This window comes from Ovis canadensis, chromosome Y (assembly GCF_042477335.2).
Source record: "Ovis canadensis isolate MfBH-ARS-UI-01 breed Bighorn chromosome Y, ARS-UI_OviCan_v2, whole genome shotgun sequence".
Taxonomy (NCBI): Eukaryota; Metazoa; Chordata; class Mammalia; order Artiodactyla; family Bovidae; genus Ovis; species Ovis canadensis.
Window position 1 is genome coordinate 17,555,912 of NC_091271.1, and position 144,179 is coordinate 17,700,090.

Consider the following 144,179-nt stretch of genomic DNA (forward strand, 5'->3'; position numbering starts at 1 on the left):
TTAAATTGTTATTTCTTTTTTTTTTCTAAATTGTTATTTCTGTTTACTATTGTTACCTGTCAAAAATACAGCTTTTTTATACATTTCTTATATATATATATATATATGAATAAATTTTACGTCTGTTTTCTTTTTTTATACTATTTAAATGAGTCTAACAATTCTATTTTCAGTTCTTAGCTTTTGCTTTAGAAAAATTGTCATCAATGTTGTAATCTTAGGAACAAAATCTTTATGATCTGATATCACTTATGGATTTGTTTCCTGAATTGATAGCTCTCTCCCCTTTTAACTCTCTTCTATCTCCTCCTAGACACCTCTTTCTCCCTCCACCCTTCTCTCTGCTCTCTAAAACTCTGTGAATCACTTTGATTCTTTTAGGATGAGAAGAGTTTTGTCACCATTAACCTGGGGATTTAACTTCTGTATTGTGTGGATGTGGCTTTTTTATGCTGCTGTAACCTGGGGACAGAAACCCAGAGGTCAGGACATTGATTCTAGAAATTTAGATCAACATTGAATTCCCTACCCCAGAACATTAAAGGACACACACACAACCCAGAGTTTCCATGTCTGCATGAAAAGCCATCTCAACACTCGACCCAGCATTCAGTACAAGAGAACCCACAGCTATTCTCCAGCAAAAGAGAAACACAACTGTGAATGTTATTAAAGGGGGTGCATGAAACCATAGCAAACCCACAAACACCCCAAAGCATAATCCATGGACAATTCATTGCACTTCAGGGAGAAGAGACACAGATCCACCTGCCACTGCACAGACACAAATTCCACAAAGCATTAAACCTTGACAAGTCACTGGATCCATCCCACCCACAAAGGACAGTATCCACAACAAAGTGGAGCCATAAGTCTACAGCCTGCAGAATAGGGACCCAAACCACAGCAATCAAGAAAGAATGAAATGGGTGAGAAACATGCAGCTGGTGAAGATAACTGATAAATACCCACAAAAACAAACAAAAGAAAACTAGGTAGGAAGTTTTCCTGAAAAAGAATTCAGGCTAATGACAGTAAACATGACCAAAATCTTGAAAGCTATGTAATGTTGCTGGTAAACACACTGGAGGCCTGGAATGAGAAGAAATAAACATGTTTACCATGGATCTAGAAGAAATAAAGAAGAGTCAAGCAGTAATAATCAATGCATTAACGGAGATTAAAAACACCCTGGTGGAGCCAACAGTAGAATACCTGAGACAGAGAAAGAACTAAATCCAAAGAATGGTGGCTGCATGGGCACAGGAGGGTCGAGGGAGTTACTACACGGTCAAGGTCAGCAGGGGCGACTGTGAGGAGATATCCCTAATCCAAGGTAAGGAGCAGTGGCTGCACTTTGCTGGGGCACCCATGAAGAGATACCCCAAGTTCAAGGTAAGAGAAACCCAAGTAAGATGCTAGGTGTTGTGAAAGGGTATCAGAGGGCAGACACACTGAAACCATAATGACAAACAACTCGCTAATCTGATCACACAGACCACAGCCCTGTCTAGTTCAATGCAACTAAGCCATGCCATGTGGGGCCAACCAGGATGGGTGGTCATGATGGAGGTCCACCAAAAAGGGAATGGCAAACTACTTCAGTATTCTTGCCTTGAGAAGCCCATGAACAGTATGAAAAGGCAGAATAATTGGATACTGAAAGGGGAACTCCCCGTGTTCATAGGTTCCCAATATGCTACTGGAGATCAGTGGAGAAATAACTCCAGAAAGAAAGAAGGGATGAAGTCAAAGCAAAAGAAATACCCAGTTGTGGATGTCACTGGTGCTAGAAGTGAGATCCAATGCTGTAAAGAGCAATATTGCATATGATCCTGGAATGTCAGGTCCATCAGGCAAATTGGAAGGGTTCAAACAGGAGATAGCAAAAGTGAACGCCAATGTCCTAGGAATCAGCAAACTAAAAAGGACTGGAATGGGTGAATTTAATTCAGATGACCATTATATCTACTACTATGGGCAGGATTCCCTTAGAAGAAATGGAGTAGCCATCATGGTCAACAACAGAGTCCAAAATGCAGTACTTGAATGCAATCTAAAAAATGACAGAATGATCTCGGTTCATTTCCAAAGAAAACCATTCAATATCACAGTAATCCAAGTCTAGGCCCATGAAGAAGATGTAGTTGAACAGTTATATGAAGACCTACAAGATCTTTTAGAACTAACACCCCAAAAATATATCATTTTCATTACAGGGGATTGGAATGCAAAAGTAGGAATTGAAGAAACAGAGTAACACAAAAGTTTGGCCTTGGAATATGGAAAGAAGCATGCCAAAAACTAACAGAGTTTTGCCAAGAGAATGCACTGGTCACAGCAAACACCTTCTTCCAACAACACAAGAAAAGACTCTACAAATGGACCTGACTTGATGGTGAACACCGAAATCAGATTGATCCTGTTCTTTCCACCTAAAGATGGAGAAGATCTGCACAGTCAGAAAAAACATGAATGGTAGCTGACTGTGGCTCACATCACAAATTCTTTTTTTGTCAAATTCACTTAAATTGAAGAAAGTAGGGAAAACCACTAGACCATTCATGTAAGACCTAAATTAAATGCCTTATGAATATACATCGAATGAGAAATATACTTAAGGGACTAGATTTGATAGACAGTGTTCCTGATTAACTATGGACCAAGGTTTGTGACACTGTACAGGAGACAAGGATCAAGACAGTCCCCACAGAAAAGAAATGTAGAAAAGCAAAATAGCCATCTAAGGAGGCCTTACAAATAGCTGTGAAAGGAAGAGAATTAGAAAGCAAAGCAGAAAAGGAAATATATAAGTATATAATGCAGAGTTCCAAACAAAGAACGGATTAGAAAGCTTTCCTCAGAGATCAATGCAAAGACATAGAGGAAAACAACAGAATGGGAAAGAGAAGAAATCTCTTCAAGAAAAGTAATGATACCACGGGAACATTTCAAGAAAAGATGGGCTCGATAAAGGACAGAAATGATATGGACCAAACCGAAGAAGAAGATATAAGAAGAGGTGGCAAGGATACACAGGAGAAGTGTACAAAGAAGAGCTTCACGACCCAGATAATCATGATGGTGGGATCACTCACCCAGGGCCAGATATCCAGGAATATGAAGTCAAGTGAGCATTGGAAAGTGTCACTACTAACAAAGCTAGTGGAAGTGATGGAATTCCAGTTGAGCTATTTCAAGTCATGAAAGATGATGCTGTGAAATTGCTGCACTAAATATGGGAAACTCAGCAGTGGCCATAGGACTGGAAAAGCTCAGTTTTCATTGCAATCCTAAAGAAACACAATGCCAAAAAATGCTCAAATTACTGCACAATTGCACTCATCTGATACGCTAGTAAAGTAATGCTCAAAATTATCCATGCCAGGCTTCAGCAATACATAAACCATGAACTTCCAGATGTTAAAGCTGGTTTTAGAAAAGGCAGATGAACCAGAGATCAAATTGCCAAAATCTGCTGCATCATGGAGAAAGGAAGCAAGTTCCAGAAAAAATCATCTATTTCTGCTTTTTTGACTGTGCCAAAGCTTTTGACTGTGTGGATCAAATAAACGATGAAAGATTCTGAAAGAGATGGGAATACTAGACCACCTGACCTGCCTCTTGAGAAACACATATGCAGGTCAGAAAGCAAAGGTTAGTACTGGGTATAGAACATTAGACTAGTTCCAAATAGGAAAAGGAGTACGTCAAGTATGTATATGATCACCCTGCTTATGCATGTGTTTGTTTATAAGTAGAGATAAATATTTACACAGTATACATATATATGCCTATTTGAACATATCATGGTAGGCACATAATTTTAAATATGCATATATGTATATATCTATATACTGCAACACCTATACATGCATATGTATATGTCAACAGTTTAGGTACATAATTTTGCTGTCTACAGGTAGCAGTATATATTTTTCAGGAAGTATAAACATTCAGACATGTACTTTTGCAGGATCTGATGACTTGTTAAAAGTGCTTTACTTACATTCACCTCAGAAAATTACCTATTTTTCCATGTGACTGACACTTTACAATATTGGTTCTTTAGGAATGTCTTGATTAATTTTCCATACATTAAAAAATTTGCAAGCATTTATCCCTTTTTTAAATGTTGGCTCTGTTTCTTTATTTTCATAGAACATATTTGGTTGATTGAAAATACTAAGACTTGAATTATACCATCATGTAAAGACTGTTTTTGAGAATATTGCAGAGAAGTTCAGATACTTATGGAAATGTGTGTGTGTGTATATGAGTAGAGATAAATATTTACACAGTATGCATATATATGTCTATTTGAATATATCACTGTAGGCACATAATTTTAAATTTACTTATATAAATATATTTTACCCTTCCTTGATCCAAGTCTTTCTGGTCGTGTTCTTCAAATTTATATTTTGCTTTCAGTTTCCTGTCTAATTGGGATTTGTACTAAACCTGTATTAGGTATTTTCACAGTACTTTAGGCATGGACTAAATTATAGTGGAAACAGTGTCAGACTTTACTTTTCTGGGCTCCAAAATCACTGCAGATGGTGACTGCAAGCCATGAAATTAAAAGACACTTACTCCTTGGAAGAAAAGTTATGACCAACCCAGATAGTATATTCAGAAGCAGAGACCTTCTCTGCTTACTTTGCCGACTAGGGTCCGTCTAGTCAAGGCTATGATTTTTCCTGTGGTCATTTATGGATGTGAGAGTTGGACTGTGAAGACTCTTGAGAGTCCCTCGGACTGCAAGGAGATCCAACCAGTCCATTCTGAAGGAGATCTGTCCTGGGATTTCTTTGGAAGGAATGATGATAAAGCTGAAACTCCAGTACTTTGGCCACTTCATGAGAAGAGTTGACTCATTGGAAAAGACTGATGCTGGGAGGGATTTGGGGCAGGAGGAGAAGGGGATGACAGAGGATGAGATGGCTGTATGGCATCACTTTACTCGATGGACGTGAGTCTGAGTGAAGTACGGGAGTTTGTGATGGACAGGGAGGCCTGCCGTACTGTGATTCATGGGGCCACAGAGTCGGACACGAGCGAGTGACTGAACTGAACTGAACTGAATTGATAGTCCATGCTCTGTATGTCCTGTTGAGACAGAAGCACATAGTCACCTTCTGTGAGAGTATAAGAATCTTTGTAGAGATTGCAACTTTTTCTCAGGTTGTAGAGAATAGAGCACACTGTGAACCAATAAATTTGCCAGCCATATCAGTAAACAAAGGATGCTGCAATAGTCAAGTAATAAGCCATTGCAACCATCTGTAAATGTGAAACCTGGGGCTACTCTTGATTAAATAACGTTTCTCACTATCAAGTCCCTAGTTACTGCAGTTGCCAGCAGTGTTGCCCAAAGAACTGACTTGAGACAAAAACAAGTTACTAGCCCTAATTAATGTGCTTATCAAAGGAATTATTTCAAGGAGCCCAGATTCTTGCATCTTCCTATAGGTAGAAAATATCTCAATCTATTCACTTGACATGTCCAGTTTTTCTTTCGTTAACCATAATATTCAGACACTCTCCTGCCGGGGGACAGCATGGGAGATCCCATCCGTGACAAGGTCATGCAGGAGAGGCCTGATGGGCAAGGCAGAATCAGGACTCGAGGAACTCCCTGGATCAATCCCACCCATGGCAAGGTCATGTGGAGAGACCTGACGGGCAAGGCGGATCAGGACGCAAGGGATCCCCTGGACATGCTCAAGCATCTACCCCAGAACCAGAAACTGTCTGTTTTATTATTTCATGTCTTTCACCAACACCTCTAACATTAATGGTGTGCTATCCCCAATCCCCTTTATCTGAAGAAAACATCTTAGAGATTTAGTTAATAATTCTCCTGGGCATTATAAGAGTGTTCCAATCTAAACGCCTCTGATGATTTTCTAGCTAGCCTGATGGTTTGTTCAGACTTCTGAAGCTATGCATATCATTGTTTATGGCCTCCCAACCATGAGAGGCACATGAAGCCGATATTCTAAATCTATAGAGCCTTGTGGGGAGTTAAGAAGTTATTAGAATAGTACTGGTGGAGGGTGTCATTGTTGAGCCAACACTCGCTGCTACGTTTCCATATCCCTTACCCATTATGTCTTTAAGGATATACATTAACTAGTAAAGTGGTATGTGGGAAAAACAAGCTGTAGCCTTTGATTTAACCACATCAGAAATTATTTCCATGTTATTGCCCACTTCACCCTTAACCTATAGGAATATAACCTTATCTAGTGCTTTCAGAGACTGGGCCTGACTTTAAAAAAATCACCTTTGGAGAAAATAAGTTTTCTGGTTGACTAATCATTATCAGAAATGGTCATAAAAAGGTTAGCAGGCCTTCTGGCCAGAAGATGATGTAAATCACCTGAGACCTTTGTATGTCAGAAGGAATGCAGAATCAAAGCCTGGTCTTAATAAGGGTCAGGACTGCTGACCCTGTATGACTCTGCATCATCCATCATTTTCTATGTACAGCTCAATGTATATAAGCTCCTCTGGAAAATAAAGTTTAGGGCCTCACTCACTGAAGCTTGGTCTCCCTGTGTCATTATTTCTTTCTCTCTGTTTTCGGGCTGACACCCTGGAGTGCAGGGGCCTTCTGAGTTCACGTCTCTGCCTGGGCTTCTGAGACCCACTCGAGAGGGTGCCCAAGGTGGGGCACCTTCTGCTACTCAAGAGGGTGCCTGTGGCTTATGTGAACAGTGCAAGTCCCTTGTCTAGGCTTTATTGGCTTTCTGTATAAACCAAGGAATATCAGCCTCTTTCACTCCTCTATTTTCTTACTGCAATATTCCCTCTTCATCTCTTTCTATATCTATAAATCTCTTTCCAGTCTCTGATGCTATTCCCCTGAGGATGACCTGGATCCAACAGGGGCTGGACCCTGGTACTATCCATACCTGATCATTGTACCAAAACTTCTGTAAAATCTGGATCCTCCTATTCTTCTTCAAAGTAGTCTTTTCATAATCCATGAAAAGTTGCTCCTCATGATCAAATCCTTCTTATGATGAAAGGCCTGAGGAAGAAAACATAATTCACCACTTTGGGGCTATGCATTTTTCCCAGTCAGTAGCACATATTCTAGAATTACAATCCAGAAAAATAAACGACCCTATCAAAAAATGGGCCAAAGAACTAAATAGACATTTCTCCAAAGAAGACACACGGATGGCTAACAAACACATGAAAAGATGCTCAACATCACTCATTATTAGAGAAATGCAAATCAAAACCACAATGAGGTACCACTTCACACCAGTCAGAATGGCTGCGATCCAAAAATCTGCAAGCAATAAATGCTGGAGAGGGTGTGGAGAAAAGGGAACCCTCCTACACTGTTGGTGGGAATGCAAACTAGTACAGCCACTATGGAGAACAGTGTGGAGATTCCTTAAAAAATTGCAAATAGAACTACCTTATGACCCAGCAATCCCACTTCTGGGCATACACACCGAGGAAACCAGAATGGAAAGAGACACATGTACCCCAATGTTCATCGCAGCACTGTTTATAATAGCCAGGACATGGAAACAACCTAGATGTCCATCAGCAGATGAATGGATAAGAAAGCTGTGGTACATATACACAATGGAGTATTACTCAGCGGTTAAAAAGAATTCATTTGAATCAGTTCTGATGAGATGGATGAAACTGGAGCCGATTATACAGAGTGAAGTAAGCCAGAAAGAAAAACACCAATACAGTATACTAACACATATATATGGAATTTAGGAAGATGGCAATGACGACCCTGTATGCGAGGCAGGGAAAGAGACACAGATGTGTATAACGGACTTTTGGACTCAGAGGGAGAGGGAGAGGGTGGGATGATTTGGGAGAATGACATTCTAACATGTATACTATCATGTGAATTGAATCGCCAGTCTATGTCTGACGCAGGATGCAGCATGCTTGGGGCTGGTGCATGGGGATGACCCAGAAAGATGTTATGAGGAGGGAGGTGGGAGGGGGGTTCATGTTTGGGAATGCATGTAAGAATTAAAGATTTTAAAATGTAAAAAATAAAAAACTAAAAATTAAAAAAAAAAAAAAAAAAAAAAAAAACAATACAGGAGATTCTTGTACACGACCTCAGTCTCAACCTATGTTTGCTAATTCATACTTAGCATAGTTCTGTAGTCAAAGGTTTGCTATTACTTATTAAAACTTAAGGGGATTCATGGTTTCATAAATTAGTGACATCAATTTATGAAAACATATAACTATATATGTTTACTTTACTTTTAGAAACCCCCTCTTTACTTTTAGAAACTGACAAATTAGTGAAGCAAAAGGGCACAAGTGTAGAGTCTGAATATATTCTGGCTAACTTAGCTATGGATTTGCCTTTTTTTTAGCTTTGTCTATACATACTAAAGCAGTCTTTCATACACATTTTACTTGACCCGCACTGTGATGCTTAACCTGTCACTTGCACAACTTAGCCAAGGACTGGTTTTCTTTCTTCACATGAATCAAAACAATTAAGATTGTGCAGTATAATTAATTTACAATGCTGTATTTGTTTCTTCTGCCCAGCGAAGAAAAAGAAAATCAGTTGTTAGTAAATATAGCTGAGTCTCCCTTTTGAGCAGTCCTCCCATCTCTCTCTTAAGCCTCCTTCGTACCACACAACCCACTCCACTGGAACACTCCATAGAACTAGCTATCTACTGTATAGTTGGTATGTTACATATGTCAGTGCAATTTGTTCAAAGCATTCCGTTCTCTCCTCCCCACACTGTGTCCACAAGTCTGTTTCTATGACTGTGTCTCTTCGTACTCTCCAAATGTGTTATTCAGCAATTGTTTTCTAGATTCCATTTATATGCATTAATATGCAGTATTGGTCTTTCTGTTTTCTAATTATTTCGCTGTGTAATAGGCTCTAGATTCATCTGAACTTCTGCAAATACTCCAACTTTGTTCCTTTTAATGACTGAGTAATTTTCCATCCTTTATATGTACCATAACTTCTTTATCCATTCTTTGTTCGATGGACACTGAAGTTGTTTTTCTTTACTGGCTACTCTAAAAGGTGTTGCAGTGTTTACTGGCATACATATCTATTTTACATTAAGGTTTTTTTTTTTTCTTTTTAAAAATATATCCCAAATAGTGGGATTGTTGGGTTAAATGGTAGTTTTATACCTGGTTATCTAAAGAACTTCCATACTGTTTGGCTTTGTGGCAGTATTCATTTATACTCCTAACAAAAGTGCAAGAGGGCAGGAGGATTCTCTTTTCTCCACACCATTTCCTTCATATAATATTATGCAATCATATATATATATATATATATATATGTGTGTGTGTGTGTGTGTGTATGTATATATGTATGTATACACACACATATATACACATACACAATCACACACACACATATATATTTACTTCTTTATTTGGTTGTTACAAACCTCATTCACTGCATGTGGAATCTAATTCCCTGACCAAGGATCAACCCTGCTTTGTGATCATGGTATCTTAGCCATTGAACCAGTTGAGCAGTCCCTTGTTGTAGGTTGTTTGTTTGTTTGTTTGTTTTAATGATAGAGGGTTTTTAATGGAGTGAGGTAATATAGCATTGTAGTTTTCATTTGTGTGTCTTTCTTAAGTTGAGGTAATTTTTCGAATGTTCAGTTTTGGGAGAATTTTTTCACAAACACTTGTTGGATTATATCAAAGACCTTTCAGCATCTATTGAGGTGATCATACTGTTTCATTCCTTCACTGTACATTGATAAGCAGCTACTGAATAATGTTTCCATATGTGTGATAACCCCCCCTCCAACCTAATAATGGTTCAATCCTTTTGTTCAATCCTTTTAAGGTATTGGTGGATTTTTTTGCTCATATTTTGCTAAGGATGTTTGCCTCTGTTCATCTATGTGGTACTGGTCTCTAACTTTCTTTTTCTGTGTTTTTTCCAGTGTTAGTATCAGGGTGATTGTGACCTTGTACAATGTGTCTGTGGGTTTTCCTTCCAATCTAGAATTATGGAGGAGTTTTAAAAGTGCATGTGTTAGCAGTTCTTTGACTGGTTCACAAAATTTGCCTTTAACCCCATCTGGCTTTAATTTTGTCCACTGTAAAATTTTCAGCACATTTTCAATATTAGTGCTTGAAATTGCTCTATTATTATTTTGTGTTTCTTCTTAGAATTTCTGAGCATTTGTCCATGGATTTCAGGTTCTCCATTTTATTGACTTATAATTGTTTGCTGTACTCTCTTATGCTTTGTTATTTCTGTGGTATCTGTTATAATGCCATCCTTTTTCCTGTCAAATTGATTGATTTAAGTGTTTGTCTCTTTCTCTTTCTTGATAAGTCTAGACTATGATTCATCTATTTTGTTTATCCTGTCTAAGAGACTCCTTTAAGTGATACTGACTTTGGCTAATTTTTCATCATTTCCTTTCTTTAATTTATGCTCTGATTTTTGTCGTTTTACCTTCTATTCATTTTGGGGAATTTTGTCTGCTTTTTCTTCTTTCTCTAAATGCTTTCAATTTAAAGTTATGTTGATTACTTGCGATGTTGCTCGATTCAGTTCAGTTCAGTTCAGTCACTCAGTTGTGTCTGACTGTTTGAGACTCCATGAATCACAGCACGCCAGGCCTCCCTGTCTGACACCAATTGCCAGAATTCAATCAAACAAATGTCCATCGAGTAGGTAATCCCATCCAGCCATCTCATCCTCTGTCATCTCTTTCTCCTCCTGCCTTCAATCCCTGCCAGCATCAGGGTCTTTTCCCATGAGTCAACTCTTCGCATGAGATGGCCAAAGTATTCTAGTTTCAGCTTCAACATCAGTCCTTCCAATGAACATCCAGGACCGATCTCCTTTAAGATGGACTGGATGGATCTCGTTACTGTCCAAAGGACTTTCAAGAGTCATCTCTAAAACCACAGTTCAAAAGCATCAATTCTTCAGAGCTCAGCTTTCTTCACAGCCCAACTATCACATCCATACATGACCACTGGTAAAATTATAGCCTAGATTAGACAAACCTTTGTTGGCAAAGTAATATTTCTGCTTTTCAATATACTATCTAGGTTGGTCATAACTTTTCTTCCAAGGAGTAAGCGTCTTTTAATTTCATGGCTGCAATCACCATCTGCAGTGATTTTGGAGCCAACCGAAATACAGTCTGACACTGTTTCCACTTTTTCCCCATCTATTTGCCATGAAGTGGTGGGATCAGAAGCCATGATGTTTGTTTTCTGAATGTTGAGTTTTAAGCCAACTTTTTGACTTTCCTCTTTCACTTTCAAACAAGAGGCTTTTTATTTCCTCTTCATTTTCTTCCATAAGGGTGGTGTGCATATCTTAGGTTATTGATATTTTGCCTGGCAATCTTGATTCCTGCTTGGGGTTCTTCCAGCCCAGCATTTCTCATGATGTAGTCTGCATATAGGTTCAATAAGCAGGGTGACAATATACAGCCTAGACATATTCATTTTCCTTTTTGAGATGTGTTCAGTTCAGTTCAGTTCAGTCGCTCAGTCGTGTCTGACTCTTTGTCACCCCATGAATCACAGCACGCCAGGCCTCCCTGTTCATCACCATCTCCCGGAGTTCACTCAGACTCACATCCATTGAGTCCTAGATGCCATTCGGCCATCTCATCCTTGGTCGCCCCCTTATCCTCCTGCCCCCAATCCCTCCCAGCATGAGAGTCTTTTCAAAAGAGTCTACTCTTCTCATGAGGTGGCCAAAGTACTGGAGTTTCAGCTTCAGCATCATTCCTTCCAAAGAAATCCCAGGTTGATCTCCTTCAGAATGAACTGGTTGGATCTCCTTGCAGTCCAAGGGACTCTCAAGAGTCTTCTAGTATTTATCAACTTGACTCTTTTACTGCACTAGCATGCTCTATAAAATTCAGATAATCATGTTTTTAATACTATTTGTCTCTAAAATTTTTCTTTCTTTTTTCTCTCTGATTTTATCAGAGATCTCTTGACCATGTAGATGAGTATTTGTTAGCCTAAATGGATTCATGTTTTCATAGCCCCTGCCCCCAAATTATGCTATGTAAATCATAGCATTTGTTAAAAAAAAATAGATTGATACAATTACCATTATCTTAAATTTACCAAGGCTTGATTTGAAATTTAGTTTGTGATTTATTCTGGTGATAATTCATTTTGACTTTAGAAAAAATATATATTCTGTGTTTAGGTGAAATGTCCTACAAGTATCAATTAACTTTGTCAGGTCTCTTGTGCCTTTGAATGCTTGTGTTTCTTTTCTTTTCCTTTTTTTTTTTTTGACATATATATATATATAAATTTATTTATTTTAACTGTAGGTTAAGTTCTTTACAATTTGTATTAGTTTTGTCATACATCAACATGAATTGGCCACAGGTATAGTCGTGTTTCTTTTTAAACTTCATTTTTAAATTGGAGGGTAAATTGTTTCCAAAATTATGTTGACTTCAGCAGTATAAGAGTGTGTATTAGCCTATATAGACCAATGCCCATTTTTGTGCTTGTAATTATTTGTTGTTACTTATTCATTTTTCTAGGCCCTTCAGAAATATTTCTCGTCTGTTCTCCATCCTATTTCTCTAATGTTTTATCACATTTACTACCATAACTTCCGAATCTTTCTCAGGGAGCCTACCCATTTTTTCTTTCTTTATGTTGTGAGCTTTTACCACGTTCCTTTGCTGACAACATATTTCTCTGTCTTCACAATTCCGTACTTACTGTGTTAATGGTCATTTCTTCCCAGTCTGCTTGGTTATAGTTGTTTCCAAGTCTCCACTCCAAGTCAATAAAGTTGGTTGAGTGACCAGTGTGGGCTTTGGAGTGGAAGAGACTGACAACTACGTTCTTAAGTCTGCAGCTGAGTCTTCCCTCTCTAATGGTGGTGCCGTGTCAGTTCATGTCATTTGTAGGTGTCTATGGGATGTCTGACACTGTTTCCACTGTTTCCCCATATAAGAGCTTTTAGAACTAACACCCCAAAAAAGGATGTTCTTTGCATTATAGGGGACTGGAATGCAAAAGTAGGAAGTTAAGAAACACCTGGAGTAACAGGCAAATCTGGCCTTGGAATGCGGAATGAAGCAGGACAAAGACTAATACAGTTTTGCCAAGAAAATGCACTGTTCATAGCAAACACCCTCTTCCAACAACACAAGAGATGAGTCTACACATGGACATCACCAGATGGTCAACACTGAAATCAGATTGATTATATTTTTTGCAGCCGAAGATGGAGAAGCTCTATACAGTCAACAAAAAGAAGACAGGGAGCTGACTGTGGCTCAGATCATGAACTCCTTATTACCAAATTCAGACTGAAATTGAAGAAAGTAGGGAAAACCACTAGACCATTCAGGTATGACCTAAATCAATTCCCTTATGATTATACAGTGGAAGTGAGAAGTAGAATTAAGGGCCTAGATCTGATAGATAGATTTCCTGATGAACTATGGAATGATGTTCGTGACTTTGTACAGGAGACAGCAAACAAGACCATTCTCATGAAAAGAAATGCAAAAAAGCAAAATGGCTGTCTGGGGTGTCCTTCCAAATAGCTGGGAAAACAAGAGAGGCTAAAGCAAAGGAGAGAAGGAAAGATATAAGCATCTGAATGAAGAGTCCAGAGAAGAGAAAGAAGAGAAAAGAAAGCTTTCTTCAGCGATCAATGCAAAGAAATAGAGGAAAACAACAGAATTGGAATGACTAGAGATCTCTTCAAGAAAACTAGAGATACCAAGGGAATATTTCATGTGATGGGCTCGATAAAGGACAGAAATGGTATGGAAGCAAACTAACAGAAGCAAAATATATTTTAAAGAGTTTGCAAGAATACACAGAAAAACTGTACAAAATAGATATTCTCTATCCAGATAATCATGATGGTATGATCACTCATCTAGAGCCAGACATCCTGGAAAAGTTACCTAGATAGTATATTCAAAAGTAGAGACATTACTTTGCAGACTAAGGTCCATTTAGTCAGGGCTATGTTTTTTTCCTATGGTCATGTATGGATGTAAGAGTTGGACTGTGAAGAAGGCTGAGCACCGAAGAATTGATGGTTTTGAACTGTGGTGTTGGAGAACGCTCTTGAGAGTCCCTTGGACTGCAAGGGGACCCAACCAGGTTATTCCGGTGGAGATCAGCCCAGGGATTTCTTTGGAAGGAATGATTCTAAAGCTGAAGCTCCAGTACTTTGGTCACCTCATGCAAAGACTTGAGTCATTGAAAAAGACTCTGATGCTGGGAGGGATTGAGGGCAGGAGGAGAAGGGGACGACAGAGGATGAGATGGCTGAATGACATCACTGACTCTATGGATGTGAGTCTGAGTGAACTCCAGCAGTCGGTGATGGACAGGGATCCTGGTGTGCTGAGATTCAAGGGGTCGCAAAGAGTCGGACATGACTGAGCGACTGAACTAAACTGAATGATGAGATTATTCAGACATTAGGCAGTCTATCTGCTGATGACTGGTTTGTGTTTCTGTCTTGCTTGTTGTGTGGTGTGAGGCATCAGCCCTGGGTTATGCAGGCAGTTCTGTGTAGTGCATCACAGATTAAGTTGAAGGTTCATGGAGAATGTCACCCGTTAATATGCACTGTAGATTGGAGCTCTCTGGTGTCCCATGACTCTTGTCTCCGTGCTGACACCTGAAAGGATCAGGCCCAACTTATGCTCAGAAAGCCACAGTAAGAGGTGATATAGTAAGAGATTGAGATTAAAAGAGTAGCAAGATAAATGGCAAAATACAATCAAAAGAACCACAAACAATAAACATTGCACAGAGGACAACAGTTTAATAAAGGAAAGCAATGAAGTAAATCAAAAGGTAAAAACCCACATCATAGCAGAGGGTCCACTGAAGAATAAAGAATACAATTCTGAAAAGAAGATCAGATGCAGCTCCCACAGAATAACAGAAAATCCAAGTTAATATGGAAATGCATACGTCTTTAAAAAAAATGAAGCGATGCAACAGCAACAAAAGGCACAGAGAATAGGAAACAAAAAAAAGTAGAAATAGTTATACAAAAAATAAAAATATGGTTGAAATAATCTTAAAAGGCCAAATCAATATGCAGTAACAAAGAACAGAGAAAAATAGTGCCCGAACAACAAAATAACTCAATGCAACAACAGAATAAAACATATTTCCTAGTGTCTCATCTGCCAGTGTTTTAGTCCCCAGCAGGACCCAGAGGACAACTACACCTCTTTGAGAAGCTTTCCAAAATGGAGATAACTGGACTCTGGATCTAAGGACAGCTCAGACTCCAAAGTCCTGTAATTCCTGTGGATTCTCACAGCTGCCTGAGCCTGGGCATTTTCTTTCATTTGGCCTCTTCTCATCTTTTGATGTATTCTATAGATACAGGGTCTGTGTGATTAATCCTGTATATTTAATCTGCAGCATGGTTAGAAGCTTTCCAGTCCTCTTCCATAATGACTCGTCCCTAGGTCTCAGGTGTAATTTTTATCCTTCCTCACGTGTAGTCACCAAAGAAGTCTGCCCTGAGAAACTTGTGGAGCACTGGGGTCTGCCTTGGTGAGCACAGGATGCGGCAGAGCTGTTTGGAATGCTGGAACCCTGGTGGTGCCAATTATGAATAGGAGCTATCAGCCATGGGCAAAGAGAATTGGCCTTAATGTGATCCTGTCTAGCCTATGTTTGCAGGAGCATGAGTGGTACTTTTGCTGGTCTTTCTCTATTGCCTTGCAGTAGGTGTTAACAGGCAGGAAGAAGAGTGGCTACAGAGATATCTGTACCTCCTGAGTGTGACACAGAAGTAAGGTCCTGCCTCTTTCATGGTTTGGGAATGCTCAAAAGGCATTTTCTGCTACACAACTACTCATAGGTGCCTTACCAGGCTATCTACACATAATCAACAACATTCCTGTCCCAGGATGGCTCTCTAAACCCGTGCCCAGCTTCCAGACCCCATGCACAGTGGTTGAGCTGCATTGCAGTTTGGGCCATATAGGCTCATGACACAGATTGTCTGTGTGACTCTCTCTCTATCCAAATTATATTTCATCTGCTGCTTTACCTTGTTTCCTTTCAGTCAAAAATAATTTACCCTTAGTGAAGGGGCTTGCCTAATTCTGGAAATCTCTTCCCTGTTTCTCCATTTCCCACCTGAGGCAAAGGTTTTGTCTTGCTGCCTCTTATTCTCCTTCTCCCTTCTTAATTCCTTTCTATCCAGGTATGTCTGGAACCCACATGGGACTTTCTAGTGACCAGGTCTTCTGCTGGTATGTATCTGATGCTGTGGGAGAACTATTGTCCATGTAGAGGTATTATTTGTGATCCATTCATTGAGAGAGTTGCATTTCACATCTGCCTGCAATTCTGCCTTCTTGGAACTTCTCAGTTTTGCCTGTCAAGCCCTATTATCTTTTTTCCTTGACAGTAAAACAGAAAACATTAGTTGCCATGAATTAATCTGTTTGATGGGACGTTGCTTACGTATGCACATAACTGGCACTACTTTGACTTCCAACATGCAATCAAGCATAATGTGTTGTCGTTTATCTTTCCCCCTTGGAAATTTCTGTTAATGAGGAATTGTCATCAGCATGAAGGAATGCAGAACTTTCCACATAACATATAATAGCATAATTGGTCTCAAAAACTCAGCATTTGAATATATCTAGCTATTTTTTGTATGTTCCTGACATTTTCCCAGAGTACTGATGTCTGATTTCTCATCTCGAAGTGTAACACCATTCAGTGGCTATCAAAGGTCAGAGACTGTCATGGGCATAGTTTGATTCATGTAGAATAAGTGGCAAATTCATAGGAAATTACCAGTTGGTACTTTACTACCTGTAAAAGAGAGAAAACAGAAACAGCGACAATGACCAAAAAATAAAATAAGAAACAAACACAGGACTGTGTAGTTACTTAATCATAAGAAGTACACAAGAATTCATGTTTGTATCATAGAATAAGCAAGGAGATAACATACAATCATCTATACCTGCTTGCCTGTCTCTGCTAATGACTTGGACACTGCACACACAGAAACCACCCCCCCTAAAAAACATAAAAAGGAAAATAAAAATAATTTTGTAAAATTCTTAGAGACAAGAACACGAGAATACCTTATATGTCTCCTGAGAAACGTGTACACTAGCAAAGGTGCAGCAGTCAGAATTGAACACAGGGAAATGAACTGATTCAAAATCAGGAAAGGAACAAGTCAAAGCTATATATTGCTGTCCTGATTTTTACTTCTGTGCAAAGAACACTATGAAAAACTAAAAACCTCGATGAAGCTTGTTAGAAACAAAATTTATGTGGGAGATATGATTAACCTTATTTATCCCAATGGCAACACTGAAATGATAAAAGAAAAATTGCAAGTAAGGTGCCTCTTTTTTTTATGTTTTTTTTTTTCCTTTATTTTATTATTATTATTATTATTTTTAATTTTAAAATCTTTAATTCTTACATGCGTTCCCAAACATGACCCCCCCTCCCACCTCCCTCCCCACAACAGTGGAGATTCCTTAAAAATTGCAAATAGAACTACCTTACGACCCAGCAATCCCACTGCTGGGCATACACACCGAGGAAACCAGAATTGAAAGAGACACATGTACCCCAATGTTCATCGCAGCACTGTTTATAATAGCCAGGACATGGAAACAACCTAGATGTCCATCAGCAGATGAATGGATAAGAAAGCTGTGGTACATATACACAATGGAGTATTACTCAGCCGTTAGAAATAATTCATTTGAATCAGTTCTGATAAGATGGATGAAACTGGAGCCAATTATACAGAGTGAAGTAAGCCAGAAAGAAAAACACTAATACAGTAAGGTGCCTCTTGATGAAAGCATTATCTGTTTCAAGTATAGATATCTGACATGAGAGTTTCTTATGTAAAAAATGAAATTCTCAGCTTCATATATGAAACTCTAGATGCATATTTCAGGATGTGAAACATAAAATTGCATATTATTCACATATACATATCTGAAGAAAGTTTTTCCAACTTAAAATATAGAATTCTCTCTACATCATACATGAAAGTATGGACACAAAATAATCTGCAGAGAATGTGGTATTTTTTACGTTAGAGTTTTGAAAATCTGGATGCAGATTTTTTGACAGGAAATATAAAAATTTCTATGTCACATATCCAAACATGGTTATATGAAACATGGGATTTTTTCACATTTGTAATTTGAAAATATTTGTGGTCTTTCCTTCATGAAATACGCAATACTGTCTATTTAACATTTGAAAAACCTGTGTTGATTTTCCTACAAGAAATATAGAATTTCCCCACAGATTTCATGCATGAGCTCTGATATTCTCTATATTTCCATCAAGAAAGTTTGGATTAAAGTCTTCAGATGTGAGATTTGAAATCCTGACTCCTTCACATTTGACAATCTAGGGAGAAATATTCTCATATGAAATATGAATTCCTATGAAATATGAATTCTCAATACGTGAAATAGTTTACAGATTCATACACATGAAAGAGAATTTCCCATGATTCAGAAATTAAGATTTTAGCTAAATGGCAAACATCAAACAGCTATATTTCATGTATTTCCCAAATAACATATAGAACTTTCTGTATTTCTTTCATAAATATCTGGGTGAAGATTTCCTTACAGGAAATAGGGAATTTATATATTTTACACATATAAAATCAAAGCCCTTATTATTATACAGTAAAAGTGATAAATAGATACAGGGGATTCTATCTGATAGATGAGTGTCTGAAGACCTATGAATGGAGGTTTGTGATGTACAGGAAGCAGTGATCAAGACCATCTGCATGGAAAGAAGTGCAAAATAATAAAGTTATCAGGGCTCACAAAGAGCTAAGAAGAGGAGTGAACCTAAATGAAAGGGGAAAGGGAAAACTACACATCTGGATGCAGAGGCCCAAAGAATAGCAAGGTGAGATAAAATCAGCCTCAGGTATCAATGCCAATAAATAAAGGAAATAAATAGAATTGGAAAGTCTGCTGATCTCTTCAAGAAAGTCAGAGATACCAAGGGAAAATTTCATGCAAAATGGGCACAATAAAGGACAGAAATGGTACAGATATAACAAAAGCAGAAGCTATTAAGAAGAGGTGGCAAGAATACACAGATGAACTATGCAAAAAAGATCTTCATGAGCCAGTTAAGCCTGATGATATATCATTCACCTAGGGCCAGACGTCCTGGAATGTGAAGTCTAGTGGGACTTAGGACGCTTACATACAAACTAAGCTTGTGGAGGTGATGGAATTCAGTTAAGCTCTTTCAAATTCTAAGAGATGATGCTGTGAATGTGCTGCCTTCCTTATGTCAGCAAATTTGGGAGACTCAGCTGTGGCCAGAGGACTGGAACTGGTTTTCATTCCAACTGTAAAGAAAGACAATCCAAAGAATGTGAAAACTCCTGCTTAATTGCACACATCTCACACAGTCACAAAGAACTGCTCAAAATTCCCGAAGCCAGGCTTCAACAGAACATGAACCATGAGCTTCCAGATGTACAAGCTGGATGTATAAAGGGCAGAGGGACCCGAGATTAATTTGTTAACACCCATTGGGTCCTCCAAAAAGCAAGAGAACTCCAAAAAAGCCTCTACTCCTATTTGACTATGCCAAAGACTTTGATTGGCGCAACAAGATGACACCAGAGAACAATAACATCAAACCATGGAATATTCTTCAAAACATGGGAATACATGCCTCCCGAGAAATCTTACATCCATGTGAATGTAATATATATTTATCAACTTGGAAAAATTTTAAGAAGAAAGATGAATTATGATAGTAGTGCAGGTTATAGAATGTTGTTGAGTAATGTGTAGAGCATTTGATTGGTTATTACATTTCTTTATTGATAATTCAGTAAGCACTTTAAATGTGTTATTGGCAGGCTCTATGTTTCAGCTGATGTGAAAGATACACAAAGTAAAGAGAGTAGTCCGAAAACACGTTGAAGAGCTGATATCTCTGCTCTTCTTCGTAGGAGGGCACACAGGATTTCCTTCCAGTCCCAAGAAATAGTTGAGACAAAGTTGTGAGAAGGGCTTAGCAAGACTGAAAATATTTGCGTGATTGTAGCTTCAGAAGCACGGTATAAGAGAAAAATAATTAAATTATTGAGGAAAACAGATATCATGTCTTCCAAGAAATTTTAACCATTCTGATGTGCTGCAGTCATCACCAAGAATTTATTTTGTCTCTGTGGCAACAGATAAGCAACATATAAACATGCATTTGGAATTAATAGGTGGAATCTTGGTTTCAGGAAATAAAGACATGCTTTAAGGACAGCAAAGCAAAAATGACCCTATAGAATACCACTTGTAAAGTACATATCTTGTGCTGACAATGGGCCAGTCACTGATTATGTCATATTATCTCTGGCATCACGCTGATGGTATAATTGTGATCATGATTTTAGACGTGCTACAATATCTATATTTTCAAGGACGAAATGAATTTATATAATGAAAACAATAAGCAGTCTAACCTTTTAAGACTCTACCAGTAGTAGTAGAATATAATATGTGAATGCACTAAAGTTCATACTCTGCATTTTCATTTTTCTAATTTTATTTGCATCTCTTAATTCACTCATATCTTCCTAATTTAGACACCACTTCATTTCAGCAGGGATGATTTCAGAAATAACTTTACATCCATTAAACCTTTTCCCTTTGTTCTCATATTCTTGCTTACAAATATATTAGGTGTAATTTGTCTAGGATGCATGACAAATATTTTCTTGAACTAAAAAGTTTATAAGCCTGTGCAGTAAAATAGCCAACCATTGAACTAAAGCCTTATTTTACTCTTCCTTGTTTGAAAATAGAAAATGAAACTATGAAGAAGAACATGTAAATTTATTGTTCAAATAAAAGAATTGTAGGTATTTGCTGACATCTCCGAATGTAAATTTCAGTCTTCTTTAGGCTCCATAATCTGACATGTATTTGATTGGTCAGATTTAATTGGCATGGTTTTCTTTTCTTTTCTTTTTTTTTTTTTGCACGGTTTTCATATAATGATGATTGTTGATGAGTTCATTTGAAAAAGAAGAGGCAGATGTATAAGTGATTTTTGACACTGAGAACCATGAATTGCCTCTGTCTTGCAAGGAGGAAAAGAATTGTCATGGGGTGAAATACCGCTATGCTGGACTAAAAATTTAGTTTCCACCATTCAATATCACAGTTATCCAAGTCTATGCCCTAACCAGTAACACTGAAGACTGAAGTTGAATGGTTTTATGAAGACCTACAAAACCTTTTAGAACTTGTACCCCCAAAAGATGTCCTTTCCAATATAGGGGACTGGAATGCAAAGTAGGAAGTCGAGAAACACCTGGAGTAACGGCCAATTTGGTCTTGGAATGTGGAATGAAGCAGGGCAAAGACTAACAGAGTTTTGCCAAGAAAATGCACTGGTCCTAGCAAACACCCTCTTCCAAAAACACAAGAGAAGGCTCTACACGTGGACATTACCAGATGGTCAACACATAAATCAGATTGATTATATTATTTGCAGCGAAATATGGAGAAGCTCTATACAGTCAACAAAAACAAGACCAGGAGCTGACTGTGGCTCAGATCATGAAATCCATATTATCAATTTCAGATTCAAATTGAAGAAAGTAGGAAAAACTTCTAGACCATTCAGGTATGACCTCAATCAAATTCCTTATGATTATACAGTGGAAATGAGAAATAGAATTAAGGCTCAGATCTGATAGACAGAGTGCCTGATGAACTATGGAATGATGTTTGTGACATTGTACAGGAGAGAAGGATCAAAACCATTCTTATGGAAAAGAAATGCAAAAAAGCAAAATGGCTGTCTGGGGAGGCTTTACAAATAGCTGTGAAAAGAAGAAGAGTGAAAAGCAAATGAAAAAGGAGAGATATAAGCATCTGAATGCAGAGTTCCAGAGAATAGCAAGAAGAGATAACAAAGCCTTCTTCAGCAATCAATGCAAAGAAATAGAGGAAAACAACAGAATGGGAAAGACTAGAGATCTCTGCAAGAAAATTAGAGATACGAAGGGAACATTTCATGCAAAGATGGGCTCGATAAAGGACAGAGATAATCTGGGCATAACAGACAGAAGATATTAAGAAGAGATGGCAGGATTACACAGAAGAACTGTACAGAAAAGATGTAAACGACACAAATATCATGATGGTGTGATCACCAATCTAGAGCCAGATATCCTGGAATGTGAAGTCAAGTGGGCCTTGGAAAACATCGCTACAAACAAAGCTAATGGAGATGATGGCATTCCCGTTGAGCTATTTCACTCCTGGAAGATGATGCTGTGAAAGGGCTGCACTCAATATGCCAGCAAATTTGGAAAACTCAGCAGTGGCCACAGGACTGGAAAAGTTCCATTTTCATTCCAATCCCAAAGAAAGGCAATGCCAAAGAATGGTCAAACTACCACACAATTTCACTCATCTCATACGTTAGTAAACTAATGCTCAAAAGTCTTCAAGCCGTGCTTCAGCAATATGTGAACCATGAACTTCCTGATGTACAAACTGGTTTTAGAAAAGGCAGAGGAACCAGAGATCAATATGCCAACATCCTCTGGATCATGGAAAAAGCAAGAGAGTTCCAGAAAAACATCTATTTCTCCTTTATTGACTATGCCAAAGCCTTTCACTGTGTGGATCACAATAAACTGGAAAATTCTGAAAGAGATGGGAATACCAGACCACCTGGCCTGCCTCTTGAGAAATCTGTATGCAGGTCAGGAAGCAATAGTTAGAACTGGACATGAAACAACAGACTGGTTCCAAATAGGAAAAGGAGTACCTCAAGGCAGGGTATTGTTACCCTGCTTATTTAACTTATATGCAGCGTACATCATGAGAAACACTGGATTGGAAGAAACACAAGCTGGAATCAAGATTGCCAGGAGAAATATCAAGAACCTCAGATATGCAGATAACAACACCCTTACAGCAGATAGTGAGGAGGAACTCAAAAGTCTCTGGATGAAACTAAAAGTGGAGAATGAAAAAAATTTGGCCTAAAGTGCAACCTTCAGAAAATGAAGATCATGGCATCCAGTCTCATTACTTCATGGGAAATAAATGGGGAAACAGTGTCAGAGTTTATTTTTGGGGCTCCAAAATCACTGCAGATGGTGATTGCAGCCATGAAATTGAAGGACACTTACTCCTTGGAAGAAATGTTATGAAAGTTATATACTATAAAAGTTATATACTATCCAAACTAGATAGTATATTCAAAAGCAGAGGCATTACTTTGCCGAGTAAGGTCCATCTAGTCAAGGCTATGGTTTTTTCCTGTGGTCATGTATGGATGTGAGAATTGAACTATGAAGAAGGCTAAGTGCCAAAGAATTGACGGTTTTGAACTGTGGTGTTGGAGAAGACTAGAGCCCCTTGGACTGCAAGGAGATCCAACCAATCCATTCTGAAGGAGATCAGCCCTGGGATTTCTTTGGATGTAATGACGCTAAAGCTGAAGTAGTACTTTGGCCACCTCATGCGAATAATTTACTCATTGGAAAAGACTCTAATTCTGGGAGGGTTTGGGGGGAGGAGGAGAAGTGGACAACAGAGGATCAGATAGCTCGATGACATCACTGACTCGATGGATGTGAGTCTGAGTGAACTCCTGGAGTTGATGGTGGACAGGGAAGCCTGGCATGCTGTGATTCATGGGGTCTCAAAGAGGCGGACATGACTGAGCGTTGAACTAAACCATCAGTCCAGAATAACTGCTCTTTAATGGAGATACAATATGAGAGAAGTAACTGTAGTTGTAGTAACAAAGTCTTCAAGTAGCCATTTACTTGAGTGTACCTGCTATGTGAGTGCCAATTACAAATGCTCAACTTTTTTAAAACATCAGGTTGATCTACCATCATCTGGTCTGTTTGTCTAACCGATATTGCTGATGGGGTAGATAAGTCACATGGATATACAGAGCTTATATTAGCGACTATCTGACTGGTATGAGGCTTTTGTATGAAAGGAACACAAACTTGTAGAGGCTGAAAATGTGCTGTTCCCACTCATTTCTGGAAGAAATTCAGAGTTATGATCATCTTTTTTGACACTTGCTTTAACATGCTTCTTGTTGTCTTGAACTAATGAAGATATTAGAGACATATTGCAAATCCCAACTCTTCTTTGCATTCTTATTAAAAGTTGGTGATGGCCTCTTTTGAAATTTGGATTACAGTAGGTCTGTAACTAAAATCAAAGTATTAAATTATTTAGTTTCTTTATAAACCAAGGTAAAACTGACAAACAAATCTAAGCTATAAAAAAATGTATTCCTTTAAGGAAACCAACTAAATAACATCAAATAAAACATCTCCGTTAGTAATTTTAATGGGTAACAACATGTTAGAAAGGACATGTTTCTCAACTAAAACTATGTTGCACATATACTGTACATAACACTTCACATACCTTCGGGATTTTTATCTGGTTTCAAGTTGCTAGGAGAGTTTGTTAAAGATCTAGTATCTAACCTCCAGCTATTCTCAACTTCAAAAAATAAAACTTTTAAAGCAATTTGTTATTTCAAGTTAAATTCCATTTTAGCTACATATGTAAACATTCTTCTATTTCACATGATTTGATCTTACATATTTTCAATAAGTGAAAGTGTTGGAATACCTTACTCAAAAGAGATGTTTTTTTCTTCTTCCAGAAAGGCAGGTAGTGAAGCAGATCTTTGAAAAGTTTGCCGATTTTTACTAAATCCATAAAGGTTAAGCAGTAGAATTGAACTTTTCATAATCTTGGTTTCAAATATTTGGATAGTTCCCTTTCTTTCCAAGACTTATTTCATAAAGAGTTCTTCATTGATCACTATACATGTACCACTCTCATCCCACCAAATAGATTCAAACTGATCACTATCAACTATATTCCAAGGTTTTTGTGGGAATGTGAGTGAAAGAAAATTATTCGCCTCATCATTTCAGAGACAGACTATGTGTAGCATGGTCTTTTGATCACAAGATCCTCAGATAAAGCATGAAAAACATATTATTGAATCATAGATTTCAAAACTGATTCCCCAGTAAGTGTATAATCATACAAAGAAGATCTAATGGAGGTTTCTGAACCAGTGAATTCATCTTTAGGAGACCCATCTTGAATTTCTGAAGAAATATGTACCATCTCAGAGAAATCTTTCTATGCCAAAGCCATTGACTGTGTGGATCACAATAAACTGTGGAAAATTCTGAGAGATAGGAATACCAGATCACCTGACCTGCCTCTTGAGAAATCTGTATGCAGGTAAGGAAGCAATAGTTAAAACGGGACATGGAACAACAGACTGGTTTCAAATAGGAAAAGGAGTACGTCAAGGCTGTATATTGTCACCCTGCTTATTTAACTTATATGCAGAGTACATCATGAGAAATGCTGTACTGGAAGAAAGACAAGCTGGAATCAAAATTGCTGGGAGAAATATCAATAACCTCAGATATGCAGATGACACCACCCTTATGGAAGAAAGTGAAGAGGAACTAAAAAGACTCTTCATGAAACTAAAAGTGGAGAGTGAAAAAGTTGGCTTAAAGCTCAAAATTCAGAAAATGAAGATCATGGCATCTGGTCCCATCACTTCATGGGAAACGGATGGGGAAACAGTGGAAACAGTGTCAGATTTTATTTTGGGGGACTCCAAAATCACTGCAGATGGTGATTTCAGCCGTGAAATTAAAAGATGCTTACTCCTTGGAAGGAAAGTTATGACCAACCTAGATAGCATATTCAAAACAGAGACATTACTTTGCCGACTAAGGTCTGTCTAGTCAAGGCTATGGTTTTTCCTGTGGTCATGTATGAATGTGAGAGTTAAATTGTGAAGAAGGCTGAGCACAGAAGAATAGATGCTTTTGAGTTGTGGTGTTGGAGAAGTCTCTTGAGAGTCCCTTGGACTGCAAGGAGATCCAACCAATCCATTCTGAAGGAACTCAGTTCTGGGATTTCTTTGGAAAGAATGATGCTAAAACTGAAACTCCAGTACCATGGCCACCCCATGTGAAGAGTTGACTCACTGGAAAAGACTCTGATTCTTGGAGGGATTGGGGGCAGGAGGAGCAGATGATGACAGTGGATGAGACGGCTGGATGCCATCACTGACTGGATGGACGTGATTCTGAGTGAACTCCGGGAGTTGGTGATTGACAGGGAAGCCTGGCATGCTATGATTCATGGAGTTGAAAAGAGTCGGACATAACTGAGCGACTGAACTGAATTGAACTGAGAGAAATGTTTTTTCATAAACTTTTCTCATTTGTTTGACTGTACACACTACAACTTGAAATGTTGCTTGGCTGGTCTACAGAAAGAAACTCTCTAGACCATCACAGAGGTCTTCCAAGTCAAAAAGCTGTGACATCACAAAATCACTGGTCTCCTAGCAATCGAAGGTTAGCTGTGACATAACAAAGTCTCCGGTCTAGCAATTGAAGAGTAATAGTCAACCAGTGTCTACTTCAGCATCAACTTAAAATACAGACTGCTTATAGAAATAGTCACCAAAACCATGAAGCATGCAAAATTTCATTCCTAAAGAATTTTTACACTAAAAAATCACATAAATCTACTTCGTTTCTGAAATAAAAGTGATTTATCACCCTTCTGTACACACATTCTTGTTATTCAGTATTTTTACCCAAGCAAATTTGGTCTACTGGCTTCTGTGCAGTAAAATCTATGAAGTGACTTTGGGTTTCAGGGAAATCAATGTTTATTGTAGTACTGAGCAAGGTGTCTTAGCAGCTGGTGCTTCAAAGACCCAAATCCCCAAATACTCTCAAGGGAAGGATTTTAATGACAGAGTGAGGGTGGGACTTTGGGTCTGTGACCAGTATTGGGACATTCTACTAATGGCCTGTTACTGACGATATTGGGAGTTCACATCATCGACCGTCTAGTTCCAACTATGTACTTAAATTTCAGTTTGGTTGGTGTTTTAGCATCTCTAAAACTGCTCACAGGATATTGCTCAGAATGTTATCGATGGCCCTTGAAGAGGAACTAAAGACCCTTGAGTTTGCTTAATGGCTAAATCATTATTATGCTCTATCACTTGATTATTTTCCTTAGTTTCTGTCTTTTCTAGCTTCTCTGGTTAAAATTACTTTTACACACGAGGAGGTCTGCAATCTCCTACCTCTCTCTCTCAGATTTCATACTTTTCAATCTTAAGGGACCGCTTAGTACAAGAAAGGAAAGAAAGTGTTGGACATAGAGCTCAATCATAAATGTGACAGAAAATCTCAGTTGCAGGTTCAATTTATTTTTCAAGTTTCCCAGCTTTGGAGTGTTTGAGTCAGCAATAAATTTGGCTCTTTCATTTTGAAATGGAGCGTGGAGTTGGAAATAATTCTGAAATCTATCTTGGTATCAATATTTTCTTTTATGAAAACATATCTCTCTATTTTATATGTGATATTTGTATATATATATGTATACATATATTTGTCATTAAGCTGGCCGAACATTTGAAAATTGGTAGATATTTATTAAAAGGAGAGAGATGAGTGATATAAAAGAGTCCTCATATATTACATGCAGCCAAGAGAACATATTTTGAAGTATTTCCACTTATATATATTCAACAACCGACTAGACTTTTGAGTCATTCTACATATGATTTTTTTTCCATTTTTAATATACCTAACAAGAAATAAAAGCCATTGTGCGTTTTTATACACACATTCATGCATAGACAGATGTATATATGTTTATATGTCAAATATATAATTTTAGGCAACTTTATTTAGGTGACCAAACTATTTGCTAGCTCCCAAGATCTTAAATGAACTGTTTTGGAAGCCCTGCATTACTTACTAACTTTCTGGCTGAATCATGCAGATCTTGTTGATGAAAAGCTCTCCTTTAATTGAGCTCATATTCCACTATTCTTTCTGTAATAAGAGGTAGGGCTCATACTGATGAGGACACTGTGAACCCATAAAATTGTAATTTTCATTTACTTAGAGATATTGTTTAAAGAATGCTGTTGCTCTCCTCACATTGGACACAATTTTATTTTATTTGTTTTTAATATAAATTTATTTGTTTTGATAAGAGTCTAATTGCTTTACAATATAGTATTGGTTTTGCTATACATTAACATGGATCTGCCATGGGTGTACATGTGTTTCCCATCTTGAACCCCCTACCAACTCCCTCCTCATATCATCCCTCCTAGTTATCCCAGTGCACCAGCCCAGAGCATCCTGTATCATGCCTTGAACCTGGGCTGGTGATTTGTTTGTCAAATGATATTATACAGGTTTCAATGCCATTATTCCAAATCATCCCACCCTTGCCCTTTCTCACAGAGTCCAAAAGACTGTTCTATACATCTTTGTCTCTTTTGCTGTCTTGCATACAGGGTTATTGTTACCATCTTTCTAAATTCCACATATATGCGTTAGTTTCTCTATTGGTGCATTTCTTTCTGTCTTTCTTCACTCTGTATAATAGGCTTCAGCTTCATCCACCTCTAGAATTTATTAAACTGCATTATTTTTAATGACTGAGTAATACTCCATTGTGTATATGTACCACAGCTTTCTTATCCATTAGTCTGCTGATGGACACCTAGGTTGCTTCCATGTCTGACCATAGGAAACAATGCAGTGATGAATATTGGGGTACCCATGTCTCTTTCAATTCTGGTTCCTTCGGTCTCTATGGCCAGCAGTGGGATTGTTGGGTCGTATTGCAGTTCCATTTACAGTTTTGTTTGTTTTTAAGGAATCTCCACAGTGTTCTCCATAGGGGCTATACTATTTTTCATTCCCACCAACAGTGTAAGATGGTTCCCTTTTCTCTACATTCTCTCCAGCATTTATTGTTTGTAGACTTTTGGATAGCAGCCATTCTGACTGGCATGAAATGGTACCTCACTGTGGTTTTGATTTGAATTTCTCTGATCATGAGTGATGTAGAGCATCTTTTCATGTGTTTGTTAGCCATCTCTATGTTTTCTTTGTAGAAATGTCTGTTTAGTCCTTTGGCCCATTTTTTAATTGGGTTGTTTATATAACTGGAATAGAGCTTCAGGTGTTGCTTCTATATTTTTGAGATTAATTCTTTGTCAGTTGCTTAAGTTCAGTTCAGTTCAGTCGTTCAGTCATGTGCGACTCTTTGCAACCCCATAAATTACAGCAAGCCAGGACTCCCTGTCCATCGCCGACTGCCGGAGTACACTCAGACTCACGTCATTGAGTTGGTGATGCCATCCAGCCATCTCATCCTCTGTTGTCCCCTTCTCCTCCTGCCCCCAATCCCTCCCAGCATCAGAGTCTTCTCCAATGAGTCAACTCTTCTCATGAGGTGGCCAAAGTACTGGAGTTTCAGCTTTAGCATCATTCCTTCCAAAGAACTTCCAGGACTGATCTTTTTTAGAATGGACTGTTTGGATCTCCTTGCAGTCCAAGGGACTCTTTAGAGTTTTTTCCAGCACTACAGTTCAAAAGCATCAATTCTTGACACTCAGCTTTCTGCACAGTCCAACTCTCATATCCATACGTGATTAGTGGAAAAACCATAGCCTTGACTAGATGGACCTTTGTTGGCAAAGTTATGTCTCTGCTTTTGAAAATGCTGTCTAGGTGGGTCATAACTTTCCCTAAAAGGAGTAAGCATCTTTTAATTTCCTGGCTCCAATCACAATCTGCAGTGATTTTGAAGCCCAGAAAGAAAAAGTCTGACACTGTTCCCACTGTTTCCCTATTTATTTCCCATGAAGTGATGGGACCAGATGCCATGATCTTCGTTTTCTGCATGTTAAGCTTTAAGCCAACATTTTCACTCTCCTCTTTCACTTTCATGAAGAGACTTTTTAGTTCCTCTTCACTTTCTGCCATAAGGATGGCATCATCTGCATATCTATGGTTAATGATATTTCTCCCAGCAATCTTGACTCTGACTTGTGTTTCTTCCAGTCCAGTGTCTCTCATGTATTCTGCATATCAGTTAAACAACCAGGGTGACAATATACAGCCTTGACATACTCCTTTTCCTATTTGGAGCCAGTCTGTTGCTCCATGTCCAGTTCTAACTGTTTCTCCTTGACCTGCATATGTGTTTCTTAAGAGGTAGGCCAGGTGGTCTGCTATTCCCATCTCTTTCAGAATTTTCCACAGTTTATTGTGATCCACACACTCAAAGGCTTTGACATAGTCAATAAAGAAGAAATAGACATATTTTCTGGAACTCTCTTGCTTTGTCAATGATCCAGCAGATGTTGGCATTTTGATCTCTGGTTCTTCTGCCTTTTCTAAAAACAGCTTGAACATCTAGCATTTCCTGGTTCATGTATTACTGAAGCCTGGCTTGGAGAATTTTTAGCATTGTTTTACTAGCGTGTGAGTTGAGTGCAATTGTGTGGTGATTTGAGCATTTTTGGCACTGCCTTTCTTTGGGATTGGAATGAAAACTGACCTTTTCTGGTCCTTTGGCCACTGCTGAGTTTTCCAAATTTGCTGACATATTGAGTGCAGCAATTTCACAGCATCATTAAAAGGGGACAAAAGCCATAAACAGTCTTTTCTCTAAATAAGACATACAGATGAATAACAAACACACAAAATATACTTAACATCAATCATTTTTAGAGAAATTAAAATTAAAATTGTAATGTGTAGTCATATCATACTGTTCAGGGTGGCCATCACCAGAAATTCCACAAACACAAAATCCTGGAGAGGGTGTGGAGAAAAGTTAACCCTAATACACTGTTTGTGGTAATATAAGCTGGTACAACCTATATGCAGAACAGTTTGGAGATTCCTTGAGAAACTTGGACTAGAACTGACATGTGACCTAGCAACTCCTCTTCTTAGCATATACCCAGAGAGAATTAGAATTAAAAGAGACACATGTACCCCAATTGTTTATTGAAATCATCTTTACAAAAGCTATGACATGGAAATAATCTAGATGCACATCAGCAGATAAATATATAAGGAAGTTGTGCTATATATCCAAATGGAACATTACTCTACAGAAAAACATATATTTGTGTCACTTTTAATGAGGCAGTTCAACCCAAAGCATACTACTCACAGTGAAAAAAAGTTAGAAAGAGACAGGCAAATATTGTTTATTAGTGCATATAAATGGAATTTAGGAAGACAGTAACAATGATCCTACATGGAGGCTAGTAAAGAAGATCTACATATAAAGAACATACTCTTAGACTCAATGAGAGAGTTCAAGGATGGGATGATTTGAGAAAATAGCATTGAAATAGGTGCATTACCATATATAAAAGAGATGACCAGTGCAAGTTCAATGCATGAAAGATGTACCCAACTCTTGTGCTGAGGAAGAACTCAGAAGTGTGGGATAACAAAGGAGGTTTGAGTTGTGTTCAGGATAGGGGGGCACAGGTATCCATCTGGCTAATTCATGATGATGTATATGTCAAAAGCCATCATAGTAATACACAGTAATTCTATTGCAATTAAAAATAAAAATTTTTTAAAGAAATATGAAGAAATAAAATAGTGCATTCAGAAATAGCAGAGACATGCTCCAGAATACAATCTCAACAGTCGTTTCATATCTATTCAAGAAAGTGGGCATAGGAGGGTCAGAACATGTGTGCTGGTATAGCAGCTGAAAGTCAAAGAAGATAAGCTTGAGATTGCAACTATGTAGTTGCAGCATGACCTCAGTATCATAGTCTAAGTAGTGGAAGATGCATGTGGCCAAATGTAAGCTTAGTAGATCGGCATGCCTACTCTGGAGCATAGCCTCAATAAGAGTTAAATGCATGCACTTGAGCATCCTTTCAGGAGCGACAGTACGTGTATTTCAGAGAGAAGATAAATAGCTGCAGCAAAAGTGCTCTAAAATGGTGGACAAATACTTGTAAGTAGGAAGGTTCAGAGTAGAAGCTCAGTATTTGTGGGACTAATGCTATAGACTTAGACTTGAATTGAAGAAAGTAGAGAAGACCACTAGATGATTCAGATATGACCTAAATCAGATCCCTTATGATTATTCAGTGGGTGTGACAAAGGATTTAAGGGGTTTGATATCAGAGAGTGCCTGAAGAACAATATGGACGTTCATGAAATTGTACAGGAGGCAGTGATCAAGACCATCCCCAAGAAAATGAATGCAAAAAGGCAAAATGGTTGTCTGAGGAGGTGTTACAAACAGTTAAGAAAAGAAGGGAATAAAAAGGCAAAGGAGAAAAGGGAATACCCATATGAATGCAGTGTACTAAAGAATAGCAAAGTGAGATAAGAAAGCCTTCATTGGTGATGAATGCAAAGAAATCAAGGAAAACAATAGAATGGGAAAGATTAGAGATCTCTTCAAGAAAATTAGAGATACCAAGGGAACATTTCATGCAAAGATGGGCAAAATAAAGGACAGAAATTTTATGAACCTAACAGAAGCAGAAGATATTAAGAAAAGGCAGCAAAAGCCTATACAGAAAAGACTGAAGAACTATACAGAAAATATCTTCATGATGCAGATAGTCATGATAATGTGATTACTCACCTAGAGCCAGACATCATGGAATGTGAAATTAAGTCATTCTGTATCCCTGCATGCTGCACACTTGACACCATTGGGGTCCCTGGAAGCCAAGCAGCTACTCCACCTTCACAGTTAACTCTCATTGGAGAAAACCTGCCACAGGTAAAAAACAAACAAACAAACAAAAAACAACAAAACTACAAGTCAAGTTTGTAGTGATGCTTCCAATACACTCAAAGCTAGTGGAGATATGGAACTCCAGTTAAGCGATTTCAAATCCTAAAAGATAGTGCTGTGAAAGTGCTGACCTCAATATGCCAGTAAATTTGGAAAACTTAGCAGTGGAAACAAGACTGGAAAAGATCAGCTGTTCCAGTATATGTATTTTAGAGCTTGTTTTCTGTAGCCGTGAAATGTGTCCCACAAAGAGTTAGACAGGACTGAAGCAATCCTGTGCAAATAGTTGCAAGATTATTAATTTTTTTTCCTACCTGTGGCAGCTTTTCTGAAATGAAATTTAACTATGAAGGTGGAGCAGCTGCTTGGCTTTCAGGGACCCTGGTGGTGTCAAGCATGCAGGGTGCAGGAACACAGACTGAGTACACCACAGGAGTTATGGCCCTATCAAAGCATTTTTTTTTTTTGAGCTTCTAGTAGCTGGAAGATCAGAAGGCCTGTTTGGCTAGTCTTCTTCCTATCTCCACCTATTCAGCCATTTAGAAGGCTTCCTTGCCTGGGATCCTTCTCTGTTGTTCAGTGTGTCTGCATATAGACAAACCTCATTGGCTGGGGTCCTACTGTGTAAATCAGTGCATCTGACACTTAAAGGAGCATCCTGAGTGGGGTTCTACTCTAGTATGGTGCATCAGGCACTTAAAGGAGCACCCTGGGTGGTGTCCTGCTCTGCATTTCAGTGTGTTCAGCATTTGATGGGTCAGCCTCACTATTGTAGTAACTGCTAATGCTAGCATGTGGGGAGAGAGAGGCTATGGTGATTGCTCCACCCCCTACATGTGACTCAGTGATATTGCCTTGCTTTCACGGCTGCCTGGCTTTCTTCCACAGGCACACCCTACCACAGTCTCCTCCCTTACATCCCCTCTCTCTCCATCTCTTCCCAGTAAATAGCAGCCTTCAGCCAGGAATTACCCCAGAATTCATAAACTTCAGCTCGCAGCCACTGTGCCTTTCAGGGGACACATGTCCTTGTCTGGGGTATGTACAACTACAGCAAGGAATCTCTGATTCTCCTTGCATTTAGGTTTCCACAGGTCAGCTGTTTCACTGTCCACTTTAAATTTTTATTCTATGATTCAGACAATTGCCCCAGTGTGGGTTGGACCCCTGCTTCATTCCCTTCACACACTCAGATCTAATTCTACTAACACTCCTGGTTTTTTTTCCCCCAGTTGTTTCATCCTACTGAGTTGTACATGGTTCTTTTCCACGTGCCAGGTACTCCTGTCTGCTTTCAGCTGATGTTCTGATAACTCTTCTGTGCCTGAAGATGTATGCCTGATGTATCCATGGAGAGAAGTACTCCACATCCACCTACAGCTCCACTATCTTGTTCTCTTGTCTCACAAGAGTTTTAGAGCACAGAATCCACAGTTGTAGTAGGTGTTCTATAAAATGTGAGTTCAGATATACTCTTGAGGGCAAGCTCAGTGATTTTAGCTCAGCTGATTTAAGCATGGATTTAGTGTTGGCCAGACACATGCTTCAAATGTTAAGAAAATTATTTATGGTGTGCCAATTCCAGAGCACAAGATCAGTGATTGTGTAACATTTCCTGTAGAATGCAAGTTCAGTTGTGGAAAGAGGTATGCTCCGCAATGCAACTGAACAGTTTTAGACATCTTGTGGTAGAGTACATGCTCAATAGTGGCAGGAACTGTGCTCTAGTGTGCATTCAGCAGTGGCTGGACACATGTTGCTAGTGCCAATGGGATGGCTTCAGACAGCCTGCTCTAAAGTGCAAGCACACTAGTGGCAGAATGTGTGCTCCGGATTGCGAGCTAAGCTGTTTCAGTACTTCCAGGCTAGAGCTGAGACGCAGTAGTGATGCATGCAGGCTCCAAAGTGCCATCCTACTATTTGTGTCACACCCGCTCTAGAGCACAGTCTAAGTAGTGGTGGGAAGGATCCTCAAAAGCACCATCTCAGGAGATGAAGCACGAGTTCTCGAAAGCCAAGATTCAGGATTTGAAGCATGCCTGCTCTAGATCATGGGTCTGTATTAAGAGGGGTATGCCTAAAGTGTGTTTCACTGTTGAGAGGCATGCTGAAGAGCTAAGTTCAGCAGATGCAGCATGCCTGCTCTACATGTGCTTCAGAGTGTTGTCTCAGGAGTTGCAGTGCCCTTGCTCAAGAGTGCAGACTCAGTAATTGAGGGACATGTTCTCTTGAAAGCTGGGTTTTTATTTTTGGTTGCATATCCAGAGATCAAATTCAGAAAATGTGATATACCTGCTCTGCCACACAAGCTCAGTAGTGGGAAGACAAGCCCTCAACAGTGCAAGCGCAAGGGTTGTAGCATATGTGTATTGTGACGCATGATCAATTGAGGCAGGACATATGAAGTATACACCAGGTCTGTAGTGGTGGCACGTCATCCATAGATATACAGGTACACTACTCACAGCTTGCACAGTCTAGAGTGCTGGGTGACTAGCAGCCAAATGGCTGGTATAAAATGTCACTGGGGTAAATTGTTGCACACACCTTCTAGAGCAATACCTCAAGGAAGTGACTTTATTCTTCAGAATTCAAGGTCACTAGTGGTCACACAGTTGATCTAGAATGATGGTTCACTCATGGGTAGGATATGTGTTTTACAAAGCAGCCTCCAGTTCCCTGGAGTAGGTCCTCCAGAGTGCAGCCTCAGTAGTTGGGACACCTGCTCTAGAGTACAGGAAGAAGAGTGGGGAAAATATGCAACAGAGGGCAAGCCAAGTCATTGGAAATTTTCAGCTGCAGAGTGTAGGCTCACAGGTTTAAGCACCCAGGCCATCGAGCAAGATTAGTAGTAGTGGAACTCATGCTCTATAACGCAGGCTTAGCAGTGATAAAGGAGTGTACCAGGGTGCAAAACCAGTAGCTGAAACATGAATATTTGGGGGCCTGGGCTTACAAGTGGCAAGACACATGCTTCTGAGTCTGAAATTAGTAATGGCCACACATATGCTCTAGACCACATGCTCACTAGCTGTGCCATGCCTGCTTAGTGTAAGGACTCAGAAGTGACAAGTGTGCTGTAGTGCTAGGATTTATACTGCTGGGATGCATGATTCAGTGTGCAGTTGTGTAGCTCAGGTATTCTTACTCTACAGCACAGTCTCAGTAGTGTCAGAACATTGGCTCTTGAAGGTACACGCAGTCACGATAGGAGATATGCTTCTGAGTAAACCTCAGTAGTGCAAAACCCATGATGAAATGTGCTCACTCTCTAGTCATGAGATCTGTACTCCCAGCTGCACGTTCAGTTGCTGTGGCATGTGTGCAACTAGAACATGTTCTCAGTAGAGCCCGGATGCCTGCACTTGAGCTCATGCTCAGTAGAGGCGTGACATGTCCTCCAGTGTTTAAACTCACTCTGTCTACAGGAGTGCTGGCTCAGTTGTGTCCACAAGTAAATTTCAGAGTGCAAGTTCAGTAATTGTTTAGGCACACCTGAACTTCAGTGCAAGTTGAGTAGTGGCCTGACTTACCTATAAAGCAACAAGCTAATGCTTGTGATATTTATGCTTTAGAGTGAAAGTTCAGCTGGTGATGAACTCTTGCTTGGGAAGGCAATTTCAGTAGTGCAGGGATGCAGAGTCCAGAGTGTAATATACCAAAAGTGTATGTGTACTTACAATAGGCATGTTTTAGGGACAGATTCAGTAGTGGCAGGCCATATTCTAAAGAACCCGGGGTTTAGGAGTGATGGGATGTATGCTCTTCTGTGCAGTCTCAGTGACAGCAATGCACTTGTTCTAAAGCTTGTTAATATATTGCCTCCATAGTGGCAGAAAGGGTGATCCAGATTGGAAACTAAGTAGTTCCAGCGAGCGTCCTCTAAATGGCGGCCTCAGTATTGACAAGCGCGTATTCCAGAGGGTAAGCTCAGTGTTTGCAGAATGTGTGGTTTGAAATAAGAAAAGGAAATGGCAACCCACTCCAATATTCTTGCCTGGAGAATCCTGTGGACAGAGGGGCGTCGTGGGCTACTGTCCATAGGTTCGCACGGAGTCGATTAAGATTAAAGCGACTTAGCATGCATGCATGCATTGGAGAAGGAAGTGGCAAGGCACTCCAGTATTCTTGCCCCGAAAATCCCAGGGATAGGGGAGCCTGGTGGTCTGCTATCTATGCGGTCACGCAGAGTCAGACACGACTGAAGTGACTTAGCAGCAGCAGCAGCAGCAGCGGTTTCAAATCAGGGGTCAGTATTTGCCAAAATCATCTCGCATTTTCAGTCGTTATGGCACGCCAGGTCGAGAATGCAGATGCACTTGGTTGTGATTCTTATGCTCTAGAGTTTAATGTATGTTCCAGAGTGCAAGCTAACTAGTGCACCTGTCCTAATTCAATTCTTAGTAAAAGCAGAATGCAAACTCGTGATTTCAACCTCAGAAGTTTCTGCATGCATAATCAGAAGTAGTGGTGCGTACACTCATGAGTGCCAGATCATGAATTGGAGGATAATTGCCACCAAGTGGGGCACAACAGTGGTAAGAAGCATACTTTAGAGTGCAAACTAAGTAGCTGCTGGATGCATACTACAGAGGGTGAGCTCAGTAGCTTCACTGAGTGCATGCTTCACACTATGAGCTAAACAGTACTTGATGGTGTTACATTGACAGTATACCCACTTTAGAGCACTTACTTAGTAGTGGCAGAATACATACTTTGAAAATAAACTCGGTAGACTGATCCTAAAGTGGCAGTGACATATGAGAAGGAGTTCAAATATTCCTCAGTAAATGCCTCCAAATATTTTCAGGATATGGAATAACTTTCACTAAACAAGTTGTATATGCTGGCAGAGGACACTAGATACCCAGAAAGCCCAATCAATTTGTTTCTAATGAGGTAGGAGAAGAGATAAACAAGAATAGAGAAACAAATGATTTAGGGATAGAGACTGATTCTAGAACCAGACATGCAACAATGGTCTGGTTCTGAATTGTAACCCTGCTTGTTTAAATTAGATGCAGTGTACATCATGTGAAATGCCAGACTGGATGAAACACAAGCCTGAATCAAGATTGCTGGGAGAAATAGTAATAACCTCAGAAACACAGATGGCAAAACCCATATAGCAGAAAGTGAAGAGGGACTAAAGAGCCCTCTTGATGAAAGTGAAACAGTAGAGTGAAAAAGCTGGCTTAAAACTAAACATTCTAAAATGAAGATCATGGCATCTGGTCCCATGATTTCATGGCAAGTAGATGGGGAAACAGTGGAAACAGTGAGAGACTTTATTTTCTTGGCTCCAAAATTACTGTAGATGGTGGCTGCAGCATGAAATTAAAAGATACATACTTCTTGGGGAAAAAAAAAGCTATGACCAAATTAGACAGCACATTTAAAAACAGAGACATTACCTTGCCAACAAAAGTCTTTCTAGTCCAAGCTATATTTTTTCCAGTAGTCATGAATGGATGTGAGAGTTGAACTATATAGAAAGCTGAGCCCTGAAAACTTGATGCTTTTGAAGTATGGTGTTGGAGAAGACTATTGAGAGTCCCTTGCACAGCAAGGGAATAAAATCAGTCAGTAAGAAGTTCAGGTCTGAATATTTATTGGAAGGACTGATGCTAAAGCTATAATACCTTGGCTACCTGATGCAAAGAACTGACTCTTGCAAACGACCCCAGTGCTGCAAAAGATTGAAGGCAGGAGGAGAAGCAGATGAGAGAGGGTGAGATTGAGTCCACCACTGACTCAATGGAGATGAGTTTGAGCAAGCTATGGAAGTTGGTGATGGACAGAGGAGTGTGGTGTGCCACAGTTCTTGGGGTTACAAATAGTTGGACTGAGCAACTGAACTGAATTTGTGTTGGGGATAGAAATTAAATGCTGAGTCAGATTGATAAGAAGTCTGGGCTCCCCAAAGCAGAGAAAAGTGTCTGGATTGCTGAGGAAGAGATGGAGGGTTCTGGAATTCTCAAGGAGGAGAAAAGGGCAAAGATGTTTGTTTGCTGGTTGTTTGGTTTTCTCTATATTCCTACATTCTCTATATTCCTTAGTCTTAGTCACATAAAGCGCTACCCCCCCCACCTTTATACATGGAACTGTTGATTACACCGCAAACAAATCAGTTTAAATTCTGTAATTGGGATTATATAGCAACAATGTATCATGCCTGAGGACAATTTCTCCTTCCTGAAAACCTTCTGAGTAATCCTAATATTTTAGAAGGTGTATTATGGGAGTGGGTCTGGTAGGGTCTTTCTATTATTAAATTCTAATCCTGTTATCCTAAAATATAAATTGTGGGACTAGGTCTGGTAAAATTTTCACAAAATTTAGACGTTATTTCGATTTATTATAATGACTATATTAAAATGTGTGTAACTCCCTTGCTTACACTAGCAAGGGGACATTCTCCGGTTCCCTTCTGATGTCCATGTCAGAAGCTTTCTCTGTCCCTTTTCTTACTTATAAAACTGTGCTATGCAAGAGCTCTTGAGTGATCAAGTCAGGTCCCTGATCCTGAAGTTAAATCTTCTTCTTCAGAGATCATGAATATGGAACTATTCATCTTAAGCTATTAGAGAAGGAGAAGTTTCCATACCGCAGGAAACCCTCTCGGAGGTTGATTCAGTGGGCCACTTTGGAATCTCAGACGATAGTATAAGCACCCACTCCCCCTCAAACAAAAATCATCTCAGAATTCAAGCCCAAAAGGCAATTATCAGTGGAGAATTGCCTCACAGTCTCATGTTCAACCACCTTGAGTGGCGGCTATGCACAGAGGCACCCTCTGCTTCTTCAGTCTTTATAATAAAGACTGGGTTTGAATGCCCTGAGGACACTCTGAGAGGACTAATGTGATATAGCAGCCTGAACCACAGAATACTAGAGAGACAAAAATAAAAATAAATAAATAAAGGAATGTTCCCATGGGAAGGCTCTAGAACCACACTGCGACCCCTGACCTGCTCACAGAACAGACTGTACCGTAGTATTTACCAAAGGAGAGCAAGCCAGCTTCCATTATGGCCCTCCCAGGAGGCAAAAATTCAGAATGTTTAAAACCAGAGGCAGAAGACCATAAGCTTTTAGGCCCAGGAGACTGCATCTCCTGCCAAGCTGTGAGCAGACTTATCCACGAGCAGCCCCTAACCATTGCTTCCTGGGATCTGGGACAGTGTATAGATGCCAAGAGTGTCATAACCTGAGATCAGGTCCTCTGAGGAGATGCACAGCTCACCATGGACTGTATCTTTGTGGAATATCTGAGAAGCTGCCCAGATAGAACCTGTGCAGTGCACAAAAATGATGACCCACCAGGGACTATGACACTACAGCGATCCTGAGATCATGAGTGGCTCTCTGGAACATCCTGAAACCTGAGCATCTTGGATATGGGATGTACATGAGACAAAGAGCCTACCCGGGACTAACTTCTAGCAGAACACAAGGACACTTGGCCCTAGGAAGAGCAGGAGATGTATGGCTCACTTGGAACTGGGCTTTCAGAGAACACTCAGGAATCTGAGCAGCTTAGGCCTGAAAGTGCAAGAGACAAAGAACCCACCTGGGACTGTGCCCTGACAGAGAACTGAGGAGTTTGGACTGGTTGGGCCTGGGAAGAGCGGGACATGTATGGCTCACCTAGGACTGAGCCTTCATAGAACACCCGGGAATCTGAGCAGCTTGGACCTGGGAAGTGCCGGAGACATATGGCCAACCTGGGACGGCATGCCTAGCACAGGACGGACCCTGAGTAGCTTGGGCCTGGGAAGTGCATGAGATACATGGCCCACCTGTGACTGTGCCCTCACGAAGCACCCAGGAGCTTGAGTGGTTGGATCTGAGAATTGCACAGCACTTTGGACTTTGGCAGACCCTGTGCTTCCCATTCTTACAAGGACTCCCCACAAATCCCAGCAGTATTTGTTTGCAGTGTTCCTGCCTCTCCACCATACAGCAGAGCAAGTGATCCTGAATAAAGTCTACTGTTACCTCTTCCTATTTCGGCTAAGATTAGACATTGAAGAGACTTGCAAGCTGAGGAGGCCATCCTAAGTAAAGATAAGACAGGAGATCCACTCCAGAAGTGGCAGGTACAACAGATTAAAGTCAAGGAGTAAAATTGCATTTAAGGACAATTGCAGAATTTGAAAAGAAGTGCAAGCAAGAACAAGGGATTGCCTGACACTGAACTGACCCCACAATATTTTTTCTAATTTTTGTGTTCAATTATGTTTTGGTTTATTTTCTATTGTACATTGGGGAGTCCAAATTCTAGTCTATGTTTTAAATTTTGCTTTCTGATATTTGCTATTAGTTTTCTAGCTGCTGCTGCTGCTGCTAAGTCACTTCAGTTGTGTCCGACCCTGTACAACCTGATATGTGGCAGCCCACTAGGCTCGTCTGCCCCTGGGATTTTCCAGGCAAGAATACTGGAGTGGATTGCCATTTTCTTCTCCAGTGCATGAAAGTGAAAAGTGAAAGTGAATTCGATCAGTCATGCCCAACTCTTAGTGACCCCAGGGACTGCAGCCTACCAGGCTCTTCCGTCCATGGGATTTACCAGGCAAGATTACTGGAGTGGGTTGCCATTGCCGTAGCATTAAGACTCTTTTTTAAATATATATTTTCACTCAGGGATTTGATTACAGGCTTGATTGCTCTCTTTCCTTTTGAGTTTCTTTTCTCCTCCTGATCACCTCTATCTAGCTCTCCCTCTTCTTTTCTATATATAACATTGTGAATCTCTGACAGTTCAGGATGTGGATTATTTCATCACTAACATGGGGTTTTGTCTTCTGTGCAATGTTGAAAGAGTAGTCTTGCGGTTACTGAAAGAGGGGGACCAAAAGCCAGACACAGGTAGCTCAGCTCCAGAACTTTGGATCATCATAGAACCCCTGGCCCCAGGGAATAGTGATAGACAAGATTCCATACAAAAGGATGCATGCCTACACTGAAAGCACGCTCCACTGAAGAGCAGCGAGCTCCACTGCAAGACAACTCATGCTCATCTTCCAGCAAAACAGGAACGCACTCAAGAAAATTAAAAGAGAGCCTTCTCAGTTCAGTCACTCAGTTGTCTCTGACTCTTTGCAACTCCATGGAATGCAGCACACCAGGCCTCCCTGTCAGTCACCAACTCGCAAAGTTTACTCAACTCATGGCCAGAGTCAGTGATGCCCTCCAACCATCTCATCCGCTGGCATGCCTTTCTCCTCTGGAACTCAATCTTTCCCAGCATCAGGGTCTTTTCAAATGAGTCAGCTCTTTGCGTCCGGTGGTCAAAGTATTGAAGTTTCAGCTTCAGCATCAGTCCTTCCAATAAATATTCAAGACTGATTTCCATCAGGATGGACTTGTTGAATCTTCTTGCAGTACAAGGGATTTTCAAGAGACTTCTCCAACACTGCAATTCAAAAGCATCAGTTCGTCAATACTCAACTTTCTTTAGTCCAAATCTCACATCCATACATGACTATTAGAAAAATCATAGCTTTGACTAGACAGACCTTTGTCGGAAAAGTAACATCTCTGCTTTTTAATATGCTGTCTAGGTTGGTCATAACTTTCCTTCCAAAGAGTAAGCATCTTTGAATTTCATGGCTGCAGTCACCATCTGTAGTGATTCTGGAGCCCCTCAAAAGACAGTCAAACAGTGATTGCCCATCTATTTGGCATAAATTGATGGGATCAGATGCCATGATCTTAGTTTTCAGAATGTTTTGCTTTAAGCCAACATATTAACTCTCCTCTTTCAATTTCATTAAGTGGCTCTTTAGTTCTTCTTCCCTTTCTTCCATAAGGGTGGTGTCATCTGCATATCTGAGGTTATTTCTCCTGGCAAACTTGATTCCAGCTTGTGCTTCATCCAGCACAGTGTTTTTCACGATGTACTCTGCATAGAAGTTAAATAAGCAGAGTGAAAATATACAGCCTTGACATACTCCATTTCCTGTGTGGAAGCAGTTGTTCATATCCCACTCAAACTGCTGTTTTCTGACCTGCGTAGAGGCTTCTGAAGAGGCAGGTCAGCTGCTCTGATATTCCCATCTCTTTCAGAATTTCCTAGCGATTTTTGTAATGCACACAGTCAAAGTCCTTGGAATAGTCAATAAAGCAGAAGTAGATCTTTTTCTGGAACTCTCTTGCTTTATTGATGATGCAGCAGATGTTAGCCATGTGATGTCTGGTTCCTCTGACTTTTCCAAAACCAGCTTAAACATCTAGAAGTGTATGGTTTATGTATTGCTGAAGCATGGCTTGAAGATTTTTGTGCATTACTCTACTAGGGTATGAGATGAGTGCAATTGTGCAGTAGTTTGAGCATTCTTTGGCATTGCCTTTGTTTCGGATTGGATGAAAACTGAACTTTTCCAGTCCTGAGCCACTGCTGAGTTTTTTGAATTTGCTGATATAGCGAATGAAGCACTTCCATAGCATAATCTTTTAGGATTTGAAATAGCTCAACTGGAGTTCTGTCACTTCCACTTTGTTCATAGTGATGCTTCTTAAGGACCACTTGACTTCACATTCCAAGATGTCTAGATTTAGGTGAGTGATCACATCATCATGATTATTTGGACTATGAAGATCTTTGATGTACAGTTATTCTATGTATTCTTTGCCACCTTTTCTTAATACCTACTGCTTCTGTTAGGTCCATACCACTTCTGTCATTTATTGCACCCAGCTTTGCATGAAATGTCCCCTTGGTATCTCAAATTTTCTTGAAGAAATCTTTAGTCTTTCCCATTCTATTGTTTTGCTTTATTTCTTTCTACTGATCACTGAGGAAGGCTTTCTTATCTCTCCTTGCTATTCTTTGAAACTCTGTGTTCAAATGGGTATATCTTTCCTTCTCTCCTTTGCCTTTCATTTCTCTTCATATCACAGCTAATTGTAAGGCCTCCTCAGGCAGCCATTTTGCCTTTTTGCGTTTCTTTTTTCTTGGGGATGGTCTTGATCCCTGTCTCCTGTACAATGTCATGAACCTCCATCCATAGTTAATCAGCCATTCTATCGGATCTAGTCCCTTAAATTTATTTATCACTTACACTGTATAAGGGATTTGATATAGGTTATTCCTAAAAGGTTTGGCGATTTTCCCTACATTTTTCAATTTGTCTGAATTTGACAATACAGATTTCATAATCTGAGCCACAGTCAGCCTCTGGTATTGCTTTATGCTCTCTAGGACGAGTAAGCATCTTTTAATTTCATGGCTGTAGTCACTACCTTCAGTGATTTTGGAGCCCTCCAAACAATGTCTGCCACCATTTCCACTGTTTTCCCACCTATTTGCCATGAAGTGATGGGACAGGATGCCATCTCAGCTTTCCTAATGTAGAGCTTTAAGCCTCCTTCTTCACTCTCCTCTTTCACTTTCATCAAGAGGCTCTTCAGTTCCTCTTCACTTTCTACCATAAGGGTGGTGTCATCTACATATCTGAAGTTTTTGACAATTCTCCTGGCAGTCTTGATTCCAGTTTGCATTTCCTCCAGCCAAACATTCCTCTGCATAGAAGTTAAATAAGCAGGGTGACAATATATACCCTTGAGGTACTCCTTTTCCTATTTGGATCCAGTCTGTTATTCAATGTCCAGTTCTAACTGTTGCTTCCTGTACTGCATACAGGTTTCTCAACAGGCAAGTCCGGTGGTGTGGTACTACCATCTCTTTCAGAATTTTCCATAGTTTATTTTGATCCATACAGTCAAAGGCTTTGACATACTCAGTAAAGCAGAACTAGATGTTTTTCTGGAACTTGCTTGCTTTTTTTGAAGATCCAGTAGATGTTGGGAATTTGATCTTTGATTCCTCTGTATTTTCTAAAACAAGCTTGAATATCTGGAAGTTCGTGTTTCACATATTGCTGAATCCTGGCTTGGAGAATTTTGAGCATTTCTTTGTTAGCATGTGAGATGAGTGCAATTGCATGGTACTTTGAGCATTCTTTGGCATTGCCTTTTTTGAGATTGGAATGAAAACTGACCATTTCCAACTGAGCCACAGCTGAGATTTTCAAATTTCCTGTCATATTGAGTACATCACTTTCACAGCATCATCTACAAGGATTTGAAATAGGTCAACTAGAATCAAAGCCATAATAGAGCCCCCCAATTCTCTAATGGACATTACACTGACTCTCAGAACAAATGAGATCAACAGCCATCTTCTATAACAACAACAAGTTCTCTCAACTAGAAAACTTTCACAAGCCACTGGTCCCACCACATTCACTTGGAGGAGACTACCCAATTAATAGCAATGATGACCCTCCAGTTTGCAGAAAACAGACCTCAAAGACAGCCATCTAAACAACATGAAAAGGCAGAGACATATCCAGCAGATGAAGGAACCCAATAAAAATCAATAAACCAAAGAAAGAGGAGGAGGTACGAAGTCTACAGGAAAAATAGTTCAGCATAATAATAGTCAAAGTCTTGGAAACAAATAGGTCTACAGATAAATAGACTTTACTCATGGATTGAGAAGATGAAAGTGGTGTTTTAAATGGACCTAGAAGAAATAATGAGTAGTCAATCAATAATGAACAATGAAATAACTGAGATAGGAATCACTCTGGACAACATGAACAGTAGAGTAACTGACACAGAAGAAAGACTAAGTGAGCTGGAAGATAGAATGTTGGAAATAAATGAAGCAGAACAGGAAAAAAAAAAGAACGAGAGAGAGAGAAATGAGGACAATCTCAGAGACCTATGGGACAATGTTAAATGCCCCAATATTTAAATCATAGGTTTCTTGAAGAAAGAAGACAAAAGGAAAGGGCATGAGAAAATATTTGAGGAGGAAATAGTTAAAAACTTCCCTGAAATGGAAAAAAGAATAGACACCTAAGATGAAAAATCTCAGTGTGTCCCATAGGGATAAAACCAAGATAAAGCATGTCAAAACACATATTAATCAAAGTAAAAATAAACAAACAAATAAATATGCACAATGAACAAATATTCAAGGTAACAAAGGAATAACAACAAATGACATAGAAGGGAATCCCCATAAGGATAGCAGCTGATCTTACAATAGAAACTCTTCAGCTTAGAAGGGAATGGCAGGATGTACCTAAAGTGCTGAAAGGCAAAAGCCTAAAGCCAAGATTACTCTATCCACCAAGGATAGTATTCTAATTCCAAAGAGAAAACAAAAGCTTTTCAGACAAACAAAAGAAATTAGTATTCAGAACTACCAAACCAGCACTTCTGGAAATGCTGAAGGATCTTTTCTAGATAGGAAACAGAAAAGCTTATTTTAAAAAAAAGCCACAAAATGTATAGAAAATGGTAACAAGATCATACTTATCAACAACTATCTTAAGCAGAAATGGGCTAAATGCTCCAATAAAAAGACAAAGTCTGTCTGAATGCATACAAGAATATACTGTCTGCAAGAAAACCAACTCATAACTAGGGACACATACAGCCTGAAAGTGATGGCCAGGAAAAAGCTGTTTTGTGAAAATGGAGAGCAAAAATGGGAGGAGCAATACTTATATCAGATAAATGGACTTTAATTAAAGACCGGTATAGGAGACAAAGAAGGTTGCATTGCATAACAATCAAGGTATCAATCAAAGAAGAAGCTATATGCACCCAATATAGGAGCACCTCAATACAAGAGGCAAATTCCAACAACTATTAGAGCAGAAATAGACACTAACCAATAGTATTGTGTGACTGTAATACTTCACTCATAACATGAACAGATCATCCAAACAGAAAATAAAATAAGGAAAACTCAAATTTTAGAAGATACATTAGACCAGTTTGAGCTAATTGATATCTACAGGTCATCCCACCTCAAAAGAACAGATTTCACCTTTCTCTCCATTTTTCTCCTTTTACTCAAGTGTCAATGGAACATTATCTTAGGACAGATCACATCCAAGTTTAGATCACATATAACCTTGATAAACTTCAAGAAATTGTAATATTTTCAAGCATAATTTCTGATAACAATGTTGTTAGATCAGATATCAACAACAGGAAAACAACACCACCAACAACTAGAGAAAACACAGATAATTTGGAGGCTAAACAACATAAAATTCAAATTTGAATTCAACAACAACAAAAAAAAACCTCTGCCAAAATAGTCATAGGTGGAACATATCTCAACATAATGAAAGCCAAATATGACAAAACCACTACAAATATTATTGTCAATAATGAAAAGCTAAAAAAATTTCCTTTAAAATCAGCATTAAGACAATGTGCCCACACTCATCACTACTAGTTCTGGGAATTCTAGCCACAGTTTTCAAAGAAGAAAAAGATATAAAAAGAATCCTTATTTGAAAAGAAGAGGTATAACTGTCTATTTGCACATGCTATTACACAGAAAACACAAGAGATGCCACCAGAAAATTACTGGAGTTAATCAATGAATACAGTAAATGTGCAGGGTATAAAATTAATACACAGAAACCCTCATAATCCTACACATTCACAATGAAAAACCAGAAAGAGAAATAAAGGAACAATCCTGTTCAGCAGTGCAATGAAAGGAATAAAATAACTAGAAATAAATTTGCATAAAGAGACAAAGGGCTTCCCTGATAGCTCAATTGGTAAAGAAACTGCCTGCAATGCAGGAGACTCCTGTGTGATTCCTGGGTCAGGAAGACCCCCTGCAGAAGGGATAGGCTACCCACTATAGTGTTCTTGGGCTTCCCTTGTGGCCCCAGCTGTTGAAGAATCCTCCTGCAATGTGTGAGACCTGCTTTTGATCACTGGATTGGGAAGATCCTCTGGAGAAGGGAAAGGCTACCCATTCCAGTATTCCAGCCTGGAGAATTCAAATTACCATACACTGTATAGTCCAGGGGATTGCAAAGAGTCAGATGTGACTGAGCAACTTTCACTTTCCCAGAAGGATAAAAGGAAGCACTATGGAAAGAAATCAAAACATATATAGATGGAGAAACATATCATGTTCTTGGATTGGACTAATTGATAGAGTTAAAATGAATATACCACCCAAGCAATCAATAGATTCAATACAATACCTCTCAAACTACCAACAATATTTTTCATAAAACTAGAACAAATTATTTTACGATTTGCATGGTAACACATAAGACCTCAAAGAGCCAAAGAAGGTTTGAGAAAGAATGGAACTAGAAGAGTCAAATTTTCTGACTTGAGACTACACTACAAAGATATCAAGGAAGTATGAAACTTGCACAAACATAGAAATATAGACCAATGGAACAAAATATACAGTCCAAAGATAGATTCATGCATCCATTATCTTTGACAATGAAGGCAAAAATGTGCAACAGAAAAAGACATTTTCTTCAAAAAGTGTTACTGGGAAAACTGGACAGCTATGTGTAGAAATTAGAACACTATCTAACATCATGTTCAAAAATAAACTCAAAATGGATTACAGATGTAAATGTAAGATCAGAAAATATAAAACCCTTAGAGTAAAACATAGGTATAACCACCACAAAATAAATCACAGCAAGATCTTCTATGGCCCATTGCCTATACAAAATAAAAATAAATTTTAAAGAAGGAACCCAATTAAACTCTATAGCTTTTGTACAATGAAGGGAACTATAATTAAGGTGAATATGTAGCTTCAGAATTGCGAGAAAATAATAGCAACTCTGAGTGAACTCCGGGAGTTGGCGATGGACAGGGAGGCCTGGCATGCTGCAATTCATGGCGTCGCAAAGAGACGGACACGACTGAGCGACTGAACTGAACTGAACTGAATAGCAACTGAAAAGCTAACAAAAAATTCGTCTCCAAAATATGGAAGCTGCTCACGCATCTCAATACTCAGCTACAAATACTATTCAGTTAAACAAACCACCAATCAAAACATAGGTAAAAGCCCTCTGCAAAGAAGATATACAGATTACTAAGAGACACAGAAACGTTGCTCAGCATCACTCAGTATAAGAGAAATGCAAATCAAAACCACATTGAGGTATCATTTCACACTGATCAGACTGGCCATCATTAAAATGTCTACAATATAACTGCTGGAGAGGGTGTGGAGAAAAGGGAAACTTTTTACACTGTGGATGGGAATGCAAACTGGTACAACCATTATGGAGACTCCTTAGAAAGTTGGAAAGAGAAATACCATATGATCCAGCGATCCCGCTCTTAGGCATGAACTTCAAGGGAACGAGAATGGTAAGAAACACAGTACTCCAATGTTTATTGAAGCACTGTTTGCAATACCTAGGATGTGAAAGTGACCAGGAGGTCCATCAGCAGATGAATGGTTAAGGAAGTTTTGCTACATATACATATGAAATATTACTCAGGTATAAGAAGTCATGCATTAGAGTCAGTTCTAATGAGTGGGAAGAGCACAAAACCTATTATACAGAATGAAGGAACTAAGAAAGAGAGAGACAAAATGTATATTAACTCACATATGTGGAACTTAGAAAGATGGGCTCTACGCAGGCAAGGAGAAGAGACAAGGATCTCAAGAACAGACGTTTGACTTAGTGGGAGAAGGTGAAGGTGGGATGATTTGAGAAAAGCGCATTTAAATGGGTATGGTACCATATGTAAAAAAGAGAAGACCAGTGTGAGGTTTTACAACATGGGTGATATGGGATACCCATGTCACAACTTCTGAACTTGCAATCTAATGCATGCATCAGCCACCAATGAGCCCTCATTCTAGTGCACGTCATGCACATTCTGAGCTTGCAGCCTCCAGCTGTCGTTTTACCCCTTCTGACATCACGATCCAGGGTAGGCTGTGGTAAATGCTGAATTTGCACTTTAGGGGAGGCATCACAAACTTACTAAGCCCGCATTCTAGTGCAAACATGCTGCGTCTTGAACCGGAACTCTGGAGCAGGCATCTTGCCACTGATAATACTGTTCATCATCAGCTAGTGTTTCACTGTCATGACATGTTTTCATTGCTTCTTCATCCCTGGTCATAACTCTGTGTTGTTTACCACCATCCAGTGTTTCTTTCAGTTCTGTAACCTGTTTCGAGTGCTTGTTCAACTCACTCCAGGACTAACATATCTAGTATTCAGTGCTGTGACAGGTTCAGTATTTCTTCATCCTCCCCTAGTTAAGCACAACAGTAGTTTACCACCCTTAGTGTTTCATTTTGTGACATGCGTCTATCCACTCCAGGTCTAACACACTCAGTAGATTATCATCATCCAATGTTTTAACTGTGGAACATCCCGCAAGTCTTCTTCATGCACCCCATGTCAAACGTACCCAGTAGCTTATCACTATCCCATGTTTCAGTGCAGAGAGATGATTCAAGCGTTTCTTCATTTTCTCCAGGTAAAGCACACTCAGCAGTTTGTCACCAGTGTTTCACCTGTGATGTGATTCTTCTTAATTTATTTAGTTGGCTGTGTTGGGTCTTAGTTGTGTCACGTAAGATAGTTCTTGAGACAAGCCAACTCTAACCATGGCATGAAGTCTCTGGAGTGTGAGAACTTCAGTATTTGCAGCTATGCAGGTTTAGTTACTCTGTAGCATATGGGATGTTAGTTTCCCAATCAGGGATTGAACCTTCATCCCCTACACTACAAGGTGGATGCTTAACCGCTGGACCACCAGGAGAGGCCCTGTGACATGCTCTAAGTGCCTGCTTTTACACCTCATATGAAAGAGACACATTGCTTGATGGGAACATATCAGCATCCAGGGTTGCAAAGATTGGACATGCTTCAGGAACTTCTTCATCCACACTGGTCAAATACAAGCAGGTGTTTATCACAATGTAGTGCCATTCCATGTGCTTCTTCATTGATTACTGGCTGAACGTATCCAGTAGATTATCATCGTCTACTGCTTCAGTGCAGTGACACCTCGAGTTATTCTTCATGCACCCTGGGTCAAACACATCCTGTTGTGTATCTCCATCCAGTGTTGCACTGCTGTGACATGCTTTCAGTGTTTCTCCATCCACCCAGGTCAAACATACTAAGTCGCTTATTATCCACACTTCAGAGAGGAGGTTCAGCCACATCTTTCTCCACCCCAGGTAAAATAGCCTCACCAGCTTATCACTTCCTGCTTTTCACTTCTGTCACAAGTTCAAGTACATCTTTTTCAAACACACCAGCAGTTTATCACCATCCAGCACTTCCAAGCTGTGACACAAACTGCTGTATCATCCAGAATGGAAAAATACATTTGGTACTTTACTAAAGTCAGTGTTTCAGTGCTATGACGTGATTCAAGTGCCTATTCATCCACTCTCTGCAAAAACACACTCTGTAGTTTATCACCATGCAGTGCTCAGTGCCTTGACAGAGGACATGCTCCGAATGCTTCTTTGTCCACCTGGTGTCAAATACTCAATAGTTTTCCAACATCTGTATCTCAGTACTGTGAATCACTGTGTATGCTCCTTTGTCAATCCTGGCCCGTCACTCCTTGGAGTTTACCACCCTTCAGTGCTTCAGTGCTGTAATGTGCTTCATGTGCTTCATCTTCTCCTGTAAAACATACTCATTAGTGTATCATCATCCAATATTCAGTACAGTGATATGCTTCAAGTGCTTAATGGTCCACATCAGTTGAACATTCCCAGCATTCTATCATTAGCCAAGGTTTCAGGGCCGTAACTTGCGGCATATACTAGGTGTTTGTTTGACCCCCAGAGGTGAAACTCAACAAGTGTTTTATCACCATTCATTCTATCAGTGCTGTGACATACTACAGTGCTTCTTAACTACTGGGTTAATACACACATCCATTCTTCCAGTGCTGATTAATGCACAAGTGCTTCCTCAACTATCCTCTTTCAAATACATACGGTAGTTTATCAACATCCAGTGTTTAAGTGGTGTGACACACTTCAGATGCTTCTTTATTTACCTGATTGATGTTTTTCAGTCACACAGTCATGTCTACCTCTTTGAAACCCCATGAACTGCAGCACACCAGGTTTCCCTGTCCTTCACTATCTCCTGCAATTTGCTCAAATTTGTGCATATTGAGACAGTTATGCCAGCACTCAACCATCTTATTCACTGTCACACCCATCCCCACCTGCTTACAATCTTACTCAGCATTAGTCTTTTCTAATGATTTGGCTCTTTGCATCAGGTGGCCACAGTATGGTAACTTCAGCATCAATCCTTCCAATGAGTAGTCAGTGCTGATTTCCTTTAGGACTGACTGCTTTGATCCCTTTGCCGTTCAAGGGACGCAAGAGTCTTCTCCAGCACTACAGTTCTAAAACATCGATTATTTGGCATTCCACCTTCTTTATAGTTCAGATCCCACATCCATGCACAGCTATTGGAAAAACCATACCTTGACTTTTGCCAGCAGAGGGATGTCTCTGGTTTCATACGCTGTCTAGGTGTGTCATAGATTTTCCTGCAAGAAACAAGTGTCTTTTAAATTCATGTGTGCAGTCACCATGTACAGTGATTTTGGAACTCATGAAAATAAAAATCTTTCACAGTTTCCATTGTGTCCTGATTTATTTGCTATCAAGAGGTAGGACTGGATGACACGATCTTAATTTATTGAATGTCGAGGTTTAAGTCAACTTTTTAAATCTCCACTTTCATCTCAGCAAAGAGCTAAAATCCCTCGTCTGCTTTCTGTCATGTGCATGTCTGAGTTTATTTATATTTCTCCCAGCAATTTCAATTCAAGTTTGCACTTCATCCAGTCTGACATTTTGCATGATATACTGTGCATGTAAGTTAAATAAGTGGCGTGACAACAAGACAGCCTGGACATACTCCGTTACCAATTCTGAACAACTCCATTGTTCCTGTCTGATTCTGTTACTTCGTGACCTGCATACAGGTTTCTCAGGAGCCAGGTAATGTGGTCTAGTATACCCATTTCTTTAAGAAGTTTCCACAGTTTCTGTGACCCCTGCAGTCAAAGGCTTTTAGCATAGTGAATGAAGCAGAAGTAGATCATTTTCTGGAATTCCCTGCTTTTCTATGATACAATGAATGTTTGCAATTTGATCTGTGGTTCTTCTGCCTTTCATAATCCAATTTGTACATTTGAAAGTTCTCAGTTCACATACTGTTGAAACCTAGATGGAGGCATTTTGACCATTACCCAGCCAGCATATGAAATGAGAACGACTGTGCAGTAGTTTGAGCATGCCTTCACAATGTCCCTTTTTGGGATCAGAGTGAATCTTACCATTTCCTGTCCTGTGGTAATTGATGAGTTTTCCAAATTTTGTGGCACATTGAGTGCAACATTTTAACAGCATTATCTTTAACAATTTGAAATAGCTGAGCTTCAAGTCTATCATCTCGACTAGCATTGTTTATGGTAATTCTTCCTAAGATCCACTTGACTTCACACCCTAGGTTGTCTGCTCTATGTGAGTGATCACACCATTATGGTTATATAGGTGATTAAGCAGACAAGGCGATGGGACCCCACTCCAATATTCTCGCCTGGAAAATCCCATGGACAGAGAAGCCTGGTAGTGTGCTGTCCATGGGGTCGTGAAGAGCTGGACATGAGAGAAGCAACATAGCAGCAGCAGCAGCAGCGGCAGCAGGTGATTAAGACCTTGCTTTGGTACAGCTCTTCTCTTATACTCTTGCCAGCACTTCATCACATTTTCTCCTTCTGCTAGGTTCATACCACTTCTGTCCTGGATTGTGCCCATGTCTGCATGAAATATTCCCTTGGAGTCTCTCAGTTTCTTGGCAAAATTTCTCTTCTTTCATATTCTATTGTTCCCTCTATTTCTTATTGGCATTAAATACGCACAATATTATATCCCCATCCAGTGTTTAAGTTTAGAAATGCTTCAAGTGGTTTTTAATCCACTCCAGAAGAAACTAATGTGACAGCTATCACCATCCATTTTTTCTGTATTGTGACATGTTTTGAGCCTCCTCCATTCCCTCCAGGTAAAACACACCCTGTAAATTATCATCATTCGTTGATGCTGTGCTAGTACAGGCTTGAAGTGTCCCTTTGTCTCATTTAGTCAAACACTCCCTGTCGTTTACCACTATCCATTGTTCCAGTACTGTGGCATGCCTCATGTACTTCTTTATCCTCTCCAAATAAAATATGGTAGGTAGCTTATCACAATTCCTGTTTCGGTTCTGTGATGAGTTTAAAATCCTTCTTTAGTCCATTCTGAATAAAACACATTCAGAAGTTTACCATGGTCCCATGTTTTAATCTGTGCCATGCTTTCAGTTTCTCCTCATTCATCATGCATCAAACAAACCCCATAGCTTATCATCATCCAGTGTTTCAATGCTGTTTCCTGCTCAACTGCTTCTTCATTCTCTGCAGAAAATACGTAACTCATAATTTATCACAATCCAGTGTGTTAATTCTGGTATATGCTTCAAAAGATCCTTTGTCCACTCAAGGTTGAGCACACTCTTAGTTTATCACCATCCATTGATACAGGGCTAGTATATACTTTCATTGATTTTTCAACTACCACAGCTCATCATACACAATGATTTACCATGATCCAGTTTCAGTGTTGTGACAGGCTCCTTATGCTTCTTTCTATATACAAGATCAAACACAGACCATTTGAAGTGTGAACATACAGTGTTTCAGTCATGAAACCCACTTCGAGTGGTTCTTCACTTACTCCACAACAAATACACCATATAGGTTATCAACATGCATTGTTTTAATGTTGTAGCACATACTAATGGCTGCTTTACTAACTCCAAGTCAAACACATTCAGTGTTTTACCACTATCTTGGGTTTCAGAATAGTGGCATGCTTCAAGAGCTCCTGAAACTACTCAAGGTCAAAGGCACTCCGTAGATTTGTTGTTGCTGGCTGTTACTTGTTCAGTCACTCAGTCATCTCCAACTCTTCATAATCCCATGGACTGCAGTATATCACACCTTCTTGCCCTTGACCAACTCCCAGAGCTTGTTCAAACTCAAATCCACTGGGTTGGTGATGCCATCTAAGTAGCTGGTCCTCCATCGTCCCCTTCTTCTGCTCCAATCTTTTGCAGCATCAGAGTCTTTGCCAGTGAGTTGGCTCTTCACATCAGATAGCCATAATATTGGAGCTTCTGCCTCAGCATCAGCCCCTCCAGTGAATTTTCAGGATTGATTTCCTTTAGAGTTGACTGGATTGATTTCCTTGCAGCCCAAGGGACTCAAAGAGTCTTCTCCAAGACTGTGGTTCAAAAGCATCAATTCCTTAATGTTCAGCCTCCTTTATGGTCTAACTTACATTGTCACATGACTGCTTAAAAAAACACAAATATAGCTCTGACTATATGGACGCTTCTTGGCAAAGGCATGTCTCTGCTCTTTAACATGCAGTCTAGGTTTGTCACTGCTTTTCTTCCAAGAAACAAGTGTCATTTAATTTCATAGCTGCAGTCATCACCTGCCATGATTTCGGAGTCCGACAAAACAGAAGTCTGTCACTGTTACCATTGTTTTCCCATCTATTTGCCATGAAATAATAGGACCAGATGTCAGGATCTTAGTTTTTTGAATGTTGCATCTTAAGCCAGCTTTTTCACTCTCCTCTTTCACCTGCATCAAGAGGTTCTTTAGTTATTCTTTGTTTTATGCTATATCGGTGGTGTCATCTGCATATTTGAAGTTATTTATATTTCTATTTTTCTCTTAATTTCAGCTTGTGTATCATCCAGCCCAGCATTTTCCAAGATGTGCTCTGCACATAAGTTAAATCAACAGGGTGACAAATATAGTAGTTTCCCCCCCTCTCCCCAATTTCAAAGCATCTCTTCTTCTTTATCTGGTTCTCACTGGTTGTTTCTTGACCTGGATACAGGTCTCTCAGGAGGCATGTAGGTAGTCTGGTATTTCAATATCTTTAAGAATTTTCTGCAGCTTGTTATGATCCACACAGTGCATTTTTATCATAATCAATAAAGCAGAAATAGGATATATATATATATATATATATATATATATATATATATATATATATATATATACACACAATATTCTTGCTTTTTCCATGATGACCATCATGATGACCATGTGTACAGTCTTCTCTTCTGTTGTTGGAAGAGGGTGTTTGCTATGACCAGTGCATTTTCTTGGCAAAACTCTATTAGCCTTTGCCTTACTTCATTTCATTTGGTATTCCAAGGCCAAATTTTCCTGTTACCCCAAGTGTTTCTTGACTTCCTACTTTTGCATTCCATTCCCCTACAGTGAAAAGGGCACCTTTTTTGTGGTGTTAGTTCTAAAAGGTCTTGCAGGTCTTCATAGAACCAGTGAATTTCAGCTTCTTCAGGATTACTGGTTGGGGCATAGACTTGGGTTACTGCGATATTGAATGGTATGCCTTGGAAACGAAGAGAGATCATTCTGTCATTTTTGAGATTGCATCCAAGCATTGCATTTCAGACTCTTTTGTTGACCCTGATGGCTACTCCATTTCTTCTAAGGGATTCCTGCCCACAGTAGTAGATATAATGTTAATCTGAGTTAAATTCACCCATTGCTGTCCATTTTAGTTCAGTGATTCCTCGAACGTCGAAGTTCACTCTTGCCATCTCCTGTTTGACCACTTCCAATTTGCCTTGATTAGTGGACCTAACATTTCAGGTTCTATGCAATATTGCTCTTTACAGCATCAGACTTTGCTTCTATCACCAGCCACATCTCCAAGTGAGTATGGTTTTTGCTTTGGCTCCATCCCTTCATTCTTTCTAGAGTTATTTCTCCACTGATCTCTGGTAGCATATTGAACACCTATAGACCTGGGGAATTCCTCTTTCAGTATCCTATCATTTTGCCTTTTCATGCTGTACATGGGGTTCTTGAGGCAAGAATACTGAAGTGGCTTGCCGTTCCTTTCTCCAGTCGACCACATTCTGTCAGACCTCTCCACCATGATTCACCCATCTTGGGTGGCCCCACAGAACATGGCTTAGTTTGATTGAGTTAGATATGGCTGTGGTCCATATGATTAGATTGACTAGTTGCCAGGAGCATGCATGGGAGATCTCACTCATGGCAAAGGTCATGAGGAAGAGACCTGACAGGCAAAGGTGGATCAGGACTTGAGGGACACCCTGACCAAATCCATGACAAGGTCATGTGAAAGAGGCCTTATGGGCAAGGCGGATCAGGACTCAAAGTGTCCCCTGGATCTGCTCGAGTATCCACCCTGGAAACCAAAATCTGTATGTTATACTACACTCTTCTGACATTAACAGGGACTATCCCTGATCATCTTTCTCTGGAAAAATAACTTAGAACTCAAGTTAATAGTCTCCTGCATATAAAAGGAGTGTCTCAGCTCAAAATTCTCTGATGGTAGTCTAGCTTGTGTGACAGGTATATCGCTCTTGCTACTATACACATGATTGTTCACAAACTCTCAAGCATAAACAGCAGAGTGTTTGAAGTATTTTGAAAGTCTTAGTTAGCATAGGGCTTTTCTAAAGATAAAAATCATGTTGGTGAAGGGTTTCATTGCTGAGTTAACGATTGCCTCCAGGCCTCCATACCCTTAGGCACCTGGGAGTATGTTAATCAATGTAATTGGAATGTAGAAAAACAAATATAGTAGTTTTGATGTTAGCAGTACTAGACTTTTGAGTTAATGAATTTTCTCTTTGTTATAAATCCCTGTACTCCTCTTTCTTTGTTATAAATTCTTGTATCCTTGCTATGTAAGAATGCAACTTTATCACTATCTTATGACTAAGCAGATCTTAAGGGAAAACAAGTTTTCTGATTGACTAACCTTTATCAATAGAAAGAAAGATGGGGCCATAAAATGTTAATCGGTTTCCAGACCAGAAAATATTGTAAACAAATGTAAGACCCTTGTAAGTATAAAGGTATGCAAAGAACACTCTGTCTTTAGATAAGGATCAGAGCAGCTGACCCTGCATGACTTTGCTTCTTACATTTATCTCTATGTACAACTTACAGTATAAAAGCTTCTCTGAAAAATAAAGAGATAGATCAGTTCCACAAAAGCTTGGTTCCCCCCATGTTGCTCTTTCTATCTTCTTCTTTCTTTCTTTCTTTCTTTCTTTCTTTCTTTCTTTCTTTCTTTCTTTCTTTCTTTCTTTCTTTCTTTCTTTCTTTCTCTTTCTCTTTCTCTCTTTCTTTCTTTCTTTCTTTCTTTCTTTCTTTCTTTCTTTCTTTCTTTCTTTCTTTCTTTCTTTCTTTCTTTCTTTCTTTCTTTCTTTCTTTCTCTTATTCTCTTTTTCAGGCTGATCCCTTGGAGCACAGGGGCCCTCCATGTTCACTTATTTGCCTGGGCTTCTAAGACCTGAACGGTGCTATGCATCTTCACTCCCTCCAGAGATTTGGAGGGCGCCTGTGGCCTATGTGAACAGTGCAAGTCCCTTGTCTTGAGGCTTTATTGGCTTTCTGTGTAAACCAAGGAATATCTGCCTCTTCTCTATTCCTCTCTCTCTTTCCTTATTGCCAACATAGTTCCTCCTGAGGGAATCCCTGAATCTAATCGGGACTGGACCCTGCTACCTAGTTTTCTGTGATTATGATTTCAGTGTGTGCCCTCTGATGCCCTCTTGCAACACCTACCACCTTACTTGGGTTTCTCTTACCTTGAACGTGGGGTATCTCTTCACAGCTGCTCCAGCAAAGTTCAGTCCCTGCTCCTTACCTTGGACAAAGTGTATCTCCTCACAGCCACCCCTTCTGACCTTGAAAATGGAGTAGCTCCTCTTGGCCATCCTGCACCTGCACATAGAGGGAATCTATTATATTCTTTCCCATTTTTTTATCCTTACGTTTTTTCTTTTTCTTTTTCCATTATGACTCCTTTTAAAGGACACAGTACATTTTCTGCTATGAATTTATATCAGGGCTTCCATGTGGCTCAGTTGGTAAAGAATCTGCTTGCAATGAGTATAATGTGGATTCGATCCTGGGTTGGGAAGATCTGGAGAAGGGAAAGGCAACCCATTCCAGTAATCTTGCCTGCATAATTCCATGAACAGAGGGGTCTAGTGGGCCAGATTTCATTAAATCGAAAAGAGTTGGAAACAACTGAGCAATTTTCACTTTTCAATTTATGTTATTATTATTATTATTATTTTTGCTTTTCCTGTCTTATTTGTGTGGTGGACAGATATTTCTTCCTCTTGTTTTCTCCCCTTGACTCCTTCTTGCCTTTCTTAGTGTTGTTTGTGTTGGGGGGTGGGTGGGCACAGGCTTCTGTAGGTCTTGTGTGTCCTCATGTCAAAGGGTCCAGCGTGGGTGCCGTGGAGCCTGGGCTGTTGAACCCACAGGGAGCTTCCACCCAGTGACTTCCTGAAAAGAAAGTGAGGCTGGACTCTGCAGGAACACAACTGCCGCCTGCCTCCCCATCCCACCCCCCCACCCCGCCCACCCAAGACCACAATCTGGACCCAGGTTCTGTAATCCATGTGACCAGTGACCCTGGAGACCCTGTTTCGAAAAGTAGGGCATCAACTGTGACAGCACCAACACTGTTGACTTCACAGTGAATGATGTGGCCCTCAGTTGGGTGTCCTCAGTTCCTGCCCAGCCCCTGAGCAGGAGGCCACCCTCTGTGCCCAGCACTGGTGACCGACTGTGTGCAGGTGCTGAGTATCATGAAGCAGCTGGATAATGGCATGATAACTTGCAGATGGTGTACATGGAGGAGGGCACTGAGAAAAACCTGAACTCTGGACACATGGTGTACATGATGGCCCTCATGGAGGTGGGGGTGGGGGCAGGAGGCACAGAGAGGGGGTCTGCCAGCCAGGGACACCCACGTCTGGTCCAGGCAGGATGGTGAGGGCCTCTGAGGGGATTAGCACAAGTCCATTCAGATGGACATATGGTCACTACAGGTAGGAGAGGCTAAACTTTAAGGGGACAACACAGGTCCACTCCCGTTAAAAGACAGTGACCTCTAAAGGGATGGACACATGTCAAATCCAGGCAGGAGAAGACTGACCTCTGGCATCAGTCACTTAGAATTCCTGACCAATGTGCGTTTCTGAACTCATACCTGTACCCCTGGCCTCTGCAGTGTCTCGCAGAATTTGGCTATTCCAGGTCCCTGACATATATTTTCCTATGTCCAATTTTGGGATGTCCAATCCATTCTCTCAGCTGCTAGCCAAGTCACTTAATGTCTCACTCTGGCCTTGGCCCCCAGTGCCCCCACCACAGAACCTAATGACCCTTGGGGTAGGGAGGTTCTGTCCTGGGCCTCAGTGTGCATGTACTCTGCTGGCCTTGCATGCTCCCTGGAGTACAGACTTCACAGAATATTATAAGCACTGATCTCTGCTGCTGTGCACACACACATGCATATCCGTGTACACATAGACCCTGAACATATGCACACCTGCGTGTGCACCTGTACCTCCTGGAGCATGTACACACACACACACACACACACACACGCCAGCATACCAGAGCAATGCCACGGCTCCCCACTGCCTCTTAGGAGAAGCTGGGTCCCTTGTGAACAGGTGCCATGCTTTACGTCTTTTTGTGTCAGGACCACCCCCCCACACAACCTATCTGTATAGTGGCTGTGATGAGGGAAGTCTCCACCCATGCCCCTCTGTCTCTCACTACAAGGCGCTTCTCCACCCCCACCCAGAACACCCTCATGGAGATCACAGAGAGGCTGGAGAACCACCCTCAGGAGGTGGTTATCCTGGCTTGCAGGAACTTTGATGGCATGATGGAGGACCTCCACAAGTACCTGATGGGCTGCATCAAGAACATCTCTGGGGACATGTTGTGTCCCTGTGAGGTAAGCAGGGGCCACAGGCTTCCCATGCTCATGGCAATGGGGGCGATTGAAGCACTAGGCATCACTGTAATCAATCTATCTGCTCGGTGTATGAGGATGGTTCAGGCACTGGGTGACGCCACTCACAGAACCCCAGTAATCTACCCGCTACTGTCTCCACACAAACACCCCATTAACCAGCCCATCACTGTTCACAGGCAACCCCAATAATTCACCCTGCCCAGTCTCTATTCAGACACCCCCAAAATCCATCAATCATGCCTCAAGATGCCCCAGTAATTCACCCACCATTTCCTATCAGAAACCCCAATAATCCACCTATCTCTTTCCACTCAGGCACCACAATAATCGACCCACCACTGCTCAAGACACTCAAGTAATCTATCCACCACTGTCTCCACTCAAACACCCCCAAATCTACTAATCACTGCTTCAGACACCCCAGTAACCCACCCATCACCATCTCTACCCAGACACCCCAGTAATCTACCCACTAGTGTCTCTACTCACTCATGCCAGTAACCCACCCATGACTGTCTCTTCTCACAGAGAACCCAATAACCAGCTCATCACTGCTCATAGACACCCTAATAATATACACTTCACTGTAGATTCTCGGACTCCCCCCAGTAACTGACACATCATGTCACAAGGCATCCCAGTAACTCTGTACACATGTCTCATGGGCACCCAGATGATTCTCCCCACAGCCCGATGTGCTGACTCTGCACCAGCTGTGGTCCCAGGGACTGCAGGTCATCCTGTTGTACAAGGACAAGGCATCCATGAGTCAGCATGCAGAACTGTGACCCTGATCCCCTACTTATGGGGGAATCAGGTGAAGCCCAGAGACCTCATCCACTACCTGGAGCTCATGAAGAGCTGCAGCCACCCAGATAGGTGCTGCCTTCACACCAGGATACCTGGTCACAAGCATGTTTTAGCGCATGGGGCTAGCTTTGGGTCAAGTGGAGAGATGGAAGAGGACGTATTAGGGGACACTATAGTATTCACCACATGGGGAGTAGGGTGTGGACATCTTTAGGGGCATTACTTTGTCCAACACAGGAGGTCAGGATGCAGACAGGTCGTAAACATCCGTGTGGACATTGTGGTATCCACCACATGAGGCCAGGATGTGGACATCTTTGGGGTCACTGTCTAGCCCTCCTGCCTTCTGTAACAGGAGAAATTCATGTGTCAATATCCCTGTGAGCCAATGATTCTGAACTTCGGTCTGTCAGACATGTGAATCTCTGAACATTGTGGAGGCCAGAGTCTGATAGGGTGATGGCACAGCTTGGTGACTGCATGGGCAGGTGACCCCATGGGTTACTGGACACATGGGTGGAAAGCCGTGTGGGTTATTGATCATGTGGGTGGGTGACTGTGTAGGTGGGTGACTGGTTTGAGTTGCTGACTGCAGGGTGGGTTACCATGTGAGTTGCTGATCCAGTGAGTGTGTGACCACTTGGGCGAGCAATGGTGTAAGTGGCTAATCATGTGGACAGGTGACCGCATGACCTTGCAGGTTAGTGACCCCATGGGTGGTTGACCACATGGGTTGGTGACCAAGTGGAGGGTTCACCGCATGGGGTAGAGACCCCGTGGGTGGGTGACCATGTGCGTCGGTGACCACATGGTTTGGTTGGCCACATAACTCCATGGGTTAGTAACTGCACACATGGGTGGCTGACCCCACAGCCAGCACCATGAACAGGCAGCCCCGCTCTTGTCCCAGGCAGGCTCTTCCTGGCCTGCATCAACCTCACAGAAAACCTGGAGTTTTTTGTCATTCACCTGGTCTGATCCCTGGAGAAACTGACCCAGTGGGGTCTCCCGTACCTTTGCACATTGGTGTGGCACGAGCACTCAGGATTGGCCCCTGGCTGTACCAACACCACCACAGGCGAATTCATCTGAGCCGATGGGTTTCTTGACGTTGTCATCAGGTTAAACCTGAAGCTATTTTGGGACTGACGGATGGCACGTGTGTGGAGCTGGCATTGCAGAGGCTGTGTCTCAGTCACATCCTGTGACATTACCGGCCTGAACCGGACGCTGCCTGGGGGCTGATGGCCCACGCACTGCGGAGCTGAGCATTGCAGAGGCCACTCCTGGTTCACATCCTGAGACGTCACTGTGCTGAACCAGAAGCTGCATGGGGTCTGAGAGACGGCAAATAGATGGAACTGGGTATCACTGAGACTGTGTCTCAGCCATGTCCTGTGACGTCACCGGCCTGAACAAAAAGCTGCCTCGGGCTTCAGGATGATGTGTTTAGCTGGGCATTGGGAGGCTATTCTCAGCCCAGTCCTGAGGGGCTGGTCATCTGTCAGCCCATCCACTGAAGTCAGTTAATGCTGAGATGGGGCCACGTGGCATGGTGCATGGTCCCCTCAGTCCTCCGTGTGTGTCTCGGTGAATGTAGGGTGTGAGGTGATTAAAGGTGAGTACTTTATTTGTACAATCACATCCTTAGGGAGACACACTTAGTTCTCTGGTCTGTGGCTTCTCCATGGGAGAGGCTGGGGTGTCCCCTCCCCCTGGGCACTTAGAGTACCAGATGGTGACCCACAGCTGGGTAGAGGAGGAGGCATTATTACATAGTGTCCCTAGGAGGGGACTGAGTGCATAGCAATCCTTCTAAGAAATCCCTTTTATTAGACAAGGGGCTTCCCTAGTGGCTCACTTAAGAAGGCCTTCTTATCTTTCCTTGCTATTCTTTGGAACTCTGCATTCAGGCGGCTGTATCTTTTTGTGTCTCCCTTGCCCTCCTCTTTTCTTCTCAACTGTTTGTAAGGCCTCCTGAGACAACCACTTTGCCTTTTTGCATTTCTTTTTCTTGTGGATGGTTTTGATCACCACCTCTTGTGTGATGTTAGGAACCTCCATCCATAGTTCTGGTACTCTGTGTGCCAATTCTAAACCTTGAATCCATTTGTCACGTCCAGTGTATACTCACAAGGGATTTGTAAAGCAAAGAAACAGAGGGAAACAATAGAATGGGAAAGACTAGAGATCTTTTCAAGAAAATGCAAAATGCCAAGGGAACATTTCATGCAAAGACAGGCACAATAAAGGACAGAAATGTTAGGGGCCTAAATAAAGCATAAGAGATTAAGAAGTGGTAGCAAGAATACACAGAACTGTTAAAAAAAAAATCTTAATAACCTGGATAAGCACGATGGTGTGATCACTCACCTAGAGCCAGACATCCTTAGGGGCCTAACTAAAGCATAAGAGATTAAGAAGTGGTAGCAAGAATACACAGAACTGTTAAAAAAAAAAATCTTAATAACCTGGATAAGCACGATGGTGTGATCACTCACCTAGAGCCAGACATCCTGGAGTGCAGAGTCAAGTGGGCCTTAGGAAGAAGCAGTACAAACAAAGCTAGTGGAGGTGATTAAATTCCAGCTGAGTTACTGCAAATACTAAAATATAGTACTGTTCAAGTGTTGCAATCAATAGTCAGCCAGTTTGGAAAACTTGGCAGTGGCAACAGGACTGGAAAGGGTCAGTTTTCATTTCAATCCCTAAGAAGGGAAATGCCAAGCAATGTTCAAACTATTGCACAACTGCACACATTCCACATACTAGCAAGGTAATGCTCAAAATCCTTCAAGCTAGGCTTCAACAGTATGTGACCCAAGAAGTTCACAATCCACACATTCAAACAGTTGATTCTGAATGCACAGTGATGCCACAAAGATGGTCAAGGCAAAGACACACAATGTGATTTTATTTGTGTCTAAATCAGTGAAACAAAATATTCACTGCAAGGTACAAACTATTTTAGCATGAAAAAATTATATTTGAATATGAAATATCTGCTGAAATTGCAAAATGTTTAAAGTGAGACTCATTCTTTTTTTTTTCTTTTTTATTGTGGTGAAATACACATTACATAAAATTTTCCATATTCATGGGCTTTTTTAAGTGTACAGTTCAGTGGCATTAAGTACATTTATTTATTTTTTTAATTTAATTTTATTTTTTTAAATTTTTTTCGGTTTTTTATTTTTTAAATTTTAATATCTTTAATTCTTACATGCATTCCCAAACATGAACCCCCTCCCACCTCCCTCCCCATAACATCTCTCTGGGTCATCCCCATGCACCAGCCCCAAGCATGCTGTATCCTGCGTCAGACATAGACTGGCGATTCAATTCTTACATGATAGTATACATGCTAGAATGTCATTCTCCCAAATCATCCCACCCTCTCCCTCTCCCTCTGAGTCCAAAGGTCCGTTATACACTTCTGTGTCTCTTTCCCTGTCTTGCATACAGGGTCGTCATTGCCATCTTCCTAAATTCCATATATATGTGTTAGTATACTGTATTAGTGTTTTTCTTTCTGGCTTACTTCACTCTGTATAATCAGCTCCAGTTTCATCCATCTCATCAGAACTGATTCAAATGAATTCTTTTTTATGGCTGAGTAATACTCCATTGTGTATATGTACCACAGCTTTCTTATCCATTCATCTGCCGATGGACATCTAGGTTGTTTCCATGTCCTGGATATTATAAACAGTGCTGTGATGAACATTGGGGTACATGTGTCTCTTTCAATTCTGGTTTCCTCGGTGTGTATGCCCAGCAGTGGGATTGCTGGGTCATACGGTTGTTCTATTTGCAATTTTTTAAGGAATCTCCACACTGTTCTCCATAGTGGCTGTACTAGTTTGCATTCCCACCAACAGTGCAGGAGGGTTCCCTTTTATCCACACCCTCTCCAGCATTTATTGCTTGCAGATTTTTGGATCGCAGCCATTCTGACTGGTGTGAAGTGGTACCTCATTGTGGTTTTGATTTGCATTTCTCTAATAATGAGTGATATTGAGCATCTTTTCATGTGTTTGTTAGCCATCCGTATGTCCTCTTTAGAGAAATGTCTATTTAGTTCTTTGGACCATATTTTGATTGGGTCGTTTATTTTTCTGGAATTGAGCTGCATAAGTTGCTTGTATATTTTTGAGATTAGTTGTTTGTCAGTTGCTTCATTTGCTATTATTTTCTCCCATTCAAAAGGCTGTCTTTCCACCTTGCTTATATTTTCCTTTGTTGTGCAGAAGCTTTTAATTTTAATTAGATCCCATTTGTTTATTTTTTTTAATCTTCAAAAAATATATTTCCTGCTGCTTAAATATTAATGTTTCACCCTATTTTATACAAAGGAGTAAAGTCATTGTCAGATTTTGGGTCACTCTTCCAGAAGTTAAGAGCACCATCAATTTTAATGTTGATATTATTTTTCACTAAAATTCCTAAACACTACATAACAAATTCAACAATTTTTTTTTTTTACCTTTCATTCCTTTTTTTTTTTTAATTTTTAGTTTTTTATTTTTTTAATTTTAAAATCTTTAATTCTTACATGCATTCCCAAACATGAACCCCCCTCCCACCTCCCTCCCCAGAACATCTTTCTGGGTCATCCCCATGCACCAGCCCCAAGCATGCTGCATCCTGCGTCAGACATAGACTGGCGATTCAATTCACATGATAGTATACATGTTAGAATGTCATTCTCCCAAATCATCCCACCCTCTCCCTCTCCCTCTGAGTCCAAAAGTCCATTATACACATCTGTGTCTCTTTCCCTGTCTTGCATACAGGGTCATCATTGCCATCTTCCTAAATTCCATATATATGTGTTAGTATACTGTATTGGTGTTTTTCTTTCTGGCTTACTTCACTCTGTATAATCGGCTCCAGTTTCATCCATCTCATCAGAACTGATTCAAATGAATTCTTTTTAACGGCTGAGTAATACTCCATTGTGTATATGTACCACAGCTTTCTTATCCATTCATCTGCTGATGGACATCTAGGTTGTTTCCATGTCCTGGCTATTATAAACAGTGCTGCAATGAACATTGGGGTACATGTGTCTCTTTCAATTCTGGTTTCCTCGGTGTGTATGCCCAGAAGTGGGATTGCTGGGTCATAAGGTAGTTCTATTTGCAATTTTTTAAGGAATCTCCACACTGTTCTCCATAGTGGCTGTACTAGTTTGCATTCCCACCAACAGTGTAGGAGGGTTCCCTTTTCTCCACACCCTCTCCAGCATTTATTGCTTGCAGATTTTTGGATCGCAGCCATTCTGACTGGTGTGAAGTGGTACCTCATTGTGGTTTTGATTTGCATTTCTCTAATAATGAGTGATGTTGAGCATCTTTTCATGTGTTTGTTAGCCATCCGTATGTCTTCTTTGGAGAAATGTCTATTTAGTTCTTTGGCCCATTTTTTGATTGGGTCGTTTATTTTTCTGGAGTTGAGCTGCAGAATTTGCTTGTATATTTTTGAGATTAGTTGTTTGTCAGTTGCTTCATTTGCTATTATTTTCTCCCATTCAGATGGCTGTCTTTTCACCTTGCTTATATTTTCCTTTGTTGTGCAGAAGCTTTTAATTTTAATTAGATCCCATTTTTTTTATTTTTGCTTTTATTTCCAGAATTCTGGGAGGTGGATCATAGAGGATCCTGCTGTGATTTATGTCTGAGAGTGTTTTGCCTATGTTCTCCTCTAGGAGTTTTATAGTTTCTGATCTTACATTTAGATCTTTAATCCATTTTGAGTTTATTTTTGTGTGCGGTGTTAGAAAGTGATCTAGTTTCATTCTTTTACAAGTGGTTGACCAGTTTTCCCAGCACCACTTGTTAAAGAGATTGTCTTTACTCCATTGTATATTCTTGCCTCCTTTGTCAAAGATAAGGTGTCCATATGTGTGTGGATTTATCTCTGGGCTTTCTATTTTGTTCCATTGATCTATATGTCTGTCTTTGTGCCAGTACCATACTGTCTTGATGACTGTGGCTTTGTAGTAGAGCCTGAAGTCAGGCAAGTTGATTCCTCCAGTTCCATTCTTCTTTCTCAAGATTGCTTTGGCTATTCGAGGTTTTTTGTATTTCCATACAAATCTTGAAATTATTTGTTCTAGTTCTGTGAAAAATGTGGCTGGTAGCTTGATAGGGATTGCATTGAATTTGTAAATTGCTTTGGGTAGTATACTCATTTTCACTATATTGATTCTTCCAATCCATGAACATGGTATATTTCTCCATCTATTAGTGTCCTCTTTGATTTCTTTGATCAGTGTTTTATAGTTTTCTATATATAGGTCTTTAGTTTCTTTAGGTAGATATATTCCTAAGTATTTTATTCTTTTCGTTGCAATGGTGAATGGAATTGTTTCCTTAATTTCTTTTTCTACTTTCTCATTATTCGTGTATAGGAATGCAAGGGATTTCTGTGTGTTGATTTTATATCCTGCAACTTTACTATATTCATTGATGAGCTCTAGTAATTTTCTGGTGGAGTCTTTAGGGTTTTCCATGTAGAGGATCATGTCATCTGCAAACAGTGAGAGTTTTACTTCTTCTTTTCCAATTTGGATTCCTTTTATTTCTTTTTCTGCTCTGATTGCTGTGGCCAAAACTTCCAGAACTATGTTGAATAGTAGCGGTGAAAGTGGACACCCTTGTCTTGTTCCTGACTTTAGGGGAAATGCTTTCAATATTTCACCATTGAGGATAATGTTTGCTGTGGGTTTGTCATAGATAGCTTTTATTATGTTGAGGTATGTTCCTTCTATTCCTGCTTTCTGGAGAGTTCTTATCATAAATGGATGTTGAATTTTGTCAAAGGCCTTCTCTGCATCTATTGAGATAATCATATGGTTTTTATTTTTCAATTTGTTAATGTGGTGAATTACATTGATTGATTTGTGGATATTGAAGAATCCTTGCATCCCTGGGATAAAGCCCACTTGATCATGGTGTATGATCTTTTTAATGTGTTGTTGGATTCTGATTGCTAGAATTTTGTTGAGGATTTTGGCATCTATGTTCATCAGTGATATTGGCCTGTAGTTTTCTTTTTTTGTGACATCTTTGTCAGGTTTTGGTATTAAGGTGATGGTGGCCTCATAGAATGAGTTTGGAAGTTTACCTTCCTCTGCAATTTTCTGGAAGAGTTTGAGTAGGATAGATGTTAGCTCTTCTTGAAATTTTTGGTAGAATTCAGCTGTGAAGCCATCTGGACCTGGGCTTTTGTTTGCTGGAAGATTTCTGATTACAGTTTCAATTTCCGTGCTTGTGATGGGTCTGTTAAGATTTTCTATTTCTTCCTGGTTCAGTTTTGGAAAATTGTACTTTTCTAAGAATTTGTCCATTTCTTCCACGTTGTCCATTTTATTGGCATACAACTGCTGATAGTAGCCTCTTATGATCCTTTGTATTTCTGTGTTGTCTGTTGTGATCTCTCCATTTTCATTTCTAATTTTATTGAATGATTTTTCTCTCTTTGCTTCTTGATGAGTCTGGCTAATGGTTTGTCAATTTTATTTATCCTTTCAAAGAACCATCTTTTGGGTTTGTTGATTTTTGCTATGGTCTCTTTTGTTTCTTTTGCATTTATTTCTGCCCTAATTTTTAAAATTTCTTTCCTTCTACTAACTCTGGGGTTCTCCAACTCTTCCTTTTCTAGTTGCTTTAGTTGTAGAGTTAGGTTATTCATTTGACTTGTTTCTTGTTTCTTGAGGTATGCCTGTATTGCTATGAACTTTCCTCTTAACACTGCTTTTATAATGTCCCACAGGTTTTGGGTTGTTGTGTTTTCATTTTCATTAGTTTCTATGCATATTTTGATTTCTTTTTTGATTTCTTCTGTGATTTGTTGGTTATTCAGAAGTGTGTTGTTCATCCTCCATATGTTGGAATTTTTAATAGTTTTTCTCCTGTAATTGAGATCTAATCTTAATGCATTATGGTCAGAAAAGATGCTTGGAATGATTTCAATTTTTTTGAATTTATCAAGGTTAGATTTATGGCCCAGGATGTGATCTATCCTGGAGAAGGTTCCGTGAGCACTTGAGAAAAAGGTGAAATTCATTGTTTTGGGGTGAAATGTCCTATAGATATCAATTAGGTCTAACTGGTCTAATGTATCATTTAAAGTTTGCATTTCTTTGTTAATTTTCTGTTTATTTGATCTGTCCATAGGTGTGAGTGGGGTATTAAAGTCTCCCACTATTATTGTGTTATTGTTGATTTCCCCTTTCATACTTGTTAGCATTTGTCTTACATATTGTGGTGCTCCTATATTGGGTGCATATATATTTATAATTATTATATCTTCTTCTTGGATTGTTCCTTTGATCATTATGTAGTGGCCTTCTTTGTCTCTTTTTACAGCCTTTGTTTTAAAGTCTATTTTATCAGATATGAGTATTGCCACTCCTGCTTTCTTTTGGTCTCTATTTGTGTGGTATATCTTTTTCCAGCCCTTCACTTTCAGTCTGTATGTGTCCCTTGTTTTGAGGTGGGTCTCTTGTAAGCAGCATATAGAGGCGTCTTGTTTTTGTATCCATTCAGCCAGTCTTTGTCTTTTGGTTGGGGCATTCAACCCATTTACGTTTAAGGTAATTATTGATAAGTATGATCCCGTTACCATTGACTTTATTGTTTTGCGTTCGGGTTTATACACCCTTTTCGTGTTTCCTGTCTAGAGGATATCCTTTAGAATTTGTTGGCGAGCTGGTTTGGTGGTGCTGAATTCCCTTAGCTTTTGCTTGTCTGTAAAGCTTTTGATTTCTCCTTCGTATTTGAATGAGATCCTTGCTGGGTACAGTAATCTGGGCTGTAGGTTATTGTCTTTTATCACTTTAAGTATGTCTTGCCATTCCCTCCTGGCCTGAAGAGTTTCATTGAAGGATCAGCTGTTATCCTTATGGGAATACCCTTGTGTGTTATTTGTTGTTTTTCCCTTGCTGCTTTTAATATTTGTTCTTTGTGTTTGATCTTTGTTAATTTGATTAATATTTGTCTTGGGGTGTTTCGCCTTGGGTTTATCCTATTTGGAACTCTCTGTGTTTCTTGGACTTGGGTGATTATTTCCTTCCCCATTTTAGGAAAGTTTGCAACTATTATCTCCTCGAGGATTTTCTCATGATCTTTCTTTCTGTCTTCTTCTTCTGCGACTCCTATAATTTGAATGTTGGAGCGTTTCATATTGTCCTGGAGGTCTCTGAGATTGTCCTCATTTCTTTTAATTTGTTTTTCTTGTTTCCTCTCTGATTCATTTATTTCTACCATTCTACCTTCTATTTCACTAATCCTATCTTCTGCCTCCGTTATTCTACTATTTGTTGCCTCCAGAGTGTTTCTGATCTCATTTATTGCGTTATTCATTATATTTTGACTCTTTTTTTATTTCTTCTAGGTCCTTGTTAAACCTTTCTTGCATCTTCTCAATCCTTGTCTCTAGGCTATTTATCTGTGTTTCCATTTTGATTTCAAGATTTTGGATCATTTTCACTATCAATATTCAGAATTCCTTCTCTGGTAGATTCCTTACTTCTTCCTCTTTTGTTTGGTTTGATGGGCAACTCTCCTGTTCCTTTGCCTGCTGAGTATTCCTCTGTCTCTTCATCTTGGTTATATTGCTGTGTTTGGGGTGGCCTTTTTATATTCTGGTAATATGTGGAGTTCTCTTTATTATGGAGCTTCCTCACTTTGGGTGGGGTTCTATCAGTGGCTTGTCAAGGTTTCCTGGTTAGGGAGGCTTGTGTTGGAGTTTTGGTGGATGGAGCCGGGTTTCTTCTCTCTGGAGTGCAGTGGAGTGACCCGTAATGGGTTATGAGACATCAAAGGTTTTGGGATAATTTTGAGCTGCCTGTATATTGAAGCTCAGGGGAGTGTTCCTGTGTTGCTGGAGAATTTGCGTGGTATGTCTTGTTTTGGAACTTGTTGGCCCTTGGGTGGAGCTTGGTTTCGGAGTAGGTATGAAAGCATTTGATGAGCTCCTATTGCTTAATGTTCCCTGAATTCAAGAGTTCTCTAATGTTTTCAGGCTTTGGATTTAAGCTTCCTGCTTCTGGTTTTCAGTTTTATTTTTACAGTAGCCTCTAGACTTCTACATCTATACAGCACCAATAATAAAATATCTAGGTTAAAGATGAAAAGTTTCTCCACATTGAGGGATACTCAGAGAGGTTCACTGAGTTACAAGGAGAAGAGAAGATGGAGGGAGTAGTTAGAGGTGAGATGGAATGAGATGCGGTGAGATCAAAAGAGGAGAGAGCAAGCTAGCCAGTAGTCACTTCCTTATGTGCGCTCTATAGTCTGGACAGCTCAGGGGTATTTACAGAGTTATACGGGGAAGAGTAGAGGGAGGAAGTAGACAGAGGTGACCAGGAGAAGAAGAGAGAGGAATGAGTAGGAGAGAGACAAATCCTGCCAGTAACCAGTTCCTTAGGTGTTCTCTACCGTCTGGAACACACAGAGATTCACAGAGTTAGATAGAGAAGAGATGGGGGAGAAAAGAGACAGAGGCCACCTGGTGGAGAAAAAGGAGTGTCCAGAGGAGGAGAGAGTGGTCAAGCCAGTAATCTCGCTCTCAGGTAAACTTGGGTAGTGAAGTTTGGGTTTTTAAATGTACAACATTGACAACAAAAACCTAAGAGCAAAGATTAAAAATCTAGAGTAGAGGTTGGATTTTCAAAGATACAATATTAAAGAAAAGCAGAAGGAAAAAGGAAGAAAAAAACAGAATTATTAAAAAAGAAACAAACAAAACAAACAAACAAACAAAAAAAAAAAACAACAACAACAACCATCCAAAGAGTATATATGGTGTTTGCCTTAAAAAAAAAAGTCTTTTTTTTTAAATAGTAATAATAGGTTATAGAAATAAAAATTAGAGGAGAAATAGAAGACTTAACAATTTTTAAAAAAGCTAGAAAAAAAAGAAAAACAAAACAAAAAAGCAAAAAGCAAAAAGCAAAAAAAAATAAAATAAGGAATGATTTTAAAAATATTAAAAATATTTCTGGCCCTTCTCTGATGTTATGGGCTGTGTGGGCTCACTTCCAAGGTGGTTCCCTCTGTTTATCTTCTTCTGTTTGCTGGTTTTTTAGGCTCACTAGTTCAGTGGCGCTGCGGGGAGGGGGGATGCTGCAAACAAATAGCACTGTTGTGTGCCCACAGTATCTCTGCTCCGCTTGACCTGTCCTTTCTCACGGCGCACAAACCGCTCCAGCTCTACAATGCTCAGCCAAGAACCGTCTGGGGCTGGCCCTTGGCTGCGTGCACTTCCCCGGTCCAAGCCGCTCAGGTTCGGCGCTCAGGCAGCCCTCAGAGGCACAAATGCGGCTGGGACTGCGCTTTGTGCCCTTCCCAGGTCCGAGTAGCTCAGGAGTTTGGTGAGCGCGATCGCCGTGGCTTGTTACCCTTTCCGCTGCTGCCGCTCAGCTCTCTGGGTGGACCGCTGGCGCACCCCTTGAGGCAGACTGTGACTGTCCAGCACCCCCAGAAGTCTTAGCAAAGGAGCCTGCTTGCAGTTAGGTACATAAAGTCTCTCTGGGTCTGCAATTGCCCCTTTCCAGTCCTTACGGCTCTGGCTGCCTGTCCACGGCGGGGAATGGTCTGCAGCCAGCTTTTTCCATTCCGTTCTTTGTTCTGTGCTCGGTCCTGGCGGTATCTTATGTTCGAGCCTTACGCGTGGTAGCTATCCCACAGTCTGGTTTGCTAGCCCAAGTTAGATCATTCTGGTTGTGCGTGGGGCATTCCTACCCAATTCTTGCAAAGCACTGCAGCCCGCGCCTCCCACGCGTCCCTGCTCTGCCCCTAGTTCCCAATGGCAGATGCAGGCGTCTGTGCTGCTTTTCCACTGGGGGAGTTACTGTTGGGCTTGTAATCTGTTGGTTTTAATTATTTATCTATTTTTCCTTCCTGTTATGTTGCCCTCTGTGTTTCCAAGGCTCGCCACAGACTCGGCAGGGATTGTTTCCTGGTGTTTGGAAACCTCTATTCTTAAAATTCCCTTCCCGGGACGGAGCTCCCTCCCCACCTCCTTTGTCTCCTTTTTCGTCTTTTATATTTTTTCCTACCTGTTTTTGAAGACAATGGTCTGCTTTTCTGGTTGCCTGATGTCCTCTGCCAGCCTACAGAAGTTGTTTTGTGGAGTTTGCTCGGCATTGAAATGTTCTTTTGAGGAATTTGTGAGGGAGAAAGTGATCTTCCTCTCCTATTCCTCCGCCATCTTTCCCTCCCCTCTCGAGACTCATTCTTAATTGTCAATTATTTTGAGACTATGGAGAAAAGAAAATAAAATTACGTTCATTGGGGCTGCTTCAGTTCAGTTCAGTTGCTCAGTCTTGTCCAGCTCTTTTCATTGGGGGCTACTTAAAGTGTCACAGATGTTTCTTCTTAACAATTCCCTTACAGTTTTAAAGTCTTAATTAGATACCAAATGAACAGTAGATTTTATACTATGCTTGTTTTCTGGACATTTTAATTTCTTTTAATTTATGAATGTAACTAGAATGTTTTTATATTGCATCAGTATTAAAAATTACTCCTCTCTCTTGTGTGGAACACACTGTTTACACTACTGTTGGGAGATATTTTATTGCCTAAAACCTTTTATTATTCAGCTCTACAATCTAGGTTTTTTCTTTGTTTTGCTTTGATTAGGCTGAGAATGTTCACATCTATATTTAGTAGCTTCAGAGTCTCTATTAGGAATATATGTCTGCTGTTGTTTACTTGCACAGTTGTGTCCAACTCTTTGCCACCCCAGGGACTATAAGCCCACCAGTCTCTTCTGTTCATGGGGATTCTCCAGGCAAAAATACTGGAGTGGGTTGCCATGCTCTCCTGTAGGGGATCTTCCTAACCCAGAAATGGAATTTGCATTTGCTGTGGTTCCTGCATTGCAGGCAAATTCATTACCACTAAGTGAAAATAGATCTTGTATACATGAAACCCACTTTAATTATGAAGATTCATAATTAGTGAAAAGCAAAAATGGAGAAGCCCAAACAAACATTCATCTTTTTCCAATTAATAATAGGAAAATAACCCTTCATTCCCATTTGCCTTTGTTTATTTTTTAAATTAACTTTTCATTGAAGGATAATTGCTTTCCAGAATTTTGTTTTTTTCTGTCAAACTTCAACATAATAGTATTTCTTAACTCACAGTTTATCTTCAATATCATCTTATTCTGTATAAATAACTTATTTTTAACATTTCTTGCAGACAAGGTGTCTGCTGAGAATGAATTCCTCAACTTTTGTTCATATGAGAATATCTCCTTCTCCTTTATTTTTGAAGGATAATATTCCTGGATGTAGAAGTTAATTTCAATAGTTTATAAAAAAATTATTTCTTGAAATGTTGTACCTATACCATGAATCTACTAGTTAAACTGCATAATTCATTGATTTATAACATTCATAATTTGAATAACCATATCCACAGCCTCATTCTAGAATATTTTCATCACTCCAATGGGAAACACTCTCCAGTTGGCAGACCTTTCCCATTTCCCCCTTCATCTGGGCCCTTGCATTCACTCCTCTATTTTTGGTCTTTAGATAATTACATAATCTGGGACATATGCATTCATATGAACAGAACAATGAAATATGCAGCCTATCGTTCCTGACTTCTTTTAATTAACATAATCACTCCAGAGCTCTAGCTTGTTATAGCTTGTAAAAGAACTCCATTCATTTGATGGTCAAATAATTTTGTATTGCATGTTTTATTTATTCAATCAACAGTTGATGCACATTTGAGTTGTTTCAACTTTTTTTCCCTTTTTTTAGTTTATTTCTTATTAAGCTTTATTTATTTTTAATTTAATATATTAATAATTTTAAATTTAATGGCTTTTTCTGAATCTGTTTAGGTTATCATATGATTTTTAGCTTTTCTTTGGTTAATATGGTCTGTCATATTGATTGATTTGCAAATATTGAAGAATCCTTGCATCCCTGGAATATACCCAACTTGATCATTGGTTTTGATATGTTGTTGCATTCTGTTTGCTAAATTTTGCTGAGGATTTTTTGCACCTATGTTCATCTGTGATATGGCCTGCTGTTTTCTTTTTTGGTCCTGTCTTTGTCTGGTTTTGGTATCAGTTTGATGGTAGCCTCAGAGAATGAGTTTGGAAGTGTTCTTTCCTCTGCAATTTTTTAAAAAGGGTTTTAGAAGGATAGGCATTTGCTCATCTCTTAATGTTTGATGAATTCACTTGTGAAGCCATCTGGTCCTGGGCTTTTGTCTATAAGGAATTTGTTGATCACAGCTTTGATTTGGAGCTTGTAATTGGGTGGTTCATAATTTCTATTTCTTTCTGCTTCAATCTTGGGAAATTGAGAGTTTCTAAGCATCTGTCCATTTCTTCCAGGTTATCCATTATATTGCCTTAGAGTTGTTCATGATACTCTCTTGCAATCCTGTGTATTTCTACATTTTCTGTTGTAATCTCTCCATTTTCATTTCTAAGATTGTTGATTTGATTCTTCTCTCTATTTTTCTTGATGAGTCTGGTTAGTTCAGTTCAGTCGCTCAGTCGTGTCCAACTCTTTGCGACCCCATGAATCACAGCATGCCAGGCCTCCCTGTCTATCACCAAGTCCCAGAGTTCACTCAGACTCACATCCTTCGAGTCAGTGGTGCCATCCAGCCATCTCATCCTCTGTCATCCCCTTCTCCTCCTGACCCCAATCCCTCTCTGCATCAGAGTCTTTTCCAATGAGTCAACTCTTTGCATGAGGTGGCCAAAGTACTGGAGTTTCAGCTTTAGCATCATTCCTTCCAAAGAAATCCCAGGGCTGCTCTCCTTCAGAATGGATTGGTTGGATCTTCTTGCAGTCCAAGGGACTCTCAAGAGTCTTCTCCAATACCACAGTTCAAAAGCATCAATTGTTTAGCGCTGAGCCTTCTTCATAGTCCAACTGTCACATCCATACATGACCATAGGAAAAACCATAGCTTTGACTAGATTGATCTTAACGCCAAAATAATGTCTCTGTTTTTAATATGCTATCTGGGTTCGTCATAACTTTATTTCCAAGAAGTGAGCATTTTTTAATTTCATGGCTGCAATCATCATCTGCAGTGATTTTGGAGCCCCCCAAAATAAAGTGTGAAACTGTTTCCACTGAATCCCCATCTTTTTCCCATGAAGTGATGGGACCAGATGCCATGATCTTCATTTTCTAAATGTTGAGATTTAAGCCAACTTTTTCACTCTCCACTTTTACATTCATCAACAGGCTTTTTAGCCCCTCTTCACTTTCTGCATAAGGGTGGTGTCATCTGCATATCTGAGGTTTTTGATATTTCTCCCAGCAACCTTGATTCTAGCTTTTATTTCTTCCAATCCAGCATTTCTCATGATGTACAATTCATAGAAGTTAAATAAGCAGGGTGCCAATATACAGCCTTGACAGACTCCTTTTCCTATTTGAAACCAGTCTGTTGTTCCATGTCCAGTTCTAACTGTTGCTTCCTGACCTGCATACAGATTTCTCACGAGGCAGGTCAGGTGGCCTCGTATTCCCATCTCTCAGAATTTTCCACTGTTTATTGTGATCCACACAGTCAAAGGCTTTGGTATAGTCAATAAAGCAGAAATAGATGTTTTTCTGGAACTCTCTTGCTTTTTCCATGATCTAGCACGTGTTGGCAATTTGATCTCTGGTTCCTCTGCCTTTTCTAAAACCAGCTTGAACATCAGGAATTTCATGGTTCACGTATTTCTGAAGCCTGACTTGGAGAATTTTGAGCATTTCTTTACCAGCATGTGAGATGAGTGCAATTGTGCTGTAGTTTGAGCATTCTTTGGCATTGCCTTTCTTCGGGATTGTAGTGAAAACTGACCTTTTCCAGTCCTGTGGCCATTGCTGAGTTCTCCAAATTTTCTGGCATATTAAGTGCAGCACTTTCATAGCATCACCTTTCAGGATTTGAAATAGCTCTACTGGAATTCCATCACCTCAAATAGCTTTGTTCGTAGTGATGCTTTCTAAGGCCCACTTGACTTCACATTCCAGGATCTCTGGCTCTAGATGAGTGACTACACCATCGTGATTATCTGGGTCGTGAAGATCTTTTTTGTACAGTTCTGTGTATTCTTGCCACCTCTTCTTAATATCTTCTGTTTCTGTTACATCCATACCATTTCTGTCCTTTATCAAGGGATCTTTGCGTGAAATGTTCCCTTGGTATCTCTAATTTTCTTGAAGAGATCTCTAGTCTTTCCCATTCTGTTGTTTTCCTTTATTTCTTTGCATTGATCACTGAAGAAGTCTTTCTGCATTCAGATGCTTATATCTTTCCTTTTCTACTTTGTTTTCAGCCTCTCTTCTTTTCACAGCTATTTGTAAGGCCTCCTCAGACAGCCATTTTGCTTTTTTTGCATTTCTTTTCCTTGGGAATGGTCTTGATCCCTGTCTCCTGTACAGTGTTACAACCTCATTCCATAGTTCATCAGGCACTCTATCTATCAGATCTAGGCCTTAAATCTACTTCTCACTTCCACTGTGTAATCATAAGAGATTTGATTTAGGTAATGCCTGAATGGTCTATCTATTTCCCCAAGAGTGAACATTGACATTCTAGGAATCAGCAGACTAAAGTGGACTGCAATGGGTGAATTTAACTCAGATGACCAGTATGTCTACTACTGCGAGCAGGAATCCCTCAGAAGAAATGGAGTAGCTATCATGGTCAACAAAAGAGTCCAAAATGCAGTACTTGGACGCAATCTCAAAAATGACAGAATGATCTCTGTTCATTTCCATGGAAAACCATTCAATATCACAGTAATCCAAGTCTATGCCCCAACCAGTAACACTGAAGAAGCTGAAGTTGAATGGTTCTATGAAGACCTACAAGACCTTTTAGAACAAACACCACAAAAGATGTCCTTTTCATTTTAGGGGACTGAAATGCAAAAGTAGAAAGTCAAGAAACACCTAGAGTAACAGGCAAATTTGGCCCTGGAAGACGGAATGAAGCAGGGCAAAGACTGATAGAGTTTTGCCAGGAATGTGCACTGGTCATAGCAAACACCTTCTTTCAAAAATACAATAGAAGACTCTACACATGGACATCACCAGATAGTCAATACCGAAATCAGATTGATTATATTCCTTGCAGCCAAAGATGGAGAAGTTCTATACTTCAACAAAAACAAGACCAGGAGCAGACTGCGGCTCTGATCACGAACTCCTTAGTACCAAATTAAGACTTAAATTGAGGAAAGTAGAGAAAACTCTGATATTGAATGGTTTGCTTTGGAGACGAACACAGATCATTCTGTCATTTTTTGAGATTGCATCCAAGTACTGCATTTCGGACTCTTTTGTTGACCATGATGGCTACTCCATTTCTTCTGAGGGATTCCTGCCCGCAGTAGTAGATATAATGGTTATCTGAGTTAAATTCACCCATTCCAGTCTATTTTAGTTCCATGATCCCTACAATGTCATTGTTTATTCCTGCCATCTCTTGTTTGACCACTTCCAATTTGCCTTGATTCATGGACCTGACATTCCAGGTTCCTATGCAATATTGCTCTTTACAGCATTGGACATTGCTTCTATCACCAGTCACATCCACTGCTGGGTGTTGTTTTTCGACCATCCTTTGGCTCCATCCATTCATTCTTTCTAGAGTTATTTCTCCACTGATCTCTAGTAGCATATTGGGCACCTTCTAACCTGGGGAGTTCCTCTTTCAGTATCCTATCATTTTGCCTTTTCGTACTGTTCATGGGATTCTCAAGGCAAGAATACTGAAGTGGTTTGCCATGCCCTTCTCCAGTGGACCACATTCTGTCAGACTTCTCCACCATGACCCACCTGTCTTGGGTTGTGGACAAGGCTGTGATCCTAGTGTGATTAGATTGACTAGTTTTCTGTAAGTATGGTTTCACTGTGTCTCCCCTCTGATGCCTTCTTGCAACACCTACCATTTTACTTGGGTTTATCTTACCTTGGGCGTGGGGTATCTCTTCATGGCTGCTCCAGCAAAGCACAGCCACTGGTCCTTATCTTGGACGAAGGGTGTCTCCTCACCGCCGCCCTTCCTGACCTTCAATGTGGGATAACGTTTTGTCCATAGCTTCACCCAATCAGACATTTAGAGGGTTCCCTTGTCTGGTTTCCTTATCTGTTGTCCAGTGCATCAGGCACATAAAGGGGCCCCCTTCACTGGGGTTCTATTTGTCGGTTGGTGAGTCAGGCACTGAAAGGGGCCCCCTTTCACTGGGGTGCTGCTCTGTAGTTCGGTGACTCAGGCATTTGATGGGCCAGCCACTATTGTTCAGCTTTGGATGCTGGCATGTGGAAAGAGAGAGGCTGTGGTGATGGCTCCACCCTCTACCTGTGACTCAACAGTATCATCTTGGTTCCATGGCTGCCTAGCTTACCTCCACAGGCATTTCCCACCACAATTTCCTCCCACACATCCCCTTAATCCATCTCTCTACAGTCAACAGCATCTCTCATCCTGAGATATCTCCACAATCACCACCTCCAGCTCCCAGCTGCTGTGCCTTCTACAGTACCTGCACCACTGTCTGGGGTTTGTATGACTGCAGTGATGCCAATGAAAATAATGTCTTATTCTTCATTCCAGTTGGGCTGCCACAGATCAACTATTTGACTCTTAGCCTTATATGTTTCTCCTCTGATCCAGACAATTACCTCAATGTGGGGACTGGACATCTTCTTCAGTTCTTCCACCCACGGAGGGCAGGCCCAGTCCTACTAACACTCCGTTCCTTCCACCCCCAGTTCCTTCATCCTACCGAGTTTTGTTTTTCTCTATGTTTTTTTTTTTTTCCCCTGGTCAGGTACTCCTGTCAGCTCTCAGCTGGTGTTCTGCAAGCACTTCTGTGTCTGAAGGTGTATTCCTGACATGTCCCTAGACAGAGAGGTATTCTACGTCCACCTACTCCTCCACCATCTTGTTCATCTCAAAATTTCTAAATATAGAAATGACTAATATGGGCATTAGTGTCACATCTTTGGGCAAACATTTTTTTTTCATGCTTATTGGTATAAACCTAGGAATGGGATAGCTGGGTCATATGGTAACCCAATGTTTAACTTTTTAAGAAGCATCCAAACTGCCCTGCATGCTTAGCTGCCATCTGTATATCTTTTTTAGTGAATTTGATGTTCAAATTTCTGTCCTTTGTGTGTGTGTGTGTGTGTGTGTGTGTGTGTGTTTTGCTTTGGTGCCTTTCAAATATTTTGTCAGATTCTTAAGTTTTTCATACTTCAATGTTACAGTTAAAATTTTAATTTTGATTACCACCGTCTGTCCTACTATATAAAAAAGCAACTGATTACATTTCACATATCATCTGTATATCTTGCATCATTGCTTAAATTAATTGTTTGTTTTAGTTATTCTGTGGTTGACCTAGATTTCATTGGATATTCTACATAGATGTCACCAAAAAATAAGAAGTTTAATTCTTCTTTTCCAAACTGGATAACTTCTCAATCATTGTCTAATATGACTTCATGGACAGAAATTCAATATTAAGAGAGTGGATATATTTTTGTTGCTTCTGATCTTAGAAGCAACTCAGTATTCTACCATGAAGTGTGATGTTAATTATATAGTTTGTTACCTTCTGCTCTTAGAATCACTCAGTATTCTACCATGAAGTGTGATGTTAATTATATAGTTTGTTACCTTCATCAGGTGGAGGAAGATTGCTATTTCTAGGTTGCTAAGAGTTTTTAGGCACAACATGTTTAGTTGTGTCCAGCTCTTTGCGAACTTATGGACTGTAAGCACAACAGGCTCCTCTGGCCTTGGGTATTTTCCAGGCAAGAATACTGGAGTGGATTGTCATGCCCTTCTCCAGGGGATCTTCCGAACCCAGGGATGGAACCCAGGTGTCCCACATGACAGACAGATTCTTTACAAGCTGAGCCACTGGGAAGCCAAGTGGAGCAAGGGCAAGTGTATTTAGTGCATTCTCACAGCTTGAAGACAGGGGTTTCAGACTGGAAACTAGAAAACTGAGAAGAGCTACATGAACACTGAGAAAAGGAGGTGGGATGGGAAAGTTTTCTGGTAGGTGGCCCAGAATTAAATGTTATTCAAAGCGCTTTCAGACCACCTTCTAGGAAGAAAGAAGAATGATTCTCATTTTCACAGACACTTTAATATAGCCTAATTATCATGAAGGGATTGTAAGCAAGATATTAAAAACTAGTTAATGGTGAAAGGTGAGAAAGAACAGAAAGAAAGCCTGAGTACTGTGGCTGTGAGGCAAGTTTTGGAGGAGACACACTCTCCCTGAAATGTGACCCATCAGAGTTGACTTAGAGAGATGAGGATGGCAGGTGAATTTGGAGAGCTCTTAAGGACATTAAAAATGCCTCGTTTCTCCCACAAAATGGAGTTGCTCCTCATCTCTCGTAGAGGTGTCAGGATGGAGATTTGTGATAGCAAGGCTCACCCAGGGCAAGTATTGGCTGGGGAAGTGACTTGCTGACCTCATAAACCATAATGGTGTGGCCCCTTGGGCATGGGTATATATAGGGGTGCTCAGCGGCTCTGGAACAGACCACTGGGAGTCTTCAAAATGACTAAGGTGACTGGGAAGCCACAAGGCTCTAGAGCTGTTATGGAACAGCCGACTCTAGATACCCAGAAGGAAAAGATAAAGGCCTCCTATCAACTGAGGTCCAAAAATAGTCAAGGTGAGCTGAACCCACCCATGGTCCTCTTGCCCACTGACACCATCTCATAAGACCCCCTGCTCTGCCTGGCACATACCCCTTCTCTACCCACACCCCTCCTCCTGAAGCCATTGTTCCCATCTGTCTTCACCCTCTTTCCCTAACCAGTACCCTTCTGGGCTCCCTCTCTTGTTTTCTCCAGATGGCCAGGGTAACCGTGAGGGTGAATAAGCACATTTAAGCAAAGCTGACCAAGGAAGTTTCTCAGAAAAGTCCCACCTAAAGAAACTGAAGAAATTCTGAGGCTTACAGCTCTGTAGCCAGTGTTCCAAGGTGAATGAAATCTCAGTCAACTTCACTGCCCTCTGAGGTCTCAGTCCACCTCCCCACTCTCCCAACCCCAGCCCCTGCTCCCTGACCCACTCAAGGCATTCTCAGGCATCCTATAGACTCGGTCCTATGGGGAAGTGACCCCAGGTATCTGCAACTGAAGGAGGCCAGACAGCAGGCGGAAACACACACTGCCAATCCCTGTCTCCTCAAAGCATAAGTCCAAATCTCTGAAGTCTCCCAGACCCCCAGAGCTGGGTGCCTCAGTTTCCCCACCTGTGAACCTAGGAGTTAGAGTACCTGCCGCATCTTCTCAGGGCTTATGGAAGCCTAGCATGCATCAGCTGAGACCAAGAAAACTTGGGTGCATGAAACACAGAGTGGACTAGCCATGCACTCACCCGCGGCATCGTGCCTGCACGCCCTGTGCCTGGCCCTCACCAGTAATTACAGCCATCAGGCTTGGCTAGCCAGGCACCCGGATGGTGCTACTCCCTGGTCAGCAGGTCCAGGCAGCTGCAGTGACCCAGCTGTATGCAAACGGTGCTGTCAGCACTCAGCACCAGGCCTGGAGGGCAGTAACAGCCAGGCTGGCAGCACCAAAGGCAGTGCTGGGGGACAAGGAAGGGAGGGCCCAGGTCTGTGGAAATCGAGGGGCCCAAGGGGACTGCTGTAGGATGGAGGGGGACACCTAGGAGCCATGATGAAGAAGGAGGCTCCAGGGTAGTGAGGCAGAATATGGGAAATTCGGTGCTCCAGTTCATAACTCTCTTTTCTAAACTCAGTTTATGCCAAGTTTCCACTGGAGTTTCTCCTCTGGGGGAGTGGGGAAAGAACAGCCTGCGAGGAGCTTCCCTGAATGGCATATCTGCCTCACGTTGGGCCCTAAGGAGGGTTGAGTGGGGACCAAGGCAGATATCCTAGGACGGAGGGAACTGGGGACCTTAAAGCTGGTGGGATCAGTGGGCATTTGGTAATGTCCCTGAGCTATATGGGAAAGACTGGGACCAGGCACCATGTCCTAGTCCTTCAGCCTCCATGTGCAGCTTCTAGTCCCCCTTGGAGAGGCCTGAGCAAGGCTTCTTAAAGTGCCATCCTTTCGCCCTAGCTGTTTGCTCCAGCATCTTTTGACTCTGGTAGCTTCCTTGCCACTGCAGGCGCCAATTGACAGCATCTTCCCCCAACCCCCACCCACCGCCCACCTGCTGGGGCAGGGACTGGGCCCCTCTCATTGGTCCTGGAGTGACCCCTGTGCCCCTGCACACGCCTGCGCACTCTCGCATGCACAGGGTCAAGGTCGGCGCCCCAGTTGGGGGGTTTCGGATGAACCACCAAGAAGACTCCCCTTTTCCTGTGCAATCCTGCTGTTTCTATCATAAAACGTGTCAACCGAAAAAGATATATGCGGTAAGGATGACAAGGGCTGCTGGATGAGGCTCACTCCCGCTAATCTCTAGAACCAGGTCCCAGGCCGGCTGGGCTTTGACCCCTATCCTGCCCGCTGACTGTGGATGCCCCCAGGCCAGAGGGGCCACACCTTGCTGTCTGGCAACGTGACCATCAGGAGCCCGATCGCACCATGAGGTCATTGCCGGAAGGAGGGCAGGAAGGACCACAGGCTCTGTACTTGGCCCCTTTGAGGGCGGTGCAGTTGGTCACTGCAGAGGGAGGGCACCAGGTGTTTAGACAGCTGTGCGGATTACTCCCCTGCCCCGTCCCCACCTCCCTGCTCACCTCCACAGAATGTCCGCCTCAGTTTTCCCACCTCTCCTTCTTGACCCCCACAGCTGTCCCTGGCAGGTACCTGGGCACCACAGAGCTTTTCAGGCCCTGCCCTGAGTCTGAAACGCTTCGCAGTAATTCCCCAGGCCCTGGGGTGAGGGCTGGTCACAGGCTCAGGTCCGACTCCAGAGTTCCCCGCTCAGCTCCAGCTACAGCCAGACCAGGGTCCCCAAGGGCCCCAGCCTCCAGCTCCAGGGGGATAGAAGTGGAACCAGTAGTGAGGGGCTGGTTTGGCTGATGCAAGGCAACAGGCTCATCTGGGCTCCATGGGACACACAGTATATTCCAGCAGGAGACAGGGCTCCTCCTCTGCCTTGGGGCCTGGGCAAAGAAGGGGTGCTGAGGCCAGCAGAGGCAGTGGGGCCATGCTGGATCGGGCCCTGCTGGGGGGTGCCCAGTGCAGCAGTGTCTATGGTGCAGGGCTGGGCCACAAAAGGCAGAGCAGTTGCTCCATGGGATCCAGAGTGACCACGTGGGCTGACCTGAGGTGTGCAGCAGGGAGAGGCAGAAAGGATAGTGGAGGCTGAAGGGGCCCAAAGGGTGTGGGATGGGGAAAGAGTGCAGTGCATAGGATAGGCTGACCCCTCTCTGGGCCCACCTCTCAGAGGGCTTTCCACCCCAGTGCTACCCCTCACCCCTGCACAGACCCATTCTGGAAGGGTAGGGGTAGGGGGTGAAATCAGTAGAGGCCCCATTCTCACCCTCCTCACAAGGCCAGGAGGTGCAGTTAGTGATGAGCCCAGAGACACAAGAGCTGGTGGAGAAGCAGCAGACGGTGCGGGCACCTTTACAGACTGAATGTTTCCCCACAAATTCATTGGTGCCCTAATGTGTGAGCATGACTGCAGAATTGTGACCTTGTTTTTTTTTTTGGGGGGGGGGGTGGCTGGGGCGTCTTTTCAGAGGTGACCAAGTTATAATGGGGCCTTTCGGTTCAGTTCAGTTCAGTTCAGTCTCTCAGTTGTGTCTGACTCTGCGACCACATGCATCGCAGCATGCCAGGCCTCCCTGTCCATCACCAACTCCCAGAGTTCAACCAGACTCACGTCCATCGAGTCAGTGATGCCATCCAGCCATCTCATCCTCTGTCATCCCCTTCTCCTCAATCCCTCCCAGCATCAGAGTATTTTCCAATGAGTCAGCTCTTCACATGAGATGGCCAAAGTACTGGAATTTTGGCTTTGGAATCATTTCTTCCAAAGAAATCCCAGGGCTGATCTCCTTCAGAATGGACTGGCAGGATGACCCAAACCCAGTGTGACTTGTGTCCTTCTACAAAGGAGAAATTGGGACACAGGTACAAACAGAGGGGATGTCAAGACCCAGGGAGGAGATGGTTATGTGAAGTAGAGGGGAGTGATGCAGCCATAGGCCAGGGGAGGCCTGGAATTTCCCACAAACTCTGCAAGATGAAGGGGGCTGATAACAGCCCCAATAGACAGAGACAGGTGGGAAGAGTGAGACTGACGAGGAGGGGGCAGGCGAGTGGCACACACAGGCTTGGCTGCAAAGAGCTGCACACTGTGTCTGTCTGGAGGGGGCATTTCTGTGGCCATGGAGGCCAACACTGCCCCCAACCCCCAGGTAGAGGAGAAACAGAGGGTTCTCAGAGTCATGGGGCTGCTGCAGGGGCAGCAGTCTCACCAATTCTCACATGGACGAACCACAAAACTGCCTGAGGGGTGGAGGCATCCCCCTTGGGTACAGAGGCGATAGTCCCTGGAACAGACCACTGCCAGTCTTCAAAATTACAAAAGACAGCTCCAAGTGGAGCAAAGGCATGTGTATTCAGTGCATTCTCACAGCTGGAAGACAGGGGTTTCAGAATGGAAACTGGAAAACTGAGGAGAGCTATATGAACACAGAAAATGAGGCAGGATGGAAGTTTTCTAGTAGGTGGCCCAGAATTAAATGGTCTTCAAATTGTTTTAAGACCACCTTGTACAAGGAAAGCAGACACTTAAACACAGCCTATTTATCAAGGAGGGATTTTAGGCAAAATATTACAGATTAGATAATGGGGAAAGGTGAGAGAGAACAAATGAAAGCCTGAATACTGTGGTTGTGATACCAGTTTCAGAGGAGACACACTCCCCCTGCCATGGGACACATCAGTGTTGAGTTAGAGAGATGAAGATGGCAGGTGAGGTTCACAGGCTTATAAAAATGCCTCTTTCATCCCACCAAACCATCTTAATTTCTCCCCTTCCTAGCCTAGAAATGTCAGGAAAGAGCTTTTTGATGTCAAGGCCCACCGAGGGCCACCATTGGCTGGGGAAGTGAATTGATGACCTCATAATACATAACGGTGTGCCCCCTGGGCAGGGTATATATAAGGGTGCTCAGGGGAACACCCTATAAGGTACACCCTGGTAGGCTGAGTAGGACATGACTGAGTGAATTCACTTTCACTTTTCATTTTCATTCATTGGAAAAGGAAATGGCAACCAACTTCAGTGTTCTTGCCTGGAGAATCTCAGGGACAGAGGAGACTGGTGGGCTTCCATCTATGCGGTCTCACAGAGTCAGACATGACTGATGCAACCTAGCAGCTCAGGGGCACTGGAGCAGACCACTGCAAAAGTTCAAAATGGAAAAAAAAAAAAAAAAAAAAAAACCTGCTCCAAGTGGAGCAAAGGCACATGCATTCACTGTCTCATAGCCTGAAGACAGGGGTTTCAGACTGGTAACTGGAAAACAGAGGAGGGCAACGTGAACACTGAGTAAAGAAGGTGGGATGTAAATTTTCTTATAGGTGGCCCACAATTAAATGGACTTCAAGGTGCTTTCAGACCACCTTGTAGGAGGAATGTGGGATGATCCTCATTTTCACAGACATTTGAATACAGCCTAATTTTCAAGGAGGGATTTTAGGCAAGATTAAAAACCAGATAATGGTGAAAGGTGAGAGAGAACTGAATGAAAGCCTGAATACTGTGGCTGTGAAGACAAGTTTGGAGGAGGCACACTACCCCTGCCATTTGACACAGCATTGTGAAGTTAGATGTAGATGGCAGCTGAACTTCACGGGCTCGTAAGTGGCATTTAAAATGCCTCTTAGGTCTAGCTTGTCCATTGTATCATTTAAAGTTTGTGTTTCCATGTTAAGTTTCTGTTTCATTGATCTATCATAAGTGTGAGTGGAGTATTAAAGTCTCCCACTATTATTGTGTTACTGTTAATTTCCCCTTTCATACTTTTTAGTATTTGCCTTATGTATTGTGGTGCTCCTATGTTGGGTGCTGCTGCTGGTGGTGCTAAGTCGCTTCAGTCATGTCAGACTCTGTGCAACCCCACAGACGGCAGCCCACAAGCCTCCTCTGTTCCTGGGGTTCTCCAGGCAAGAACACTGGAACGGGTTGCCATTTTCTTCTCCAATGCAAGAAAGTGAAAAGTGAAACTGTAGTCGCTCAGTCGTGTCCAATTCTTTGCAACCCCATGGACTCCAGCCTACCAGGCTCCTCTGTCCATGGAATTTTCCCTGTAAAAGTACTGGAGTTGGTTGCCATTGCCTTCTCTGATGTTGGCACATATATATTTGTAATTGTTATGTCTTCTTGGATTGATCCTTTGGTCATTATATAGGGTCCTTCTTTGCCTCTTCACATCATTTATTTTAAGTCTATTTAATCTTGTATAAGTATTGCTACTCCTGCTTTTTTGTGGTCTCCGTTTGCATGAAATATATTTTTCCAGCTCTTCACTTTCAGTCTGTATGTGTCCCTTATTTTGACGTGGGTCTCTTGTAGACAGCATGTATAGGGGTCATGTTTTTTTATCCATTCAGCCAGTCTTTGTCTTTTGGTTGAGACATTCAACCCATTTACATTTCAGGTAGTTATTGATAAGTATGGTCCCTTTGCAATTTGCTTTGTTGTTTTAAGTTTGTGTTTATACACCCTTTCTATGTTGCCTGTCTAGAGAAGATCCTAGAAGCTTTGTTGCAAAAATCAACAAAGCTAAAAGCTAGTTCTTTGAGAAGATAAATAAAATTGACAAACTATCAGCCTGACTTATCAAGAAAGAGAAGAATCAAATCAACAAAAGAATCAAATCAACAAAATTAGAAATGGAAATAGAGAAGCCACAATAGACAACAAAGAAATACAAAGGATATTAAGAGACTACTATCAGCAACTATATGCCAATGAAATGGACAACTTGGAAGAAATGGACAAATTCTTAGAAAACTATAGCTTTCCAAAATTGAATCAGGAAGAAATAAAAAATCTTAACAGACCCATCACAAGCACAGAAATAGAAACTGTAATCAGAAATCTTCCAGCAAACAAAAGCCAAGGAACAGACAGCCTCACAACTTAATTCTTCCAAAAATTTAGAGAAGAGCTAACACCTATCTTACTCAAACTCTTCCAGAAAATTGCAGAGGAAGATTAACTTCCAAACTCATTCTATGGGGCCACCATCACCCTAATACCAAAACCAGAAAAAGATGCCACAAGAAAAGAAAACTGCAGACCGATATCACTGACTAACATGGATGTAAAAATCCTTAAAATTCTAGCAAACAGAATCCAACAACATATTAAAAAGATGACTATCTTGACCAAATGGACTTTATCCCAGGAATGCAAGGGGTTTTTAACATCCATAAATCAATGTTATACACCATAGTAAAAAATTAAAAGATAAAAACCATATGACTATCTCAATAGATGCAGAGAAAGCCTTTGACAAAATTAAACATCCACTTATGATAAACTTGCCAGAAAGAAGGAATATAAGGAATATACCTCAACATAATAAAAGTTATATGTGACAAACCCACAGCAAACATCATCTTCAATGCTGAAAAATTGGAAGTATTTCCCCTAATGTCAGGAACAAGGTAAGGGTGCTCACCCTCACCACTACTATTAAGCATAGTTTTGGAAGTTTTGGCCCCATCAATCAGAGCAGAAAATGAAATAAAAGGAATCCATAGTGGAAAAGAAGTAAAACTCTCACTATATGGAGATGACATGATCCTCTATATAAAAAACCCTAAAGGCTCTACAAGAAAATTACTAGAGCTAATCAATGAATATAGTACATTTGCAAGATATAAAATTAATACACAAAAATCCCTTGTATTCCTATACACTAACAATGAGAAAACAGAAAGAGAATTTAAGGAAACATTAAAGAATAAAATACTTAGGAATATACCTACCTGAAGAAACAAAAGACCCATCTATATATCAAACTATAAAACACTGATGAAAGAAATCAAAGAGAACATAAATAGATGGAGAATTATACCATGTTCATGAACTGGAAGAATCTATATGTGAAAATGAACCTACAGATTCAAGTAATCCCTATCAAGCTACCAACAGTATTTTTCACAGAACTAGAACAAATAGTTTCCCAACTTGCCTAGAAATACAAAAAAACCTTGAATAGCCAAAACAAACTTGAGAAAGAAGTATGGAACAGAAGGAATAAACTTGCCTGATTTCAGGCCAGTCCAGGTTTGATGCAAGAGAAATATTGCTCAAGGCTGGTGCACTAGGATGACCCAGAGCGATGGGATGTGGAGGGAGGTGGGAGGGAGGTTCAGGATGGAAACCACATGTAAAGCCATGGCTGATTCATGCTAATGAATGGCAAAAACCGCTACAGTATCCTAAACTAATTAGCCTCCAATTAAAATAATATATTTTAAAAATAAAGCTTCTTTTATCCCACCAAACCATCTGAATTTCTCCCCATTCTCTCAAAGAGGTGGCAAGTTTGGGCTTTGTGATGTCAGTGCTCACCAATGGCCACCATTGCTGGGGAAGTGACTTGTTGACTTCAAAAAGCATAAGAGTGTGGCCCTCTGGGGAGGGTTATATATAGGTTCTCAGGGGCTCTGGAGCAGACTTCTGTGGGTGTTCAAAGTGGCAAATGACAACTCCACTTGGAGCAAAGACAAGTGTATCGATTGCATTCTCAAGCCCGAAGACATGACTTTCAGACAGGAGACTAGAAAACTGAGGAGGGCTACATGAACACTGAGAAAGAGAGGTGGCATGGAAGTTTTCTGGTATTTTGCCCAGAATTAAATGGCCCTCAAGTTGCTTTAAAACCACCTTGTAGGTGAAAAGTGGAATGATCCTCATTTCTGCAGACACTTAAAATACAGCCTAATTATCAGTGATGGATTCTGGAAAAATATTAAAAACTAGATAATAGTGAAAGGTTACAGAGAACAGAATGAAAGCCTGAATATTGTGGTTTTGAAGCAAGTTTTGGAGATGCACTACCCCTACCATGTGTCAAACAGAGTGGATTAGATGAAAATGGAAAGTGAGTTTCTCTGGCTCATAAGGGGCCTTTAAAATGGCTCCTTTATCCCAGCAAACTGTCTAAATCTCTCCCTCCCCTTTAGGTATCAGGGTATGGTTTTGTGAGGTCAAATTCACCTAGGCCACCATTGGCTGGGGAAGTGACCTGCCCACATCATAAAGCATAAGGGTGTGTCCCCATGGACATGGGCATATATAGGGGTGCTCAGGGCCTCTGGAGCAAATCACTGAGTGTCTAAAAAAATCACAAAAGACAGCTCCAAGTAGAGCAAGAACAAGTTTATACAGTGCATTTTCGCAAGTCTGAAGACAGGGGTTTCACAAGGGAAACTCAAAAACTGATGAGAGCTACCTGAACACTGAGAAAAGGAGGTGGGATTACAGTTTCCTGACAGGTGGCCCAGAATTAAATGGTTTTCAAGCTGCTTTAAGATGACATCTTTGGAAGAAAATGGAATGATCCTCACTTCCACAGACACTTAAAGTGAAAGAAAGTGAAGTCGCTCAGTCATGTATGACTCTTTGCGACACCATGGATGGTAGTCTACCAGGCTGCAAAGTCCTCGGAATTTTCCAGGCAAGAATACTGGAGTGGGCTGCCATTTCCTTCTCCAGGGGGTATTCCCAACCCAAGGATTGAACCCAGGTCTCCTGCATTGCAGACAGATGCTTTACCGTCTGAGCCACTACATTCTAATTTTCAAGGAGGGATTCTAGTCAAAGATATTAAAAACTAGATAATGATGAAAGGTGAGAAGGAACAGAATGAAAGGCTGAATGCTAAGACTGTGAAGCCAGGTAAGAGTAGAAACAATAACCCTGCCATGTATCGAAAAGTGTGGAGGGAGCCAGAGGATGATGGCAGGTGAGATTTGCAGTCTAATAAAAGCCATTTAAAATACCAATTTTATCCCACCAAACCATCTGAATTTATCGCCATCCTCCCCTAGAGGTCTCAAAATGAGGCTTTGTGATGTCAAGTCTAAATCAGGGCCTTCATTGGCTGGACAAAATGCCTTGCTGACATCATAATGAATAAGGGTGTGGCCCCATGGAGACAGTTATATATAGTGGTACTCAGGGGCTCTTGAGCAGACCACTGTAAGCCTTCAAAATGGCAAAAGATACCTTCAAGTGTAGCAAAAGCAAGCTTATTGTGCAGTCTCACAGTGTGAAGACAGGGGTTTCAGTCTGGAAACTAGATGGCTGAGGCAATCCATGTGAACACTGAGAAAAGGGGGCAGGATGGAAGTTTTCTGGTATGTGATCTAGAATGAAGTGTTCTTCAAGGTGTTTAAACCACCTTGTGGGAGGTGGAATTATCCTCATTTTCACTGACTCTTAACAGCAGCCTAATTATCAAGGTGGGATTTTAGGCAAGATATCAAAAACTAGGTACTGGTAAAAGAATACTGAGAATAGGATGTAAGCCTGAACACTGTGTCTGTGAAGCCAGATTTGAGGAGAGATACTAGCCCTGCCATGTGACACATCAGTGTGGTTAGAGAGATGAGCATGGCAGTGAGTTTTGAGTGCTCATCAGTTCAGTGCAGTTCAGTCACTCAGACATGTCCAACGTTTGCCATCCCATGAATTGCAGCAAGCCAGGCCTCCATATCCATCATCAACTCCCATAGGTCACACAGACAAACGTCCATTGAGTCAGTAATGCCATCCAGCCATCTCATTCTCTCTTGCCCCCTTCTCCTCCTGTTCCCAATCCCTCCCAGGATCAGAGTCTTCCTATGAGAACTCTTAGAATGAGGTATCCAAGTACTGGAGTTTCAGCCTTAGCATCATTACTTCAAAAGAAATCCCTGAGCTGATCCCCTTCAGAATGTACTGGTTGGATTTCCTTGCAGTTCAATGGACTCTCAAGAGTCAGTGTTCATAAGGAGCATGTGAAAATGCCACTTTAATCCCCGCAGAGCATCTGAATTTCTCCCCATTCTCCCCTAGATATGTCAGGATGGGGCTGTGTGATGTCAAAACCCACCCAGGGCCACATGAGTTGGGAAAGTGACTTGCTGACTTCATAAAGCATAACGGTGTAGCCACCTGAGAAGGGGTATATATACCAGTGCTCAGGGTCACTGGAATAGACTACTGTGAGTCTCCAAAAAGGCAAAAGTCACCTCCAAGTGGAGCAAGGGCAAGGGTATTCAGAGCATCCTCACGGCCTAAATATGGGCATTTCGGACTGGAAATTAGAAAAATGAGGCAAAATACCTGAACACTGAAAAAGGAGTTGGGATTAGAGTTTCCTCGTAGGTGACACAGCCTTCAGTGGTCTTCAAGGTGCTTTATGACCACCTTGTTGGAAGAAATTGGAATTATCCTCATTTCCACAGACACTTAAATACAGACTAATTATCAAGAAGAGATTTTAGGCCAAATATTAAAAACTAGATAACTGTGAAAGGTGAGAGATAATAGAATGAAAGACTGACAACTGTGGCTGTGAAACCACATTTGTAGGAGACAAATCCTACAACTTGGAGACACAATAACCCTGACATCTGACACATCATTGTTGAATGAGTGGTGTGAAGATGGCAAGTGAGTTTTGAGGTCACTACAGGGGCATAAAAATGATTTATGCCACAAACCATGTGAGTTTCCACCTACCCTCCCCTAGTGGTATGAGCATAGGGCCATGTGATGTCAAGGTTCAGCTGGGCCACTGCTTGCCTGGGAAATGACTTGCTGACATCATGAAGCATAAAGGTGTGGCTTCATGGGGAGGGGTCTATATAAGCACGCTCAGGGGATACGGAGCAGACCACTGCCAGTCTTCAAAATGTCAAAAGACAGAGCTCCCCATAGGTCAAGGGCAAGTGTAATCAGTGTATTCTCACAGCTTGAAAACAGGGGTTTCTGACTGGAAACAAGACAACTTAGGCAAGCTATGTGAACACTGAGAAAATGAGGTGGGATGGAAGTTTTCTGCTAGGTGGTCCTGCTTTAAGACGACCTTGTGTGATTCCCTGGTGGCTCAGATGGTAAAGCATCTCCCTGCAATGCAGGAGATCTGGGTTAGATCTCTGGGTCAGGAAAGTCCACCAGAGAAAGAAATGGCAATCCACTCCAGTACACTGTCCTGGAAAGTTCCATGGATGAAGGAGCCCGATGGGCTACAGTTCATGGGGTGCCAAAGAGTATGACATGACTGAGTGACTTTATTTTCTTTTTTTCATGTTGTAAGATGAAAATTGAATGAACCGCATTTCCACAGACACTTAAATACAGACTAGTTATCAAGGAGGGATTTTAGGCAAGTGATTCAAAACTAGATAATGGTGAAAGGTAAGAGAGTACAGAATGAAAGCCTGAATACTGTGGCTGTAAAGACAGTTTTGGAGGAGACACACTTCCCCTGCCATGTGACACATCAGTGCGGAGTTAGAGAGATGAAAATGGCAGATGAGTTGTGCGGGCTCATAAGCAGCATTTTTTTATGGATGGAGCGCCGTCCTCCACTTGAGTTGCTACGATGGGGCTTTGTGATGTCAAGCCTCACCGAGGGCCACTATTGTCTGGAGAAGTGACCTGCTGATGTCATAAATCATAAGGGCATGGGCCCCTGGAGACTTGTATATATAGGAGAGCTCAGGGCTCTGGAGCGGACCACTTCGAGTCTTCAAAATGACAAAAGCCAGCTCAAGTGGATCAAGGACTAGTGTATACAGTGCTGTCACACAGCCTGAAGACAGCAATATCAGGCTAGAGACAAACAAACAAACAACAACATAAAACTAAGGTGAGGTATAAACACTGTGAAAAGAACAACAACAACAACAACATAAAACTAAGGTGAGGTATGAACACTGTGGAAAGATGATGGGATGGAAGTTTCCTGGTAGGTGGCCCAGAATTAAGTGTTTTCAAGGTGCTATAAGATCACCTTGTCTGAGGAAACTGGACTGATCTTCATTTCCACAGACACTTAAACACATCTTAATTTTCAATGAGGGATTTTAGGCAAGATATTAAAAAATAGATAAGGGGAAAATGAGAGAGAGAACAGAACGAAAGCCTGAATGCTGTGGCTGTGAAGCCAGGTTTGGAGGAGAAATCTGCTCCTACCATGTGTCAAACAGTGTGGAGTTAGAGAGATGAAGATGGCAGGTGAGTTTCACGGTCTCATAAAGGGCATTTAAAATGTCCCTTTTATCACATCAAATCATCTGAAATGATTGCCACCCTCCACTAGAGGTGTCAGGATGAGGCTTTGTGATTTCAAGCCTAACCCAGAGCCACCATTAGCTGGATGAAACGTCTTGCTGATGTCATAAAGTATAAGGGTATGGCCCGAAGGGAGGGGCATCTATATGGGTGCTCAGTGGCTTTTGAGACAATCACTGCAAGTCTTCAAAATGGCTAAAGGCAGCTCCAAGTGCAGCAAGGTCAAGCTTATTCAATGCATTCTCAGTGCCTGAAGACAGGGGTTTCAGCCTGGAAATGGGAAAACTGAGGAGAGCTAGGTGCACACAGAAAAGGTGATGGGATAGAAATTTTCTGGTAGGTTGCCCAGAATGAAATGGCCTTCAAGATGCTTTAAGACCACCTCCTAAGAGGAAAGTGGAATGATCTTCATCTGCACTGACACTTAAGTAGAGCTCATTATCAAGCAGGGCTTTTAGGCAAGATATTAAAAATTAGATAATGATGAAAAGGTGAGAGAGAAGAGAATGAAGTCTGGAACACTGCGGATGTGAAACCAGGTTTGTAGGTGACACACTATCCCTGACTGACACTACATTGTGGATTTAGAGAGATGAGGATGGCAGGGGAGTTTCTCAGGCTAATAAGGGGCATGCCAGATGCCTCTTTTATCCCACATCTGAATTTCTCCTCATCCTCCTTTAGAGGTTTGAGGATTGGTCTGTTGGATGACAAGTTTCATGTAGAACCACAGCGAACTGGATAAATGACTTGCTGACTTCATAAAGCATAATGGTGCTGCCCCCTGGGTAGGGATATGTATAGGGGTGCTGACGGTCGCTGGAGAAAACCTCTGTGGTTCTTCAAAATGACAAGAAACACCTACAAGTAGAGTGAGGGCAAGGGTATTCCATGCATTCTGACAGACTGAAGACAGGGGTTTCACTGGAAACTAGAAAATTGAGGCAATCCTTGTGAACACTGAGAAAAGGAGGCACGATGGCAGTTTTCTGTTATATGGCCCAGAATTAAATGATCTTCAAGATGCATTAGACCACATTGTAGAAAAAAGGTGGAATGATCCTCATTTCCACAGAATTTACAGCCTAATTATCAAGGCGGGATATTACTCAAGATATTGTAAACTAGATAATGGTGAATGTTTACTGAGAATAGAATGTAAGGCTGAATACTGCAACTCTGAAACCAGGTTTGAGGAGATACACTAGCTCTGCCATGTGACACATCTGTGTGGAAGTAGATGAGGATGGCAGTTGAGTTGCAAGTGCTCATCAGTTCAGTTCACTTCAGTCACTCAGTCATGTCCAACTCTGCAACCCCATAAATCTCAGCAAGCTAGGCCTCCCTGTCCATCATCAACTCTCAGAGTTCACTGAGACTCATGCAAATTGAGTCAGTGATGCCATCTAGCCATCTCATCCTAAACCTTCTCCATTCTGTGCCCAATCCCTCAAAACATCAGATTCTTTCAAATGAGTCAAGTCTTATCATTAGGTACCCATAGTACTAGAGTTTCAGCCTTAGCATGATTCCTTCCAAATAAATCCCAGGGCTCATCTGCTTCAGAATGGACTGGTTGGATCTCCTTGCAGTCCAACAGACTCTGAAGAGTCAGTGCTCATAAGTGGCATGTAAAAATGCCCCTTTTATCCCTGCAGAGCATCTGAATTTCTCCCCATTCTCAAGTATAGATGTCAGGATGGGGTTCTCGAGTATAGATGTCAGGATGCGGCCATGTGATGTCAAGCCTCACCCAGGGCCACAATGAACTGATCAAGCGACTTGCTGAATTCCTAAAGCATAAGGGTGTGGCAGCCTGCTGCTGCTGCTGCTGCTGCTAAGTTGCTTCAGTCGTGTCTGACTCTGTGCAACCCCACAGACGCCAGCCCACCAGGCTCTGTCATCCCTGGGATTCTCCAGGCAAGAACACTGGAGTGGGTTGCCATTTCCTTCTCCAATGCAGGAAAGTGAAAAGTGAAAGCGAAGTCGCTCAGTCCTGTCCAACTCTCAGCGAACCCAAGGACGGCAGAGACCCATGGACTGCAGCCTACCAGGCTCTGCCGTCCATGGGATTTTCCAGGCAAGAGTACTGGAGTGGGGTGCCATTGCCTGGGAAGGGGTATTTACAAGGTTGCTCATGGTCTCTGGAGCAGACCACTGTGAGTCTTCAAAATGGCAAAAGACAGCTCCAAGTGGAGCAAGGACAAGGATATTCAGAGCATTCTCACAGCCTGAAGAAGGGAATTTCAGACTGGAAACTAGAAAAATGATGCAAGCTACTTGAACACTAGATAAGGAGGTGGGATGGAAGTTTTCTGGTAGGTGGCCCAACCTTCAGTGGTCTTCAAGGTGCTTTAAGACTACCCTGTTTGAGGAAAGTAGAATGATCCTCATTTGCACAGACACTTAAATACAGACTAGTTATCAAGGAGGGATTTTAGGCCAAATATTAAGAACTAGATAATTGTGAAATGTGAGAGAGAATAGAGTGCAAGACTGACTGCTGTGGCTGTGAAGCCATGATTGTAGGAGACACATACCTCTGATATGTGACACGTTATTGTAGAATGAGTGGTGTGAAGGTGGCAGGTGAGTTTCGAGGTCACTTCAGGGGCATAAAAATGACTTATCCCACAAGCCTTGTGAGTTTCCACCTATCCTCCCCTAGCAATGTCAGCATGGGGCACTGGCCTGGGAAGTGACTTGCTGACATCATAAAGCATAAGGCTGTGGCTTCCTGGGGAGATGTCAATATAAGCATGCTCAGGGTATATGGAGCAGATCACTGCCAGTCTTCTAAATGTCAAAAGACAGAGCTCCCCATAGGACAAGGGCAAGTATATTCAGTGCATTCTCACAGCCTGAAGACAGGGGTTTCTTACTGGAAACAAGGGAGCTTGGGCAAGCTATGTGAACACTGAGAAAATGAGGTGGGATGGAAGTTTTCTGCTAGGTGGCCCAGAATTAAATGGTGTTCAAGGTGCTTTAAGACGACCTTGTGTGATTCCCTGGTGTCTCAGAAGGTAAAGCCTCCCCCTGCAATGCAGGAGACCTGGGTTAGATCCCTGGGTAGGGAAAATCCCCTGGAGAAAGAAATGGCAATCCACTCGAGTACTCTTGCCTGGAAAATTCCATGGATGAAGGAGCCTGGTGGGCTACAGTCCATGGGGTTGCAAAGAGTCTGACTTGATTGACTGACTTTACTTTCTTTCTTTCATGTTGTGGGAAGAAAGTGGAATGATTCTCATTTCCACAGACACTGAAGTACAGACTAGTTACCAAGGGGGCATTTTAGGCAAAATATTCAAAGCTAGGTACTGTTGAAAGTTGAGAGAGAACAGAATGAAAGCCTGAATACCGTGGTTGTGAAGATAGCTTTGGAGGAGACACACTACCCCTGCCATGTGACACATCAGTGTGGAATTAGAGAGATGAAAATGGCAGATGAGTTGTGCGGGCCTATAGGGGCATTTTCTATGCCTCTTTTTTCTGACCAAACCATGCGAATTTCTCCCCATCCTCCCCTAGAGTTGCCAGGATGAGGCCTTTTGATAACAAGGCTCACCCAGGGCCACCACTGGCTGGGGAAGTGACCTGCTGACGTCATAAATCATAAGGGTGTGGCCCTATGATAAGGTGTATATATAGGAGTCCTGAGCGGCTATGGAACAGAGCACTGCGAGTCTGTAAACTGAAATAAGACAGCTCCAAGTGGAGCAGGGACAAATGTTTACAGTGCAGTCCCACAGCCTGAAGACAGCGGTTTCAGACTGGTAACTAAAAAACTGAGGGAAGCTACATTAACCGTGTGAAAAGGTGATGGCATGGAGTTTCCTGGTAGGTAGCACAAATTTAATGGTTTTAAATCTGCTTTAAGACCACCTTGTCTTGTTGGAGAAAATTTGAATGATCCTCTTTAGCACAGACAGTTTAGTTGAGCTTCATTATGAAGCAGGTATTTTAGGCGAAATATTAAAAATTAAATAATGAGGAAAGGTAAGAGTGTAGAGAATGAAGGCCCGAACAGTGCGGCTGTGAAGCCAGGTTTGTAGGTGACACACTACCCCTGATGTGACACAATAGTTTGAATTTAGAGAGATGAGGATGGTATGTGAGTTTCTCGCTCTAATAAGGGGAATGGCAAATGCCTATTTTATCCCACCAAACCATCTGAATTTTTCTGCATCCTCCACTAGAGGTGTGAGGATTGGATGGTGTGATGACAAGACTCACCTAGGGCCACAATGAACAGGGGGAAAACCTGCTGACTTCATAAAGCATAAGGGTGCTGCCCCCTGGGTAGGGTTATGTATAGGGGTGCTGACAGTCTCTGGAGGAAACCACACCTGGTCTTCAAATTGGCACCTACAATTGGACCTAGGGAAAGTGTATTTGGTGCATTCTGACAGGCTGAAGACAGGGGTCTTCACTGTAAATTAGAAAACTGAAGCAATCCATGTGAACACTGAGAAAGGAGGCGGGATGGAGGTTTACTTGTATATGACCCAAATTAAATGGTCCTCAAAGTGCTTTTAACCACATTGTAGGAGGAAAGTGGAATGATGTTCATTTCAACAGACACTTAAAAACAGCTTAATTATCAAGGTGTGATTTTAGGCAAGATATTAAAACCTAGATATGGTGAAAGGTGAGTGAGAACAAATGAAAGCCTGAACACTATGGCCGTGAAGCCTGGTGTAAGCAGACACACTAGCCCTGCCAAGTGACACATCAGTGTGGAGTTAGATGAGGATGGCAGGTAGGTTTCGAGTGCTCATAATGGACACGTAAAAATGCCTCTTTTATCCCCACAGAGCATCTGAATTTCTCCTCATTCTCCCTTAGGGTTGTCAGGATGGGGCTGTATGATGTCAAGCCTCATCTAGGGCCACAGTGAACTGGGGAATTGACTTGCTGACTTCATAAAGCATAAGGGTGTGGCTGCCTGGGAAGGGGTATATATATGAGTTCTCAGGGTCTCTGGAACAGACCACAGTGAGTCTTCAAAGAGGCAAAAGACAGCCCCAAATGTAACAAAGGCAAGGGTATTCAGAGCATTCTCACAGCCTGAAGAAGGGAATTTCAGACTGGAAATTTTAAAAAAATGAGCCAAAATATCTGAGCATTGATAAAAGGAGGTGGGATGGAAGTTTTCTGGTAGGTGACCCAGTCTTCAGTGGTCTTCAAGGTGCTTTAAGACAACCCTGTCAGAGGAAAGTGGAATGATCCTCATTTCCACAGACAAATAGAGCCTAAATAACAAGGAGGGGTTTTTAGGCAAGATATTAAAACTAGAAAATTGTTAAAGGTGAGAGAGAATAGAATGAAAGCCTAACTACTGTGGCTGTGAAGCCACGTTGGAGGAGACAGAATACCCCTGATATATGACACATCATTTTTGAATGAGTGGGGTGAAGACAGCACATGAGTTTTGAGGTCAATTAAGGGGCATAAAAATGATTCTTATCCCACAAACCTTGTGAATCCTCCCCTAGATGTGTCAGCATTGAGCTGCATGATGTCAAGATTCAGCCAGGGCCACCACTGGTTTGGGAAGTGACTTGCTGACATTTTAAAGCAGAAGGGTGTAGCTACCTGGGAGGGGTCTATGTCAGCATGCTCAGGGGATATGGAGCAGACCACTGCCAGTCTTCAAATTGCTAAAGAGTTCCCATGGGTTAAGGGCAAGTGTATTCAGTGCATTCTCACAGCCTGAAGACAGGGGTTTCAGAGAGAAAACAAGAAAACTGAGGTGAGCTATGGGAACACTGAGAAAACGAAGTGGAATGGAAGGTTTATGGTAGGTGGCCCAGAATTAAATGGTCTTCAAGGTGCTTTAAGACCATCCTGTGGGATTCCCTGGTGTCTCAGAAGGTAAAGCCTCCCCCTGCAATGCAGAAGACCCAGGTTAGATCCCTGGGTCAGGAAAATCCCCTGGAGAAGGCAATGGCAATCCACTCCAGTTCCCTTGGCTGGAAAATTCCATGGATGAAGGAGCCTGGTGGGCTGCAGTCCATGTAGTTGCAAATTGTCTGACACCACTTATTGACCTTCTTTCTTTCATATTGTAGGAGGAAGGTGAAATGATCATTTCCACAGACACTTAAATACTGACTAGCTATCAAGAAGAGATTTTAACAAGTGATTCAAAACTAGATAATGGTGAAAGGTGAGAAAGAACAGCATGAAAGCCTGAATACTGTGGCTGTGAAGACAGCTTTGGAGGAGACACACTACCCCACCATGTGACGTATCAGTGTGGAATCAGAGAGATGAAAATGGCAGATGAGTTGTGCAGGCTCATAAAAAACATTTTCTATGCCTCTTTTATCTGACGAATCCTTGGAAATTTCTCCCCATCCTCCTGTAGATTTCCCAGGATCGGGCTTTATGATGTCAAGGCTCACCCAGGGCCACCATTGGCTGGGTAAGTGATCTGCTGACGTCATAAATCATAAGGGTGTGGCCCTGTGATAAGGTGTATATAGAGGAGTGCTCAGGGGCTGTGGAACAGACCACTGCGAGTCTTCAAATTGACAAAAGCCAGCTCCAGGTGGAGCAAGAACAAGTGTATACAGTGCAGTCCCACAGCCTGAAGACAGCAATTTCAGGCTAGAAACTAAAAACAAACTGAAGCGAGCAACGTGAATACTGCAAAAATGTGATGTGATAACAAGTTTCCTGGTAGGTGCCCCAGAATTAAACGGTTTTCAAGGTGCTTTAAGATCACCTTGTGGGAAGAAATTGGAATAATCCTCATTTCCACAGACACTTAAATGCATCCTAATTTTCAAGGAGAGATTTTAGGCAAGATATTAAAAGAAGACAATGGGAAAATGTGAGAGAGAACAGAACGAAAGCCTGAATGCTGTGGCTGTGAAGCCAGGTATGGAGGAGAAATCTACTCCTTCCATGTGTTAGTGTGGAGTTAGAGAGATGAAGATGGCAGGTCAGTTTCATGGTCTCATAATGAGCATTTAAAATGTCCCCTTTATCCAACCAAACCATTTGAATGATTACCACCCTCCACTAGAAGTGTCAGGATGAGGCTTTGTGATGTCAAGCCTAACCCAGAGCCACCAGTGGCTGGAAGAAATGACTTTCTGATGTCATAAAGTATAAGGGTGTGGCCCCATAGGGAGGAACATCCACTCGAGTGCTGAGGGGCTCTTGAGACGACCACTGCTTGTCTTCAAAACGCAAAAGGCAGCTCCAAGAGTAGTAAGGGCAAGATTATTGAATATATCCTCAGTGCCTGAAGACAGGGGTTTCAGCCTGGAAATGGGAAAACTGAGGATAGCTAGGTGCACACAGAAAAGGTGATGGGATAGAAGTTTTCTGGTAGGTGCCCCAGAACGAAATGGCCTTCAAGGTGCTTTAAGACCACCTTTTAAGAGGAAAGTGCAATGATCCTCATATGCACAGACACTTAAGTAAAGCTTCATTATCAAGCAAGGCTTATAGTACAGATATTAAAAATTAGATAAAGGTGAGAAGTGAGAAGAGAATAAAGGCCAGAATACTGACTGTGAAGCCAGGTTTGTAGGTGACACACTACCCCTGACATGATACAACAGTGTGGATTTAGAGAGATGAGGATGGCTGGTGAGTTTCTCAGGATCAAAAGGGGCATGTCAAAGATTTCTTTTATCCCATCAAACCATTTGAATTTCTCCAAATTTTCCTCTAGCAGTGTGAGGATTGGATTGTGTGATGACAAGGCTCACCTAGGTCCACAATGAACTGGGAAACTGACTTGCTGACTTGACAAAGCATAAGGGTGCTGCCCCCTGGGTAGGGGTATGTATAGGGGTGTTGACAGTCTCTGGAGGAAACCACTACAGGTCTTCAAAGTGGCAACAGACACCTACAAGTAGAGCGAGAGCAAGTGTATTCAGTGTATTCCCAGAGGCTGAAGACAGGGGTTTCACTGGAAACTAGAAAACTGTGGCAATCCATATGAACACTGAGAAAAGGGAGCAGGATGGAGGTTTTCTGGTATGTGGCCTAAAATTAAATGGTCTTCAAGGTACTTTAAACCATGGTGTAGGAGGAAGGTGGAATGATCCTCATTTCCACACTCTTAATAATAGCCTGATTATCAAGGTGGGATTTTAGCCAAGATATCAAAAACTAAATAATGCTGAAAGGTTACTAATAACAGAATGTAACCCTGAACACTGAATCTTTGAAGCCAGGTTTGAGGAGACATACTAGCCCTGCCATATGACACATCAGTGTAGAGTTAGAGAGATGAGGATGGCAAGTGAGTTTTGAGTCTCATCAGTTCAGTGCAGTTCGGTCACTCAGACTGTCAACTCTTTGCCACCCCATGAATTGCTGCAAGCCATGCCTTCTGTCCATCATCAATTCTGGAGTTCACTCAGAGTCACATCCATCAAGTCAGTGATGCCATCCAGCCATCTCATCCTCTGTCACCCCCATCTTTCCTGCCCCCAGTCCCTCCAAGCATCAGAATCTTTTCCAATGAGTCAACTCTTCTCATGAGCTGGCCAAAGTACTGGAATTTCAGCCTTAGCATCATTCCTTCCAAAGAAATCCCAGGGCTGATCTCCTTCAGAATGGACTGGTTGGATTTTCTTGCAGTCCAATGGACTCTCAAGAGTCAGTGCTCATAAGGGGCATGCAAAAATGCCACTTTAATTCCCATAAAGCATCTGAATTTCTCCTCATTCTCCCCTAGACATGTCAGGATGGGACTGCGTGAAGTCCCAGGGCCATAATGAACTGGGTAAGTGAATTGCTGACTTCATAAACCATATAGGTGTGGTGGCCTGTGAAGGGGTGTATATGGGTGCTCAAGGCCTTTGGAGCAGACCACTGCAAGTCTTCAAAATTGCAAAAGACAGCTCCAAGTGGAGCAAGGGCAAGGGTATTCAGAGCATTCTCACAGCCTGAAGAAGGGCATTTCACACTAGAACTAGAAAAATGAGACAAAATACCTGAACCCTGAAAAAAGAAATTGGGATGAGAGTTTTCTTGTAGGTGACACAGCTTTTAGTGGTCTTCAAGGTGCTTTAAGACCACCCTGTCAGAGGAAAGTGGAATGATCCTCATTTCCACAGACACTTAAATACAGACATACTATTCAGTTCAGTACAGTTCACTTCAGTCACTCAGTCTTGTCCGACTCTTTGCAACCCCATGAAGTACAGTACGCCAGGCCTCCCTGTCCATCACCAACTCCTGGAGTTCACTCAGACTCACATCCATCGAGTCGGTGATGCCATCCAGCCATCTCATCCTCAATCGTCCCCTTCTCCTCCTGCCCCCAATCCCTCCCAGCATCAGAGTCTTTTCCAATGAGTCAACTCTTCTCATGAGGTGGCCAAAGTACTGGAGCTTCACCTTTAGCATCAGTGATTTTGTAGCCCCCCCCCCCGAAAAAAAATAAAGTCTGACACTGTTTCCACTGTTTCCCCAGCTATTTCCCACGAAGTGATAGGACCAGATGCCATGACCTTCATTTTCTGAATGTTGAGCTTTAAGCCAACTTTATCACTTTCCTCTTTCACTTTCATCAAGAGGCTTTTTAGTTCCTCTTCACTTTCTGCCATAAAGGTGGTATCCTCTGCATATCTGAGGTTTTTGATATTTCTCCCAGCAATCTTGATTCCAGCTTGTGTTTCTTCCAGTCCAGAGTTTCTCATGATGTACTCTGCATATAAGTTAAATAAGCAGGGTGACAATATACAGCCTTGAAATACTCCTTTTTTTATTTGGAACCAGTCTGTTGTTCCATGTCCAGTTTTCACTGTGGTTTCCTGACCTGCATACACATTATTAAGGAGGGATTTTAGATCAAATATTAAAAACTAGACAATTGTGAAAATGAGAGACAACAGAATGAAAGACTAACTACTGTGGCTGTGAAACCACGTTTGTAGGAGACACAATACCCCTGACATGTGACACATCATTGTTGAATGAGTGGGGTGAAGATGGCAGGTGAGTATTGAGGTCACAGGAGAATAAAAATAACATCCCACAAACATTGTAAGTTTCCGCCGATCCTCTTCTATCAGTGTCAGCATGGGGCCATGTGATGTCAAGGTTCAGCCAGGCCACCACTGGCTGGGGAAGTAACTTGCTGACATCAAATAGCATAAGGGTGTGGCTGCCAGGGCTGTGGCTATATAAGCATGCTCAGGGGATATGGAGCAGACCACTGCCAGCCTTGAAATGGCAAAAGACAGAGTTCCCCAGGGGTCAAGGGCAAGTGCATTCATTGCATTCTTGCAGCCTGAAGACAGGGTTTTCTGATTGGAAAAAAGAGAACTTAGGTGAGCTACGTGAACACTGAGAAAATGAGGTGAGATGGAAGTTTTCTGGTAGGTGCCACAGAATTAAATGGTCTTCAATGTGTTTTAAGACAACCTTGTGGGATTCATGATCACTCAGATGGTAAAGCATCTCCCTGCAATGCAGGAGACTCAGGTTAGATCCATGGGTACAGGAAAATTCACCAGGGAAAGAAATGTCAATCCACTCCTGTACACTTTCCTGGAAAATTCCATGGATGAAGGAGCCTGGTGGGCTACAGTTAACGTGGTCACAAAGAATCTGATGTTACTGTGTGACTTTACTTTCTTTCTTTCAGGTTGTAAGGAAGAAAGTGGAATGATTCGCATTTCCGCAGACACTTAAATACAGTCTAGTAACAAGGAGGGATTTTAGGCAAGTTATTCAAAACTAGGTAATAGTGAATGGTGAGAGAGATCAGAACGAAAGCCTGAATACTGTGGCTGTGAAGACAGCTTTGGAGGAGACACACTACCCCTGCCTTGTGACACATCAGTGGGGAGTTAGAGATTTGACATGGCAGATAAGTTGTACGGGCTCCAATGGGGCATTTTTTTTATGCCTCTTTTACTGATCCAACCAAGGGAATTTCTTCCTATCATACCCTAGAGTTGCTAGGATGGGGCTTTGTGATTTCCAGGCTCACCCAAGGCCACCATTGTCTGGGGAAGTGACCGGCTGACCTCATAAATCATAAAGGTTTGGCCCCTTGGAGAGCTCTATATATAGGGTGGGTAGGGGCTCAGGAGCAGACCACTGTAAGTCTTCAAAATAACAAAAGCCAGCTTCAAGTGGAGGAAGAATGAGGATATACAGTGCAGTCACAAATATTGAAAACTAGATAATGATTAAAAATGAGTGAGAAAATAAAAGCCTGAACACTGTGGCTGTGAAGACAGGTTTCAGCAGACACACTAGCCCTGTCGTGTGACACATTTATGTGGAGTTAGAGAGATGAGGATGGCAGGTAAGTTTCAAGTGCTCATAAGGAACATGTAAAAATGCCTATTTTATCCTCTCAGAGAATCTGAATTTCTCCCCATTCTCCCTTAGGGGTGTCAGGATGGGGCTGTGTGATGTCAAGCCTCACCTAGGGCCACAATGAACTGGGAATTGACTTGCTGACTTCATAAAGCATAAGAGTGTGGCTCCCTGGGAAGGGTATATATATATGGGTGCTCAGGGTTTCTAGAGCAGACTACTGCAGGTCTTCAAAATGGCAAAAGGTAGCTCCAAGTGGATCAAGGGCAAGGGTATTCAGAGCATTCTCACAGCCTGAAGATGGGGATTTCATAATGAAAACTAAAAAAAAAAAAAATGGCAAGCTACCTGAATACTGAAAAAAGGAGGTGGGATGAAAGTTTTCTGGTAGGTGACCAGCCTTCAGTGGTGTTCAATGTGCTTTAAGACCACCCTGTTGGAGGAAAGTGGAATGATCCTCATTTCCACAGACACTTAAATGTAGACTAATTATTAAGGTGGGATTTTAGGCCAAATATTAAAAACATTGTGAAAGGTGAGAAAGAAAAGAATGAATGACTGACTACTGTGGCTGTGAAGCCATGTTTGTAGGAGACATAGTACTCCTGAAGTGTGACATATTATTGTCAAATAAGTGGTGTGAAGATGGCAGGTGAGTAATGACATCACTTCAGGGCATAAAAAGGAATCTTTTATCCCACAAACCATGTGAGTTTTCACCTATCCTCCTATAGAGGTGTGAGCATGGGGCTGTGTGATGTTAAGGCTCAGGCAAGGCCACCACTGGCTGGGGAAGTGACTTGCTGACATCATAAAGCATAAGGGTGTGGTCACCTGTGGAGGAGTCTATATCAGCATGCTCAGGGGATATGGAACAGACCACTGCCAGTCTTCAAACTGCAAAGGACAGAGTTTCCATGGGTCAAGGTCAAGTGTATTCAGTGCTTTCTCACAGCCTGAAGACGGGGGTTTCAGATTGGATACAAGAAAACTGAGGCGAGCTATGTGAAAACTGAGAAAATGAGGTGGAATGGAAGGTTTATGGTAGGTGGCCCAGAATAAAACGGTCTTCAAGATGCGTTAAGACCACCTTGTGTGATTCCCTGGGGCTCAGATGGTAAAGCATCTCCCTGCAATGCAGAAGACCCGGGTTAGACCCCTGGGTCAGGAAAATCTCCTGGAGTAGGAAATGGCTCTCCACTCCAGTAGTCTTGTCTGGAAAATTCCATGGATGTAGAAGCCTGGCGGGCTTCAGTGCATGGGGTCACAAAGAGTCTGACACGAACGAGTGACTTTCTTTCTTTCATGCTATTGGAGAAAAGTGGAATGATCCTCATTTCCACAGACACTTAAATACAGACTCGTTATCAAGGAGGGATTTTAGGCAAGTTATTAAAAACTAGATAATAGCGAAAGGTGGGAAAGAACAGAATGAAAGTCTTTCCCTACCATGTGAGACATGAGTGTGGAGTTAGAGAGATGAAAATGGCAGATTAGCTGCACAGACTCATAAGGGGAATTTTCTATGCCTCTTTTATCTGACCAAACCATGGGAATTTCTCCCCATTCTCCCCTAGAGTTGCCAGGAGGGGGCTTTGTGATGACATGGCTCATCCAGGGCCACCATTGTCTGGGGAAGTGACCTGCTGGCATCATAAATCATAAGCTTATGGCTTCCTGGAGAGCTGTAATATAGGAGTGCTCCAGGGCTCTGTAGTAGACTGCTGTGAGTCTTCAAACTGACAAACTAGCTCCAAATGGAGCAAGGACATGTGTATACAGTCCAGCCACACTGCCTGAAGACAGCGGTTTTAGGCTAGAAACTATTAAAACAAAATAAAACTAAACACAACTGAGGAGAGCAATGTAAAAACTGCAAAAAGGTCATGGAACGGACATTTCCTGGTAGGTGGCCCCGAATTAAATGGTTTTCAAAATGCTTTAAGACCACCATTTCAGAGGAAACTGGAAAGATCCTCATTTCCACAGATACTTGAATACATCCTAATTTTCAAGGAGGGATTTTAGGCAAGATATTAAAAACTAGGTAATGGGAAATGAGAGAGAACAGAACAAAAGCCTGAATGCTATGGCTGGGAAGCCAAGTACAGAGATTTCTACTCAAACAGCATGTAGTTAGACAGATGAAGAAGGCAGATGAGTTTCAGACTCTCATAGTAGGTATTTAAAATGCCGCTACATCTCACTAAACTATCTGAAAGGATCGCCACCCTCCCCTAGAGGTGTCAAGAGGAGGCTTTGTGACATCAAGCCTAACCCAGAGCCACCATTGGTTGGATGAAATGGCTTGCTGATATCATAAAGAGTAAGAGTATAGCCCCGTAGGGAGGGACATCTATACGGGTGCTCAGGGGCTCCTGAGACGACCACTGTGAGTCTTCAAAATGACAAAATGCAGCTCCAAGTGCAGCAAGGGAAAGCTTATTCAATGCATTATCAGTGCCTCAATACAGGGGTTTCAGCCTGGAAATGGGAAAACTGAGGAAGAGCTAGGTGCACACAGAAAAGGTGATGGGATAGAAGTTTTCTGGTAGGTAGCCCAGAATTAAATGGCCTTCAAGGTGCTTTAAGACTACCTTATAAGAGGAAAGTGCAATGATCCTCATTTGCACATGTACTTAAGAAGAGCTTCATTATCACGCAGGACTTTTAGGCAAGATATTAAAAATTAGATAATGGTGACAGGTGAGAGAGAAGAGAATGAAGCCTGGAACACTGTTACTATGAAGCCAGGCTTGTAGATGCCACAGTATCCCTGACATGACACAACAATGTGGATTTAGAGAGATGAGGATGGCAGGTGAGTTACTCTGGCTCATAAGGGGCATGTCAAATACCTCTTTAATCCCACCAAACCATCTGAATTTTTGGGCATCCTCCTCTAGAGGTGTGAGGATTGGACTGTGTGATGGCAAGCCTCATCCAGAGCCACAATGAACTGGGGAATTACTTGCTGACTTCATAAAGCATAAAGGTGCTGCCCCCCAAGTAGGTTATTTATAGAGGTGCTGATGGTCTCCAGAGCAAACCATCGTGGGTCTTCAAAATGGCAAATGATACCTACAAGTGGAGTGAATGAAAGTGTATTTGGTGCATTCTCACAGGCTGAAGACAGAGGTTTCACTGGAAACCAGATAACTGAGGCAATCCATGTAAAGAGTGAGAAAAGGAGGAGGGATGGAAGTTTTCTGGTTTGCAGCCCAGAATGAAACCGTCTTCAAGGAGCTTTAACCCACGTTGCAGGATTCCCTGCTGGCTCAGATGGTAAAGCATCTCCCTGCAATGCAGGAGGCCTGGGTTAGATCCATGGGTCAGGAAAACCTCCTGGAGAAGGAAATGACTTTCCACTCCAGTACTCTTGCCTGGAAAATTCCATGGATTGAGGAGCCTGTGGGCTACAGTCCATGTGGATGCAAAGAGTCTGACACGACTGAGTGACTACTTTCCTTCATGTTGTAGGAGGGAAGTGGAATTATCCTAATTTCCACAGACACTTTAATACAGACTAGTTATCAAGGAGGCTTTTTAGGCAAGTTATTCAAAACTGCAGGGTGGTGCAGGCAAGCAGGCGCACTAAGCACAGGCGGCGGCAGCCACGTGCCGGCACACTAAGCAAGGCAGAGAAGAGCTACCTCACATCCCAGATCAGGGGCAGCAGCCTAGAGTGCCAGGCTGCGGCAGCGCAAGAACAGCCGAGAGGAGCTACCCTGCGTCGGAGGTCAGGGGTGGCGACCAGGAGAGAGACATCCGGCGTCCGAGGTCAGTGGCATCAGGAAGGAGACACCCCGCATCCGAGCTCAGGGCAGCAGCCGGGAAGAGCTACCCTGCGTCCGAGGCCAGTGGCGGCTGGGAGCAGACACCCCACTTCCAAGGTAAGGGGAGGCCTGGAGAAGCCACCTCCCGCCTGAGGCCAGGGGCGGTGACCCTGAGGAGCCACCCTGAGCCCGAGGCCAGGGATGGCATCTGGGAGGAGCCACCCACGCCCGAGGCTAATGCACGTGGCCGGGAGGAGCAACATGAGGAGCTGTGGTTGCACAGGCACAGGAGGGCCTAGAGGAGCTATCCCACTTTGAAGGTCAGGAACAGCAGCGGTAAGGAGATACCCCTCGTGCAAGGTAAGGAGCAATAGCTGTGCTTTCCTAGAGCAGCCGTGAAGAGACACCCCACTCCCAAGGTAAGGGAAACCCAAGTAAGATGGTGGGTGTTGCAAGAGGGCATCAGAGGGCAGACGCACTGAAACCATACTCACAGAAAACTAGTCAATCTAATCACACTAGGACCACAGCCTTGCCTAACTCAATGAAACCAAGCCATATTGTGTGGGGCCACCCAAGACGGGCAGGTCATGGTGGAGAGGTCTGACAGAATGTGGTCCACTGGAGAAGGGAATGGCAAGCCACTTGAGTATTCTTGCCTTGAAAACCCCATGAACAGTATGAAAAGGTAAAATGATAGGATACCAAAAGAGGAAATCCCCAGGTCACTAGGTGCACAATATGCTACTGGAGGTCAGTGGAGAAATAACTCCAGAAAGAATGAAGAGATGGAGCCAAAGCAAAAACAATACCCAGCTGTGGATGTGACTGGTGTTAGAAGCAAGATCTGATGCTGTAAAGAGCAATATTGCATAGGAACCTGGAATGTCAGGTCCATGAATCAAGGCAAATTGGAAGTGGTCAAACAGATGTCAAGGGTGAACGTCGACATTCTAGGAATCAGCGAACTAAAATGGACTGGAATGGGTGAATTTAACTCAGATGACCATTATATCTACTACTGTGGGCAGGAATTCCTCAGAAGAAATGGAGTAGCCATGATGGTCAACAAAAGAGTCCGAAATGCAGGACTTGGATGCAATCTCAAAAACAACAGAATGATTGCTGTTTGTCTCCAAAGCAAACCATTCAATATCACAGTTATCCAAGTCTATGCCCCAATCAGTAACACTGAAGAAACTGAAGTTGAACGGTTTTAAGAAGACCTACAAGACCTTTTAGAACTAACACCCAAAAAAGATGTCCTTTTCATTATAGGGGACTGGAATGCAAAAGTAGGAAGTCAAGAAACACCTGGAGTAACAGGCAAATTTGGCCTTGGAACGCGGAATGAAGCAGGGCAAAGACTAATAGAGTTTTGCCAAGAAAATGCACTGGTCATAGCAAACACCCTGTTCCAACAACACAAGAGAAGACTGTACACATGGATATCACCAGATGGTCAACACCGAAATCAGATTAATTATAATCTTTGCAGCGAAAGATGGAGAAGCTCTATACAGTCAACAAAAACAAGACCAGGAGCTGACTGTGGCTCAGATCATGAACTTATTACCAAATTCAGACTCAAATTGAAAAAGTAGGGAAAACTGCTAGACCATTCAGGTATGACCTAAATCAAATCTCTTGTGATTATACAGTGGAAGTGAGAAATAGATGTAAAGGCCTAGATCTGATAGAGTGCCTGATGAACTATGGACTGAGGTTCGTGACGTTGTACAGGAGACGGGGAACAAAACCACCCCTATGGAAAAGAAATGAAAAAAGCAAAATGGCTGTTTGGGGAGGCCTTACAAATAGCTGTGAAGAAAAGAGTTGAAAAACAAATGAGAAAAGGAACGATACAAGCATCTGAATGCAGAGTTCCAAAGAATAGCAAGAAGAGATAAGAAAGCCTACTTCAGTGATCAATGCAAAGAAACAGAGGAAAACAACAGAATGGGAAAAACTAGAGATCTCTTCAAGAAAATTAGAGATACCAAGGGAACATTTCATGTAAAGATGTGCTCAATAAGGGGCAGAAATGGTATGGACGTAACAGAAGCAAAAGATATTAAGAATAGGTGGCAAGAATACATGGAAGAACTGTACAAAAAAGATCTTCACAACCCAGATAATCATGATGATGTGATCAATAATCTAGAGCCAGAAATCTTGGAATGTGGAGTCAAGTGGGCCTTAGAAAGCATCACTACGAGCAAAGGTAGTGGAGGTAATGGAATTCTAGTTGAGCTATTTCAAATCCTGGAAGATGATGCTGTGAAAGTGCTGCACTCAATATGCCAGCAAATTTGGAAACTCAGCAGTGGCTGCAGGACTGGAAAAGGTCAGTTTTCATTCCAGTCCCAAACAAAGGCAATACCAAAGAATGCTCAAACTACCGCACAATTGCACTCATCTCACATGCTACTTAAGTTATGCTCAAAATTCTCCAAGCCAGGCTTCAGCAATACATGAACCGTGAACTCCCTGATGTTCAAACTGGTTTTAGAAGCGGCAGAGGAGCCAGAGATCAAATTGCCAACATCTGCTGGATCATGGAAAATGTGAGTTCCAGAAAAACACCTATTCTGCTTTGTGGACTATGCCAAAGCCTTTGACTATGTGGATCACAATAAACTGGAAAATCTTGAAAGAGATGGGAATACAAGACCACCTAAACTGCCTCTTGAGAAATCTGTATGCAGGTCAGGAAGCAACAGTTAGAACTGGACATGGAACAACACACTGGTTCCAAATAACACAAGGAGTATGTCAAGGCTGTATATTGTCACCCAACTTATCTAACATATGCAGAGTACATCATGAGAAACGCTGGACTGGAAGAAACAAGCTGGAATCGAGATTGCTGGGAGAAATATCAAAAACCTCAGATATGCACATGATACCACCGTTATGGCAGAAAGTGAAGAGGAACTAAAATGTCTCTTGATGAAAGTGAAAGAGGAGAGCAAAAAAGTTGGCTTAAATCTCAACTTAAATCTCATTCAGAAAACTAAGATCATGACATCTGGTCCCATCACTTCAAGGGAAATAGATGGGGAAACAGTAGAAACAGTGTCAGACTTTATTTTGGGGGGGGGGCTCCAAAATCGCTGCAGATGGTGATTGCAGCCATGAAATTAAAAGACGCTTACTCCTTGGAAGAAAAGTTATGCACCCTACATAGTATATTCAAAAGCAGAGACATTACTTTGCCTACTGAAGTCCATCTAGTCAAGGCTATGGTTTTCCCTGTGGTCATGTATGGATGTGAGAGTTGGACTGTGAAGAAGGCTGAGCATCAAAGAACTGATGCTTTTGAACTCTGGTGTTGGAGAAGACTCTTGAGAGTCCCTTGGACTGCAAGGAGTTCCAACCAGTCCATTCTGAAGATCAGCCCTGGTATTTCTTTGGAAGGACTGATGCTGGAGCTGAAACTCCAGTACTTTGGCCACCTCATGTGAAAAGTTGCCTCATTGGAAAAGTCTCCAATGCTGAGAGGGATCGGGGGCAGGAGGAGAAGGGGACGGTGAGGATGAGATGGATGGATGGCATCACTGACTCGATGGACATGAGTCTGAATGTACTCCGGGAGATGGTGATGGACAGGGATATCTGGCGTGCTGCAATTCATGGGGTCGCAAAGAGTCGGACGCGACTGACCAACTGAAATGAACTGATCTGATTCAAAACTAGACAATAGTGAAAGGTGAGAGAGAACAGAATGAAAGCCTGAATACTGTGGCTGTGAAAACAGCTTTGGAGGAGACACACTTCCCCTGCCATGTGACACATCAGTGAGGAGCTGGAGAGATGAAAATGGCAGATGCGTTGCTGGACTCGTAAGGGGCATTTCTATGCCTCTTTCGTCTGACTAAACCATGGGAATTTCTCCCGGTTCTCCTCTAGAGTTGCCAGGATGGGGCTTTGTGATGTCAAATTTCACCCAGGGCCACCACTGGGAACTAACCTGCTGATGTCATAAATCACACTGGAAGTCTTTTTAAAATGACAAAACACTGCTCCAAATGGAGCAAGCACAGGTGTACATAGTGCAGTTGCATAGCCTGAAGAAAGTGGTTTCAGGCTAGAAACTAAAAAAAAAAAAAAAAACTGACAAGCTAGTGAACACTGTGAAAAGGTGATGGAATGGAAGTTTCCTGGTAAGTGGCCCAGAATTAAATGGTTTTCAAGGTGCTCTAAGACCAGCTTGTGGGAAGAAACTGGAATGATCCTTATCTCCATTGACACTTAAATACATCCTAATTTTCAAGGAGGAAATTTAGGCAAGATATTAAAAACTATATAATAGGAAAGTGTGAGAGAGATAGAACAAAAGCCTGAATACTGTTGCTGTGAAGCCACATTTGCAGGAGACGAAATACCCCTGACATGTGACACACCATTGTTGAATGACTGGTATGTAGATGGCATGTGAGGTTTGAGATCATTTCAGGGGCATAAAAATGAATCTTTTATCCTACAAACCATGTGAGTTTCCACCTACCCTCACCTAGAGGTGTGAGCATGGGGCCCTGTGATGTCAACACTCAGGCAGGGCCACCACTGGCTGGGGAAGTGACTTGTTGACATCATAACGCATAAGAGTGTGGCCACCTGTGGAGGGGTCTATATCAGCATGCTCAGGGGATCTGGAGCAGATGACTGCCAGTCTTCAAAATGGCAAAAGACAGAGCTCCCCATAGGTCAAGTGCAAGCGTATTCAGTGCATTCTCACAGTCGAAGACAGGGGTTTCTGACTGGAAACAAGAGTTTAGGCGAGCTACATGAACACTGAGAAAATGAGGTGGGATGGAAGTTTTCTGGTAGGTGGCCCAGAATTACATGGTCTTCAAGGTGCTTTAAGACCACCTTGTGTGATTCCCTGATGGCTTAGATAGTAAAGTGACTTCCTGCAATGCAGGAGATCCGAGTTACATCCCTAGGTCAGGAAAATCTCCTAGAGAAGGAAATGGCAATCCACTAGAGTACTTTTGCCTGGAAAATTCCATGGATGAGGAGCCTGTGGGCTACAGTCCATGGGGTCGCCAAGAGTCCTACAGCACTCAGTGACTTGACTTTCTTTCTTTCATGTTGTAGGAGGAAAGTGGAATGATCCTCATTTCCGCAGACACTTAAATACAGACTAGTTATCATGGAGGGAATTTAGGCAAGTGATTCAAAACTAGATAATGGTGAAAGGTGAGAAAGTACAGAATGAAAGCCTGAATACTGTGGCTGTAAAGACAGCTTTGGTGGAGAAACACTACCCCTGCCATATACACATCAGTGCAGAGTTAGAGAGATGAAAATGGCAGAGGAATTGCGCAGACTAAAAAGGGGCATCTTATATGCTTATTTTATCCGACCAAACCATGGGAATTTCCCCTCATCCTCCCCTAGTGTTTCCAAGATGGGGAATTGTGGTGTTAAGGCTTTCCCAGGGCCACTATTGGCTGGGAAATTGACCTGCTGATGTCATAAATCATAAGGGTGTGACCCCCATATACATATATACATATATATGAATGCTCAGGGGCTCTGGAACAGACCACTGCAAATCTTGAAAAGGACAATAGTCATTTCCAAGTGGAGCAAGCACAAGTGTATACAGTGCAGTCTCACAGGCTGAAGACAGTGGTTTCAGGCTAAAAACTAAAAAAAAAAAAAAAAAAAAAACCTGAGATGAGCTACATGAACAGTGTGAAAAGGTAATGTGATTGAAGTTTCCTGTTAGGTGGCCCAGAATTAAATGGTTTTCAAAGCGCTTTAAGACCACATTGTCAGAGGAAAATGTAATGATCCTCTTTTCCACAGACACTTAAACACATCCTAATTTTCAAGTAGGGATTTCAGGCAAGACAGTAAGAACAAGATGATGAGAAAATGTGAGAGAGTACAGAACTGAAGCCTGAGTGCTGTGAATGTGAAGCCAGGTATGGAGGAGAAATCTACTTCTGCCATGTGTCAGTGTGGAGTCAGAGAGATGAAAATGGGAGGTAATTTTCACCATCTCATAAGGGGCATTTGCCCCTTTTATCCCAGCAAATCATCTGAAATGATCGCCACCCTCCCCTAGAGGTGTCATGATGAGGCTTTGTGATGTCAAGCCTAACCCAGAGCCACCATTGGCTGGATGAAATGACATGCTGATGTCACAGAGAATAAGAGTGTGGCCTCTAGGGAGGGACATCTATATGGGTGCTCAGGAGCTCTTGAGACGACCACTGTGAATCTTCAAAACGACAAAAGGAAGCTCCAAGTGCAGTAATGGCAGGCTTAGTCAATGCATTCTCAGTGCCTGAAGACAGATGTTTCTGCCTGGAATTGGGAAAACTGAGGATAGCTAGGTGCACAGAGAAAAGGTAATGGGATGGAAGTTTTCTGGTAGGATGCCCAGAATTAAATGGCCTTCAGGTTGCTTTAAGACCACCTTTTAAGATGAAAGTGGAATGATCCTCATTTGCACAGACTGTTAAGTAGGGCTTCATTATCCAGTAGGGATTTTAGGCCTACTGGATATTAAAAATTATATAGTGGTGAAAGGCAAGAAAGAACAGAATGAAAGCCCAAACACTGTGGCTGTGAAGCCATGTTTTTAGGTGACACACTACCCCAGATGTGACACATCAGTGTGTATTTAGAGAGATGAGGATGGTAGGTGAGTTTCTTGGGTCATAAGGGGCAAGTCACATGTCTCTTTAATCCCACCAAACCATCTGAATTTCCCCTCATTGTTGGGGGCCACATTAGGCATTACTGACAAAATGGAGACATGGCCCAAGGTCCCCTCTCCTTATTCCGCAGGAATGAATCCTGGGATGAAGGAGTTAGTTCTTCTAATTTTGACTTGTCTTTTCCTCTCCTTGGCTGAGTTGACTTAAAGGAATATTAAGGTGCTTATTGTTCTTGAGAAGTACATGAGAAGGCACAAAACCTTCTGGAGCTGTGCTGACGTTTGTTTAAGGACTTTTACAAATGAGTGTTCCACGATGAGCACATAGGCTGCAGCTTGAGGCCATGGGAGAGATTGCTATCTGAAGACTATCTGTGAGGAAAATGTTTATGGCAAAGGAGTTTACTGAATTTAGGGCTTAGAAATAATTAAAATAGAAGTTGAAGATTTAAGGAATGTTGTAAAGTTAGCATATTTTACAATAGCTCATAGAAGTTAGGAATTCTTAAAGACACTATAGCTAGAAGCCTTTTTAAGAGACAGTGAGCTCAGGATGTTAGGGACAAACAGGATTTAGGAAGATAAGTGGTAAACTGAGGAATGTAGCATGAGTTACAATGTAATAGCAAGTTAACTATAGGACACATTAAGAGGAGATAGATAATAGATGGTAAGGCTGATTCCCAGAGAATCACTGAAGCAGGAACACTGAAGAGCAACAATGATTTAAAGAGATAATAAATCTGGGTGAGGAGGAAATGAAAATGTCAAACCTCTGACCTAATGTTTTTGTAAAAGTATAAAAAAGAATCTTAAACTTGAAATAAAGAGGCAGTCCAAAAATAAAATTGAGAGGCTGTCTTATTCGCCAACTGTTCACCTTTTCAGGTTGAATCCCTGCCTGCTAGAGTGAGCACCTCTTCCTATTCTAGAGGTTGAGGATTGGCCTATATGATGACAAGCCTCACCCAGGGCCACAACAAATGTGGGAAGTGACTTGCTGACTTTATAAAGCATAAGGGTGCTGCACCCCTCTCCCCACCGCATCAGGTAGGATTATGTATAGGTGTGCTGGCGGTCTGTGGATCAAACCACTGTGGGTCTTCAAAATGGTAAAAGACAGCTACAAGTGGAGCAAGGCCAAGTGTATTTGATGCATTCTCACAAGCTGAAGACAGAGGTTTCACTGGAAACTAGAAAACTGAGGCAATCCATGTGAACACTGAGAATAGGAGGCAGGATGGAAGTTTTCTGGCATGTGGCTCAGTATTAAATGGTCTGCAGGGTGCTTTAAACCACCTTGTAGGAAGAAGGGGGAATGATCCTCATTTCCACAGACACTTAAATACAGCCTAATTATCAAGGTGGGACTTTAGGCAAGACATTGAAAACTAGATAATTGTGAAAGGTGAGTGAGAACAGAATGAAATCCTGAACACTGCAGCTGTTAATCTAGGTTTGAGCAGACACACTAGCCCTGCCATATGACACATCAGTGTGGAGTTAGAGAGATGAGGATGACAGGTAAGTTTTGAGTGCTCATAGGGACAGGTAAAAATGCCTCTTTTATCCCTGCAGAGCATCTGAATTTCTCCCCATTCTCCCTTAGGGTTGTCAGGATGGGGCTGTGTGATGTCAAGCCTCACCAGGGCCACAGTGAACTGGCGAAGTGATTTGCTGACTTCATAAAGCATAAGGTTATGGCTGCCTGGAAAGATATATATATATATATATATACTCAGGGTCTCTGGGGGACACCACTGTGTATCTTCAAAATGGCAAAGTGGAGCTCCAAGTGGAGCAAGGGCAAGGGTATTCAGAGCATTCTCACAGCTTGAAGACAGGGATTTCAGACTGGAAAGTAGAAAAATGAGGCAAGCTACCTGAACACTGAGAAAAGGAGCTGGGATGGAAATTTTCTGGTAGGTGATCCAGCCTTCAGTGGTCTTCAAGGTGCTTTAAGACAACCCTGCCAGAGGGAAGTGGAATGATCCTCATTTCCACAGACACTTAAATACAGCCTAATTATCAAGACAGAGGCTTCAGACTGCAAATAAGAAAACAGGCAAGCTACGTGAACACTGAGTAAGTAAGGTGGGATGGAAGTTTTCTGGTAGGGAACCCAGAATTAAATGGTCTTCAGTGTGCTTTATGACCACCTGGTGGGATTCCCTGGTGGTCCAGATAGTAAAATGTCTCCTTGCAATGCAGGAGACCTGTGTTAAATCCCTGGGTAGGGAAAATCGCCTAGAGAAGTAAATGGCAATCCACTCGAGTACTCTTGCCTGGAAAATTCTATGGATAAAGGAGACTTGTGGGCTACTGTCCATGGGGTTGCAAAGAGTCTGACTCATCTGAGTGTCTTTACTTTCTTTCTTTCATGTTTTAGGAGGAAAATGGAATGATCCTCATTTCCACAGATACTTAAATACAGACTAGTTATCAAGGAGGGATTTTAGGCATGTTATTCAAAACTAGATAATGGTGAAAGCTGAGAGAGAACAGCATGAAAGCCTGAATACTGTGGCTGTGAAAACAGCTTTGGTGGAGACACACTACCCCTGCCATGTGACACATCACTGCAGAGTTAGATAGATGAAAATGGCAGATGAGTTGTGCTGGCTCATAAGGAGCATTTTTTATGACTCTTTTATCTGATCAAACTATGGGTGTTTCTCTCCATCCTCCCCTAGAGTTGCCAGGATGGGCCTTTGTGATATCAAGGCTCACCAGGGCCACCATTGTCTTTGGAAGTGAGTTTCTGATGTCACAAATCATGAAGGTGGCCCCCTCTAGAGGTGTATACATAGGAGTGCTCAGGGGCTCTGGAGCAGACCACTGCAAGTCTTCAAAACGACAAAAGACAGCTCCAAGTAGAGCAAGTACAAATGTATACAGTGCAGTCTCACAGCCTGTGGACAGCGGTTTCAGCCTAGAAACTAAAAAACTGAGATGAGCTACGTGAACACCCTTGAATCAAACGGGCTTCATTGTGCTTTAAGACCACCTTTTAATAAGAAAGTGGAATGATCCTCATTTGCACAGACACTTAAGTAGAGCTTCATTATCAAGGAGGGACAGGCAAGATATTAAAAATTACATAATGGTGAATGGTGGTAGAGAACAGAATGAAAGCCTGAGTGCTGTGGCTGAGTGGCTGTGTGTGTCTCTCATGAGTATGAGTCTCTCTCAAAGTGTTTGTGTCTCTCCTTGTGTGTCTCTGAGTGACTCTCTCAGTGTCTCTGTTTATGTCTCTTTCATTGTATCTCAATCCCACTTGGTGTTTTGTCTCATTGTGTATCTGTCTCAGTGTTCTGTGTCTCTTTATTAGTGTCTCTGTGTGTCTCTCAGTCAGTGTGTATGCCTCTCCTTCTATGATGTGTGTGTGTCTCACTCTCAGTGTTAGTGTGTGTCTCTCAAAGTGTGTGTGTATATGAGTGTGTGAGTGTGTCTTGCTCTGCATTTTTATGTTTCTTTTCCTCTCATTGTTTGTGTGGCTCACTCTCAGTGAATGTGTGTCTCTTCCTGTATGTGGGTGTCTCTCTCTCTCTCAGTGTGTGTGTTTGTTTCTGTCAGTGAGTGTGTGTGTGTCTCTCTTTCTGTGTGTCTTGGTGTGTGTTTGTCTCTCAGTGCGTGTGGGTCAGTTTATGTGTGTCTCACTTGATGTGTGTGTTTCTGTGGGTGTGTTTATCTGTGGGTTTGCGTTTCCTGCTCAGTTAGTGAGTGTTTCTTTGTGTCAGTCTCTGTGTGTTTATCTTTGTGTATATGTGTGTCTCTCAGTATATGTGGCTGTGTGTTTCTCTCTCATTGTGTGTGTCTCTGTTTGTCTGTCAGTGTGCTTGTATACGCCTCTCTCTCAGTGTGTGTGTGTGTCTCTCAGTATGTGTGTATCTGTCAGTGTGTATGTGTGTGTCTCTCTTTGTGTGCAACTCACTCTATATGTGTGTTTTTAATTCAGTATGTGTGTGTGTGTCTCTCAGTGTGTTTGCCTCTGTGTGTCTGTGTTGTTTGTCTCCTGTATGTTTCTCTCTCACTGTGAGTGTGTCTATCAGTGTGGATGTTTATCTCTCAGTGTGTGTGTCCCTTTATGAGTGTGTCTCTCAGTGTGTGGTGGGGCCACTGTCTCAGTCTGTGTGTCTATGTGTGTGTCTCTCAGTGTGAGTGTCTCGCTCTTTCAACCTGTATCTCTCAGTGTGTGTGTGTCTCTCTCTCATGGTGTGTGTGTGTATCTCTCTCAAGGTATATGAGTTTCTCTCTCAGTGTGTGTGCTATGTGTGCATCTCTCAGAGTGTTTTTCTCTCTCTTAGTGTGTGCCTGTGTGTGTGTGTCTTTCTCTCAATGTGTGTGTGTCTCTCACTGTGTGAGTTTCTCTCTCAGTGTGTGTGTCTATCTCAGTATGTGTGACTCTGTATCTGTGTGGGGGGCAGTCTCAGAGTTTGTCTCTCTTTCAGTATTTGTGTGTGTCTGTCAATGTGTGTGACACTCCTGTGTATGTGTCTTTCTCTAAGTTTTTGTGTCTCTCTTTGTCTTTATGTGTATGTCTATCAATGTGTGTGTGTTTGTCTACCTCTATGTGTATGTCTCATTCTATATGTGTGTGCCTCTCAATGTGCATGTGTCTCTCTCAGTGTGTGTCTCTGTGTGTCCCTTAGTGTATCTCAGTGTGAGTGTGTCTGGTTCTCAGTGTGTGTGTCTCTCAGTATATGCTTGTGTGTGTCTCTCTGTAAGAGTATGTCCCTCAGTGTTTGTGTGTCTCTCAGTGTGTGTGTGTGACTCTCAAAGTGTGTGCTTTTCTCTCTGTAATTGTATGTAATTGTAATTGTATCTTTCTAGACACACACACTGAGAGAGACACTCACATACCCTGAGAGAGAGACACACACGCACCCTGAGAGAGACACTCACACACCGAGAGATATAGGTTGAGATCTCTCTCAGTGTGTGTGTATCTCTGTGTGTTATTCTCTATCAAAGTGTAGATGTCTCTCGCAGTTTGTGTGTGTCTCTCTCTGTTTGTGTATATTTCTTAGCATGTGTGTGTCTCTCAGTGTGTGTGTCTCTATGTGTCTCTGTGTGTTTCTTTCAGTGTTTATGTTGCTCTCTCAGTATGTATACTTTTCTCAGTCTATGTGTGTCTCTCACTGTGTTTCTCTCTCTCATTGCAGTTGTCTCTTTCTTAGTCAGTGTGTGTCTGTATGTTGTGGGTTCACCCTCTCCCAGTGTGTGTGTGTGTCTCTTTCAGTGTGAGTGTGAGTCTCTCTGTGTGTATCTCTGAGGGAATCTCACAGTATATCTGTTTGTGATTCTCTCAGTGTGTCTCTCTCAATGTGTGTGTGTCTGTCTCAGTGTGTGAGTGTGTGTCTTACTCTCTGTGTGTATGTTTTTCTCCCTCAGTGTGTGTGTGTCTCACTCTCAGGAATATATGTCAGTCTCATTGTGTGTCTCTCTCAGTTGTGTGTGTGTGTCTTTCTCATTGTTTATGTGTTCAATGTCTCAAGTGTGTGCATGTGTCTCAGTGTGTGTTTCTCAGTTTGTTTTTCTTTGTCTCATTGTGGATGTTTCTCTCTCTCTCAGTATGTATGTGTCTCAAGCTCAGTGTATGTGTCTCTGTAGGTGTGTGTCTTTCAGTATGTGTATGTGTATGTCTCTCTCAATGTGTGTGTGAGAGAGACACACATACTGTTAGGTAAAGATGACCAGGACACCAAAAAGAGTGTCTAACATGTTTTAATGGGGAAGCACTCCTGGGCGGGGTTCCCAGATCTGAGCAAGCTAGGTTGAGGAAGTCTGTGGCTGGACTGTGTTGGGGGTGGCTTTTATGCATTCGTTGCATGGGATGGTCAGTCTAGATGGACGGGGGTTTGGATAGTCACCAGGCCGAGTCGCTGCTGGCTGACACGTCCTTCTATGTGGCTGGGGTGGGGCGACTTTAGCTGGCGAACTGTGCTGTCACTGGTCCCCAGAATCTGGGAGGCTCATTCCATTAGGGACTTCCCCCGCTGGTGGGAAGGACAGGAGGGACAGCCCATTATGGCCCCTGGGGTCTGGCCTTACATACAGACCCTTTTGATGGGATAAAGGGTGCCATTATCACTTCTTGCTACTTCCTGCTGAACTGGGGCGTCACTGGGTCTGAAGGTCATGGCCGGATCCTGGTGACCTTTAGGGGGCCTCAGGGTCTCTGGATGAGAGTTTGGAGTATGTGGCCACCATCAACATCTGTCCAGTCGCTGTCTGGGTCAGCTCCCTGTCCCTCCAGAGGATAATCTGAAAAACACAAGGTCCTATCAACAGGATGAAGAAGAAGGCTGTGAGGGGTCCAAAAAGTGGGAGAAGCTGTTTTTCCCAAGACGACTTCCACTATCTCGAGAAATTGAAACCATCTGACTCAGCCTGTCCAAGTCTGATGCTCTCTTTCAGCTCTCAGACCTTGTTCTAAACTATCCCCGAGACATTAATGGAAAAAATAAATAAATAACAGTCTTCCCTTAGGAACTGACAGGTTCCCCCTTTTTCAGCCATTAGCAGGTCTAAGGCCCTTCGGTTTTGGAGAGCCACTGCTGCCAGAGAGGTTATCTGGGTCTGTAATGCCATTAGGGAATCTTCCATCTTGTCCAGGTCTCGACTGAGATCTGTGGACAGCTTATAGTAGAAGTGCATGGCTGATCCCGATCCTCCTGCCCCCAGTCCTAAGGCTGTGAATAGACTTCCCCTGAGACTCAGGGGAGTTGCATCCAATGTCCTCCGGTGGCGGCAGGTTTGGCTGGATCTGGTCTTTCATTGCCTGGATCTGGTCTTTCATTGCCTGTGGTGTCAGAATGGTCAGATAGGGAATAAGGAAGACTGGGGTATAAGGCTGAGTCCAGTTGGGTGGGAAACATTGTAACAAGGTGGTTTGATTACAGAGAAAGAATATCCCTGGTTTTCCACATATCAGAGGGTTTGGGGATAGAGGGTCTTGTCTCAAGCCATCGCAGGCCACTCTGGTTAATGAGGTGTTGTTGGCCAGAACACAAGAGGCATTGGCTGGAAGGTACAGTATCTCAGTTGTCAAGGGCCCCATTGACAAGGTTACTTCCGTGGCATTTTGAGTGAGATTTTGGGGCTCTGTCCATTTCCTGGGGATTTGTTGGGCAAGGAACAGTCGAAGTTTCAAAGGAAGACAGAGCCAACATGAGCGGTTTGGTGAGGTTTCAGTCAGGGTCTGCTAGGTGTCACTGAGGCTGGTGAAAATTTGGGATGAAAAATCTAGGGGTTTGAGTGTCTGATGAACCAGGTCTAGGAGTTTGTTGGGCTCATGAGTGGATCAGAGGCTTCAGTTGCCAACTTTATGAGGTCCTCTTGGACCTTATGTTGGATTTGTTCTCGCCTTTGATCTTGGGCTTGCTTCCCATCTGTCATTCAATAGTGAGTTAACATGGTAAAACAGAGATCTTTGTCTTCAGCTTTACAGCAGTTAGAGGCTGAGATTGATTTGGCAGTTTCAAGGCTCTTGGCCATCCAATATCATTTATCCCCATGGGAGCATAGCTGGGTGGGTGAGACATGAGAGTTGCGGCGGACATAAGTGTAGGCTGTGAACCCAGTGCCCCAGGGGTCTCGCTCAGTGCAGCCCTGGGGGCAGGGCATAGGTTGCCCAACCCGTATTATCATGGCCAGGAGGAATAGTGGCACGAGCATGTTAAGCTATAATATTAGAAGGAGAGTGATAAAAGAGAAGTCAATTTGAGATTCTGTAAAAGGAGGAAGGTCCCCTGTAAGTGTAGATCAGAAATTGTCTGAAAGAAAGAGTCACAGTCGGTGATCGGGGTAGCCAGCCAAAGGTCCTGTAGAAGGGCCAAGATAAAGTTTTCAAGGCAGGCCAGGGTGAGAGATATATGGCCAGGTCAGGTCGCCCCAAAGGAATAGCACCCCAGGAGTAGTGAACAGATAATAAGGTAAGCAAGGGCCAGTAAAAGTCAAAGTATGAGCGGCCAGTCCTGGGGGGCTGTGACAGCCAGTCTAATGGCAAAGAGTATACCCAGAGTTATGATTGGCAGTAGCCACATCAGATGAGGCCAGACAAGCATTGGATGGGGCGTGTCAGTCACTGGCGGGAGGCAAGGATGTGTTAGTAATGGTGATCTTGGTAGGGCCCAAGATTTTAGAGGTGTGTAAGTCTCCAGGTGTTTGGGAGAACGTAACTGTGTAGTGGAGCCCGCTTGAGCCGTGTAATGTGGTACCATGGCTCCTGTCCCCACAGTTTGGCTGCTGTAGAGGTGGTGAGGACAACTGTGAAAGTCCCAGTCCACCACGGTTGAAGTGATTGAGGCATCAGCATTTTTAGGAGAACCTGATCTCCTGGTGCCAAAGCAGGGGATGGGATTGCCTGGGCATGGTCTCTGACAGGTTGAGGGAGGACATGGTCAGCGTGCTTTCTAAGTAGGGACCTCAGGAGAGTGAAATAGGACAAATAAATCTCCAGAAGGGGGATTGGGGGATCCAGAAGATTAATTAGCAGATATGGTCTACAGTACAGCAGTTCAAAATGTATCAAACCCGTCTTGACATGAGGAGTTGCCCATATGTTGATCAGGGCTGCTCTCAGGAGATCAACCCAGGAGAGATGAAGTTCTGCCATTAACCTGGTCAGATGAGCCTTGAGGATGCTGTTAGCCCATTTTATCTTGCCTGATGACTGACGCCAGCATATACTGGAAGGTCTGATGTCTAGGCATGTGCGTAAAGTCTATCTGCCAGTCTTGTCCTGGCAGGTGTCCCCTCAGCTGGTGAGTTTCTTGTGGTGGCCTGAGTTCTCCTTGAGGAGAGGTCTTGGCACAGATTAGGCAGCAATGATGGACTGCCTGAATGGTAGGTTGGAGGTGTAATGGGGAAAAGAGAGGGCTAAGGAAGGTCAAAAGCGTGTGGGGCCCAATGTGCAAAGAGTCATGGATCAGGGTGAAAATGGACATTGCCTGTTTTTCGGGTAGGACTAGTTTGTTGTGGAGAGTGATCTAATCCCAAGGGATGTTTGGAAGCGCCCTCCTGTGAGAGGCCTCTGAGTAGTTAGGCGTAAGGGAGGTCCTGAGAAATAGTATAGGCAGAGGCCCCTGTTGTAAGGCTATCTGTCAGCCTCATTGTTGTCTAGGGAAACCATGTCATGAGTCATCTGAGGTCCTCTGCAGTGTTGGATGGCTACCTGGGTGGGCTGTGAGATGCCCTCCAGGAGCTTGGCAATTAGGGGGGCATAAAACATGGATGATCCCTTGGTGGTGAGTAATCCCCTTTCTCTCTAAATAGCTGAATATGAATGTGCAATCAAAAAGGCATATAACATAGATGTTAACTCATTTTCCCGTTGCATGGCTTAAGGCTCTAGTGAGTGCTATTAGTTTTGCCTTTTGGGAGGTGGTTCCCTCAGGCAGTAGGTGAGCCTCGAGGATGTCATTGGTGGTCACAACTGCATATGCAGCAGCCCAGTGACCATTAGGGTTTCGTTTTGAACTGCCATCTACAAATTGCGTGAGGTCAGGGTTTTATAGCAGAGTAGCAAAAGGGATTGGGGGCGGTTGGGTGAGAGTGTCTAGGAACTCTATGCATGAGTGAGGTCCTGTGTCTTTGCCTGAAGGATATGTTGGAAGCGAGGGGAGAGAAGATAGGGGGTTTAGCTGAGAGCTGTGGCCCAAAATAACCTTTGGATTATCCAGAAAGATTAGGTGGAATTGTTGGAGCCGAGAGTCACTAAGGTCTGACAGGAATTTGGAAGCCAGGAGGTCAGCCAAGCGGTGTGGTGAGAATATACTTAGGGATTGAACTAGAATAAGCTTTATTGCATCTGCGTATAGAGAAGCTGCTGCTGCCAAGGTGCATAGGCAGGGGAACCATCCCCGGGCGGTGGGGTCTAAACGTTTGGAGATAAATGTCACTGGCAGCATTTCAGGGCCTGTAGGCTGTATGAGGGCTCCAAAGGCTATGCCCCCATTTTCATCATTATACAGGTGATAGGGGAGTTTGGGATAGGGCAGGAAGAGTGGGGAAGAGGACAGCAAAGCTGAGCGGAGGTTGTAGAAAGCCTTTTGGACCTCTGTTTCTGAAGAGAGTGTTCCAGTAGGGGTGTCTTTGAGGCTGTGTAGAAGGGTTTAGCCAGTGAAGCATAGTTGGGGACCCAGTGCCAGAATAATACTGTTAACCCCAAAAAGGAAAATGTTTGTTCCCCAGTGGAAAGGGGGCAGAGGTCTTGGAGAAGGCTGAGTCTGTCAGTAGTTACAGCCTTAGCTGTTGGGGTAATCTTTAGACCTAGGTAAGTTACAGAGGTCTGGGTGATTTGGGCTTTTTTTTTGAAACTTTATTTTACTTTACAACACTGTATTGGTTTTGCCATACATTGACATGACTCCACCACGGGTGTACATGCGATCCCAAACATGAACCCCCCTCTCACCTCCCTCCCCACGACATCCCTCTGGGTCATCCCCGTGCACCAGCCCTTAGCATGCTGTATCCTGCATCGGACACAGACTGGTGATTCGAATCTTACATGATAGCATACATGTTTCAATGCCATTCTTCCAAATCATCCCACCCTCTCCCTCTCCCTCTGAGTCCAAAAGTCCGCTCTACACATCTGTGTCTTTTTTGCTGTCTTGCATACAGGGTCATTATTGCCATCTTTCTAAATTCCATATATATGTGCTAGTATACTGTATTGGTGTTTTTCTTTCTGACTTACTTCACTGTGTATAATCAGCTACAGTTTTATCCATCTCATCAGAACTGACTCAAATGTATTCTTTTTAAGGGCTGAGTAATACTCCATTGTGTATATGTACCACAGCTTTCTTATCCATTCATCTGCTGATGGACATCTAGGTTGCTTCCATGTCCTGGCTATTATAAACAGTGATGCAATGATTTGGGCTTTTTGTTGAGATGCTCAGTATCCTTTAGAGCTCAGGAAGTTAAGAATAGTGGTACGTGTCTGAGAGAGAGCTTGTGAGGGGCTGCAGAGCAGAAGGTCATCCACATACTGTAAGAGGACACTGGGGGCCAAAGGGCATGTAGCGCAATCCTGGGCCAGAGCCTGGCGAAAAAAATGGGGGCTCTCTCTAAACCCTTGGGGAAGGACTGTCCATGTTAGCTGGGAGGACTGTCAGGTTTCTGGGTCGGTCCATGTGAAAGCAAAAAGGAATTGGCTGTCTGGGTGTAAGGGAATAGTGAAAAAGGCATCTTTGAGGTCTATGACAGTAAATGGGTTGTACTGCTAGGGATGTCACAAAGTAAGGTATAGGGATTGGGGACAATCGGATGGGCAGGGATCATGGCCTAATTTATCAGTCGAAGGTCCTGGACCAGTCGGTAGCCACAGGCATCTTTCCATACTGGGAGAATGAGGGTATTGTAGGGCGAGATCTTAGGGACTAGGAGGCCCTAGCCTAAGAGATGGTCTATGATTGGTTTAAGACCACATAGGTGAGTCTGAGAGATGAGGAATTGAGGGCGGCTTGGGAAGTGGGAAGGATCACATAGTTTAATCAGGATAGGAGTGTGATGGGTTGCTACCAGAGGGATTTCAGTGTACCAGATGGTAGGGTTGACAATTGGAGCCTCAGGGGAGCAAAGGAGGAGTAGGGGCAAGGTGAGAGACTGGGAAAGTGAGAGAGGTAGGGGAATGGTGGCCCTAAGCTTAGCTAAAATGTCCCGCCCCAACAGGGGAGTGAAGCATGAAAGGATGATCAGAAAAGAGTGTGTGAACAAGAAGTGGTCAAGCTGACAGGGCTGTGGCCCAGTCTGCAAGAGTAGTGAAGACCCGCCATCTATACCCACCACCGAGACCTGGGAAGGATGCAAGGTGCCCCTGAAGGAGGGATGGACCAAGTAAGTAGCCCCCTTATCTATCAAGAAATTGATAGACTTATCTGCTACTTGCAGCATTACCCTGGGCTTGGCTTGGGTTATGGGGGTCCCCGAGTCTGGGCGCTGTCAATCCTCATCAAAGGAGAGAAGTTCCAAGGCAGGGTGTGGGGAGGAAATGTCCTTTTGGGAGCCCAGACTTCGGCCCTGTAAGGCCGGGGCCTGAGTCGCCTGGGGACAATCACTTGCCTAATATCCCAGTTGTTTGCAATGAGGGCAGGGCTTTGTCGGGAGCTGGGGGTTTGGGCATTAGCGGGCCCAGTGGCCCTCATGACCACATTTAAGCAGGCTCCTGGTGGTGGCTTCTGGAGATCCACCTTTTGTTCCATGGCCGGCTGCTACCAGTGCCTGGTTGTGTCTCTCAAGGAGGATAGCCTGGAGTTCAGCTTTTTGTGTTTTGAGTGAAATGACACAGACAAAACACACGAGACACACAAGAGACGGACAGTACACATTCTGGCCAGAGGAACAAAACTGCGCAAAACTAATTGCTGTTTATTATCATAAAAGCCCCCTAGGCAGAATTGCAGACTGCATGAATAAGCCTTTCAGTACAGCGCAGGTGCGTATATATTATCGTACAGCAAAGGGAAGTGAAAGCCCTGTCTGCAGCAGAGTCTGTCCAAAGCCCTCTTCTTCTTATCACAAGAAGGGAATGCTCCCTCGTTTGCAAGAGACCATTAGACTCAAGACTGTGTCCAGACTCAATGGCAGAATGCCTCGTTTGCAAGGATGTTCAGCCTGAGCAGAGAGACCCGTTTGCAGGCACATCTCTTCTACCCTATTAACCCTTCATTTTTGTTTAAGCCTTGCCTTGCAGCTGGCTTTGGTGGCTTCCTCTCAGGCATTATAAACCTTAAAGGCTGTTTTTACCAGGTCTTGGAGGGGGTCTGAGGACCATCCTCAGCCTTGGAGAGTTAGTTTTGTTTTTGTTTTTGTTTTTTTTCTGATGTCTGAAGCTGATTGGGATATAAAATGGTTGGCTAGGTTGGTAATCTCCGCCTGAGAATCTGGGGCAATCAGGTATAGCTGTTGTGAGCCTCTGTCAGCCTGTTAAGAAAGGCTGCTGGGTTTTCATTGGGGCCCTGGGTTACTTCATCTAGTTTAATTAGGTTTATTAACTTGTGGGAGGTGGTCTCCATTCCCCTCAATAAGCATTCTACCATGTACTGAATGTTGGCTCTTCCTCTCTGTCCTCCTGATACTCTCAGTCTGGGTCATGTCTGGAATAGCAGCCACTCCAGGTGGCCGGGCAGGGTCCACTGGGTTGGCTAGATGTCTCCAGTCTGCTACCATTTTTGCTATGGCCCAAATGGCCTTTGTTTCCTCTGGGGTAGTAGTGGACACTAGGATGACAAATATGTCTTGTCAGGTGAGTTCATAAGGTCGAGACAGCTGGGTAAATTTTTGATGTAGTTGGAGGGGTTGGCCGAGTAGGAGCCTAGCCGCTGTTCAATATGGGAAGGTCTTGGAGTGAAAAGGATATGTGGACATGGATGAGACCCTCCAGGCCTGCCACCTGGTGGAGAAGAAGCAAGGGAGCTGGCGGCAGATTGGGAGCAGTCTGGGATCTTGTGAGTGAGCTCACTGGTGAGTCAGAAAGGGCTGGGCATGTAGGAAGGGGTGACAATTGAGGTGGAGCCATGGGAGTGGCGAGAGGCATAGTCACAGGAGAGTTGGGGTGTGAGAACGGTGAGGGGGAAAGGATAAGGAGGAAGTGGTGGATATAGAGAGGGAGCCAAGGGAGTGGTGGGAGGCATAGTCACAGCAGAGTTGGGCTGTGAGAATAGTGGGAGAGGAGAGGATATGGAGGGAGTGGGTGAGGGTGATAGAGGGGAGGTTGGTGTGGGGGAGGTTGGTGAGGCAGGGCATGAAGGAAGGGGTGGATATAGAGATGGCCTTGTTACAGGAGGGTCGGGCTGTGAGGATGATGGGGAGAGGGGAGGACATGGAGAGGGTGAGGATGATAGAGGGGGAGTTGGTGTGGACTTCCCTGGTGGATCAGATGGTAAAGCATCTGCCCCCAGTGCAGGAGACCTGGGTTCGATCCCTGGGTTGGGAAGATCCCCTGGAGAAGGAAATGGCAACCCACTCCAGTACTGATGCCTGGAAAATTCCATGGACAGAGGAGCCTTGTAAACTACAGTCCAGGGGGTGGCAAAGAGTCGGGCACCACTGAGCGACATCACTTCACTTCAGGAAGGGCCATGGTTAGGAGAATTTCAGAAGGGGAACAGTGGGTATAAAGGGTGGGACGGGAGTCCAACAGCCAGAAAGGCTGTACGTAGGGCACCTCAGAACATTTTCCCATCCTCTGGCAGTAATTATCTAAGTCATGGAGGATGTTAAAATCTAAGTTCTGGTTGGTGGCCATTGTGAGTCGTTACCTAAAGAATATTTAGGCCACACCTCAGAACAAAGAAAGGTTAAATGTTTAGAACAAATTTCTCCAGAGATATGTAGAGTTCTGAGGTTGGCAAGTAAACATTCTAGCCGTGTAGACCAGGGTTGGTTGGCCTTGGAGGCAACCGCCCCCATGGCGAATATGAAACAAAGGTCCTGGACCAATTGTTAGTGGGGCTGGGAGTGGTCTGGTCAGGTGTCCCTGAATGGACTGTCAACCCAGCAAGGAGAGGGCCACTCAGCCATGACGGACATCTCCAAATTGACTGGCACCGAGGAATAGCAAGCCTGGCTTGCAGAGGAGGGATCTGGATGCAGCCACAATTTAAAAAGGAACCTAGATACCCTAGGCATATTCACCATGGGAGCAACGCCTCCCAGAGCCTGACCAGTAGAATTTACGCCATATCCTGCAAGACGTTTGAATCGTCCTAGAGGGGTGAAAGGGTGACCTGGTCTGGCACAGGCCAGACCTGAGGGGACCACAAATCCCACTCGTTGTGGGAGGGGCCCTTGCCTCGGGCCCCATGTTTGGGCGCCAAATATTAGGTAAAGATGACCAGGACACCGAAATGAGTGTCTAACAGACTTTTAAGGGGGAAGCACTCCCGGGTGGGGTTCCTGGACCCAAATAAGGCAGGTGGAGGAAGTCTGTGCCTGGACCGTGTTGGGGGTGGCTTTTATACGTTCATTGTGAGGGATGGTCAGGCTAGATGGACGGGGGTTCGGATAGGTCACCGGGCCAAGGCATCGCTGGCTGACAGGTCCTTCTATGTGGCTGGGGTGGGGCAGCTTTAGCTGCCAAATTGTGCTATCATTGGTCCCTGGGATCTAGGAAGCTTTTTCCATTAGGTATTTCCTCCGCCGGCGGGAGGGAGAGGAGGGGCAGCCCATTATAGTCCCTGGGGTCTGGCCTTACACACACATACAGAGACACACACATACACACAGTGAGAGAGAGAAACACATACTGAGAGACACACTCTGAGAGAGATTAAATACTTACAGAGTGTCATAAACACTGAGAGACACACACAAAGACACTAAGAAACATAAGAAACTAAGAAACATGCAGAGAGAGAAACACACACATTGAGAGAGACAGACACACACACTGAGTGACACATATAGAGACACATGCTGAGAGACACACACACAGACACAGAGAGACACCTACAGAGAGACAGACAGACACACACACTCTGAGCAAGACACTCACACAGTGAGAGACACACACACTGAGAGCTATACACACACAGACACACTCTAACAGAGAGACACACACACTGACAGACACAAACACCACATGAGAGGCACACATACTGAGACAAAGACACACAGAGACATTCACACTGAAAAAGAGAGAGAGACACACACCAAGACAAATACATATGGAGTGACATGTACAAACAGACACAAACATGAAATCTGATAGACATACACATACAGAAACACACACATACACACACTGAGAACCAGACACACTTACATGGAGAGAGACACACAGTGAGAAACATACACATACAGAGAGAAAAACACAAACATTGAGAGAGACACAGAGATACATAGAGACATACATGCTGAGAGATATACACGCTGAGAGATATACACAAACACACTGACACACACACGCATACTGATATAGAGATACCCACACTGAGAGGGAGGTATAAAAACCCACTGACACACACAAACAGACACACACACACTGAGAGGAAAACACACATAGCCACACAAACTGAGAGAAACACATACACAGAGACATAAAAACACACAGAAACACACACAAAGAGACACTCACTAACTGAGTGAGAGACACACACCCATAGAGACACACACATACAGCCATTCACACACACTGAGATACATACAAACTAATGCACATGAACTGAGAGACACACGCATGTCGACACACAGAAAGAGACACACACACACAGTAACAGACACACAAACACACTGAGAAAGGGACACACACTCTGAGAGAGACACACATACTGAGACACACAGATGCAATGATAAACATACACATACAGAGGGAGACACATACACACATTGAGAAAGAGACACAAACACACTAGGAGTGAAACACATATAGAAATACACACACACTGAAAGAGAGACACACAGTGAGAGACAAACACACACACAGAGACCCACACTGAGATAGAGAGACACATACACTAAGAGAGACAATCACACAGTAGGAGATAAACATACTGATAGATATACACACACAGACACACACACTAAGAAAGAGACGCAAACAAACACACAGAGATACACAGTTGAGAGGCACATACACACTGAGAGACAGAAACATAGACACAGAAACATACATACTGAAAGAGACACACAGAGAAACACACATACAGAGAGAGAATCACACATACACTGAGAGAGATACACACACACTAGCAGAGAGACACACATTGACAGACACACACAAATACTGAAAGAGAGACACACACTGAGACACCCACACATACACCAACACAGAGACACACACACACTGAGATAGACACATTCAAGCAAGACACAAAAACTGAGAGATACAAACTGAGACAGACAAACACACATTGAGATGGAGAAGAACATACAGAGAACAAGACACACACACACACTGAGAGAGATACACACACATTGAGAGACACATACAAACACTGAGAGAGAGTCACACACACAAGTGAGAGAGAGAGACATATACACTGAGTGAGAGACACACACAGACACTGATAAAGATACATATAACACTGAGACAGATACACAATGAGACAGATACACACACATTGAGAGACATACTGAAAGACAAACAGAGACATTGTGAGAGTTGCAAACAGACACACAGTGAGAAAGACACACAAACACACTGAGAGAGACTCACACACATAAGAGAGCACACATACTGTGAGACAGTGAAAACACAACATACAAAGAGACACTCAAACTGAGACAGAGATATACACACACACTGAGAGACAGACACCCACACTGAGAGAGAGAAACACACACTGAGAGACATATGCACTGAGAGACATACACAAACAGAGAGAGAAACACACACACTGACACACATACATTGAGAACCAGACACACTCAAACTGACAGAGACACCCACAGAGACACACAGAGACACATACACTGAATGAGAGAGGCACATACTCAGAGAGAAAGACACACAGAAACACTGCAAAAGAGAGATTGACATCCACACTGAGAGAAAGAATCAAACACTGAGAGAGATTTAAAGACTGAGAGACACAAACACAGAGAAACACACATAGAGACACATAGAGAGACACACACTGAGAGACATACACGTACAGAGAGATACACACACACACTGAGAGACACAAGCACACATTGAGAAACAGACACACACTAAGAGACACACAGTGAGGCAACACATACAGAGAGGCTCACACAAACACACTGAGAGATACATACACACAGAACCAGACACAGTCACACTGAGACACACAGTGAGAGACATACACATACAGAGAGAGACACACAAACACTAAGAGACACACACAGATACACATATAGACACACACACACTGAGAGATACACATACACACTGACATACACACATACTGAGAAAGAGACACCCACACTGAGAGAGAGGCATATACAAACTCACTGACATACACACACACTGAGAAGCACATAACCACACACAGTCTCTTAGTGTGTGTTTCTCTGTAGGTGTATGTCTCCCAGTGTGTGTGTGTCTGTCAATGTGTGTGTGTCTGTCTCTGTATGTGTGTGTCTCTCAGGATGGTTGTGTTTCTGTCATTCAGTATGTATGATTCTCTCTCAGTGTGTGTGTCTCTGTGTTTTTCTGTGTGCATTTGTGTCTCTCATTTTATGTGTATCTCTCTTTCAGTGTCCATGTCTCTCTCTATCTCTGTGTGTCTCTCTTGGTTTGAGTGTGTGTCTCTCAGTGAGAGTATGTATGTGTGTGTGTCTCTATGTGTGTAAACTTCTGTGTGTTTCTCTCTCTCAGTATGTGAGTGTCCCTCTCTCGTTGTGTGCCTCTCTCTCAGTGCACATGTATGTGTGTGTCTCACAGTGTGCATGTTCATCAGTGTGTGTGTTTCTCTACCTGTGTGTGTGTGTCTCTCTGTAGGTGTATGTCTCTCAGCGTGTTTGTGTATGATTTTCTCTCACTGTGTGTGTCTCTGTGTATGTGTTGGTGTCTCTAAGTATATTTCTCTCTCAATGGGAGAGTGTGTGTCTCTCAGTGTGCATGTGTCTTTCTCAGTGTGTTTGCGTGCATGTCTCTCTCAGAGCATGTGTGTGCCTCTCAGTATGTGTATCTTTCTGTGTGTGTGATTTTCTTGTACGTGTTGCTATGTGTGTGTTTGTGTGTGTGTGTCTCACTTTCAGTGTGTATATGTCTCTCTCAGTGTGTCTGGCTATCTCAGTGTGTTTGTGTGTCTTTGTCTCATTGTTTCTCTCTTTCATTGTTTGTGTCTCTGTGTGACTCTCTGTATTGGAGAAGGAATGGTAACCCACTCCAGTGTTCTTGCCTGGAGAATCCCAGGGACAGAGGATCCTAGTGGGCTGCTGTCTATGGGGTCGCACAGAGTTGGACATGACTGAAGCAATTTAGCAGCAGTAGCAGCAGCAGTGACTCTCTGTGTATGTGTGTCTCTCAGTATTTGTGTATGTGTGTCTCTCCCAGTGTTTGTGTCTCCATGTTTCTGTGTGCGTGTGTTCTCTCTCTCTCAGTGTGTATGTCTGTCTCTTTCAGTGCGTGTGTGTCTCACTGTGTGTGTGTGTTTCTTTCTCATTGTGTGTCTCTCTCTGTGTATGTGTCTCTCACTTAGTTTGTGAATCTCTCTCAATGTGTGGCATTGTGTATTTCTCAGTGTGTTTCTTTCATTCAGTGTGTGTCTCTCAGTGTGTGTGTCTCACTCACAGTGTGTGTCTCTCAATATGTGTGTGTGTCTCTCTCTGTGTTATGTGTGTCTCTGCCTGCATGTTTCTCTCATAGTGTGTGTCTGTCTCTTTCAGTGTATGTGGCTCTCTCAGTGTGTTTGTGTGTCTCTGTCTAATTGTGTGTTTCTATCATTGTTTGTGTCCCTGTGTGTGTGCCTCTCAGTGTTTGTGTGTCTCTCTCCCAGTGTCTGTGTCTCTGTGTGTTCTCTCTCTCAGTGTGTATGTCTATGTCTCTCAGGGTGTATGTGCCTCTCAGTGTGTGAGTGTTTCTGTCTCAGTGTGTATATCTCTATCTCAGTATGTGTGTCTCTCTCACTGTGTGTCTGTGTATATGTCTGTCAGTGTTTGTGTGTACCTCTCTGTGTGTAGCTCTCAGTGTGTATGTATGTTTGCCTCTCTCACAATGTCTCTCTCACTGTGTCTGTGTCTCTCTTGCTGTATGTTTTGTTTCTCAGACTGTGTGTGTTTCTATCTTTCACTGTGTGTTTGTGGCTTTCTCAGTGTGTGTGCATCTCAGTGTGGGTCTCTCTTAGAGTGTTAATCTCAGTGTGTGTGTCTCTCAGTGTTCATGTGTCTTTCACAGTGTGTGTTTCAGTGTGTGTATATCAACCTCAGTGTGTTTTCTGTCTCTCTCTGTATGTTTGTGTCTCTCAGTGTGTGGGTCTCCTCTCAGAGTGTGTCATTCTGAGTGATTCCACCCCACTCAGTATGTCTGTGTCTCAGTTAGTGTCTGTCTCTCTGTGTTAATTTCTGTATATTTCACTTTCTCTGTATCTGTGTGTGTCTCTCAGTGTGTGTCTCTCTGTGTGTTTCTCTCTCTCATTGTCTCTGTGTGTGTCTCTCAGTGAGTGTGTCTTTATTTCAGTGTGTGTGTGTCTCGCTCTCTGTGTGTGGGTCTCTCTCTCAATGTGTGTGGCTTTCTCAGTGTTTTTGTGTGTCTGTTTCATTGTGTGTTTCTTTCTCTCATTGTGTGTGTCTCTGTGTGTCTTTGTGTATGTGTTTCTCAGTGTTTGTATGTGTCTCTTTACCAGTGTCTGTGTGTGTATCTCTCTATCAGTGTGTATGTCTGTCTCTCTCAGTGCGTGTTTGTGTCACAGTGTGTGTCTCTCTGTGTATGTGTCTCTCACTTAGTGTGTGAATCTCTCTCAGTGTGTGTCATTGTGTATCTCTCAGTGTGTTTCTCTCACTCAGTGTGTATCTCTCAGTGTGTGTCTCACTCACAGTGTGTCTCTCTCAGTTCTGTGTGTCTCTCTCTCTGTTATGTGTGTCTCTGTATGTTTCTCATCTCTCTGTGTGTCTCCGTGTTTGTGTACATTTTGTGTGTCTATCAGTGTGTGAGGGTGCCTCTCTCCTTTTGTGCATCTCTCTCAATGCACATTTGTGTGTCTCTATCAGTATGTGTGTCTTTCTCTCAGTTTGCGTGTGTGTGTCTCTGTCTGCTTGTGTGGCTATGTGTGTGTTTCTAGCTTTCAGGATATTTTTGTGACTCAGTGTTTGAATCTCTCTCAGTGTGTGTGTGTGTGTGTGTCTGTGTGTCTCTTTTTGTTGGTGTCTCTCAATTTGTGTGTGTCTCTCTGTTAGGGGAAGTGTGTGTGTGCATCTCTGTCTCATAGTGTGTGTCTCTTTCTTACTGTGTGTGTGAATCTTAGTGTTTGTATGTGCGTGCCTTTCAGTGTGTGTGTGTGAATCTCAGTGTATATTGTCTCTTCTATATGTGTGTGTCTCTCAGTGTGTATATCTGTGTGTGTGTCTCTCGGAGTGTGTGGGTCTCTCTCTCAGACTGTGTCACTCTCTCAGTGATTCCATCCATTCAGTGTGTGTGTGTGTGTGTGTCTCAGTGTGTATATCTCTCTCTGTATGTGTGTGTCTCTAATTGCAAGTGTGTCTGTCTGTGTCACCTCTCCCAGTATGTGTGTCTCTCTCAGTGTGTCTCTCTCTCAGTTTGTATGTCTCTGTGTTTGTGTGTGTCACTCTGTGTTTGAGTTTCTATCTTTCAATCTATGGATGTGTCTCACTGTCAGTATGTTTGAGTCTCTCTCTCACTGTGTGTGGCTCTCTCAGTGTGATTGTGTGTCTATGTCTCATTATGTGTGTCTCAGTGTTTTTGTGTGTGTCTCTCAGTACCTGTGTCTCTTTGTGTCTGTGTGTGTCTGTGGTCTCTTTCTCAGTGTGTGCATCTGTGTCTCTCAGTATGTATGTGTATCTCAGTGTGTGTGCCTCTATCTCTGTGTGTGTGTCTTCCTCAGTGTGTGTTCCTCAGGTATCTTTGTGTGTCTCTCAGTGTGTATGTGTCTCTCAGTGTGTGTGTATGGGTGTGTCTCTCAGTGTGTTTGTCTCTGTGTATGTGTGTGAATTTCTGTGTGTTTCTCTCTCTCAGTGTCTGTGGGTGTGTCTCTCACTCTGTGTGTCTGTATTTCAGTGTTTGTGTGTCTCACTCTCTGTGTGTGGGTCTCTCTTTCTCTTGGTTTGTGTCTGTGTGTCTCTCTATCAGTGTGTGTGTGTTTGTGTGTGTTTATCTCAGTGTATGGCTGTCAGTATGTTTGTGTGTCTCTCTCTCATTGTTTGTTTCTCTCTCTCATTATGTGTGTCTGTGTGTGTGTGTGTGTTTCAGGTTTTGTGTGTGTCTCTCTCAGTGTCTGTATCTCTGTGTCTCTTTGTGTCTGGTCTCTCTCAGTGTGTATGTCTGTTTCTCTCATTGTGTCTGTGAGTGTGTCTCAGTGTGTGTCTTTTTCAGTATGTGTGTCTCTCTCAGTGTGTCTCGGTGTGTCTTTGTATGTGAGTGTGTCTCTGTCAGTGTATGAGTGTGTTCTCTTTTTGTGTGCCTCTCAGTGCACATGTGTGTGTGTCTCTTTCACAGTATGTACCTCTCAGGGTGTGTGTCTGTGTCTTTCAGTGTGTGTATGTGTCTCTCTCTGTATGTTTATGTCTCTCAGTGTGTGTGTGTTTCTTCCAGTGTTTATGATTCTCTCTCAGTGTGTGTGTCTCTTGGTGTCTCTGTGTTTGTGTGCTCCTGTCGAACAGTTGGTGTGCTCCTGTCAAACAGTTTGCGTGTGTGTCTATCTGTGTGTGTGAATTTCTATGTGTCTCTCTCTATGTGTGTATGTCTCTATCTCAGTATTTGTCTGTCTCATTCTGTGTGTGTGAATCTCTCTCTCAGCGTGTGTATGTTTCTCACTATCATTTTCTCTGTGACTTTCTCTCAGTGTGTGTGGCTTTCTCAGCGTGATTTTGTGTCCCTGTCTCATTGTGTCTTTCTCTCTTTCATTGAGTGTGTCTCTGTGTATCTCTCTCATTGTGTGTGTTTCAGGGTGTATGTTTGTCATTCAGTGCATGTGTGTCTTATTGTGTGTTTCTCTCACTGTGTGTGTCTGTTTGTCTCTGTGTGTGTGTTTCTCAGTGTTTCTGTGTGTGTGTGTCTCTCTCAGCGTCTGTGTCTCTGTAGATCTCTCTCTGTGTGTGGTCTCTCTCAGTGTGCATGTCTCTCTCTCTTAGTGTGTATGTGTGTGTCTACATGTGTGTGTATTTCTCTCTAAGTGTGTGTGTCTCTGTGTGTGTTTATCTCTCAGTGTTTTTGTGTGTGTCTCTCTCTAGGCAGAGAAAACAATAGAATTCCACTCTAGTACTCTTCCCATTGATGGAGGAGCTTAGTAGGGTGGAGTCCTTTGGGTTGCTAAGATGCTGACAGGACTGAGCAACGTCACTTTCATTTTTCACTACCATGCATTAGAGAAGAAATTGGCAAACCACTCCAGTGTTCTTGCCTAGAGAATCCCAGGGATGGGGGACCCTGTCCATCTGCCTGTTATGGGGTCACACAGAGTTGGACATGAATGAAACGACTTAGCAGCAGCAGCAGCAGCTCTCTTTAAGTGTCTGGGTCTCTGTGTGTTTGTATGTGTGTGTGGTCTCTCTCTCAGTATATATGCTGGTCTCTATTAGTGTGTGTGTATATGTGTCTCTTAGTGTGTGTGTGTATGTGTGTGTGTGTGTTTCTCAGTGTGTGTCTGTGTATGTGTGTCTGTCAGTGTGTGTGTCCCTCACCTGTGTGCCTCTCTCTCAATGCCTATAAGTGTCTCTCTCACAGTGAGTGTCTCTCAGTGTATGTGTAAGTCTCTCAGTGTGTGTGTTTCTTTCTCTCAGTTTGTATGATTCACTCTCAGTGTGTGTATGTCTCTGTGTGCATGTGTGTTGGTTTTTCTCAGTTTTTGTGTGTCTCTTTATCAGTATCCTTGTCTCTCTCTCTCAGTGGCTGTGTCTCCCTCAGGTTTTGTTGGTCTCTCTCTATCAATGTGTGTGTGTCTCTTTCAGTGTTTGTCTCTCTCTGAATGTGTGTGTGTCTCTCCATCTCTGTGTGTTTTTCTCTCTCTGTGTATGTTTCTGTCTCAATGTCTGTGTGTATCTCTCTCAATGTGTGTGTCTCTGTGCCTCTCTCACTGTACATGTCTCTCTGTGTGTCTCACAGTGTGTGTTTCTGTGTTACAGTGTGTGTGTCCCTCTCAGTGTGGGTCCATGTCTCTCTCAGTTTGTATGTGTCTTTCTCTGTGTGTTTCTCTCTTTCAGTTGTGTGTCTCTCTCAGTGTGTGTGAATCCCTTTCAATCTGTGTGTCTCTCGCTCAGTCTGTGTGCCTCTCTCTCAATGTGTGTTTCTCTTTGTGTATGTGTCTATCTCTCAAAGTGTGTCTCTGTGTGTGTGTATTTCTATGTGTCTCTTTCTCAGTGTTTATGTCTATGTGTATCTCAGTGTGTGTCTGTCTGTCAGTGTGTGTGTGACTATCTTTGAATGTGTCTCTCTGTGTGACTCTGTGTGTGGGTTGGTGTCTCTGAAAGTGTGTGTGTCTCTCTGTGTCTGTTTCTCAGTGTGTGTGTTTCTTTGTGTGTGTGAATTTCTGTGTGTTTCTCTCAGTGTGTGTGTGTGTGTTTCTCACTGTGTGTGTCTGTATTTCAGCATGTTTGTGTCTTACTGTGTGGATCTCCCTTTCTCTCAGTTTGTGTCTGTGTGTCTCACTCTCAGTGTTTGTGTGTGTCTCTCTTAGTATGTGTGGCTCTCTCAGTGTGTTATCTCTCTGTGTATATGTGTGTGTCTATCTCAGTGTGTGTAAGTGAATTTCTCTCAGTGTGTTGTGTGTATCTCAGTCTGTGTGTCTCTTAGTGTGTGTCTCTCTCACAGTCTGTGGGTGTGTCCTCAGTGCATGTCTATCTTTCAGTGTGTATGTCTCTCTCTATATGTGTGTGTGTCTCTCAGTGTGTGTGTGTGTGTGTGTGTTTCATTGTGTATGTTTCTGTTTCAGTATGTCTGTGTGTTTCTCTCAATATGTGTCTGTGTTTGTATATGTGGATTTCTTTCAGTGTGTGTTTATCTCTCTCTCACTGAGTGTGTGTATGTTTCACTTTGTGAGTCTCTCTCTCAAGATGTGTGTCACTCTCTTAGTGTTTCCATCCCAATTAGTGTGTGTTTGTCTCTCAGTGTATCTGTCTCTCAGTGTGTCTGTGTTTCTCTCTGTATGTGTGTGTCTTTTATTGTGTGTGTATCTGTGTGTGTCTGTGACTCTCTCAGTGTGTGAATGTTTGTCTCAGTGCATGTATCTCTCGGTATGTGAATCTCTCTGTTTGTGTCATTGTGTACCGCTCAGTTTGCATGTCACTTTCACATTGTGTGTGTGTCTCAGTGTTTGTGTTTCTCTCTCAGTGTGTGTTGTGTCTCTGTGTGTATGTGTTTCTCAGTGTGTTTGTGTGTGTCACTCAGTGTGCGTGTGTTTGTCTTTCTCATTGTGTGGGTCTCTCTCTCAGAGTTTGTCATTCTCTCAGTGATTCCATCCCATTCAGTGAATGTTTGTGTCTCTCTCTCTCTGTATGTGTTTCTCTTTTAGTGTTTGTCTCCCTCTCTCAGTGTATGTGTATCTCTCTCAGTGTGTGATACATTGCTCTGATGTCAAAAAGAGTGGGTGTCATGTCATATAGTGCATAGGAGATCACACACTTATTAGTCTGATTCCATACATACAGTCAGTTTGATGTCTTCGATACTCTGGCTGTGATGTCACATGTAGAGCGGATATGATGTTGTATACAATAGATTTGACGTAATAGATAGTGGATGTGATGTCATAAATACTGTGGTTTGAAGTCATAAAGAGTGAGTGTCATGTCATGTATAATGCATATGCTGCCATACATACACCAAGTGTGATGTCATACATAGAGTGGTTGTGACATCATCAATAGAGTAGGTGTGATGACACAGATACAGTGGCCGTGATGTCCCATGCACACTGGATGTAATGTCATATACAGTGGATTTCATGCCGTATATACTGGGTGTGACATCATAAATACAGTGGATATGATGCCACAAACACTGTGGTATATCATTAAGCATGGATGTATTGTCACATATACTGAATATGATATCATACAGTGGGTGTGATGTCATACATAGATATTGTGATGACATAGATACTATGGATATGATGTCAGATATAGTGTTGTGATGTCAGATATAATGGTCGTGTTGTCAAAAACACATTGTGAGTAATGTCATTTATATGGGATATGATGTCATAAAAGTAGTGGGCATAATGTCTTAGATATGGTGGTTGTGATGTCACATGTATAGTGGATGTGATGTCATATACAGTGATGTGCTGTCACATGTAGTGAGTGTGATGTCATGAATACAATGGATGTGATGTCATAAAGAATGGATGTGATGTTATGTAAATTAAATATGATGCCACACATAGAGTGCCTGCAGTGTCATACATACAGTGAATTTGATATCATCAATACAGTGAGTGTGATGACACAGATACAGTGAATGTGATGTCAGATATAATGTGTTTGATGTCAGTTATAGTGGTTGTGTTGTCATAAACATAGTGTGTGTGATGTCAGATTTAGTGGATATGATGTCGTAAACAGTGAGTGTGATGTCCTAGATACAGTTGCTGTAATGCCACATGTATAGTGGATGTGGTGTCATATATAGTGGTGATGTATTGATGTCGTGAATACAGTGGATGTGATGTCATATACTCAGTTTTGTTGTGTCATAATGAGTGGATGTGATGTCATATACAGTGTATATGATATCCTACATATAGTGGGTGTAATGTCATAGATACAGTGAGTATGATATCTTGATACAAATGGGTTTGATTACACAGATACAGTGGATATGATGTCAGATATAGTGTGTGTGTTGCCATACACAGTGTGTGTGATGTCATATATAGTGGGCATGATGTCATTATAACAGTGGGTATGATGCCTTAGATAAAGTGGCTGTGATGTCATATGTATAGTGAATGCAATGTCATATATAGTGGGTGTGATGTCATGAATACAGAGCATGTGATGTCATAAATACAGTGGTGTGATGTCAGAAACAGTGCATGTGATTTCATATATTCTTCATATGATGTCCTACACATGTGAGGCCCAGATATTCAGTGACTTGTTTAGGCCACCCAGGTTTTAGGAGACTTTATGTTCATGTAAACCAAAGCCCACACTTTTCTAATGCAGCAGCTGCATGGTTGACTGAGGGATGGCTTTCAAATGCAGAGGTGTAGTGGAGCCCCTGGCTTGGAAACAGTCAACTTCTGTCTATTTAAGAGACTCCAGGCTTCTTGAGGCCAGGATATGAGTGCATGGTGGTGCCTATTAATAGATTCCTCTTTCCAGCATCCCATTCCTTGCTGGGAGCAAGCGTGAGGAATCCCGCCCGTGGCAAAGGTCATGAGTAAGGAAGCCTGACATACGCAAAGGTGTGATCTGGATTCAGGGGTTTCCTCTGGGTTTTCTTGTATATCTACCCCCAAAAACCAGAGTCTGCCTACCTTATTGTACTGTGCTTTCCACTCTTCTGACATAACAGGGGCTATCCCCGACCACCATTCTCTGGAAAGAGTTAACTCAGAGTACCAGTTAACATTCTCCTGTATATAAAAAGAATGTCTTAGTTTAAACCCCTTTGATTGCTTTCTAACTTATCTGACTTGTCTGCCCAGACTTTTACAACTTGAGAATGCTTGCAGCCTCCCAACTGCAAGGGGCACAAAGCTTAAAGCATCTTAAAGATATGGAGCCTTTTCTAAAGAGCTAAGAATTGTATTGGTGATGATTTCACTGTTGAGTCAATGACTGCAGGCAGGCCTCCATATTCTTTAACTTTCAGGCACCTGAAGGATATTAATCAATGTAATTGGGATATAGAAAAAGGAAAATAGTAGTTTTGATGTTAGCAACTCTAGACTTTTGAGTTAATTAATTTTCTCTTTGTTATAAATCACTGTACTTCTCTTTCATTGTTATAAATTGTTGTGTCCTTGCTATGTAAGAATGTAACTTTATTTAGTGCTTCCTGAGAGGGGTACCAGACTTTGGAAAGAACAACACTTTTAAGTTTTCTGGTTGACAGATCCTTATCAGAAAAGGGCCCTAAAATGTCAATTGGCCTTCTGGTCAGAAGATGATGTAAATCACCTAAGACTTGTGTATACAGCTAGGTATGCAGAGAGAAAGGTTGGTCTCAATAGCAGTCAGGGCTGCTGATGCTGCTTAATTTTATATTATCCATTGATCTCTATGTACAATCAAAGGTATAA

General features: G+C 42.4%; 2 pseudogenes; one reads left to right on the forward strand and one right to left on the reverse strand.

Moving 5' to 3' along the window:
- Positions 1-20,955: 20,955 nt before the first annotated feature.
- On the reverse strand, positions 20,956-25,205 carry LOC138431384 (heat shock transcription factor, Y-linked-like; annotated as a pseudogene).
- A 7,222-nt stretch (positions 25,206-32,427) lies between these two features.
- On the forward strand, positions 32,428-62,445 carry LOC138929715 (PI-PLC X domain-containing protein 1-like; annotated as a pseudogene).
- The last annotated feature ends 81,734 nt before the right edge of the window (positions 62,446-144,179 follow it).